Below are 141,654 nucleotides of genomic sequence, written 5' to 3'. Positions count from 1 at the left end.
AGTGTGTTGTGTTGTGTGATGGCTTGTGATTGCATTTGGTGCTGATTGTGTGCTTTCACGGTTGATGCCTGCAGTGGCACTCTGGTGTATCCATAATGTTTCTTAACCTTGCTGCCTCTCTGGCTTCCCGGTGCGAATGGGAGACTCTAGTGCACCCCACTGCTTCCCCAGTTTTCTGCAATAGCCCAGCAGACCCAAGGAGGAACCCTGGTGTCCAGCTGCCCAAACTGGCTCCCAGGAGCACCCTGTCTAGCCCCTGACCCTGAAGGGAAGCTTTGGTTAATGTGAATTACCCCCCCCCAAAAAAATTACTCAGATCATTGTTACAACTAACTCTTTAACTCCATCATTCCTTTTCAGAACTTCACCTAAACCCCTGAGAAAACATAGCCTCTTGCCTCCCTCCAGAGCTACAAGCTCTGGGCCTGGGAAGTACCATGCGGCTCCCCTTAAGCTCCCCTAAACCACTTTCCTGCCCAGACATCCTCTCTTTCCCACTCTGGGGAGGTATGTGAGAGCAGTGCTTCGGGCGTTTATGTATGCCAGGGTTGCATAGGTAGATCATGTGTTTATGTGTTTGACGTGTCAACTTGTGTACATTTCCATCTGTGTGTATATGTGTGCGTGTCCCTGTGCAACCCGCTGAAGAACTCCAGCTGAGAATTAGAGGAGGGAGACAGACTCCCCTAAGGCTGAAACAACGCTGGAGAGGTAGGGGAGACCGTGATCCTTGTGCTTCCTAAGTGGACTCAAGTCAGCACCTGGGAATGAGGGAGGGGGCTAGGATGTGGTGCCTTGAGAGCCAGTGTCTCTCCACTCATTGACTCCTGGGGTCCCTAGTTACAATACCAAGACACCCCAGAGGGCAGAGCCTTCATGCAGAGGCTGCAGAGTAGGACACTGCCAGAAGTGCCCCAGATCTGCTTCAGATTTAGTAGCATTCCAAAGGTCCAGCTATGTGGTTCTGTTATGACCTCTGTTCCCACTCCCACCTCGGGATCCCTGAGGGCAGTAAGGGCCCAGGGGTCCTCGTTAACACATTAGTCACATTAGTGCTGTCGTTGATTCTCCCCTTAGTGGATGCCTCTCTCCCCGCTAGGCAGGAACAGGAAAGCGCTTGTATTTTAAGGTGAACTGCCTCTGTGAGCTCAGTCCAAGTGTACTAGCTACATGACTTTTGCTCTCTTGTCTTCACTTTTTCTTATGTGTAAAATGGGGAATATTCCTGCCTGCCAAGCCCTCCAGTGGGAATATCAAATGTTGACAAGCATCTAGAATCGTGATCCAGGTCATCAGCATCCTTGCTGTAAATAGCTACAATAACTTGAGAAGTAGACATAGGACTCCCAGGGCCTCTCCGCTTCGTGGAGGGCTGATAACCGAAGTCAAAGGGTTTGAGACTCCAGTATTAAGGACAATTGGCCGGGCTGCGCGCTCCCCAGCTGCCTGTGCTTCAGCCTGCAGGGGAGACGTTGTCCGCGGTGCTGAACTCACTCGGCCTCCCCTTCTCTTCGCTGTGTGGGCAGGATTCCTGAGATCAGATGTGGGGACAGGCTCCGTCTCCCCGCCCCCATCATCCCAGTCTACCAAGCTGCCAGAAAGCGGCCCTGAAGTTGTGCCTCAGGACATCTTGGGTTAGGACCTCCGTTCAGACCACTCCCATCCCAAGCTCAAATCAGAGCTGAGAAAGACTTATTAGAGCGAAGAACATGCTAGTCCCACAGACGCCCAGCCTAACCCTCGGTCTTCCCAGCCCAGCTGGGCCGCTTGGCAGTGTAGCACAGTGCAGACAATCTGCTATCAATGGCGGCCCTGTCGGAGCAGATGCATGGAAAGGGCAGGAAAGTTGGGGGAGAGTTGGAACCCGAGTAGCCAGGCCGGAGATCCGGTCCCTTCGGCCATAAGTATGGTTTGCGGGAGTGGAGTGCCCCCGTGTGGCTTAAAGGAACCATACGTGCAAGTGAGCAACGGAGGTTCGAAAGAGTTTCCTCTTAAGTGTAGGGTTTTCACACACACACACACACACACACACACACACACACACACACACGAGCCGGCTCCAGTCGGAGGAGTGGGACTGTGGCTTTTCCTGTGTCCCTTCTCCGGAGTTTGAAGGTATTAGAGATCCTAGAAGGGCTTAAGCCTAACCATATGGGGATGAGTCCGGGAAAGGGATGAGGGCAGAGACTAAGGGATGAGCAACTTCTACTTGGCGCGGTTGGCCAGGAGCCACCGTATGATGGCAGTCTTTGCACCTGCACAGTTTTGAGAAAACGGGGCGTGAAATTAGATAACAGATAACAGTGGGAGCGCAGCCCTGCCGCCTCTCCTTTGCCCCTCTGGTACGCTGGCCTCATCCTCCTCCCTCCTGCTTTTCCTCCGATTGCTTCAGGAAGTACGGAAATGGGGAGTTGCCATGACAACTGTCTTCTTACCCCTCAGCATCTCGGTGCCAAAATGGGGGAGGGGAACCTGCGGGGGGAGACTGAGAAGAGGGGCTGAAGAAGGGGAACAAAAGGTTCATTTCCCGTCCAGCTCGTATTCCAAAGCCCGTGTGTACCCGGCTTCCCCACCAGAAATCCACAGAGTGTTCCTAGAGAAGGATGTGGGGAGAGAACATGCCGCCCTTGCAACCTGCCCGTCTGGGAACTTTGCGGGCAGGTGCTTAGATGATGGGGCCATGGTGTGTTCTTGTGTTCTCCTCGGGCAGCCAGAAAATGAGAATGGTCCAGGGTTGGAGATCCTGCCCTCCCTCGCAGCCCACGCAGGGCTGGCTGGGGTGGGGGCGGAGACCTGTGGCCCGCCCCCTCGGGTCCTGGGGGTGGAGCTCGGCCACAAAGCTCTAGGGAAGAGCCATGAACCGCTGCCCCCGCAGGTGCCGAAGCCCGTTGGGGCAGGCAGCAAGATCGCTCTACCAGCTGGTGACTGGGTCCCTGTCGCCAGGTATGAGGAGGGGCGGGAGGGGCAGGACTTCTCAAAAAGTGAGAGGAGTGGGATGGGCGCCTTACAGAGATGGGGGAGAGAAGGGCCCCTCAGAGGCATGGAGGAGCGGGCTCCCTCCAAGAAAAGAGTGTAAAGGGCAAGATCCCAGACAGCAGTGGAGGGATAGGGATCTTCAGAGAAGACAGGAGCGGGGCAGCGGTCATCAGGGCCCCTCACGATGGTGGAGGGGACAAGGCGTCTCACCAGAGGTGGTAGGGGAGGCTCAAGTAAGGAGCCGGGCACGGGGATGAAAGGAGGGAGCCTGCCGCTGAGCTGGGAAGGCACAGTCCTCCAGACAATGCTTGGTTAAGGGGGTCTTCAGATGAAGGATCAGCAGTGTCCAGAGGAACAATGCCTGAGATGGGTTAGACCCACTTGAACTCAGTGAGTTCCAGCCTGCCAGTTTGGGCAGGGTTGTGCCAAGCAAGGATGGAACGTCAGTGTTCTGTCTCTATAGGGCATCTGTATTAACGGGGTTGTGTGTTGCCAAGTTGCGTATCACTGAGGCTGTGTGTCCCTGTAGTTGGGGTAGCTGGGGCTGTGCATCCTGGGGTGACATCCCTGGACTTGCCTAAAGTCAGGTGCTTTCGGGTTGTGTTGGGGGGGTTGGATCACCTTCTGAGGTATGATAGTGAGAAATTTATGAGATGTGGATCGCGAGTATCATACAACACTGCTGAGATGTGCATACCTTCACTTGGATTTCTTAGGGCCCACAAGCCCTATGAGCCAAGAACCCCTTCCCCACCTAATCTCAAAGAGTCTGAAACAGCCTGGCCCCAAAGCACTTTGGAATCTATAATTCTCTGGGTCTCTCCATGCTTATCCAGAGTATAGGCATACGGCCTGCTGACATATGCCCCCAGGAGGGGGGACACGACTGAGCCAAAGTTATGCTTGGAAATCTCTTGGGGAGCATGTGTCCCCCAAAACCCCTGCTTGGGCTTGTCTCCAGTGACAGATGGCTGGAGCCAGGCAGAGCCAGCTCTCAATCATTGCAGGCATGACTTCAAGAACCCAAAATAGCGCCAAGTCCAGGGAGGTCATTAATCACCTGATGCAGCTGGGGGCTGCGGTGTCTCTTGGTTCATCCGGGGATGGAGTGGGTTGAGGGGGATGCGAGAAGGGGGCCCTCTCTGGCTGAGTAACAGTGGGGGAGCAAGTGGCACAGGGTGGGTTCCTCCACAAGGCAGTAGTATTCTAGTTTTGAAGTGTCATTTAGTCATTTGAAGTGACTAAATGATAGCAGTATCTCTGTGATGAGATTTGCTGGATCTGGGAAGGACCAACCTAATGCCCTAAGATCCTCTTGCCTTGAGATCTCATTGTGCCTGAAGTGCTTCAAGATTTCACTCCCCTGGATGATAAGCTAAGGCCAGTGGCACTGGCTCTCATAGGATTAAGCCGCTGAATGGAAAACAGGGAGAGCCTGGAAAACAACTCTGTGTGTGTGTGTGTGTGTGTGTGTGTGTGTGTGTGTGTGTGTGTGTGTTACTTGGGATTGAACCAAGGGTGCTCTACCACTGAGATACAGATACATCCGCAACCTTTTTGATTTAATTTTTAGACAGTCTGGTCAAATTGCCCAGGCTGTCCTTAATTAGGCTCTCAGCAACCTAGTGGAGCTCTGTTTCCAAATAAGAAATATTTGGTCTGGGAATGCAGTTCAGAGGTAGAATGCCTCTGAGTTCAATTCCCAGAATCACACAAAGTTTTTTAAAAAGAGGCTGGTACCAGGCATGGTGACACAGGCTTTTAATGCCAGTACGGCTATGGTGTAGCTCAGAGTTAGAATGCCCTGGGTTCAATCCCCAGTACTTCAAAAAATAAAAAAATAAAAAGGGGCTGGCATGGTGGTGCATACCTGTAATCAAAGTACTGGGGAAGCTGAAGCAGGAGGCTTGCAGGTTTGCAGCCAGCCTCAGCAATTTAGTGAGGCCCTTGATAGTTTAGAGAGACCCTATTTTAAAATAAAGAATAGCCAGGCATGGTGGCACACGCTTATAATCCCAGCATTTGGGAGGGTGAGACCAGAGGATCACAGTTTGCAGCCAGCCTCAGCTACTTAGCAAGGCCCTTTGCAACTCAGTGAAACCCTGTTTCAAAGAAATAAAAAGACTAAGCCGGGCATAGTGGTGAACACTTGTAATCCCAGCATTTGGGAAACTGAGACAGGAGGATTGCGGTTTGTGGACAGTCTCAGCTACTACTTAGTGAGGCCCCTTGCAACTCAGTGAGACCCTGTTTCAAAATAAAGAATAAAAATAGGGAAGGGGTGTAGCTCGGAGGTCAAATGCCCCTGGGTTTCATCCCCAGACCCGCCAAAAAAAAAAAAAAAAAAAAAAAAAAAAAAAAAAAAAAAGAATAGCCAGGCTATGTGACATACATCTGTAATCCCGGCATTTGGGAGGCTGAGACAGGAGGATCATGGTTTGAGGACATCCTCAGCTACTTAGTGAGGCCCTTTGCAACTAGTGGAGACCCTGTTTCAAAATAAAGAGTAAAAAATAGGGCTAGGGTGTCACTTGAAGGTAGAATGCCCCTGGGTTCCATCCCTGATACTGAAAAAAAAAAAAAGTAAAGCCAGGTATTGTGGCACATACTTGTACTTAGGAGACTGAGACAGGAGGATCACAGGTTTGCAGCCAGCCTCAGCTACTTAGTGAGGCCCTCCACAACTGAGACCCTGTTTCAAAATGAAGAATAAAAATTAGGGCTGCGGTGTAGCTCGGAGGTAGAATGCCCCTGGGTTCCATCCCCAGATCCAATAATTAATAATAATAACAACAATAATAATAATAATATAAATAAAATAAAGAATAAAATTGAAGGCTGGGTGTGGTAGCACACACTTGTAATCCCAGCATTAGGGAGGCTGAGACCGGAGGATCGCAGTTAGCAGCCAGCCTCAGCTATTTAGTGAGGCCCCTTGCAACTCAGTGATCCTGGTTTCAAAATAAAGAATAAAAAACAGGGCTTGGGGTGTAGCTCAGAGGTAAAATGCCCCTGTGTTCCATCCCCAGTACCACACACACAAAAATATAAGATCGGGCCGGGGATATCACTCAGAGGTAATATGCTCCTAGGCTCAATCTTCAATACCGAAAAAAAATAATAATGTAAAAATAAGCCAGACGTGGTAACGTAACCTTGTAATCCCAGTACTTGGGAGGCTGAAACAGGAGGATCGCAAGTTCTCAACTAGCTTCGCCTACATAGTGAATGAAGCTCTGCACAACTTAGTGAAACCCTGTTTCAAAATAAAGAACAATAAATCAGCTGGAGGTATAGCCCAGAGGTAGAATGCCCTGAGATCAATCCCCAGTACTGCAAAAAATAAAAATAAGCCAGGCATGGTGATCCAGGCTTGTAATCCCAGTACTTGGGAGGCTGAGACAGGAGATTGTAGGTTTGCAGCCAGCCTCAGCTACTTTGTGTGTGTGTGGTACTGGGGGTGGAAACCAGGGCCTTTTCTACCTCCGGACTATACTCCCAGGCCTGTTTTATATTTTTTATTTGGAAACAGGGTCTCACTGAGTTGCTGAGAGCCTCACTAAGCAGCTGAGGCTGGCTTCGAACCTGTGTGATCCTCCTGTCTCAGCTTCCCAAGTGCTGGGATTACAAGCATGTGAAGTGAAGCATGTGCCCCCCCACCCCCCGCTAGCCTCAGCTACTTAGTGAGGCCCTTTGTAACTTAGTGAGACCCTGTTTCAAAACAAAGAATAAAGGGCCGGGCGTGGTGGCGCACGCTTGTAATCCCTGCACTTGGGAGGCGGAGACAGGAGGATCGCTCAGGTTCCAAGCCAGCCGCACTGGCTTAAGAGACCCTGTTTCCAAAAATAAAATAGGTCTGGGAGTATAGCCTTGGAGGTAGAAGGGCTTCCAGGAACCCCAGTACCACCAAAAATTAAAAAAAAAAGAAAAGAAAGAATAAAGAATAGGGCTGCGGATGAGCCCTGGCATGGTGGCACATGCTTTTAATCCTAGCATTTGGGAGGCTGAGATAGGAGGATGGTGGTTCGCGGACAGCCTCAGCTACTTAGGCCATCTGCAACTCAGTGTTTCAAAATAAAGAATAAAAAACAGGGCTAGGAGTGTAGTTGGAGGTAGAATGTCCCTGGGTTCCATCCCCAGTACCACGAAAGAAAGGAAGAAAGAAAGAAAGAAAGAAAGAAAGAAAGAAAGAAGAACGAACGAACGAACTATTGGGTAGAATAGGGTAAAGGAGACAGGAGGGCATCCCAGAGGGCAGATGGTAGGAGCAGGGATACAGAGATAGGACTGAGCTTGGTGTTTTGGGGACAGTGGGGCAGCCAAACTGGCTGAAACAAAGGGATCTGTTGATGGGGAGGTATTAAATGCTAGGGGTGGAATTTTAAATCATTGGGAGGTATTTGCTGGTTATTCTAAGGTATTAGAAACTGAAAGTACTCCCTGAATGATTCCCCCACCCCCGAGGGAGGTGGGCGAGCAGAGGAAACTTGTGGAAGGCACATCTTTCCTACAGTATCCCCCACAGCCTGGTGTAGGGGAGTCAGGGAAGAGGGGAGGGCTAAGATGTGGTGTGAGGTGGACAGCTGACCCCCAGTGGTGGTCATGTAGAACTGCAGACCAGTGAACTTCAACTAGAACAACACACACACACACACACACACACACACACACACACACACACACACACACACACACACTGGGTTGGGACTGAAAGACACTCATCCCAGAGCTGGATAAGAGGGATGGCACCCTGGGGTCAGTTCCCCTAAACAGGGCCTCCTAGGTGGACAAGCTTTCTAAGAAGGGAGCCAGTGTAGTGCGGCAATTTAGAGTGCAGGCTTAGAATCAGACGGGGTTAAAATTGAGACTCTGAGGCTGGGGGGCGGGGGGTGCACACTTGTAATCTCCACGCTTGGGAGGTGGAGACAGGAGGATCATGCAGGTTTGAAGCCAGCCTTGCTGGCTTAAGAGTCCCTGTTTCCAAATAAAATGTAAAAACTAGGTCTGGGAGTGTAACCTGGAAGTAGAAGGGTTCCATCCCCAGTACCACTAAAAAAAAAAAAAAAAAAAAAAAAAAAATTGAGACTCTAGCCTTGGAGATTTGCTTACCCTGCCTTTAACTTAGCTTCACCACCTGTACTATGGGATAACAGTGCTGCCTTTTAAGCATATAGAACACGACCAAGTGCACGGTGGGTACTTGGTCACTGCCGGCCAGCATTGGTAGTCAGTGTTCGTAACTTAGGGGCCCTTGTGTTGGCCTCACTGGCTCTGCAGGCTTCTCCCAGCCCCTTACACACACACACACACACACACACACACACACACACACACACCACCAGGAAGGAGCAGAGCCGGAAGAGGAGGTAGGCCTGGGGGAGGGATGAGAGGCTGCCTCCAAGGGTTCAGCTATTCCTCCTATCCTGGGGGAGGGATGAGAGGCTGCCTCCAAGGGTTCAGCTATTCCTCCTATCCTGGGCTTCTCCTTCAGCATAACAAATAGTTCCTGAGGAGCTGGTTAGGCTTAGGCATCTACTGGATGAGGTCCCAGACTAAAGAAGAGGAAGAACACAGTCCCCCCCCCATCCCCACAGAACTTAGATCTCTGGCACCTGACAGCCACAGTAAGTCCTGTCCCCAGAGGGTCATGAAATGGGTAAACAGCCTTTTCCTGCCCTGGCTATTGGACCTAATCCTCCCTCCCTTGGGCCTCAGTTTGACTGTGGCCTGTGGGAAGAAAGTGCTTTCCACCACATGGTCTCCATGGCAACCAGATCGATGTTGGTCATGTCCTTTTGACAGGAGAGGTCATTACCTTCTCTCCACCCTTTATATTCTCACATGATTGTTGACACAGTTACACCACCATAGACCCATTACACAACACATCTGTGCCTTCTACACTTCAGACCCGCTTTCCACGACCCTACTAAAACAGGTCTTACCTCCATACACATTAAGAATAACTCCCACACATTCCACACTACCATCCCATAGAAACCCAGATTCCTAACAACTATACACAAAACACGTGACAGGTGCGTAGGCACATGTAAACACACACAGACACACATAAGAGGGGACGTGTGCACTCCCATAGTGACAGACCCAGTAATTCACACACAAAGAGACAGTCAGAGGCCCATAACATATCCCGACCCTTACCAAGAACCTGAAAGGGCTAGAGGTGGTGGCTGTGCGCCTAGGAGCAGTTGGCATCCTGGAGCCTGTCAGCTTGTAAGGTGACCAGGAGACTGGGCCTCTCACCTCCACACCTGCACATCACAGCCTCCCACACACCTGCAGCCTGCCCTTCCCTGCTCCTGCCGCCCTCCCTGTGACACTGAGTGGTCACGGGGTGTCTGGGTGATGCTCTCTTCAGAGACAGAGGCAGGTCACTACCTCCCTCCTCTGGCCCATATTCTTCTTGCCAAAAGTTCCCTTGGAGGTACCTGTCCAAAGGCTGAGGGTGGCCCCAAGAAGAGGAGGAGGCTGCGGCTGTGGCTGGGAGGCTTGTGGGACAGAGGCGGGGGGAGGGGGAGAGGGAGGAGACCCAGGGCGGGAGACAGGAGGGAGGTGCCGGCGGTCCTAGCTGGGGAGCCTGAGGGGAGGTGGTGTGAGGCTGCCTCCGGGTGTGCCTGAGACCCAGCCCGGCAGGGGCCATGCCCCCGGCCCGCCATGAACCTGGAAGGGCTGGAGATGGTTGCTGTGCTCGTGGTCCTCGCTCTGTTTGTCAAGGTCCTGGAGCAGTTTGGCCTCTTTGAGCCCGTCTCCTTGGAAGGTAATCCAAGCACCTTGGCAGGTCTGAGCTGCTGGCTGTAGGGTCGGCTGCCTTGCAGTGTCTGGGAGGGGGTGGCACCCTCTTCATGACTGGGACAGAGTGAGCAGGTAGGTGCTGGGATAGTATCTAGGGCAGGTGAGAAACAGCCTGGGGGGGCAGGACATCTGGGAAAACTAAAAGGGGGCCCTGAAGAGTTCTCTGGGGGAAGGGGAGGAGGGGACCTGGAGAAGTGTTTGGGGTGCAGCCTGGGAGGGCTGGTGTGTAGAGATGAGGAATCGGGGTGCTAAGGGGGTGAGAGTCTGGAGATGACAAGAGGTGTTTAAAGGGGAGAGGTTCCAGGGATCCTGAGTAACACCACATTTCTGGTGAGTCCCTTTCGGAGCCAGCGTCCCAAAGAAGACGTGACTGACTCCTCACACCTTCATCTGTGCAGGTGTGAGGGGCTCCATGTGTGAGACATGGGTTGTGAGTGTGTGTTCATATATGTGAGAGGACAAAGCATGTGCTTGTCTAAGCCTGTGTGCATGATGGATATGTGGTTGCATGTGTCAGGATGACCAGGCAGGACGTATGGTTTTGTGAGGTGGTGGATGTGACCATACCCAAGCCAGGCATCAGGTTGAGTGTCGCCAGCTCCGTTCCCCAGGCTTGGGGTGGAAGTGGTTCTAGAGCGATGGGAGTAGGAACACTGCATGAGACATTCAAGGTTCAGCTCTGGCTGGGGAATGAGGAGTGGATCCGAGTAGGGGCTCTGCTTCCCAAGCCTCTCCAATCTTTCAGGATTTAAGGACAGAATGGTCTCCCAGGCATCGACCTTGGGAGTAGGAAGTTAATTACCTATCCCACCTGAAAATCAGCAGGTAGAGTGATATTGAGGTAAGAGGAAAACACTTCTGCCTCCTCCCTCTCAGATTTGGTCTCCCCCTCCTCTTCACCACCAGAACTGTGCAGCTCCATGGCATAGCTGCTCCCCAGGCCTATCAAAGGCAGGAAAGATAGGCAAGATCGGGGGGGGGGGGGTGTAGGATACACACAGGGGAAAACTGGAAAGATGTGGCAGAAGCTGGGGACTGGAGGACAGTCTATGGATTGGCCACTCTGGGGCTGTTTCAGTAAGAGCACTATCCATCGTCTATTGCAGATCCTGGGATAGAAAACAGGTTTAGACCTGGATGAACTGGGGAGGGAGGCTGGGCTGAGCTTCTTCTCATCCAATCTCAAAAAGAATGAAATCAATTGGCTCTAACCTGCCATCTTCTTTAGACTTTGGAGGGGGGGCTCCGGCATAGGAAGCTGGAGGTGGTTTTGGGGGAAAAGCCATCTGGGGAGCCTCAGCATGGTATAGACTGAAGGGATCCCCTTCTTCTCACCTTCAAAGGAGACTAGAGGAGACTGAGGCTTGTGAGTAGGCAGGGGACCTAGGGGGCAGGAAAGGCGGGAGAGCCAACCCCCGGTCTGGTGACTATCCCATCAGAGGCCCCAGCCATAATCCGGCTTCCGGAAACCAGAGTCCAGGCTAATGGAGCCCTGGGCCAAGGGCCAGGCCACCATCGATCCCCTGGCTGGCCCACAGCCTCCCTGCCTCCCTCCCTTCTCTCTGTAGCTCCTGAGGTGGAGAGGGTGGAGGAGGTGAGGAAGATTGGAGGGAAAGAGGCCAGAACTTCAGTTACCTCCTGGGAGCCTGGCTGGGGTGAGCTGGGGACTGGGGTGGGGAAGTAACTGTAGGAAGCAGTGCCCTCCAGGGATGGACAGAGGCTATCATTAGTGTGCTAGGTTCAGGGATGGGAGACTGGAGTAGGAAGCTGGAGGTGGGTGCAGCTGGGAGATTCACACACAGTAATGCTGACGCTCACCCTGCGAGCCGTTAGAGCTGCAGGACACATGAGAAATACAGGGAGGGGAAGGAAAGGGACGACAGAGGAGCCATGAAGATGGGCCTTAGGTAACCCCGCATACACCAAATATTTATCTCCAAGATCCGTTACTGCCTTAAAACTCACTATTTTGCCTTCAAACCATATGGGAAGGAAGAAAACAGCCACACTTACAGATTAGGTAAATTAGCTGATGAGGAACCCTGCTCCTTGGAAGGAAGATTCTGGGTGCCTTGGAATGAGGAGTTACAGGAGAGTAGATGTGCCCAGGACAGCCTCCGAGGGTGCGGTGTGATGTCAGGTGTCTAGGTCACAGGCATCTATGGGTATGTCAGGTAATCTTGACATTTGTCATGGTGTCATGGTGTTAAGACGTCCCAGGGTCATTGTGTATTTTTGTGTGGTTTGAGCATGCTGGGTGTGAGATGGCCTATATGGACCTCCATATGTGTGTCCTGTTTTACTTAGGTCACATGTGTACGTTTGCCTTAAGAAGTGCCAAGAGCTTGTGTGGTGGAGCATGCTAATTAAGCCATCAGGTGCGAGCGCAGGGTACCGAGCTGTCCGTAGTATCGTTCCGTGTCACTGTGCATGCCTGCTGCCGTGTGGGCGTGGAGGTTCCCGCCCGGACACTCCTTAGGTCGGACAACACCCTGTGAGGTCCAGCCACGGCACTGCAACCCAGGGCGCCGCGCTAGCAAAGGCCCAGGCCACGTCAACCTCTCCCTTCGCTGCCTCGCACCCGTTACACAGCGTCCCGAGCCCTGCCCCTACGACTTCCCATGCCTGTGAGACCCGGCAGGCTTCCCTAACCCGGCCCCGGCTACCCTCGCCATTCCACCCCTCCTCCCCGTTCCTCTCCTAGCCCCGCCCCAGCTAGGGTTGCTTTGTGACCGGAGGGGAGGGGAAAGGGAACAGGAGGCACGGGGGAGTTAATGTGTCCTCCTGGGGTCTTCTCTCTTCCCAGGCCACCCTCCAGGGCCCACTAAAAAAGCGCTGAAGCAGCGGTTCCTCAAGCTGCTGCCCTGCTGCGGGCCCCAAGCCCTGCCCTCAGTCAGTGAAAGCAAGTGCCTCTCCTGTGCTTCGGGGCGGGGCGGGGCGAGTGCGTGGGCGTGGCCTGGCGGCGTGCGTGAGGGGCGGGGGGAGTGCGTGGGCGTGGTCTGGCGTGCGTGCGTGAGGGGCGGGGGGGAGTGCGGGGGCGTGGTCTGGCGGCGTGCTGCGGGGATGTGCGTGGGGGCGGGACGAGTGAGTGGGCGTGGCCTTGCTGCGTGGGGGCGTGTGTGGGCGTGGCTGGCGGCGTGCGTGCGGGGTGGGCCCGGGGGCCTGAGTGCGTGGGCGTGGCTCCTGTGCTGGGCTGAGGCGGGTGTGCTTGGTCAGAATGCTTGGGCGACTCTAGTCTGCAGGAACGGAGCCGGCCCGGGCGTTTGGGCGTGTAGTGTGGCAGGGCCAGGAGCCGGCAGATGGGGTCTGTGTGGCTTAGCTGGGTTAGTGTGCGCACCTCTGCGGCCTCCCTGTCCCTGCGTACGTTTTGGACCTAGAGATGTAAGTCGCCCGTGCCCCGACAGGACGGTTGCAGGTGTGGAGAGTGGATCCCGCCTTCCCCCAGACACCAGGTTACTTGGATTTTCTGTCCCAGCCTGGTCCCCAGCTGAGTGACCTCGAGTTGAGTGACCTCGCTTTGTCTGTAGGTGACCTGTGCCCACCTCATAGGATCATTCTGAATGTTGCAAGCCTATGAAGGCCCTTTTTCTAGCTATTTGAGCGAGTCCGTGTTTGATGGGTCCCACGCGGGAGATGATAGGCTTTGGGAAGGGGGCGTGTGTGCGTGGGCTCCGTCTCGTGTAAGTCTGTGCTCTTCGCGTGTGCTTTTGCCACGGGGCTGGGGTGTGCGCGTTGTGCACAGGTCTGTGAGATGTGCTGCGAGTGTGAGGGGCGAGGTGAGGGTCTGCAGTGGGCCGGTCTTCCGCTTTCTCGGTGACAGTTCGCTCCCTCCAGCATTAGCAGCCCCAGCCTCCCTCCGCCCCCACAGACCCCGCCCGCTGGACCCAGGTGACTCACTGTCCTGATGGGGGCGGGGCGGGCATTTGCCTGGGGGCTGGACTGTGGTTGCTGGGGCGGGCCAGAGGGGGGGCAAGGGAAGGAACTCTGTTTGGGGTCTGGACAGGGGTTGGCTGGAGCTGGGCGGAGCATGGCTCGGGCATGGCTGAGATGGGCGGGGCTTGGGGGTCTGGGGCTGGAGGGTCTGAGTTGGTCCTGAGAAGCCTGGAACGCTGACCCTCAGACGCCCGCTCTTGAACCCGCTTCGCACTGCTCCCTTTTGGGACGAAGATGCGGCTGGGGCCTTACCCTCCAAACAGGGATCAAAGGCCGGGGGCAAGCGCTGTGTTGGAACCCTGGCTCTGGGGCCAGGCCTGGCCTCGGTCACCAGTAGACCTCGAAGCTGACCAGCGTCTTCACTGCTTGACACCATGTCCTCGGCTCAGTGTCCAGAGAACTGGCAGGCCAGTTTCTGGAGCCAAAGATGGGATAAGGAAGAGGGTATATGGGTCAGTGATTTTTGGAGAGAGGTCGAGGGCCGGGCCTGAGGCGCGGCTGTCCCCCCACCGCTCCCCGCAGACAGCGTAGAGGATGAGTTTGAACTGTCTACTGTGTGTCACCGGCCCGAGGGTCTGGAGCAGCTGCAGGAGCAAACCAAGTTCACACGCAAGGAGTTGCAGGTCCTCTACCGAGGCTTCAAGAATGTGAGTGGATGGGCGGGCTGAACTGGGAAGGGGCGGGACTGGAGAGGGCTTCCCAGAAAGTATGGCCTGGATAGCTTGAGTGAGCTGGAATCCAGCTGGGGACTTCACTTCTAATAAAGAATAAAAAATAGGGCTGGGGGTGGCGCTTGGAGGTAGAATGTCCCTGGGTTCCATCCCCAGTACTGGAAGAAGAAAAAAAAAAATGAAGTTCTCGGGGTTTAGTTTGAAGGTTTTTATCTGTGCACTGAGGAAGAAATCTTGCTATCTGCCCAGGCGGGAGGATTTTCCTCTCTGGGAATCTCCCGTTCTTGGGGGGTGGGGGAAGGGAATTAAAGAGAAGGGGGCTCTTTTCCTGGTTCTTCAGCCTGTTCTTTTCTTCCCAGGAATGTCCCAGTGGCATTGTCAATGAGGAGAACTTCAAGCAAATTTACTCCCAGTTCTTTCCTCAAGGAGGTGAGGGGACAAGGCCCCAGGGGAAGCCCCTGTCCATCTCTGGTTTGAGGGGGGAGAGGGTTTGGAGCGCTGGGAATGCCAGGGTGATGAAGGGCAGGGAAGCTCCAAAGAGGTAGGAAGCCCTCTCTGGAAGTCCTGTCTGGAAGCCGGTCTGATACTCTCATACTCACCCTACAGACTCCAGCACCTATGCCACTTTTCTCTTCAATGCCTTTGACACCAATCATGATGGCTCAGTCAGCTTTGAGGTGAGCTGGGGCTTCAGGACCAGGATCTCCAGGTCAGATCCAAAGAAAGGGCTGGGTGCAGGCTACCTGAAGACACAGTCCCCCCTGTTTCCTCCCCAGGACTTTGTGGCTGGTTTGTCGGTGATTCTTCGGGGAACTATAGATGACAGACTGAACTGGGCCTTCAACCTGTATGACCTCAACAAGGATGGCTGTATCACCAAGGAGGTGCAGGGCCGCTGAAGGGCTGCGGGATGTGGGGGGGGGGGAGTGCAGAAGGCCATAGGAAGGAAACAACCCACATATGTAACTGCGGCAAGGGCTGATGAGGTCTGCCACAGGCCTGCGCCTCTTAGTTTGGAGGCTGGGGGCTCTGAGGAGGGACCTTCTTTTTTGGCCTAACAGGAAATGCTAGACATCATGAAGTCCATCTATGACATGATGGGCAAGTACACGTACCCTGCGCTCCGGGAGGAGGCCCCAAGGGAGCACGTGGAGAGCTTCTTCCAGGTGCCTGGGACTGGGTAGGCTGGAGGGCCCGGGACGGACGGGCAGGAGGCCTGGAACCAGCGGGGGCTTACCTGAGTTTTGCTGCCTCTCTCCTGCCATCCCTCTTGTCTCACTGCCTGACCACCTTCTTGCAGAAGATGGACAGAAACAAGGATGGTGTGGTGACCATCGAGGAATTCATTGAGTCTTGTCAAAAGGTACAGGCCCTGCCCTTTACATTTCCCTGGTCTGAACCTGAGTCAGTGATACAGAAAAAGGCTCCTTTGGACAGCTTACCACCCCCGTCTCTAACCCCCACACTCCAGTCCTGTTTCTTCAAGACCAGGGGAGGCTCACCCTTTCCCCAACTCTTCCTGGGCGTCTCCTTCCTCTCTGCCTCTGAACATCCCCATCTCTGATTCAGTGTCCTCCTCCGTGTCTCTAACAAGCTCTTTTTTTCTTTCTTTCTTTCTTTTCCTCTACAATCTGCCTCCTTTACATCATGGCCACAGGATGAGAACATCATGAGATCCATGCAGCTCTTTGACAATGTCATCTAGCTCCCCAGGAGGGGTATCAAGTGAATCCTGGGGGGACCACATTCTAGTCCTAGTCCAGGCATACCTCACCCTGCTCTTCCCAGGTCTGTCCTCATTCTAGCCCTACCCTGGGGGCTGTAGGATCCAAGAGCCTGGGGCTTCCGTAGTCCAGATCCCTGGAGCTGAAGGGGCTAGAGAGTGGGCACGGTGTATCCAGTGGGTGTTCCCAGCTCCCACAGCTTTCTCCCTTCCTGCCTGACACCCAGTGCTAAGGGTGCCCCGCTATAGGAATCAAGTGGTAGCTCACATCTCACCCTCTCTCTGGAAACCACAACACTCGACAGAATGTCTCCTGCTATGGTGCTTTCCCATCCCTGATCCCATAAAGAGTTCCCCTAAGATGCGCTTCTCAGAGAGGATGCTCTGGCCTTGGCACTGGCTGGCTCGTCAGACCAGTCTTTGACAGCCCTGTAGGAGGGAGACAAGTAGAAAGAGAAATCCTGGGCCTGAGCCAGTGGTCAGGTCCTAGGAGTTGGCAGGAGTGAAGATAAGAAAGGCCCAGGAAGATCAGGAGAGCTCAGCCATGCTGGGCTAAGCTCCATGCTCTATAGGTTTGCTGCCCCAGGCCAGGAGAATATGAGTTCCTAGCCTTTTTAGGCCTTATGTCCTTAGAAATGTCCCAGAAATTTTCTATACCTTTCTCAGTATCCTAGGAGAGCTTGGGACCCAGATATACATTTTGACTCTGGAATTCCTTCCTCTCCCCTCTTCCTGTTTGTATGGTGGTGGTGGTAGGGGCATATTGGTGGGAGATGTCTTAGCTGATGCCTAACAGAGTTTCAGCCTACTATCTCTTCTCATCACCTGTTCAGATGGCTATGACTTGAGTTTTCATTTGCCATGTTCTCTATGGAGTGAGTCAGGGACTTCCCAGAACTTGGGTCCTGTCCCCCCTCCCAGTGGATGCCTTTGAGGGAGAGGGAAGGAAGAAGGCAGGCATCATATCTGAATCTAGTGTGGGGACATTTATTAGAACCTTTGATCAACCCAGGCTCTACCCAACCCCCCACATAGCCTTCGCTCCCTCTACTCAATTTACCCAGAGATGCCCCTGAGCAGGGGCCATAGGACCCAGGTCCCACCTCATCAGCACCCCTGCCATGCTGCTAACCCCTAATACACCTGCTTGTCCCATTTAGCTCAACCATCCCAGGCCCAGAATCTAAGGGTAAGGGCCCCCAGGGACCTCCCTGTCCCACCAGACACTGTTGACTGCTTTGCAATTTTGGCTCTTCTGTATATTTTGTAAAATGACAACTATACCAGATCTAATAAAACACAACGGCTATGCACAATAGGTGTCTCTGGTTGTCCTTTTCATTTCTACAAATACTGCACAACTACAACCATCTTGTGTGTGGGGGGGTACTGAACCCAGAGGCATTCTGTTCTCAAGCTACATCCCCAGCCCAATTTTATTTTTTATTTGAAAAGTGTCTCACTAGATTGATGAGAGTCTCACTACTTGCTGAGGCCGCCCTCAATCCTGCAATTCTCCTGTCTCAGCTTCCCAAGTACAGGAATTAAAACACGCATCACCAAGCCCAGCTCCTGCACAATCATCTTAAACAACTGCTACCCTGTACAACCCAAGAAAATGCCTGCTTGTTTTGTTATGTGTGTGGGTCTGGGGATGGAACCCAGGGGCATTCAACCTCCGAGCTACACCCCCTGCCCTATTTTTTATTCTTTATTTCAAAACAAAGTCTAAGTTGCGGAGGACCTAAGTAGTAGCTGAGGCTGTCAGCGAACCGCAATCCTCTGGTCTCAGCCTTCTGAATGCTGGGATTACAAGCGTGCCACCACGCCCGGCTAAATGCCTGCCTTTTTGAGTCTGCCCATGTCCTGGCAGGGACCAACACTCAGGTTCTGGAATGGTTGGAAACCCACCTGACCTCAGGCACCCACGCGAGTCTTCCTCCCAGATCCCAAGAGGACAGGATGTTGATGTCCTAAAGACTGTGCCAAGCAAGCTGTCTTTTGGCAGACATTCTTACAAGCTGAATCAAGAATTTATAATTTACAGAGCTGGGTATGGTGTCGCATGCCTGTGATTCCAGTACTGGGGAGGTTTAAACAGGAGGATCACGGGTTCAAGGCCAGCCTCGGTAATTTAGTGAGAAACTGTTTCAAAATTAAAAACAAAATAGGGCTAGGAGCCCTTGGGTTCAATCTCCAGTACCTCCCACCCCAAAAATTCTAATTTATACATTTAGTTAATCGCAAAGTGCTTTCTTTCTTTTGGTGTGGGGAGGTACAGGGCATTGAAACCAGGAGCATTCTACCTCTGAATTACACTCCAATTTTTATTTTTTATTTTATTTTATTATTTCATTAATTTTTCTGTTACTAGGGATTAAACCCAGGGCTACTCCACTTTCAAGCTATATCGCCATGCCCCTTTCTTTATTTTTTATTTTTTATTTTTGCAGTACTAAGGATTGAAGCCAGGGGCATTCTACCTCCGAGCTATACCCCCAGCCCTATGTCTAAGTTGCTGAGGGCCTCACTAAATAGCTGAGGCTGTCCACAAACTGTGATCCTCCTATTTCAGCCTCCCAAATGCTGGGATTACAAGTGTGTGTCACCACACCTGGCTCTCAACCTAATGTTTTATTGTTTATTTTGAACTAGGTTGCAGAAGCCTCACTAAGCAGCTGAGGCTGCCTGTGAACCTGCGATCCTCCTGTCTCAGCCTCTCCAGTACTGAGATTATAAATGTGTGCCACCATGCCTGGCTTATAAATTTTTATTTTTATTTATTTTGTGGTATTGGGGGTGGAACCCAGGGGCTTTTCTACCTCCAGGCTATACTCCCAGACCTATTTTATACAGGGGCCTATTTTAAACAGGGTCTCCCTAAAGTTGCTGAGAGCCTCACTAAGTAGCTGAGGCTAGCTTTGTACCTGTGTGATCCTCCTGTCTCAGCCTCCCAAGCGCTGAGATTATAAGCATGTGCCACCACACCCAGCTTTTATTAATTAATTTATTTATTTATTTATTGCGGTACTGGGGATGGAACCCAGGGGGCATTCTACCTCCAAACTGCACCCCCAGACCTATTTTTTATTCTTTATTTTGAAACAGGGTCTGAGTTGCAAAAGACTTCACTAAGTAGCTGAGGCTGTCTGCAAACCATGATCCTCCTGTCTCAGCCTCCCAAATGCTGGGATTACAAGCGTGTACCACCATGCCCAGCTTTAAATTTTTATTTTTATTTATTATTATTATTATTATTATTATTATTATTATTATTATTGGTACTGGAGTTCCTGGAAACCCTTCTACCTCCAGGCTATTTATACTCCCAGACCTATTTTATATTTTTATTTGGAAACAGGGTCTCTTAAGCCAGCGAGTCTGGCTTCAAACCAGTGCGATCCTCTTGTCTCTGCCTCCCAAGTGCAGGGATTACAGGCATGCACCACCACACCCGGCTAAATTTTTATTTTTGATACAAGTTCTCACTAGATTCTTGAGAATCTCAGTAAATTGCAAAAGCTGGCCTCAAGCCTGAGATCCTCCTGTTTCAGACTTATTTTTATTTTGAAACAGGATCTTAGCCAGTCATGGTGGCATTTGCCTATAATACCAATCCTTGGGAGACTGAGACATGAGGAGAACAGGTTTGTTTGTTTGTTTGTTTGTTTGTTTACTTACTTACTTACTTTTTCTGGTACTGGGGGTGGAACCCAGGGGCTTTCTACCTCCGGGCTACACTCCCAGACCTATTTATATTTTATTTGGAAACAGGGTCTCACTAAGTTGCTGAGAGCCTCACTAAGTAGCTGAAGCTGGCTTCAAACCTGCACAATCCTCCTGTCTCAGCCTCCAAAGTACTGGGATTAAAAGTATGTACCTCCAAGCCCAGCTGATAACAGGTTTATAAACAGCCTCAACTTAGTGAGGCACTTCGCAACTCAATGAGACCCTGTTTCAAAAATATAAAAAGGACTAAGCAGCCTCAGCAACTTAGTGAGGTCCTCAGCAGCCTACTGAGACCCTGTTTCAAAAACTAACAAATAAAGAGGACTGGAGATATAACTCAGAGATATAATTCCCCTGGGTTCAATCCGCAGTACCACAAAAGAAGAAAAAAAAAAGAACGAGAAAAAGGGAGAAAGAAAGAAAGAAATAGGATTTCACTAGGGTGTCCTTGAACTTGTGATCTTCCTGTCTCAGCCTCCCAAGTACTGGGATTACAGATATGCACCACCATGCCTGGTTATTTTCTTAAAAAATGTTTTTAAACCTGGCTCACCTGGCCACAGGTTTTCAGTAAGTGGGAATAAGTGTGGAGAAATAGAAGCTCTAATACATTGTTGGTGGGAATCAAGTTGGTGAAAACACTTTGGAGAACGTATAGAAGATCCTCAGAAGAAGGAAAACGAGTTTACCATATGATCCAGGAATACCACTTCTGGGTATCTACCAAGAATGAAAACCAAAATACCAAACTAATGCATGAACAACCGTGTTCACAGCTGCACAGTTCACCATTGCCAGACTGTGGAACCAGCCAAGATGTCCTTCAATGGGTGAGTGGATTTCAAAACTATGGGATATGTACACAATGGAATTTTGTCCAGCCACAAGGGAGAACAAAATTATGGTATTTACGGTAAAATGTCACACACACACAAAAAAGAAATCAGATGCTTTTCTTAATGTGCAAAATATTAGGGAGAAATGGGTAACAGGAGGAACTTAGATGAAGAAGGGACCCTCTCGAGGAGCAACGAAGGTGACATATCTGAGGGGATAAGAGGGAGGATAAGGGAAACTCTTTAAAGCACATGATGTACTCAAACATATCAAAGTCAATCAGGAAGCCAAGCATGGGTAGGAAGGAGGGGGAGGGAAGGGGTTAGAGATTGGGTAGGGGCTGACTGGGTGATGTGTGCATGTATATCTCCACAAGTTTTTTATCCCATTAAGATGTATGACTACAATGCACCAATAAAAATGTATTTAAAAAAAGGCCGGGCATGGTGGCACATGCTTGTAATCCCTGCGCTTGGGAGGCAGAGACAGGAGGATCGCACAGGTTCGAAGCCAGCCATGCGCACTAGCTTAGGAGACCCTGTTTCCAAATAAAAATGTAAAAATAGGTCTGGGAGTGTAGCCCAGAGGTAGAAGGGCTTCCAGGAACCCCAGTACCACAAAAAAAAAAAAAAAAGAGAAAGAAAGAAAGAGAGAGAGAAAAGAAAAAAATGTATTAAAAATGTTTTTAAAGCCAGGCGGGGTGGCGCACACTTGTAATTCCAGTATTCAGGAGGCTGAGACCAGAGGATTATGGTTGTTGGACAGCCTCAGTAACTTAATGAGGTCCTCCGCAATTTAGAGACCCTGTTTTAAAATAAAGAATAAAACATAGGGCAGGGGGTGTAGCTTGGAGGTCGAGTAGTGGCGCACACTTGTAATCCCTGTGCTTGGGAGGCGGAGACAGGAGGATCATGCAGGTTCAAACCTCGCTGGCTTAAAAGACCCTGTTTCCAAATAAAAGTATAAAATAGGTCTGGGAGTGTAGCCTGGAGGTAAAAGCGTTTCCAGCAGCCCCAGTACCACCAAAAATAATAAAAAATAATAAAACAAAAGCAAATTGAAAAGAATAAAACTTCTTCACAATCTCCCTCAGACATAAAGAAGAGTCACTCTAGACAGCTCGAGTACAACCCAACATCCAAATGCAAACAAAGCATTGATAAAAAGAAAAACTAGCCTGGCGGTGGTGGCGCACACTTGTAATCCCCGCGCTTGAGAGGCAGAGACAGGAGGATCGCGCAGGTTCGAAGCCAGCCGTGCACGCTGGCTTAGGAGACCCTGTTTCCAAATAAAAATGTAAAAATAGGTCTGAGAGTGTAGCCCAGAGATAGAAGGGCTTCCAGGAACCCCAGTACCACCAAAAAAAAAAAAGAAAGAAAGAAAGAAAGAAAGAAAAACAAAGCCAGACTTGGTGGTGTATGCTTGTAATCCCAGCATTTGCGAGGCTGAGACAGGAGGATCGCAGTTTGAAGACAGCCTCAGCTACTTAGTGAGGCCCTTTGCAACTCAGTAAGACCCTGTTTCAAAGTAAATAATAAAAAATAGGGCTGGGTTATAGCTCAGAGGTAGAATGTGCCTGGGTTCCATCCCCAGTACCAAAAAGAAAGGGAGAGAAAGACAATATAATGATTAATATAATAATCAATTGCTTATGCTAGGAAGTTCACGTCTCATGGTTACCCCTTCCCTCCCAACTGTAGGTCACCAAATGTATAAAAGAGCTTGTATGTTCCATGTTTGGGACTCAGACCCAAAGCTTTGCTTACTGAGCCTTCACTAATAAATACAGTAACCTACTTTTCCTATCTCCGGCCACTGTCTCTTATCTCTGGTGACCCAGTTTTCTTGCAACACAGTGACTACTCATCACATTACTAGGTTTCTCCCTTCCTACCACCTCCCACTGGCCGTGAGTTTTTGTGTATTTATTGTGTTGAGTCAGCTTTTCATTGCTGGGACAAAATACCTGAGAAAAAACCTGAGGAGTAAAGGTTTATTTTTTAATTTTTTAATTTTATTAATTTTATTTATTTTTATTTTTTTTGCAGGTCTGGGGATGGAACCCAGAGGCATTCTACCTCTGAGCTACACCCCCTGCCCTATTTTTTATTCTTTATTTTGAAACCAAGTCTCACTGAGTTGTAAAGGGCCTCACTAAGTAGCTGAGGCTGTCTGCGAACCGTGATCCTCCAGGTCTCAGCCTCCCGAATGCTGGGATTATAAGCGTGCACCACCACGCCCAGCTTAAAGGTTTATTTTTGATGCATACTTTTTCAGTCCATGGTGCTGGCTCCTTGGTTCTGGGCTTGTGGTGAGACCATGTAGAGGAAAGCTGCTTACTATATAGCATCCCTGAAGCAGAGAGAGAGAGGGAGGATGGGGCCAGGGCCAAGATGCAAGGGTGCAGCCACAAGGACCCACTCCTTCAACACAGCCACTATCTTCCAATAATGCTGTTATTAATCCTCTAATGAGGTAAGAGCCTCTGTGATCCAGTCACTTCCCAAGCCCCACCTCCCAACACTGCCGCACTGGGGACCATGCCTCCAACACCGGAGCCTGTGGGGACATCCCAGGTCCAAAGGGTCAGAAATGGATTTGAGGGAAGCCGCAAATCAAAAAACTCACGAAAAGTCGGGCGTGGTGGTGCACGCTTGTAATCCCAGCATTCGGGAGGTTGAGACCAGAGGATCGCGGTTCTCAGACAGCCTCAGCTACTCAGTAAAGCTCTCTGAAACTCAGTGAGACCCTGTTTCAAAATAAAGAATATAAAATAGGGCAGGGGATGTAGTTCCGAGGTTGAATGTCCCTATGTCCCTGGGTTCCATCCCCAGACCCGCAAAAATAAAAAAAAAATAAATAAATAAATCGGGCTGTGGATGTAGCTCAGAGTTAGAATGCCCCTGGGTTCTATCCCCTGTACCGCCAAAAAAAGAAAAAGAAAAACAAAAACATGAAACCCAACGCAACTCAGCAAGGCAATTCACTTTCACGGAGAAGTGTGCAAGCACCCTGGGCGGGAAGTCCACTCAGTCTTTTATCTCCTCACGCAAAGGCCACTATACAGTTCCCCATTGGCTGGAGTACAGCTTTTACAATCTAACCTGATTGGCTAGTTTTTACTGGGCAGATTTTACAAAAGGAGAAACAGGAAACCAGTATATCTTGAGTGGAACACAGAAACACAGGTTTCAAAATGGAAGCCTGCCAGGTTCTATGTGATCTTGTAACTTCTACAGATTGTTTCCCTTTCTTACAAAACTGTAACATGTACTGAATTTGTGACCGCTTCTCCAACCAAAATATAAAGCTCTGAGGGCAGGGTCCAACTTCATTCATTTCACAAGTATTTATCACGGGCCTACTAAACACTGGTTCCTGTTGTAAGTGATATGGGCAGGGATAGAAGTATGTGATGGCAAGAAAATGTGTCATCATTGTGTGGCAAGGACTACCCTTCAAGTTTGGGAAGACAGATATGGAGAACTGATTGAACCTGGACCACTGGACCATAGGTCCCAGGGACTGGGTGTTGGGGAAGAGATGGAATTGTGGCTGCTGAGTTGTTAGCCATTGTGAAGGTGTGAGGTGTGAATCCAAGGGAAAACTATCATGAGACTAAGGGCCCAAACTCCCCAAGAGGCCACAATGTCCAGGGACTTTCGAGGCCCCAGCTGTCACCACAGGTGGTCCCCTGAGACAGTGCCTGCTCCAGACTGGCCTTAGCAGCAGGCGTATGAAGGCTGAAAGGACTCAGAGATGACTAGCATGGCTCATGGCTCCTGTGTAAGAACGGCATGCAAATCTGTGAAGTGCTTCATATTAAAAAGAGAGAGTGAGCTGGGCGTGGTGACCCACGCTTGTAATCCTGCGCTTGGGAGGCTGAAACAGGATTGTACAGGTTCGAAGCCAGCCTCAGCTACTTAGTGAGGCTCTCAGCAACTTAGTGAGATCCTGTTTCCAAATAAAATATAAAATAGGTCTAGGGGTATAGCCCAGAGATAGAAGGCCCCTGGATTCCATCCCCAGTACCACACAAAAAAGAAAAAAGAAAGAAGAGAAGCTGGGCATGGTGGCACATGCCTGTAATCCCAATACTTGGGAGGCCGAGGTAGGAAAATTGCAGGTCCAAAGTTAGCCTCAGAAACCTAGTGAGACCTTGTTTAAAACTAAAAATAAAATAGGGCTGGGGATATAGCTCAGAGGCAGAACACTCCTAGGTTCAGTTCGAGTCCCATAGGAGAAAGAAAGAAAGAAAAGAAAAGAAAAGAAAAGAAAGAAAGGACAAACTGAAATTGTTACTACTCTTAACTACCATCTCAACAATATAGGGCTAAAAAGAAGAAAGACTTTAAGAGTTTCTGGAGCTACAGTACTGTCTTTTCTTTCTTCAACACTGGGGATTAAACTGTGGGTACTTTACCTCTCAGCTGCATGCCCAACTGCTTTTACACTTTATTTTGAGGTAGGGTGTAAGTTGTCCAGACTGGCCTTGAACTTGCTCTAAGCCTTCCAAGTAACTATAGTTACAGGCCTATTCTACCATGCCTGGCTAGAACTAAGCTCTTTTTTTCAATACTGGGGATTGAACCTAGGGGCATTTTACCTTTGAGCTACAGCCCAGCCCTATTTGTGTGTGTGTGTGTGTGTGTGTGTGTGTGTGTGGTACTGGGGGTGGAACCCAGAGGCTTACTACCTCCGGGCTCCACTCCCAGACCTATATTCTATTTTATTTGGAAATAGGGTCTCTCTAAGTTGCTGAGAGCCTCACTAAGTAGCTGAGGCTGGCTTCGAACCTATGCAATCCTCCTGGCTCGGCCTCCCAAACGCTGGGATTACAAGCGTGCGTCACCATGCCTGGCCCAGCCCTATTTTTTAATCTGTGTGTGTGTGTGGGGGAGGTTCTGGGGTTCTCACAAAGTTGCTGAGGCTGGCTTCGAACCTGTGATTCTCCTGTCTCAGTCTCCCAAGTACTGGGATTACAAGCGTGCACTTCCACAACAAGCTTTGCTTTTTGTTTTTTGGTATTACTGAGGTGGAACCCCGCAACATTCTTTTTTTTTTTTTTGGTGGGTCTGGGGATGGAACCCAGGGGAATTCAACCTCCAAGCTATACCCCCTGCTCTATTTTTATTCTTTATTTTGAAACAGGGTCTCACTAAGTTGAGGAGGGCCTAAATAGCTGAGGCTGTCCATGAACCTTGATCCTCCGGCCTCAGCTTCCCGAAAGCTGGGATTACAAGCGTGCGCCACTATGCCTGGCTTAATTTTACTTTTTTTGAAACAAGGCCTTCTAAGTTTCTGCAGGTCTCACTAAATTGCTGAGGCTAGCCCCAAACTGATAATCCTCCTGTCTCAGCCTCCCAAGTACTGAGATTATAGGTATGTGGCACCCACTGAACTATACCCTTGTCTCTTTTTTTTTAAAAAAGAAAGTATTTATTATCTTCAACTTTTTTATTTTTATGTGAATCATATTGAAAATGGTACTCTCATCTCTTTTCTTTTCTTTTTTCTTTCTTTTTTTGGTGGTACTGGGGATAGAACCCAAGGGCCTTCTACCTCCGGGCTACACTCCCAGACCCGTTTTATATTTTTTATTTGGAAACAGGGTCTCTTAAGCAAGCTGAGGCTGGGGTTCGAACCTGTGCGATCCTCCTGTCTCAGCCTCCCAAGCGCGGGGATTATAAGCATGCGCCACCACGCCCGGCCCCTCATCCCTTTTTACTTTTTATTTTAAAACAGGGTTTCTCTAAGTTGCTGAGGAGCTCACTAAATTGCTGTGGCTGAATTCTTTCAGCCGGGAGATAGCAGGTTGGAAGCTATCGGCAATTTAGTGAGATTCTGTTTCCAAATAAATAAAATCGGGCAGGGGTATATCTCAGAGATAAAATGCCTTTCTGGGTTCAATCCCCAGTGATACACACACACACACACACACACACACACACACACACACACACACACACTTCTCTTTTCTTATCCTCTCAAGTATTGGGACTGGTTCAGTACTATTTTTATTTTATTGGTACTAGGAATTGAGCCCAGGGCATTCTACCTCTGGGCTACACACCAGTCCTATTTTATTTTTTTTAATTTTGAAATGGGGTCTCATTAAATTGCTGACGCTAGCCTGGAACCTGCAATTCTCCTGTCTCAGCCTCCCAAATACTGCATGCAAATAGATAAGTGCGCCACCGTAACTGCTCAGACTTTAACTCTCACAAACTAAGACAGAATTCCCAAGCACTATCAAAATAAAATGCATTATGAGCTGGGAGTAGTGACGCACACTTATAATTCCAATATTTAGGAAGCTGATACAGGAGGATCACAGGTTGGAGGACAATCACAGCAACACAGTGAAGCTTTCAGCAACCTAGAAAACCCTGTTTCGAAACGAAAAATTATAAAAGGGGTTGGGGGAGTATAGCTCAGAGGTAGAATGAATGCCCCTGGGTTCAATCCCAGTACCAGCAACACAGAGAGAGAGAGAGAGAGAGAGAGAGAGAGAGAGAGAGAGAGAGAGAGAGAGAGAGAGAGAGAGAGAGCGAGCGCGCATTGATAGGAGGATTACAGCCCCGGGACACAGAGCAAAGGGCCCTACGGCCATCTAGGGGTCAGGTAATTATGTGTATGCTGAGGTTCAAGGGCTTTCACACTGCACACCCCACTCCCAGACAAGCCAGTCCCTTTCAATCCTCCCTGCCTTGGACACTTACTCTACTTGCCTGGAGCGCTGCCTTCCTTCCCCTCTACTCTGGCTCATTTCTATGCATCCTTTAAGATCCAGCTCAAAAGTAAAGCCATGGCCAGGGCCTCTCCTCAAAAGAGGAGTTAATGGTCCCTCTGACCTCCCGAGACACTTGGGTACATGCAGGAACTCCGTTCGTGTACCTGCTTGCCTCTACCAAAGCCACACTGTGAGCTCATAGTGGCCCCAGAGCCCTGGGTGAGGCCAGCGCCAACAGGTGTCTGCTGATGAGAACGAATGATTACATTTTAAAGTGGGGTTAGCTCCAAAGATGGAGAGGAAAATACGACTCAAGGCAGAGGGGTAAGCTGAACTCCTTGGAATGATGTCTTCACAGAACCGAACCCAGGTGAGGCGGATGTAATGAGCCAAATTATTACAAGCATCTCCACGAAAGTAGGTCAGTCGCTTCCTATCTCTTTAAGAACTAGAGGCTCCGTTTCTGCGCCTGCGCCTAGGAAGGGTAAAAGCCTCTCCCGGGCACCCTTCCCCCTTCTCCCACTGCGTGCATTCGCAGCCGCCTCCTCCCAGGTTCCTTTTCTTGGGGTGGGGTAATGGTCCGTCCCAGGGTGCCAGGCTCTTCCTGGAGGGTGGCAAACGTAAATGGTACGCTCCATCGCCTGGGTTCCCTCCCGCTGCCCGCGTCTCTCCGCTCCGTCCCCCCCTACCGGATGTAGGGCAGTGGGCTGGCCCGGCCGAGGGCGGGGGAGCGGGGCCAGAGGACCGGTCTGAGCCGGTCTGCGGCGCAGGCGCAGTGCGGATAAACAGGAAGCGGGCGGTGGAGACCGCGGCAGAGGAGACCTGGGGGCTCGGAGGGGACCCGCGGAAGAACTCAGATTGCCGGGAGGGCGGTGGACGCCGAGCACGTCCGCCGGCGCCTCGGCCCGCAGCTCCAGCGCCCGGCAGTCGCGGCCCGCGCTCGCGTAGGCTCGGGCTCCGGCCGGGCCGAGCGCGCCGACAAAGGGCGGCCGCCGCCCTGCGCATCCGGGCACCGGGCCGCGGCGGGGGGCGGCGGGGGGAGGGGAGCGGGCCCGAGCGAGCCCGGCAGGCCCCGGGGCCGCGGCCCAACGGACGGAGGCCGAGCAGGACCGCAGCGGTGGCGGCGGCCGGCGGCAGGAGGATGGTGCAGAAGGAGGGCCAGGCGGCGCTGGAGGAGCGGGAGAACGAGCTGGCCGCCAGCCCCGCCGCCCCCGCGGGGGCGCCGCTGGAGCCGCCCGCAGCCCCGGGCCCCGCCGACGACGCCCCCGCCGGGCCCGGGGCGGCGGCGGGCGCCGGGGCGGCGGCGGGCGCCCGGCGGTTCCTGTGCGGCGTGGTGGAAGGTGAGTGCGCTCGCTCCCCGCGAAGGGACGTGGCCGCCCGGGGGCCCTGCAGCCGCCGCGAGCTCGCCTCCGCCCGGGCTCCGAGCCAGGCCGGCTCCGGGGCGGGCGCTGCGTGGGGCCGGGCGCTGGGCTCCGACTTGCCCCGGGGTTGTCTGTGCTCGAATGGAAAAATGTGGTGGCGCACGCCTGGAATCCTGCTGCCGGGGCGAGGCTGGAGGATTCCGGGCTCAAGCCCAGCTTGGGCAAAAGAGCAAGACTGTCTCGAGGAAAGAAAAAAAAAAAAAAAAAAGACGGGCGTGGTGGCGGCGCACGCTTGTAATCCCAGTACTTGAGAGGCTGAGACAGGAGGATTGTAGGTTCGCAGTCAGCCTCAGCAACTTAGACGCTGTTTAAAAATAGAGAATAACGTAGGGTTGGGGGTAGGCGGTATAGCTCAGAGGTAGAATGCCCCCGGATTCAGTACCGCACACCCGCATCGTGTACAGTGCTCCTGCCCCATCTTTTGGGGGTAAAAATGAATCCACACAGACGTGTGGTGTGAAGAGAAGCGTGGTCGGTCTGTAGTACTGCAAATTCCACCTGCTTAGAATTTTTTTTTTTCTAACCAGCAAACACCTCACTTGCATCCTAGAAAAGTGCCCTTTCCCAACTACTTGACTTTGACCTCGAGAGAAGTTTTGATTATAACAACATTCACAGCATCTGAGATAGGTAATAGGAGTTTAGTGTCTGCCTATGATGCTTAAAATAGTCTTGTGGGGAGCAGCCCATTTCTTGGGCGTCTGAGACAGAAGGACCACAGGTTTGAGGTTAGCCTGAGCAATTTTTTTTTTTTTTTTTTTTTTGGTGGTACTGGGGTTCCTGGAAGCCCTTCTACCTCCGGGCTACACTCCCAGACCTCTTTTTACATTTTTATATTTGGAAACAGGGCCTCCTAAGCCAGCGCGCGCGGCTGGCTTCGAACCTGCGCGATCCTCCTGTCTCTGCCTCCCAAGCGCGGGGATTACAAGCGTGTGCCACCACGCCCCGGCTAGCCTGAGCAATTTAGTGAGACCTTGTTTCAAAATAAACAAACTAGGGCTGAGGGTATAGCTCCCTCGTAGAATGCCCCTGAATTCACTCCCCAGGATAACATACAGACACACAAATGTCTTGTTTTCTTTCTTCCCTTTTACAGTTAAAGAGAATGACAGGCATTTTGGTACTGAGGGAAAATTATCAGAAGATTATATCAGAATTGGTTTCTTTTTTTTTTAAACTGGGGATTGAACCCAGAAGCATTCTACCTCCAAGCCACACTCCCAGCCCTACGTCTCACTGCGTTGCAAAGGGCCTCATTAAGTAGCTGAGCTGAGGCTGCCTGTGAACGGCCATCCTCCTGTCTCAGCCTCCCAAATGCTCGGATTACAAGCTTGAGCCACCAGGCCTGACTGATCCCAGGTTTTCTAGTTGTCCTATTCTCTCCTATTATGTAATGATGTGGATAGGAGTATAAAAACTAATCTTTGTAAAAAACTAAGAGGGTTGGTGGTGTGTCACTTTAATCCCAGCTGCTTGGGAAGCTAGGGAAGAGGAGGATCATTTGAGCCCCGAGACCAGCCTAGGTAACCTGGTGAGACCCTGTCTCAAACAAACAAAATAGAAAAAGGAAGGAAGGGCATGCTTTCTTCTCTTAGTTGAGAGTATCAGTTTTTCCAGTGTTGTCACCATATAAATACTGAGTATTCTGTTGAAAGATAAGTGGTGGATATGGTATTTATTTGTTTTGCAGTACTAGGGATTGAAGCCAGGGGCATTCTACCTCCAAGCTACATCCCCAGACCTATTTTTTTATTCTTTATTTTGAAACAGGGACTCACTAAGTTCCTGAGGCTGGCCTTGAACCTGTGATTATCTTGTCTCAGCCTCCCGCCTGGCTTTGGATATAGTATTTTAGATAAAGTTTAATTGTAGGGGAGAAGTGACTACTTTGCGGACCTAGTAGGGCATTGAAACTCTTCAGTAAAATTAACTATTTTTTTTGTGTGTGATACTGGGGATGAAACCCAGGGGTCTTCTACCTCCATGCTACACCTCCAGACCTATTTTATATTTTATATGGAAAAAGGGGCTCACTAAATTGCTGAGAGCCTCATTAAGCTGCTGACGCTGGCTTTGAAACTGCAATCCTCCTCTCAGCCTCCCAAGTACTGGGATTACAAGGGTACGCCATCACGCTCCGCTAAAATGAACTATTTGGAGGAATTTTGGGGGGAAGACAATATCCACTGGAGTCAGTGTTTTTGAAAACAAGATTGTTTTGTGTGATTTATCTGTTGATGTGGGTTTGTTAGTGGGTAGGGAGACTTTTTATAAAAACTGTTTTTGTTATCAAAGATCTTGGAATGGAGGATGGAGAAGGAGTACTGGGAATATAGAAATCTCAGAGCTAGACTGGAGTGAGTCTAAGGAAACTTGCTGGTTTATTCTATCTACAGTAATTGAATGAGAAAGCTCACTGGTTGTGTGTTTGTGTGTGTTAGAACTCAGGGGCATTTTACCTCTGAGCCACACTTCTAGCCTTCTTTCCTTTTTTATTTTGAAACTGAGTTTTACTAGGTTGATGAGGGTCTCACTACTTGCAGAGGTTGTCATCGAACCTGTGATCCTCCTGTCTCAGCCTCCCAAGTACTGGGATTACAGTTATGTCCTCACCATGCCCTGCTGGGAGAATCTTATTATCTTAAATAATAGAGTTAGCCAGCGTTAGTGGCTACGGGGCCTGCCTGTAACCTCAGTACTTGGAGGTTTAGATAGGAGGATCACAGGTTGAGGCTTATCTCAGCAATTTAGTGAGATTCAGCACCTAGGAGAACCCTGTTTTAAAAAAATAAGCATGGTGGCGCACGCTTGTAATCCCCGCGCTTGGGAGGCGGAGACAGGAGGATCGCGCAAGTTCGAAGCCAGCTGTGGGCGCTGGTTTAGGAGACCCTGTTTCCAAATAATAATATAAAATAGGTCTGGGAGTGTAGCCTGGAGTGTAGAAGGGCTTCCAGGAACCCTAGTACTGCCACAAAAAAAAAAAATACACACACACACACACACACACACACACACACACACACACACACACAAGCATGGAGACACATGCCTGTAATCCCAATCCCTGGGGGACTGAAACAGAAGGATTGCAGGTCCAAGGACAGCTTCTGAAAGCAATGGGGCTCTTATCTACCTAGTAGCTGGGGTGTAAGCTTAGAGGTAGAATGCTCCTGGGTTCCAGTACTTGAGAGGCTGAGACAAATTCAAAGCCAGCCTCAGATACTTAGTGAGGTCTCTACAACTTAGACCTTGTTTTGAAATAAAAAATAAAGGTGGGGGTGAAGTTTGGAGGTAGAATGCCCCTGGATTCAATCCCCTCTTCCCCTCCCCCCAAAAAAGAGAATGCCCTTGGGCTCAGTTCCTCAGTACAACAAAAACAAAAACTAAAATGGGCTGAGGGTAGCCAAGTATGGTGGCACATACTTGTAATCCCTGTACTTGGGAGGATGAGATAGGATTGCAGGTTCCAAATCAGCCTTAGCTATTTATTTATTTATTTATTTATTTATTTATTTATTTATTTATCTTTTGTGGGTCTGGGGGTGGAGCCCAGGGGCATTCAACTTCCGAGCTACACCCCCTGCCCTATTTTTTATCTTTATTTTGAAACCTGGTCTCACTGAGTTGCAGAGGGCCTCACTAAGCTGAGGCTGTCTGAACCTCCATCTTCCGGTCTCAGCCTCCCCAATGCTGGGATTACATGTGTACACCACCACGCTCAGCTCAGCCTTAGCTATTTAGTGAGGCCCTCTGCAACTTAGACCCTGTTTCAAAACAAATTGTACCTCAAACAGGAGGTAAAATGCCCCTGGGTTCAACCTCTATCACTGCAAAAGGAAAAAAAAAAGTTTTTTTTAAAATTACCATTATTTTTTTTTTATTGTTTTGTTTTTGGCAGTACTGGGGATGGAACCCAGGGGCATTCTACCTTTGAGCTATACCCCCAGCCTTATCTTTTATTCTTTTTTATATTCATTATTATTATTATTATTATTATTAGTGGTGGCGGTACTGGGGTTCCTGGAAACCCTTCTACCTCCGGGCTACACTCCCTGACCTATTTTTATATTTTTATTTGGAAACAGGGTCTCTTAAGCCAGAGAAGCTGGCTTTGAACCTGCGCCATCCTCCTGTCTCTACCTCCCAAGCGGGAGGATTACAAGCGTGTGCCACCACGCCCGGCTCCTTATTTTTTTCTTTAAACACTCAAAGCAAGCCTTGTTTTCTTGTCCCTCCCATTCCCTGGTGTATTTTCTTGGTGACTGAGTGCCTGAGCCAAGTACTTCTTGGGTTGGCACCATTCCTAAAATGAAGGGAGATAGAAAGTACTGTAGTTGTTGTCAGTATTCCTACCCTTAGAAACCTTTGTTTCAACTCATGTGTTAACAGTGTCAATGAACCGAAACTGTAAATCCAACTTTCAAAGAGCAAAGTTGGGTTCTGAAGATTATAATGTTGAAGTGCGACACTTGGAAATTTGTGTTGCTAGTGGCTTGCTACTCTTCTGCAAGGTATTGAACCTAGGGGCCTTCTACTCTTTTATATGCCCAGACTTTTTATTTATTATTTTTGTGGTACTGGGGATGGAACCCAGGCTACACCCCCAGAGCTATTTTATATTTTATTTGGAAACAGGGTCTCAATAAGTTGCTGAGAGCCTCACTACTAAGCTGGCTTCGAACTTGTGATCCTCCTGTCTCAGCCTTCCAAGTACTGGGATTTTAAACGTGTACCACTATGCCCAACTTTATTTATTCATTTGATTTTATTTGTTGATAACTGGAGATTGAACCCAAGGGTATTCTACTTCCCAGCTACCCCCAAGCCCTATTTTACTTACTTATTTTGCTACTGGGGATTGAACTCAGAAGCATTGTACCTCTGAACTATACTCCCAGCCCATGAACTATACTCCCAGCCCATTTTTTTATTTTTATTTTGAAACAGTGTCTCCTTAGGTTACTGAGAGTCTCACTACTTGGTGAAGATGGCCTCCAACCTGCAATCCTCCTGTCTCAGGCTTTCATGTACTGGCATTACAGGTATGCACCACCACACCTGACTCAATTCTCCCTTAGCTTCCCAAGTACCTGAGGTTATAAGTGTGCACCACCACACCTGTTCAGTTTTTTAAATTAATTAGGCAATTAATTATTGTGATACTGGGAATTGAACTCAGAGGCATTCTACCTTTGAGTTACACCCTCAACCTGATTTTATTTCTTATTTGGAAATGGTCTCACTAGTTTGCTGAGAGCCTTACTAAATTGCTGAGGCTGTCCTCAAACCAGCCATCCTCCTGTCTCAGCCTCCCAAGTACTAGGATTACAAGCGTACACCACCATGCCCGGCTCAGTTTTATTTCTTTTTTGGAAATAGGGCCTCGGTATGTTGCTGAGAGCCCACTAAATTGCCAAAGCTGGCTTTAAAAGAACCTGTAGTCTTCTGGTCTCAGCCTCCCAAGTACTGAGATTACAAACATGTGCCAACATGCTCGGCTTTGGTTTTTATTTTTTATTTGGAAACAGGGTCTTGCTGTGTTGCTGGGAGTCTCACACAATTGCTAAGACTGACCTCAAACTTGTGATCTTCCTGTTTGGGCCTCCCAAGTACTGGGATTACCAGTGTGTGCTACAAGGCCCTTTTGCTTTTTTTTTTTCTTTCCTTTCCTTTCCTTTCCTTTCCTTTCCTTTCCTTTCCTTTTCAGTACTGGGGATGAAACCCAGGAGCATTCTACCTCCGAGCTACACCCTCAGCCCTATTTTCTTTTTTTTTCTTTTGTGGTACTGGGGATGGAACTCAGGGGCCTTTTACCTCTGAGCTACATCTTCAGACCTATTTTATATTTTATTTGGAAACAGGGTCTCACTAAGTTGCTGAGAACCTCACAGAGCTGCTGAGCTGGCTTTGAATCTGCGATCCTCCTGTCTCAGCCTCCCAGGTACTGGGATTACAAGTGTGCGCCACCGTGCCCGGCTCCCAGCCCTAATTTTTTTTTTTGGGTGGTACTGGGGTTCCTGGGAACCTCTGGGCTACACTCCCAGGCCTATTTTATATTTTTTTCATTTTTTAAAATGTGGGAACAGGGTCTCTGGCTTCGAACCTGCGCGCTCCTCCTGTCTCCACCTCCCAAGCGCAGGGATTACAAGCGTGCGCCCGGCACAGCCCTAATTTTATTCTTTATTTGGATACGGGGTCTCACTAAGTTGCATTGAAGAAAAAAATTTTTATCAGAGCAACTTTAAAGGGCTGTTTAATGCCATGTAAGGATTGAACACAGGAATCTTCTACCTCTGAGCTACATTCCCAATGCCCCCCTCTCCCCCTTTCTTTTTCCTTTCCAGACAAGATTGCCAGGTGGGCCATGAACTTGTGCTTTCCTGCCTCCGTCTCTAGAGAGCTGGGATTAATGCTTGCTCTTTTCAGACACAGACACAGACACACACGCGCGCGCGCGCGCTAACTGCTCTAGGAAGCTAAATTAGATTTGTAAAAAGTTTATCCTGAGCCAGGTGTGGTGGCGCACACTTGTAATCCCAGCACTTGAGAGGCTTAGACAGGAGGATCGCACAGGTTCAAAGTCAGTCTCAGCTACTTAGTGAGGCTCTCAGCAACTTAGTGAGACCCTGTTTCAAAATAAAGTTTAAAAAAAATAGGTGTGGGAGTATAGTCCAGAGGTAGAAAAGCCCTTGGGTTCCACCCCCAGTACCACACACACACACACACACACACACACACACACACACGAAAAAGTATCCTAGCCAGGTGTAGTGGTGCGCATTTGTAATACCAATACTTGGGAGGCTGAGAAAGGAGGATTGCAGGTCAAAGCCAGTCTCAGCAATTTAGCAAGGCTTTCAGCAACAGTGAGACAGTTTCTAAAAAAGTAAAATTGGGCAGGGGATGTAGTTTCGAGGTAGAATGCCTCTGGGTTCAATTAAAAAAAAAAAAAATTACCCTAGTGCATGCCTGTTTAAACCAGCTATTGGGGAGGCTGAAGAGGGAGGGCAGGAGGATCTCCCAAGTTTTTTGGGCAGCTTAGCAAGACCTTGGCTCAATGTAAAATAAGGAATGGAGGTTAGTCATGCATGGTGGTGCACGCTTGTAATCCTAGTACTTGGGATGCTGAGACAGGATTACAGCTTTGGGGCCAGCCTTAGCAACTTAGTGAAGCCCTCTGTAACTTAGTGAGATTCTATTTCAAACTAAAAAATAAAAATAGGGCTGGGATTATAGGTGTGTAGGTCAGAGGTAGAATTCTCCTGGGTTTAATCCTGAGTACCACACACACAAAAGGAGGGGGGGGAGCTCAGGGGTAGAATGCCCCTGGGTTCAACCTTTTTTTTGGTCTGGGAATTGAACCCAGGGGCAGTCTACCTCCAAGCTATACTCCTAGGCCTATTTTATTTTGAAATAGGGCCTCTCTCGCTAAATTGCTAAGAGCTAAGTTGTTGTGGCTGGCTTTGAACTTGTTATCCTGTCTCAAGTTCAGTTTTAAGTACCCCTCCCCCCAAAAAAGAAAAATTATGATAGCTCGATACATTAGTATGTAATGAATTTTAAAAAATGTTATTTTTTGCAGTACTAGGGATGGAATTCAGAGGCATTCAACCTCCATGTTACACCCTAGCCCTATTTTTTTATTCTTTATTTTGAAACCGGGTCTCACTGAGTTGAAAAGGGCCTCACTAAGTATCTGAGGCTGTCCACGAACCGGGATCATTGGTCTCAGCCTCCCAAATGCTGGGATTACAAGCATGTGCCACCACACCTGGCTTAAAATTTCTTAAATTTTTTTTTTCCCCAGTTGGGGGTGGAACCCAGAGGCATTCGACCTCCGAGCTACACCTCCTGCCCTAATTTTTATTCTTTATTTTGAAACAGGGTCTCGCTAAGTTGCAGAGGGCCTAAGTACCTGAGGCTGTCCTGCGGAACTGCGATCCTTGGTCTCAGCCTCCCAAATGCTGGGATTACAGGCATGTGCCAACACACCAGCTCAAATATTTTAAATAAAAAATTAAAAAAGTTTTTTGTGTATGTGGGTCTGGAAATGGAACCCAGGGGCATTTGACCTCCAGGCTACATCCCCTGCCCTATTTTTTTTTTATTCTTTGTCACAGGGTCTCACTAAGTTGTGGAGGGCCTCACTAGGTAGCTGAGGCTGTCTGCAAACTCCAATCTTCTGGTCTCAACCTCCCGAATGCTGGGATTACAAGCATGAGCCACTACATCTGGCTAAAAAATTAACTATTTTTAATTTACTAAAATTAAATGTTGGTACTGGGGATGGAACCCAGGGGCATTCTACCTCAGAACTATACTCTCAGCCCCTTTTTTTTTTTTTTTAATTTTTTAAAATTATACCGGGCGTGGTGGCGCACGCATGTAATCTCCATGCTTGGGAGGCTGATACAGGATGATAACACAGGTTTGAAGCTAACCTCAGCTACTTAGTGAGGCTCTTAGCAACTTAGTGAGACCCTGTTTCCAAATAAAATATAAAATAGGACTGGGAGTATAGCCCAGAGATAGAAAGCTTCTGGGTTTCACCCACAGTACCACCAAAAAGAAATAATCAAAGAAAGAAAGAAAATTTTTTAAAAAATTTAATTTTTTTGTGGTACTTGGGGTGGAACCCAGGGTTTTTCTCCCTACCTCCGGTTATACTCCCAAGACCTATTTCATATTTTATTTGGAAACAGGGTCTCACTAAGTTGCTGAGAGCCTCAATAAGTAGCTGAGGCTGGCTTCAAACCTGTGTGATCCTCCTGTCTCAGCCTCCCAAGTGCGGGGATTACAAGCGTGTGCCACCATGCCTGGCTTTATTTTTTTTACTTTTTGAAACTGGGTCTTACTGAGTCGCTAAGTAGCTGAGGCTGTCCTTGATCGTCCTGTCTTAGCCTCCCAAATGCTGGGATTAAGTGTGTGCCACCATGCCCAGCTTGTAATGAATTTTTCTCTGGTTCATTATTAATCATACTGCCTAGGTTGGAGCTCCTACGTGTGTGGGGGGGCATTTTTGTGTTCAGAATGCTTTTATTGACCATCTTCCTGGTATTCTTGAGGTTTTTCTTTTGTTGATAATTAGACTGGAACTAGTAGAAAGTATAAACAAGCTGTAAGGTATATTTGGTAGAGCTATGATTAACATACTAGAGAGGTCCAAATACCACATTTTGTGCTTATAACTTGGTCAAGGTTTGTTTCCTATAGTGGGCCCTCTGGAGCACGTTAGCTGCATCCTTAAATGTCCAATTGTTGAAACATTTGCTCTGGAATTGGGATAGTTTGAAAGTTTGTTGCTCAGGCTAGTGAATGTGGCTTCAGGGTTTTGTTTTGTTTTGTTTTTTTGTCCTTTTGTTAGGAATTTTTTTCATGAAATTAAGTTGGAATCTGACTAATCATTTTCCTGATTTTATTACCTTGTTTGCCTTCCATCACTCCTTTAAAAGCATTTAACTTTCCTCTTAGGTAGTAATTGTTATTATTACATTGTTAGTATTACATTGCTTTCTTTCCCTATTGTAAAATTTAGATACTCTTAGGGAGTAAAATTTGTTGGGAGAGGAGCCTAGTGTACCATTTGCCTTGTAAATTCTAGGTCCCAGATTCATTATTAGAACTACAAAAAAAAAAGTTAATCATAAGTGTATTTCATCTCTCTTGATAATAAAAGGATAGATTTAGCCATTTTCTGTAATAATCACATAAGTAAAAAATATCATGCTAGAATAAGAAGAAAACTTTGTGGGGGGGATACTGAGGATTAAACCCAAGGGATGTTCTACCTCAAAGCTATACCCCCAGTTCTATTTTTGCATTTTATTTTTAGGTTGAAATAAGGTTCTTACTAAGTTGCTCAAGGCCTCACTGAATTGCTGAGGGTGGTCTCAAACCTAGAATTCTCATATCTCAGCCTCCCAAGCACTGGAATTACAGGAATGTGCCACCATGCCCAGCTAGAATAAGAAAATTTACCTGAACAAAAAGGGAATAAAAGTCAGCTTATAATATCACCACCCAAAGATACTAAAAAGCTTTAATGTTTTAATAAGTATTCTTCAGATCTTGGTGTATTTGGTGTATTTTTACACTTTTTTTTTCTGGTTCTGAGGCTGGAACCCACTGGCATTCTCTCTCCAAGCTACACTCAGTCCTGTTTTTTATTCTTTATTTTGAAACAGGGTCTCACTGAGTTACAAATGGCCTAAGTAGCTTGAGGCTGTCCGCGAACCGTGATCCTCCTGTCTCAGCCTCCCAAATGCTAGAATTAAAAGTGTACATCACCACACCCAGCTGTACCCTTTATATATGTGCGTGTGTGGTACTGAGAATGGAACCCAAAGGCATTCTACCTCTGAGCAACACCCCCAGACCTATTTTTTATTCTTTATTTTGAAACAGGGTCTCACTGAATTGCAAAAGGACTAACTAAGTGGCTGAGGCTGCCTTTGAACCTGCACAATCCTCCTTTCTCAGCCTCCCAAATGCTGGTATCACAAGTGTGCACCACCATGCCCAGCTCTACACTTTTTTTTTTTTTTTTTTTTTTTTGGTGTTACTGAGGGTGGAACCCAGAGGCTTTCTACCTCCGGGCTATACTCCCAGACCTATTTTATATTTTATTTGGAAACAGGGTCTCACTAAGTTGCTGAGAGCCTCACTAAGTAGCTGAGGCTGGCTTTGAACCTGTGCGATCCTCCTGTCTCAGCCTCCCAAGCACTGGGATTACAAGGGTATGGCACCACGCCAAGCACTACACATTAGGGGGGAAAAATGTATGTTTTGTCACCTGCTTTGCTCAATAAATGTTACCACATATTGAAACTGAAAATGATTTCATTTTTTATATCTAGGATTTTATGGAAGACCTTGGGTTATGGAACAGAGAAAAGAACTCTTTAGAAGGTAAGCTTTGTCACATGTAGCAAAGAGGAGGAATCTTAAGCACTTAACATTCTCTTATGTTTAAAGAAATACTGATACAGAATGGCTCTGTTACAATCTGATGATTTCTCAATTGCAGAAGTTATTTATTTTGATCTTTTAGGCCAGTGGTTTTCAAACTTTTCTTGGTTTAAGCTGAATGGGTATTAGGTTTTGCCTACCTCACCCATAGTAGTGTTTTTATTCAGTATTTTTATATGTTCACATATCTTTTAATATTTATATAATGTTTTAGAAAAACCCTGCAGATTACTAAAGTTCAGATGCTACTGTCTTAGAATATTACTAGTTTTGTATGAGATGAAGATGCTCCAAAAAGAGGAAAAAATGTGAGATTTGTAGCCTGTGAATGTTGCCTATCTATACATATGTGGTTTTCTTTTTCCTCAAGGCTCCAGAAGTGGGAATTAAATACATATTTGTATGCCCCAAAAGACGACTATAAACACAGGATGTTTTGGAGAGAGATGTACTCAGTAGAGGAAGCTGGTAATCATTTTCTTTTGAATGTATAAATTTAGAATATGTGCTGGGTAGCCAGGCATTGTAGCACACACCTTTAATCCTAGTACTTGGGAGGCTGAGACTGGGGGATTGCAGGTTTGAGGACAGCCTCAGCATATATTGAGACTCTGTGTAACCTGGTAAGGTCCCCATAAAAAATAAGGCTGAGGGTATAGCTCAGAGGTAGAATGTCCCCCATTCAATCCCAGTAAAACACATGCACAAAATTCGGGCTATGTGAAGAAAATAGCTTCATTTTAGCCGGGTGTATGGTGGCGCACGCTTGTAATCCCCGCGCTTGGAAGGCTGAGACAGGAGGAACGCACAGGTTTGAAGCCAGCCTCAGCTACTTAGTGAGGCTCTCAGCAACTTAGTGAGACCCTGTTTCCAAATAAAGTATAACATAGGTCTGAGAGTATAGCCCTGAGGTAGAAAGCCCCTCTGGGTTCCACTGTCAGTACCACAAAAGAAAAGAAAAGAAAATAGTTACATTTTAAAGTAGTTATGTATGATTTTATTTATTTCTTTTTGTGGTACTGGGGATTGAGCCCAGGGACCTTCTAACTCCGAGCTATATCCCCAGACCGACTTTATTTTTATTTGGAAACAGGGTCTCACTAGGCTCTGGTAACTGTTTAGTCTGTATAATCTAATACAGATTGAGAAAGTGGCAACTCGAAGAAAATCAACTGTAATCACTGCTGCTGGGGAGGCTGAGACAGGAATATCACATCCTTAGCAACATAGCAAGACCCTGTCTCAAAATGAAAAAGATTAGCTGGGCATTGTGGCACACGCTTGTAATCCTAGCATTTGGGAGACTGAGACAGGAGGATTACAGTTCACGGACAGCCTCAGCTACTTAGGTCCTTTGCAAGTCAGTGAGACCCTGTTTCAAGATAAAGAATAAAAATAGGGCTAGGGATGTAGCTCGAAGGTAGAATGCCCCTGAGTTCCATCCCCAGTACCACCAAAAAAAGTTTTTTTTTTTTTTTAATCTTATTTTTGGTACTGGGGGTTCAACCCAGGGACATTCTACCTCCGAGCTTCATCTTCAGCTCTTTTTTTCATTTGGAAACCAGGTTTGTCTAGGTTGCTGAGTCTCATTGTGTTACTGAAGCTTGTCCTTGAACCTGCTGTCCTCTATCTCAGCCTCTCACATACTGGAATTACAGCTGTACACCATACCTTTTATTTTTTCTTGCAGTACTGAGGACAGAACCCTGGAGCATTCTACCCTCAAGCTACACCCCCAGTCCTTTTTTTATTCTTTATTTTGAAACAAGATCTCACTGAGTTGCAGTGGCTCACTAAGTAGCTGAGGCTGGCTGAGAACCCCGATCCTCCTGTCTCAGCCTCACAAATACTGGGATTACAAGCATGTGCCACCATGCCTGCCACACCATAACTCTTTTTTTAAAAAATGCTTAAAATACTATTTATCTTAGTTGGCTCCAATGACACACACCTGTAGTTCCGGTACTTGGAAGGCTGAGGCAGGAGGATCACAGGTTTCTGGCCAGCCTTAGCAATTTAGTGAGACTTGCAGAAATGTAGTGAGACTCTTTTATACACCCAGCCCAATTCTTTTTCTTATTTGAAAATAGGGTGTACGTTGAGAAAGGCCTTGCTAAGTTGGCCAAGGCTAGCTTTGAACCTGCAATAGCCTCCTGTCTCAGTACTGGGATTACTAGCATATGCCAAAACACCCAGCTGAAGATTAGCAATGTAGCAGTTTAGCAAGACTCAGCAACTTAATGAGACCCTGTTTCAAAATAAAAAGTAAAATAGTGATAGGATGTAGCTCTGAAGCAGAATACTCCTGGCTTCAATTCACAATAAAACACACACACACACACACACACACACACACACACACACACACACACAACTACATTATAGAACCTCCTTATTTATTTATTTATTTATTGCAGGTCTGGGGATGGAACCCAGGGCCTTCTACCTCGGAGCCACATCCCCTGCCCTATTTTTTATTCTTTATTTTGAAACAGGGTCTCCCTAAGTTGCAGAGGGCCTCACTAAGTAGCTAAGGCCGTCCTCGAACTGCAATCCTCCGGTCTCAGCCTCCTAAATGCCGGGATTACAAGCGTGCACCACCACATCTGACTTATAGAACCTCCTTTTAAATCAGACAGTTGGTGACTTTCTTTGGGGACTTAGTAAATGGGGAGACATTTTCATACTTCGAATTAAATTGTATAATACTTAGTTACAAAAGTGGCTCAAAGGCACTAGAGGCAGTTTCCTTAAGAAGAAGCAGTTGAGACTTATCCCATCTATATAGTGTTACTACTCTGTTTAACTTAAATGTGCCTTTAACTTATTTGCTGATGATGCTGTTTATGAAACAGTGTGATCAATAATCAAAACAGAGTTAAATGACTAGATGCCATTGAATGTTATTCAAAGACGTATCAGTCATTACTTTTTTTAAGGAAAATTTTATTTCTTTGTGGTTTAAATTTTAAAAATGTGAAATTTAGCTGGGTTTGGTAGTCCATGCCTGTAATCTCAGCTACTCGGGGACTGAGGCGGGAGGATCTCAAGTTGGAAGGTAGCTTGGGCAATTTAGCAAAATCCTCTCTCTCAAAATAAAAAAGTCCTAGGATGCAGCTCAGTAGTATAGTACCCCTGGGTTCTGTACACAGCAGCGGGTAGGGAAAGAGTAAAACTTGTCCTTTCCCTCTTATGCTGACATTCAGTTACTTTTATGCCATTTTGTATGCCCTGTTATCCAGTGAACATGACAATTTTGTTAGATATAAGGAATTTTCCTTTTTTGTAAGTTGGAAAAATTATCTCTTAAGTTAGAAAAGGTTTCTTTACTTTTCTGTGCTACTTCCTAAAACCATGGACTCTGTTCTTTAGAGCAACTTATGACTCTCATCTCTGCTGCACGGGAATATGAGATAGAGTTCATCTATGCTATCTCACCTGGATTGGATATTACTTTTTCTAACCCCAAGGAATTATCTACATTGAAACGCAAATTGGACCAGGTAACTGTTTTATTTTTCCTGACTCAGTATTTGAAACTAAAAGTTGTCTGGGTTGCTTCTGTGAATTGCAAATTTGTACTCTGTTTCTGTAGGCATTATTTACTTTGATACTTCTTTTTTTTTGGTTAGTACTGGGGATGGAACCTAGGGGCATTCTAACTGAGGTACACACCCAACCCTATTTTTTATATATTTTGAAGTAGGGTCTCACTAAGTTGCAGAATGCCTCACTAAGTATCTGAGGCTGACTTTGAACCTGTGTGATCCAAGTACTGGGGTTACAAGTGTGTGCCACCATGTCCCATTTTACTTTGACACTTTGTGTATGTGTGGTGTTTGGGATGGAACCCAGAAGTATTCTACGTCCAAGCTACACCCCAGCCCAATTTTTTAAATTTTGAAACAGGGTCTCACCGAGTTGTGGAGCACCTCACTAAGTAGCTGAGGCTCATTGCAAACCCGGATCCTCCAGTCTCAGCCTCCCAAGTACTGGAATTACAAGTATGTGTCACCACGCCTGGTTGGGCATGTTTTATTGGTGGGTGTGTATTTGCCTAGCATGCCTGAGTTCAATGCCCAGCACTGCAAACAAAACAGAAGACAGAAGGTATAATTTAGTCTGGAAATGGCTAGTTTCCCAACATGAGAAGAACAACAGATTAGGTAAACATGTAATGTGTTCAGATCTACTTCTTTGTCGCATAATAGCTGCATATTTGTGTGTGTGTGGGTCTGAGGATGGAACCCAGGAGTGTGGGTCTGAGGATGGAACCCAGGGGCATTCAACCTCCAAGCTACAACCCCTGCCCTATTTTTTATTCTTTAATTTGAAACAGGGTCTCGCTAAGTTGTGAAGGGCCTCACTAAGTAGTTGAGGCTGGCTGAGAACCTCCAATCCTCCTGTCTCAGCCTCCCAAATGCTGGGATTACAAGAGTGCACCACCACACCCGGCTTGCATATCTTTTTTAGTAAAGTGTAGAGCTCCCATTTTTCTCTTTGTGTGTGTGTGTGTGGGGGGGGGGGTTCTGGGGATGGAACCCAGGGACATTCTACTTCTGATCTACACTCCCAGTCCTTTTTTTTTTTTTTTTTTTTTTATTCTTGAAACAGGGCCTCACTGAGTTGAAAAGGGCCTCACTAAGTAGATGAGGCTTGCTGAGAACCTGGATCCTCCTGTCTCAGCCTCCTAGTTGCTGGGATTACAAGCGTACACCACCATACCTGTCTTTTTCTCATTTTTAAGTGTGCTAGTTTTTCTGTATACATTACCTTGTTCCTTTAGGTAAAGACTTATATTAGTCACATTAAAATGTTTAGTGAGTTTAAGGTGTGGCTGCAAGTGTAGCTCAGTGGTATATAGTATGTGCTTAGCATGCACAAGACCCTGTTAGTCCAGTTTTCTCTACTATTACCCAAATACTTGGCAATTTAGAGGAGGAAATATTTATTTTGGCTGTGGTTTCCGAGGATTCAGTTCATGGTTGCCTGGCTCCATGTCTCTGGGCCTGACTGAGGCAGAACATTGTGTCTGAAGGGCATGGTAGAGGAAAGCATCTCAGCTTTTAGCAGCAGGGATACAGAGGGAGGAAGAAGAGTGTGGGGGAGAGAGACATTTTTAAGACATAGTCCCAGGGACTACTGGATTGATCCTTTTGATTGACCACTGATGAGGTTAGAGCTCTCATGATGCAACATTTTCTAAAGGCCCCACCTCTGAACCCCCACCTTTGAACCTTGCTGTGCTGAGGACAATGTTTGGGGGGACATTCCAGATCTAAACCATAACAGAAGCCCTAGCTTCAATCACCATAAAACACATAAAAGGTAATTTTCACGAATGAGCTTTTTTTTTTTTTTTTTTTTTGGTGGTACTGGGATTCTTGGAAGCCCTTATACCTCCGGGCTACACTCCCAGACCTATTTTATATTTTTGAAACAGGGTCTCTTACGCCAGCGCGGCTGGCTTCGAACCTGCGTGATCCTCCTGTCTCCGCCTCCCAAGCGCGGGGATTACAAGCTTGCACCACCACACCCGGCCACGAATGAGCTTTTAAGAGGTTATATTAAGAGCTAGGTGTAGGTGCCCTCCTATAATTCCAGCACCTGGGAAACAGACAGGAGGATCACAGGTTTAAGGCCAGTACAGTAGTTTAGTAAGAGACCCTATTTTGAAGGAAAAAAATCCCTGTGTGGTGGTGCATACTTTTTTTTTTTTTTTTTTTTTGGTGGTACTGGGGGTGGAACCCAGGGGCTTTCTACCTCCAGGCTATACTCCCAGACCTATTTTCTATTTTATTTGGAAATAGGGTTTCACTAAGTTGCTGAGAGCCTCATTAAGTAGCTGAGGCTGGCTTCGAACCCCTATGATCCTCCTGTGTCAGCCTCCCAAGTGCGGGGATTACAAGCCTGGGCCACCACACCTGGCTGGTGCATACTTCTAATCCCAGTATTTGGGAGGCTGAAACAGGATTGCAGGTTCAAGGCCAGCATTAGCAATTTACCTAGGTTTCTTTTCAGAATTAAAAGGTGTGGGTGCCAGGGGTTTAGATCAGAGGCTCAGTGCCCCTAGATTCAGTACCCAAATAAGTGAATGGGCTGATAGTGTAGCTTTAGGGGGTAGAACCCCACAACCCCTTGGATTCAACCTCCAATACTTCCCTCCCAACAAAAGATTATTTCCTGATTTTATCAAATTCTATTGTGTTCTTTCTGGTTTAAGACTAGTTACAGACTAGGTGGCACTGTGGCGGCACACCCAGTTAGGTTAGCTGGGTGTGGTAGTGCATGCCTGTAATTCCAGTACTTGGAAGGCTGAGACTGGAGGATTGCATGTTGGAGGACAGGCTCAGCAACTAGTGAGACTCTCATCAAACTTGCAAGACCCTGTTTCTTTTTTTTTCTTTTTGGAGGTACTGGGGATGGAATCCAGGCATTGTACCTCCGGGCTATGTAACCCATCCCTGTTTATTAGTCTTTTTTTTTTTTTTTTTTGGGTGGTGGTGGTACTAGGGGTGGAACCCAGGGGCTTTCTACATCCAGGCTATACTCCCAGACCTATTTTATATTTTATTTGGAAACAGGGTCTCACTGAGTTCCTTAGAGCCTCACTAAGTAGCTGAGGCTGGCTTCAAACCAGTGCGATCCTCCTGAACCAGTGCGATCCTCCTGTCTCCCAAGCACTGGGATTACAAGCATGTGCCACCACGCCGAACTTTTTTTTTTTTTTTGAAACAGAGTCTCACTGAGTTGTGAAGGGCCTCGCTAAGTCTGAGGCTGTCTGCAAACCGTGATTTCCCCATCTCCGTCTCCTGAATGCTGGGATTGCAAGCATGTGCCACCATGCCCAGCTAAGACCCTGTTTCAAAAAAAAAAAAAAAAATTAAAAAGTGCTCAGAAGTAGAATGCACATGGGTTTAACCTCCAGTTACACCCCCCAAAACACAAAAGAATAGTTGGGAGTTGGGTCTATTTGCAAAGGTATTAATTAAGATCAGTGTGTCAGTTCAGACTAGAATAAGGCTAGGTTTTTTTTGTGTGAGTGTGTGGGGTACTGTTTATTTTGAAACAGTCTTGCAAGGTTGATGAGAATCTGACTTTGAGGTTAAAGCTGTGGGTTTTTTTTTTTTTGGTGGTGGTACTGGGGGTAGAACCCAAAGGTTTTCTACCTCTGGGATCTATTCCCAGACCTATTATATATTTTATTTGGAAACAGGGTCTCACTAAATTTCTATGAGCCTCATTAAGTAGCTGAGGCTGGATTTGAACCTGTGCGATCCTCCTGTCTCAGCCTCCCAAGCATACGCCACCACGCCCAGCCTGAGGTTGTCCTTGAACCCACGATCCTCCTGCCTCAGGTTCCTAAGTACTGAGATTACAAATATTTAAGAGTACAGTGTATGTATTATCACACTGGGCAGGGCTAGGACTATTTTTGTCTTGAGTTTACTTCTTGTTTGTGTTCTGTATTTTTTTGAAGTTGAGTCTTTTGTAACTAGCAGCTAAGGAGGTAGAAGGAGAGGCTACATTGTAGAAGCTTTGTTTTGACATTTTCCTATTGCATTTAAACCCAAGTATAAGATGGATACCTATTTAATTTAGAATTTCTTCTGAAAATGTAAAAGCAGAGCCAGGTTTCTGGCACAGGCCTTGTAATCCCTCAGACCAAGAGGATGTTAAGTTGAGGCTAGCCTTAGCAACTTAGTGGGACCCTGTTACAAAACAAAGCAGAAAGTCTTGGGAGTATAGCTTGGAGGTAGAATGCCAATGGGTTCAATCTCTAATACGAAATGAAAAGAAAATATGAAAACCATAAAGTTTGGTTTTGAACAGTCTTAAGAAAAGTTTAAGTATACCTATTAATTATATACTTTATATGAAATCCTTTATTTTCTTTTGGAGTCTAAAGTGAGTTTGTAATCATCTGGGTTTCTTGTTTGTTTTCTAGGTTTCTCAGTTTGGGTGCAGGTCATTTGCCTTGCTTTTTGATGATATTGACCATAATATGTGTGCAGCAGACAAAGAGGTATTCAGTTCTTTTGCTCATGCACAGGTCTCCATTACAAATGAAATTTATCAGTACTTAGGAGAACCAGAAACTTTCCTCTTCTGTCCTACAGGTATAGTATATAATATCTTTTTTGGTATATAATATCTTTATATTAAACTAATCTTAAGATTTGTAGTGTCAATAGGGTCTATGTTTAATCCCTATATAGTAAGCTCTATTACACTTCCTTTTTAATGTATAAATCCTTTTGCTTTTCTTCTACCTTTTTTTGTAATCCTTTTTCTAGACATTGTTTAAGATATTAAAGTGGAGAAATTTAGGAGCTTATAAATGACACAGGACTAGGCTAAAAATGTATGGTTTTTAGTGCTGAAAGTATGACAACATTACATTTCTAGGATTAATAGAGAGGTGGGTAGTAGTATTGAAATGATAACTGGAAAATATTAATTTATATTGCTTTTAACGTAGTCACTTGTTATCTCCTCCTGCTGGTCCCCCCCCCCTTTTTTTTTGTGTGTGTGTGTGTGTGTGTGGTACTGGCGTTCCTGAAGCCCTTCTACCTCCGGGCTACACTCCTAGACCTATTTTTTACATTTTCATTTTGGAAACAGGGTCTCCTAAGCCAGTGCGCGCGGCTGGCTTCGAACCTGTGCGATCCTCCTGTCTCTGCCTCCCAAGCGCGGGGATTACAAGCATGCGCCACCACGCCCGGCTGCTGGTCCCCTTTGTCTGCCTATGCACATCTGCTTCCTTCTTGACTCCTCCCGCTCTCTGGGCTCGTCTCCAGTAGTTAGCATAGAGGGCCCAAGGATTTCCCCTTTTCCTTTCCCTACCTCAGTTCTCTTCCAGTGAAAATGTTTTAGTCTCTTAGTTTTCTTTTAAAATTCAGTTTACAGGAAATCTCCCTCAGACTTTTTTGTTTAAGAAGAAAGAAATTCTGAGACATTTTAGATTGGATTATTTAACTGTGGGTCTGCCTCTTACAGTATCGTGAACCTTATTTTAGTGGTGTGCTTCTACATGAGTACCCAAATATTGTTTAATAGCAGACATACTTAGGGGGAGTTGGGTATCATGGCACATACCTATATAACTCCAGCTGTTCTAGAGGCTGAGGGAAGACCATTGTGAGTTCTAGGCCAGCCCAGGCAACTTGGTGAGATCCTGTCTCAGAAAGAAGAAGAATAATAGTAATAGCTCGGTGTGGTGTACATGCCTGCAATTCTACTACTTGAGAGGTTAAGACAGGAGGATCACAGATTCAAGTCCACTCTTGGCAATTTAATAAGATCCTGTTTCAAGTAGAAAGTGCTGGGGTGTAACTTAAGAGGTAGAATGCTCCTAGGTTCAGTCCCCAATCCAAAAATAATAATAACATCATCATCATCTGACTGCAAGTCGTAATTTTTTTCCCCCCGGTACTGGGGATGTGGAACCCAGGGGTTTCTGTACCTCCAAGCTACATCCCAGCCCTATTTTTTATTTTTTATTTTGAAACAGGGTCTCACTGAGTTGCAAAGGGCCTCATTAAGTAGCTGAGGCTGGCTTTGAACCTGCGTGATCCTCTTGTCTTGGCCTCCCAAATGCTGGGATTACAAGCCTGGGCCACCATGCCCGGCTTTGCAAGTAGTAATTTAAGTTGTAGCTAGATAACTCTACTAAAACATTGTAAGATGTGCTACAGATCTCTAATCCCAGCACTTGGGAGGCGGAGACAGGAGGATCACAGGATCAAGGCCAGCTCAGCAATTTAGCATAATCCTGTTTCAAAATGAAAAGGTCTGGAAGTGTAATTTGGAGAGAGAATGTCTCTGGGTTCAATCACAACTACCCCCCACCAAAAAATAAAATAGGGCTGGGGTATAGCTTAAAGGTAGAATGCCCTTGGGTTTAGTCCCCAGTACCAACAAAAGAATAATTTAAGTCATTGTCATCGACTTGTATTCTTTTATGGTAGAAAAACCAAGCCATTGTCTCATCTCATTTTAGTTCTAATATTATGTTTCATTATATTTGGCCTTTAAGGTGAGAAATGTAGAAATGCTAAAATTGTTATTTTAGTAAACTTGTATTTCTTAGTGACTGGAAGATAATAAGGATTCATCTTTACTACTGTTAAGGAAAAATGTCAGATTTTATGAATTGATTCTTAAATGAATTAGCCGCTTGAGTTTACTCCCTTTCAGTTGTGGTGTGGGAGCCTTTTATCACTTGGATGAAAAATATTAAGAATTGGTAGATATTTTTCCCTATTCTAAAACCTATGACTATTTCATTCCTGACTGTTTTACTTAATTTTCCCCCCATATTTAGAATATTGTGGCACTTTCTGTTACCCAAATGTGTCTCAGTCTCCTTATTTAAGAACTGTGGGTGAAAAGCTTCTGCCTGGAATTGAGGTTCTTTGGACAGGTAAGTCTTTTAAGATTTCTGTAGTAAAGCTCTTTATTTACTGGACCCAGAGAACTTGGTTGTTTTTGTTTAATACATTTTAAAAATTGATTTTTGGTTTTTTTGTTTGTTTTTTGGTGGTACTGGAGTTCCTGGAAGCCCTTCTACCTCTGGGCTACACTCCCAGACCTATTTTATACTTTTTTAATTTTGGAAACAGGGTCTCTTAAACCAGCACGGCTGGCTTTGAACCTGTGCGATCCTCTTGTCTCTGCCTCCCAAGCGCAGGGATTACAAGCATGCGCCACCACACCTGACTTAAAAATTGATTTTAAATAGAAAAACTGTTGAAATATTCTTCTTTAAAAAGTATATAGTTAGCCAGGTGTGGTGGCACATACTTATAATCCCCCCACCCCGCCCTTGGGAGGCGGAGACAGGAGAATCATGCTGGTTCGAAGCCATCCTTGCTGGCTTAAGAGACCCTGTTTCCAAATAAAATATAAAATAGGTCTGGGAGTGTAGCCCAGAGGTAGAAGGGTTCCATCCCCAGTACCACCAAAAAAAAATAAAATTATATAGTTAAACAGCTTGGCATGGTGGCGTGCACACTTTTAATCCCAGTATTCAGGAGCCAAAGACAGGAGGATCTGGGTTTGAGGACAGCTTCAGCTACTAAGTGAGGTCCTCTGCAACTCAGCGAGACCCTGTTTCAAAATAAAGAACAAAAAATAGGGCTGGGGTTGTAGTTTGGAGGTAGAATGCCCCTGGGTTCCATCCCTAGTACTACCAAAAAAAAAAATAAAATAAAAAAAAATATATATATATATATAGTTCAGGCTGGCCTGGTAGCACACATTTGTAATCCCAGCATTCGGGAGGCGGAGAGCAGTTTGCAGATAGCTTCAGCTACTTGGCAAGGCCCTTGGCATCTCAGTGAGACCCTGTTTAAAAAATAAAGAGACTAAAAAAAATATAGGGATGAGGGTATAGTTCAGAGAGGTACAAATGCCCCTGGGTTCCACCCCAAGTACCTTAAAAAAAAAAAAAAAGTATATAGTTAGCCAGGTATGGTGGTGCATATTTGTAATCTCAGTACTTGGGAGGCTGAGACAAGAGGACTGCAAGGTAGCAGCCCGTCTCAGCAACTTAGTGAGGCCCTCCACAACTTAGTGAGACCCTGTTTCAAAATAAAATAGGGTTGGGGGTGTAGGTTTAGTACTGTAATCCTCAGTACCAAAAAAAATGTACATTTTTCAGGCATGATTGCACATACCTGTTATCCCAGTATATGAGAGGCTGACATGTTTGAGGCCAGTTGCGATAACTTAGCAAGACCCTGTTTCAAAACAAGAAATAGGGCTGGGGGTGTTGCTTCAGTCTCCGGTACCACAAAATTGAGTAAGTAGAGAAATTGGTGTTGGTGTGTAGCTTAGCAACAGCAACTTCCTCAACCTATGTGAGGCCCTGAATTGATACCCAGCACTGTCTTAAAAAAAAATTAGGAAATTACTTGTAAGGAAAACAATAGAAAGTTTAGAGAAAGAGCTGTGTAGAAGATTGTTTTAACAGATGGTGGTTGTTATTTCTAGGTCCCAAGGTTGTTTCTAAAGAAATTCCAGTTGAGTCTATTGAAGAGGTTTCTAAGATTATCAAGAGAGCTCCAGTAATCTGGGATAATATTCATGCTAATGACTATGATCAGAAGAGGCTGTTTTTAGGCCCATACAAAGGAAGATCCACAGAACTCATCCCTCGTTTAAAAGGAGTCCTGACTAATCCAAACTGTGAATTTGAAGCCAACTATGTTGCTATCCATACCCTTGCTACCTGGTACAAATCAAACATGAATGGAGTGAGAAAAGATGTAGTGATGAGTAAGTAGCTTATGTTTGATCCTTAACCTTGGGAGGAAAGGTGGGCTAATTAGAGCCATTGGCAAATGTGTATTCCTTTGTCTTTACACTTATACTGTACTTTTTAGGCTTTACTAAGCTATTTGGGAAGCTTGAGGCAAAGAGAATCATCAGTTTGAAACTAGCCTGGGCAACCAGGGAGATCCTTTATCAAAATATTTTTTAAAAAAGTTTTAAGCCAGGCGTGGTGGCGCACGCTTGTAATCCCAGCATTCGGGAGGCTGAGACAGGAGGCTTGTCGTTCACGGACAGCCTCAGCTACTTAGTGAGGCACTTTAACTTTGTGAGACCCTGTTTTAAAATAAAGAATAAAATACAGGGCAGGGGGTGTAGCTCGGAGGTCAAATGCCCCTGGGTTCCATCCCCACACCTGTGGGGGGAAAAAAAAAAAAAGTTTTAAGCCGGGCATGGTGGTACATGATTGTAATCCAGTATTTGGGAGGCTGAGACAGGAGAAACTCATTTTTGAGGCCATCATTAGCAACTTGGTGAGAGCCTGTTTCAAAAAAGAACTAAAAAGGGCTAGGGGTATAATTCAGAAGGAGAATACTCTGGGTTCAAATATCAGTACTGAGGGAGGGAGGAAGGGGGAAAAGAGGAAGAGAAAAAGGAATGGGGAGGGAGGGAGGGAGGGAAGAAACATTTTATTTATTAAGACTTGTTTATTTCTATGAAGGAGAAGAAAGGTTGACTGGCCTTTAGCATATTGGCCTTAGTTCTTTGTTCTAAAAAAACGACTCAATCTTTGAAATCCAAGTACCAGATAATAGTCTTTTATATTCCCATTATCCTAATTCAGATTGTGGTTTCTGCAATTTTATCAAAATGGGATGTTTTAGATGACTAGTTATGATTTACTTCATTTTTATTGTTTACTAGATTCAATTTAGCTAGGCATGGTGTCCCTTACCTGTAATCTCATTACTTGGGAGGCTGAGTCAAGAGATTCACAGATTTGAGGCCAGCCTCAGCAGTTCAGCAAGGCACTGTTTCAGAATAAAAAATAATTTTTAGACTGGGCGTGCTGGTACCTATTTGTAATTCCAGTACTTGGGGGGAGACACAAGGATTGCAGGTTCATGGCTAGCCTCAGCTACTTAAGTGAGACCCTTTGAACTCAGTGAGACCTGTTTCAAAATAAAGAATAAAAAAGTCCAGAGTGTAGTCCGAGCTAGATTACCCCTGGGTTCCATTCCCAGTACTGCAAATAAAGGGGGGGGGGGGCTGGTGCTGGAGGTGTAGTTCCATCCCTGGTGTTATAAAATAAAAAAGAGCTGGGAGAGTAGCTCAGAGGTAGATTGCTCCCTGGGTTCAATTCCCAGGCGTGCCTTCCTGGGCAACTTAGCAAGACCCTGTCTCAAAAAATAAAATTGTCTTATTTTTCTTAAACCACCTGGCTAGGCGTGGTGGCGCACACTTGTAATCCCTGTGCTTGGAAGGCAGAGACAGAAGGATTGTGCAGGTTCGAAGCCAGCCTCACTGGCTTAAGAGACCCTGTTTCCAAATAAAAAATGTTTTCAGGACCCCACTATCACCAAAATAATAATAATAATAATAATAATAATAATAATAATAGAGTAATAATAGAATAATAATAGAAATAAAAAATAAAAATAGCCGGGCGTGGTGGCGCACGCTTGTAATCCCAGCATTCGGGAGGCTGAGACCTGGAGGATCGCAGTTCGCGGACAGCCTCAGCTACTCAGTGAGGCCCTCTGCAACTCAGTGAGACCCAGTTTCAAAATAAAGAATAAAAACTAGGGTAGGGGGTGTAGCTTGGAGGTCAAATGCCCCTGGGTTCCATCCCCAGACCCGCAAAAAAAAAAAAAAAGAAAGAAATAAAAAATAAAAATAAACCACCTGTAATCTCAGTACTTGGGAAGTTGAGATAGATGGATTGTAGATTGCAGGCCAGCCTTAGGAAGTTAATGAGACCGCTTCAAAATAAAATAGGGCTGGGCATGATGGCTCACACTTGTAATCCCAGCATTTGGGAGGCAGAGACCAGAGGATCTTGGTTCTCAGATAGCCTCAGTTACTTAGTGAGGCCCTTCACAACTCAATGAGACCCTGTTTCAAAAAAAATAAAAAGACTAAAAAATAGGGCTAGGAGTGTAGCTCAGAGGTAGAATGCCCCTGGGCTTCAACCCCAGTATGGCAAAAAAAAAAAAAAAAAGAGAGAGAAAGAGAGAGGGAGAGAGAGAAGGAGGGAGAAAATAGAGGTGGAAGTTTAGCTCAGAATTACAATGCCTCTGGGCTTAGTTGGACATGTTGGCACATATTTGTAATCCAGAATTTGGGAGGCTGAGACAGGAGGATCACAGATTGTAGTCAACTTCAACTACTTAGTGAGACTTTGTTTCAAAATAAAGAATAAAAAATAGGGCTGGGGAGCCAGGTGAGGTGGTTCACACTTGTAATTCCAGTATTTGGAAGGCTAAGACAGGAGGATCGCTCAGATTAGAAGCCAGCCTCAGCTGGCTCACTAAGGAACTTAGTGAGACCCTATTTCCAAATAAAATATAAAATAGGTCTGGGAGTGTCGCTGGCAGGTAGAAAGCCCCTGGCTTTCATCCAGTAGGGTTGGGGTATAGCTTGGAGGTAGAATGCCCCTGGCTGGGTTCCATCCCCGGTACCACAAGAGTAAATAAAATTAGGCTGGGGCTGTAGCTCAGTAGAATGCCCTTGGATCCAATCCCCAGTAACATACGCACCACAGAATTATAAATATAATTAAATTTCTGTTTACGTGGCATTTTTCTGTCTTTTAAGGAACGCATAGAACACACTAATGACTAGCGAACACTACCAAACTGTGCTATGTACAGGGAGATACGACAGAAAGTTTTTTTTTTTTTTGGTGGTACTGGGGTTCCTGGAAGCCCTTCTACCTCCGGGCTACACTCCCAGACCTATTTTTACATTTTTAATTGGAAACAGGGTCTCCTAAGCCAGCGCGCTCGGCTAGCTTCGAACCTGCGCGATCCTCCTGTTTCTGCCTCCCAAGTGCGGGGATTACAAGCGTGCGCCACCACGCCCGGCTCGACAGAAAGTTTTTAAATAGAGGGTTTTTGAATATCAAACCAAAGAGTTCAGACTTAATTTTCTCTCCCTGGTTCTTTCTAATCTTGTTTAGAGCTCTTTGCTTTATCTGCCCTTATTTGAGGGCCTTGTTGATTTTCTATTCTTTCTCCCCATAATAATGAAGTTAGCTAGGTGTGGTAGCACATGCCTGTAATGTACTTGGGAGGCTGATAACAGGAGGGTCTCAGGTTCAAGGATTGCCTCAGTAAGCACTGAGACTCATCAACTTAGCAAGATCCTATTTCAAAATAAAAATTAGGGCTGGGGTGTAGCTTGGAGGTAGAATGCCCTTGGGTTCAATCTCTAGCACCACACACACAAAAAAGTTAGAAGCACATTCTGCCTAAGGAGTATTTTCATATGGAAAGCTTGATGCCTTTAACCTTGCATTCCCAGTTATTGGTGCTTTTGTTTATTGTTTACTTGTTTTTTGTTTGCAATTATTTATAATAAACTTTTATTCTCAAGTTACTATTTCATATTTCATTTGGGATTTTCCATTTAGCTGCACATTTATGGTGAGCATTCTAGATAAAGTGGTCAGTGAAAAATCTTGCTGTTTAAGGTTATTCTATTCTTTGCTTCTGTGGCTCTACTGCAGCAACTAGTTGCATTTATTCCTCTCACTTGTCAGGAGTCTGCAGTCAAAACTATTTTTGTGCTTTTGTCTTTCAGCTGACAGTGAAGACAGTACTGTATCAATCCAGATAAAGTTAGAAAATGAAGGCAGTGATGAAGATATTGAAACTGACGTACTGTATAGTCCACAGATGGCTCTAAAGCTAGCTTTAACAGAATGGTTACAGGAGTTTGGTGTACCTCATCAGTACAGCAGTGAGTTCCGTTATTTTTTGTAAGGGGATTATGGTATGGTTGCAATACAGAGTAAAGAACACTGTGTTGTGTCTCTTGTCCTAGGGTCACTAAGCAAAGTGAAATTAAATGAAATTAAGGGATCTGAGTGCAATAGCACACACTTGTAAATCCCAGTACTTGGGAGGCTGAGACCAGAGGATCACAGGTTCGAGACCAGCCTCAGAATCATAAGAACCCTGTCCTAAAAAAATAAAAAAGGATAGGGATTATGGCTTGGAAATAGAATGCCCTGGGTTTAATTCCCCATATTAAAGGGGGGGGGGGTGCTGTGTGTGGTGGCTCACACCTGTAATCACAGAGCTTGGGAGGCTGAGGCAGGAGGATTGAGGTTTAAGTGCAGTCTTAGCAACTGTATTGAGGCATTAAGGAGCCTAGGGAGACCCTGTCTGCAAATAAAAAAGATAAAAAGGCTTTGTAAGATAGAATGCCTACAGTCTCGATTCCTAGCACCACTGAAAAGGCAGGGGGAGGCAAGGAGGGCGAGTCTGAGGGTATAGCTCAAAGGTAGAATGTCTGTCTTTAAGTTTAATCTTTATTACCACAAAATAAATAAATGAAATTTAGGGATCTAGAAAATGTTTGTTTGTTTTTTTTAAGATGAAATGTAAGCCGGGCGTGGTGGCGCATACTTGTAATCCCAGCATATGGGAGGCTGAGATAGGAGGATCACGATTCGAAGACAGCCTCAGCTACTACTTAGTGAGGCCCTTTGCAACTCAGTGAGACCCTCTTTCAAAATAAAGAATAAAAAATAGGGCTGGGGGTGTAGCTCGGAGGTAGAATGCCCCTGGTATCTGTCTCCAATACTGAAAGAAAAGAAAAAAGATGAAATGCAGATTTAAAGTACTTATTTGTCATCTGGGCATGGTAGTGCACACTTAAAATCCCAGTGTTTGGGAGGCTGAGACAGGAAGATTTCAGGTTCAAAGCCAGCCTAGGCTTCAGCAACCTAGTGAGAACCTGTTTCCAGATAAGGTATAAAATCAGGCTGTAGCTATAGCTTGAAGGTAGAATGCCTGTATTCAATCCCCAGTATCAAAAAAGAAATGCATTTGTCTTTAAATACAAATCTTCAAATGAGAAGATAATAGTAGATCTTAGCAAGTTTAAGGATGTTTATTATCTGTTTCTCTTTCCCACACCCCTTTCACCCCTACCTTTCTGGTGACTCAGAGAAATACACTTTTCTCAGGGCCTAGAGTATTTGAAATCTCAAGTTAAAATTCCAGTTACAGATAGGATAACAAGAAGTAAGGTGTTTCTATAGATCTAGTTTGTTCTGTTCTACTTCTGATTCTCTGACTTTTTTGGCAGGTAGGCAAGTCGCACATAGCGGAGCTAAAGCCGGCGTAGTTGACGGGACTCCCTTAGTTTCAGCGCCCTCTTTAAATGCCACAACTGTAGTTACAACAGTTTACCAGGAGCCCATTATGAGCCAGGGGGCAGCTTTGAGTGGTGAGGCTACAGCTCTGAGCAAGGAGGAAGAAAAGAAGCAGCCTGATGAGGAACCCATGGACACGGTAGTAGAAAAACAAGAAGAAGCAGACCACAAGAATGACAATCAAATACTAACTGAAAGTGTTGAGGCTAAGATGGCAGAGGAATTGAAACCAATGGACACTGATAAAGAGAGCATAGCCGAGTCAAAATCCCCGGAGATGTCTATGCAAGAAGATTGCATCAGTGATATTGCTCCTATGCAGACTGATGAGCAGACAAACAAGGAGCAGTTTGTGCCTGGTCCAAATGAAAAGCCTTTGTACACTGCAGAACCAGTGACTCTAGAGGATTTGCAGTTACTCGCTGACCTGTTCTACCTTCCTTATGAGCATGGACCCAAAGGCGCACAGATGCTACGGGAATTCCAGTGGCTTAGAGCAAATAGTAGTGTTGTCAGTGTCAATTGCAAAGGAAAAGACTCTGAAAAAGTGAGTAGACGTAATTTACCTGCTTCTCTAGCCAGGATGGTTCCCATTGCTGACAGTGGGGGGGGGGGGTCCTTAAATGGTAACTTGCAAAAAATTTACTTCCATGTATACTTTGTGGAATTTGGTATGTTCAGTTTCCTAGTTTGACTTCCTAGTTAGGAATGAAGAAGTCAGTGCTGATTATTTTAGGCATATTTTTGTTAGTTTGGTGAGATACAAACTATTTAATTGCTTATCTCTAGTTTAAGCCAGTGATTAGGATCTTAATGTTTAAGGATAAATTTCTGTTACCCAATAACATTAAGAGTTTATTTATAAGCTGAGTGTGGTGTTACACACTTGTAATCCCAGCGTTTGGGAGGCTGAGACAGGAGGATCCAGGTCCTCAGCCAGCCTCAGCTACTTAGGCCCTTTGCAACTCAGTGAGACCCTGTTTCAAAAGAAAGAATAAAAAATAGGGCTGGGGGTTTAGCCTGGAGGTAGAATGTCCCTGGGTGTCCCAAGTACCCCCAAAACAAAAAGAAAATAAAAGTTTTTGCTAGGTATGATCTTGCACACATGTAATCATAGTTGCTCAGGAGGATCATGAGTTTGAGGCCAATCTGAGTGACTTAGCAAGATGCTGCCTCAGTATGAATTCAGTGCTCAATACCAAAAAATAAAGTTGTTTAGTTTGTAACTGCTAGCCTTACAATTTCTTTTTATTACTATCCAACAGATTGAAGAATGGAGGTCACGAGCAGCCAAGTTTGAAGAGATGTGTGGACTGGTGATGGGGATGTTCACTCGGCTCTCCAACTGCGCCAACAGGACAATCCTTTATGACATGTACTCATATGTCTGGGATATCAAGAGTATAATGTCTATGGTGAAGTCTTTTGTACAGTGGTTAGGTAGGTGCACCAGGAACAATCTCTTCTCCTCATATATTGTCCCTTAAAAAAAATTATCCCAGAGGGAGAAAAACATTTAGTGAATTGGCAAATTTCCAACTATTTTACAGTTCGTAAGCACTTCTTTCAGAGATAGGCAGTTGTTGAAGACTTGTAGTGCACAGCTCAGTAATTACATAGAACATATTAATTTTTCTCCCTTGGGCTAATTCAGCATAAATATATTGAAATGTTAGAAAGTACTGACTTTAACTTGCTCTGACTGAATGCTTCCTGGATGGAGCCCTTTATACTATTATCTAATCTGGAGACGAGACACTATGAAATGTGACTTTATAAGCTTTCTGCTGCTTGCTGTGTCTTCGTAACATTAATGCTGTGCTTAATAGAACAGTTGCTGAAATGACCCAAGGGGCCTGGCAAGAGGAAGCCATCCTCCCAGCCCTGTGCGCATGCGAGCTCTAGTGGAAGGCTATTCTGGTGCTCTTCAGTATTATTTCACATGGCTTTTTTGGTTTAAGGGGATAGAAATGATTGTCCCCTATAAACTTTGTTTTATTAAGTGGAATTTTTATACATCTCCTTGAAAGCAGGTTTTTTTTTGTTGTTGTTTTTTTTTTAATTCTCAAAACTTGGTAAAAAGCACCAGCATGGCCAAGTTTCTCCAGGGACCTCATTTCATTTCCAGGTTTTCAATCCAGCTGTAAGGATTATGTAATGGACTTACATAGCACACAGCAGGCAGCAAAGCTGACTGATAGGTCATAGTTTTCATAGTAGTCACAAATACTACGATGGGCTTTATGGTCTTAGTTGTGAAACAGATGATCTGAAACATCGTGAGCTTAACAAGTAGTAATGTCTCATTTTTTTGCCTGTATACCTTTGGGCTCTTAATATAAAAAATTGCATTTTCCTTTGATACAATTAATTAGCTGCTTAAAAGTAGAGTTTATTAAAGTTGATTTGAAAATATAGAACTTATTTAAGTTACTATATATAATATTAGCAAACAATTAGAAGAGAGAATTTTTTTTTAACTCTTCTGGTTAAAAGGCCTCCAGGATTTCTATTGTAGGTGAGAGATGTCTGCCCTTGGGCTCTATAAAAATCTTGGTATCGGTTGTTGAATGACATTTGCCTTCCAGGCTTCTGGCCAGGAAGTTATTAATTCTTGTAGAGATTTAAATATTATTTTCAAGTCCCTTGGGAATTTTGAACCTAAAATCCAGATTATTGAGCTTGAAAACATATCATTTAAAACATTTGAGCCAGGTGTGGTGGCTCACATTTGTAATCCTAGTACTTGGGAAACTGAGACAAGAGAATCGCAGATTTGTGGCCAGCCTCAGGAACCTTGTGAGGCCCTTTGCAATTTAGTGAGACCCTATTTCAAAATAAAAAATAAAATAGGGCTGCAGTTATAGCTTGGAGGTAGAATTTCCCTGGTTTAATCCCCAGCTCTCCCCTCCGAAATAAATAAACGTTTATACTCAACTTTTAAGATTTATTTAAATTAACTTCTCTATTATATACAGTATTTTATCGTTCTCAGGCTTTATCTCTATATCATTCAGTTATTAGGGTGACTTTCCCAATTTGTACAAATAGTTGGACAATCTCAAGGTCAGAGCATCTGAGAAGTTTTGAGTAATCATCTTGGCATCACATAGCTATACAAAGGCTCACGACAGGGAGAGTATCGTCATGGTTCTGTAATAATTCCAGGGGGTAATGATCAGAACACTTTGTTTTCCTCCTCTCTCCAGTCCAGCTGGCATTCAGTCCTTTAAAGAATGTGGCTATGCAGTACTTTTGATTACTAACGACTTCTATTATCTTCTTCCCCATTGTGTACAGATGGGAGAATCCTCAGCACAAGTGTCTACTGCTATTGGATGGACAGCGGCAGATGTTCACAGCGCGTCATGATTAATTAGTTTAAATTGAAAGGTTCTATCTGTGAGGTAGCTCAGGTAGACTTAAGGGCAGTAGACATGAACTGAAGTCACGTTTGCGCAGCGACTGAGGCATTAACCATGTTTTCATTTACACAGCTCTTCGTACATGCAGCTTTTTTATTGTAATAGTTGGAAGTGCTAGTTATGTTGTAGTCTCAAAGTGGGGGGTAGGAGAAATTGGCTGATTTTAAAGTTTGAGAAATAGAGTTTCTTCCTGCAGTGTAAATCACACTGAGTTATGGAATGGGGCACATTCACTTAATAGTCTAAATTTTGACCCTATTTCATATTTATTTTACAAATATATTTTGCGGGTTTTTTTTTTAAGTACTCCTACCCCTAAAACATGACAAACTCATATATAATCTTTAATGGGCCTGAATTGTTAACAAAAAAATTGGTTTGCTTTGGGACTGTCTGACTAGCACACTGTATCTTGTACTGATGAGACTGTTAACTTGTACAGGAGGTAGAATGCTGTCTTCCAATGGAAAAGAACTATATTGCGCTGCTTTATCTTGTCAGAAGGCTAGTCAGGTGATTTTGATTTGGCCTCCAAACATTTGCCACTACCCTTTAATTTAAGTTGGTTAAGTCGTGACCTTCAGTACTGACTCTGGACCTTAAAGCCTGCCATTCCATGCATGTGTTCATTCCATTGCAAAGATTATAATGGCTGATCAGAGGAACCAGATACTGGCATACTTTTAAGGAAAGTATGTTTTAACTGGACAAATGAGGAGCACTGATTGGTTCTCCTTGATTCTCAGAACCTGTCAGACTGGTATTATAACTAGGCATGTCTGAATGTGATGGTCCTGGTCCAAAAAACAATAAAGTTCTCCTTGTGTTTTATTTTGTCAACTTCATAACATTTTTTTCTATGTATTCTACTGACCTTAGTTTTCTGACAAGATTATCCTCCCCCTTTTCCCTTTCCTGTATCCTTCCTTCAAATGTAAAATGTGACTTCAGACAGGTTTATTCCCTTTATGGCTGTGATAATAAAATGTCTATCTTGTTCATTTCAGCTCATAGTTACTATAATGTCGTGATAGAACAAGCAATTGGCTTGATTTACATAGCCATATCTAGTAGGCAATACATAATTTGACCCAGATAAACTTGGGACTTTCCTTCCAATAATTAAAGAGCAGAATTGATAACTTTTTCATTAACCAGAGGAAGGAACATTAGTATTGAAACGGTGTCATGAATTTTTAAAAATAATTATTATCACAGCCTTTCCCTGAAACCCTGGATTATTATTGTTAGAGAGTTATTTCCACAAAGTGTTTGTTAGTTTGTTGGACATGGAGACCCCAGGAAATCCCCTTTCTCGTAACGTTCTCCGCTTGGATCTGATCTCAACAGGGTGTCGTAGTCATTCTTCAGCACAGTTCTTAATTGGAGACCAAGAACCCTGGGCCTTTAGAGGTGGTCTAGCAGGAGAGTTCCAGGTATCAATATGAATTCACAACTGAATTGACATTTTCTTTGTTTTATGAGAAACCTTATGTTGCGCATCAGATGGCTGGAAGGATTGGTCTGCCGAAGGCTTTCTAGTCCCAAATTCAATCTAGTTACATAGCTGGATTTTAAATCAAATTTTCCTCCTCTTTCACAGTAATTTCTGAAGGAGATGCTGCCAATCCCCCCGCGCCTGCGAAGCGCAGCGGCTCTAGGTATACACTTCACATTGTTTCTTTGCAGGTCGCACAGCATTTTAATCTGCGCCCGCAATGCACAATGCGCGCATGCTTGTCTGCCAGTGGAAACTCCATGAGCAAAAAGGATGAGTAATTATGCAAGTGAATGGTGAAAGGGCTTTTGGATATTTTCCCTATCGTTTTGGAAGTAAAATGTGCTTGAAGGAAAATTCTCTTATGAAAATTTGAACAAAATAAGTTTTTTGCTGTTGGACTTTGTTCATGGACTTTTCAGGCGCTCTACTTTTCTCCCCCCAACAGGTGCTCTACCGCGCACAGCAAACTGAAGCGCATTGCTTTGGGGATAAAGCGTCTCCTGGACAGATAACCCTCTTCAGACCAAACCTCTCCTCCTGATATTCTGTTCTGCCATCTTTTAGTAGAAAGATGGTCTATTTAAGATTGGTTTTTTAAAAAAATACATGTTATAATTGGAATAGTTTTTTATTGCTTTTTATTTTAAATTTAAATTCCCATTACTATGCCACTAAAGCTGTGTAACTCAGTTTGGGTAATTTCAGAAGCATTCCCCCCCAACAAAGAGGTGTCTATATTAGTAAAGCATAGTGCACCCCTCTTCTTTAGGTCTGCCTGCAGTAGCCAGTTAATGTTAAGTTGGTAATCTGCAGTGCACACACATTTGAAGAAATGGACATGTTCTCAACACTAATCCATCTCCTTTTTTTCTTCCCACAGCGTTTGCTGCCAATTGATGGGGCAAATGATCTCTTTTTTCAACCACCCCCACTGACTCCTACCTCCAAAGTTTATACTATCAGACCATATTTTCCTAAAGATGAGGTAATTATCTCTCAATTTGGCATATGCCTGTACGTACACTTAAAGCTTCCTTTAAATTTACTGGTTAATTAGAACGGGCGTGGTGGCTCACGCTTGTAATCCCCGCGCTTGGGAGGCTGAGACAGGAGGATCACATGGGTTCGAAGCCAGCCTCAGCTACTTAGTGAGGCTCTCAGCAACTTAGTGAGACCCTGTTTCCAAATAAAATATATAAAAAAAAAAAAGTAAATTTACTGGTTAAAAGGAATCTCTTCTGTCTTAAAATAAGAACTTTATTTTTTGCAGTGCTGGGTATTATATGTAGAGCCTTGTGCATTCTAGGCAAGCCTTCTACCACTAAGCTTTATTTTTGTGTGTATGGTACTGAGGATCAAACCCTCTGTCATTTATTCATTTTTTATTTATTCACACATACTAGAGATTGAACCCAGGGCACTCTGCCTCTGAGCTACACCCCCAGCCCTATATTTTATTTTGAAACAGGGTCTCACTAAGTTCAAACCTATGATCTTCCCAGCCTCCCACGCATGTGTCACCACACCTGGCAAAATAGAGACTCTAGATAAGTGAGTTAACTAAAATGTTTAACTTCTGGATGGGGAAACATAGAGAGAAATTTGAGGAAAAACCTAACCAGTTTAACTTCTAAAGTTAAAAGACTCCTATCATTTCATATTAAGTCTTTGATTCCTCTTTGGAAAAAAGTCAAATGAAGTATATACAGAGTTGGAATTATAAAACATTCAATTTAGCCAGGCGTGGTGGCGCACGCTTGTAATCCCCGCGCTTGGGAGGCGGAGACAGGAGGATCGCGCAGGTTCGAAGCCAGCCACACTGGCTTACAAGACCCTGTTTCCAAATAAAAATATAAAAATAGGTCTGGGAGTGTGGCCTGGAGGTATAAGGGCTTCCAGGAACCCCAGTACCACCCCAAAAAAAAAAAAAAAAACCAATTTAGCCAGGTATGGTGGTGCACGCTTATAATTCCAGCATTCAGTAGGCTGAGACAGGATGATCACAGTTGGCGGGCAGCCTCAGCTACTTAGTGGGATCCTTTGCAATTCAGTGAGACCCAGATTCAAAATAAAGAATAAAAAATGGGTCTGGGGTGTAGCTCGGAGGTAGAATGTCCCCAGGTTCCATCTCCAGTACCACAATCAATCAATCCATCAGTCATCCAATTTGCTGAGTGTGGTGGTGCATGCTTGTAATTCCAACATTTGGGAGGCTGAGACAGGAAGATCTCAGTTCCTGGACAGCCTCAGCTACTACTTAGGCCCTTTGCAACTCAGTAAGACAGGAGATCCTATTTCAAAATAAAGAATAAGAAATAGGTTTGGGGCCGGGCGTGGTGGCGCACGCTTGTAATCCCCGCGTTTGGGAGGCGGAGACAGGAGGATCGCGCAGGTTCGAAGCCAGCCGTGCTGGCGTAAGAGACCCTGTTTCAAAAATATAAAATAGGTCTGGGAGTGTAGCCCGGAGGAAGGAGGGCTTCCAGGAACCCCAGTACCACCAAAAAAAAAAAAAAGAAAGAAAGAAATAGGGTTGGGGGTGTAGATGGAAGGTAGAATACTCCTGGGTTCCATTCCCGGCATACATACACACAAAAAAATTCAGTTTGTCTAAATGATATGTTATCTTTGACTGATTTTCTCCAGTATATTACTATTCTGTAATTTTCTGTTGTAAAGTACCTATAGGTTGTGGACAATCACAAGAGATTAATGAGCTGGGTGTAGTGGTGCACGTTTATAATCCCAGCACTCGGGAGGCACAGGTTTAAGGACTGTCTTAGCAAGTAGGCTCTCATCAACCTAGTAAGGCCCTGTTTCCAAATAAAAATAGGGCTGGGGGTGTGGTGGCTCAGAGGTAAAATGCCTCTAGGTTCAACCCCCAGTGTCACCAAAAAAAAATTGGAAGGCTGAGACAGGAGTATCACAGGTTGGAGGACAGCCTAAGCAATTTAGTGAAACCCTATTTCAAAATAAAAATAATAATAGGAAAGGCTGAGGTATACTCAATGTAGAACCCCACTGCGTTCAACCCACAGTACCCCCCAAATTTAAAAATTACAATAATAGGTTTTAAAATAGAATTGTCCTTACAGAAAGTTGAGAGATTCAAAGTTTTTTTTCCCCAATGGAACCAGGGGTATTCTACCTCCGAGCTACATTCCCAGCCCTATTTTCTTTCTATCTTTCTACCCATCTGTCTATCTATTGTGGGTCTGAGGATAGAACCCAGAGGCATTTAACCTCCAAGCTACACCCCCTGCGCTATTTTTTATTCTTTATTTTGAAACAGGGTCTCACTAAGTTGCCTTACTAAGTAGCTGAGGCTGTTCGCGAACCGTAATCCTGTGGTCTCAGCCTCCCGAATGCTGGGATTACAACCATGTGCCACCACACCTGGCTTTATCGTTTATTAATTAATTAATTTTTGTTGTTGGTGGTGGTGGGGTTTGGTTTTTTTTTTTTTTTTTGTGGGTCTGGGGGTGAAACCCAGATGGACACACTCCCTGCCCAATTTTTTTTTATTCTTTATTTTGAAACGGTCTCACTGATTTCGCGGAGTGCCTCACTTAGTAGCTAAGGCTGTCCGCAAACCACGATCCTCCAGTCTCAGCTTCCCAAATGCTGGGATCACAAGCGTGCACCACCACCCCCCGCGGAGAGCCTCAGTTAAGGAGCTGAAGCTGGTGAGAACCTGCAATCCTCCTGTTAACCTCTCAAGTACTGGAATTACAAGTATGTTGCCACCACACCCAGCTTCAAAGTGGATTTTTTTTGTGTGTGTGTGTGTGTGTGTGTGGTACTGGGGTTCCTGGAAACCCTTCTACCTCCGGGCTACACTCCCAGACCTATTTTATATTTTATTTGGAAACAGGGTCCCTTAAGCCAGCATGGCTGGCTTCAAATTTGTGCGATCCTCCTGTCTCTGCCTCCCAAGCGCGGGGATTACAAGCGTGCGCCACCACACCCGGCTTCAAAGTGGATTTTTAATCTACAGTTTACTACCAAAAATTATCCTCTGTAAAACAGTTTCTATTGCTTATTAAAACCATGCTGTTTCTCCCTGGTTTTACAGATCTGGCTTAGTGAATAAGTCTTTACTTAACAAAGCCAGAGCTGAGATTTCTGACAGGATGGACATTTTGTTACTCCCTCTGCAGATTTATAAGTTGTTGATAGATTGTCTTGCCATTTTTCTTGATGTGATGCTTAACTAGATTATATTTTCAGGCTTCCGTGTACAAGATTTGCAGAGAAATGTATGATGATGGAGTGGGTTTACCTTTTCAAAGTCAGCCTGACCTTATTGGAGACAAGTATGTGATGACTCTTTGGATTTGGGAGTAGACAGACATTTCATAATCAGATTTATCTGGTTGTGGGGAGGTTATAACTGGAAAGAAAAGTATATTTTTAAAATTCCTTTTTAGTTTTAGTAAAGTATGAAAATCAATGTTTCTTTTTTACCAAATGTAATTTTCATAAGTTATCATTTAGCAGGTGCATTCTGAGTTTTGTATTAGTAACTTGAAGCTCACTCTGGCATCTTTCCTTTTGAGCAGGTTGGTAGGCGGGCTGCTTTCCCTCAGCCTGGATTACTGTTTTGTCCTAGAAGATGAAGATGGCATATGTGGTTATGCCTTGGGCACTGTAGATGTGACCCCCTTCATTAAAAAATGTAAAATTTCCTGGATTCCCTTCATGCAGGAGAAGTACACGAAGCCAAATGGTGACAAAGAACTCTCAGAGGCTGAGGTAATATACTGCTTTAGAATTATACAAGGATAATGGTTTTGTTTTATTTTTTCTTTATTGCAGTACTGGGGATTGAACCCAGGGTCACAAGCATGCTAGGCAAGTACTCTACTACTGAGATATACACCCCAACTCATTTTATTTAATTTTGAGATAGAATCTCAGTAAGTTACCCAGGCCAGCCTTGAACAGCCTCAGCTACAACTCAGGCCCTTTGCAACTCAGTGAGACGCTGCTTCAAAATAAAGAATAAGGCCAGGCGTGGTGGCGCACACTTATAATCCTAGTACTTGGGAGGCTAAGACAGGAGGCTTGCACAGGTTCAAAGCCAGCCCCAGCTACTTGGGCTCTCAGCAACTTAGTGAGACTCTGTTTCCAAATAAAATAGAAAATAGGTCTGGGAGTGTAGCCTGAAGGTAGAAAGCCTCTGGATTCCATCCCCAGCACCACCACCATATATATATATAGCTCTGAGGTAGAATGCACCTGGGTTTCATCTCCAGTACTGCAAAAAATAAATTAATTATTTAATTAAAGGGAGCTGGGAGCTGGTCTTGGTAATACACGCTTGTAATTTCATTACTTGGGAAGCTGAGATAGGACTACCTCAGGTTTGTAGCCAGCCTCAACTACTTAGTGAGGCCCTCTGAAACTATAAGACCCTGTTTTGTACACACACACACACACACACACACACACACACACACACACGTACGTATGTATGTTTTTATTTTTTATTTATTTATTTATTTATTTTTGGTGGTACTGGGGTTCCTGGAAGCCCTTCTACCTCCGGGCTACACTCCCAGACCTATTTTTTATACTTTTTTATTTGGAAACAGGGTCTCATAAGCCAGCGCGCGTGGCTGGCTTCGAACCTGCGTGATCCTCCTGTCTCTGCCTCCCAAGCGCGGGGATTACAAGCGTGCGCCACCACGCCCGGCTGTTTTTATGTTTAGGCAGGGAGGCTGAGATAGGAGGATCGCAATTCAAGGACAGCCTTAGCTATTTAGGCCCTTTGCAACTCAGTGAGCCCTGTTTCAAAATAAAGAATTAAAAAATAGGGCTGGGGTTGTAGCTCGGAGGTACAGTGTCCCTGGGTTCCATCCCCAGTACCAGGGAGAAAAAAAAAAAATAGGGCTTGGTATAATCCCCAGGCCACTTCCACCTCTCAAAAAAAGTGAGTAAAATAACTTAGTGTAATAGAGTTAAATGAGCATATCACTTAATGGAGAAATATTAGATATTTAACCTAGGAGTATTCTACCTCCAAGCTACTCCCTCAGCCCTTTTTATTTATTTTTTGTTTTGAAACAGAGTCTTGCTAGCTTTTTGAGAGTCTTGCTAAGTTGCTGAGGTTGGCCTGAAACTTGCAATCCTATCTCAGTCTCCCATGTACTGGGATTACAGGCATGTGCCACCATACCCAGCTTTTTTTTTTTTTTTTTTTTTTTTTTTTTTTTTTTTTTTGGTGGTACTGGGGTTCCTGGAAACCCTTCTACCTCTGGGCTACACTCCCAGACTCATTTTTATATTTTTATTTGGAAACAAGGTCTCTTAAGCCAACAAGGCTGGTTTTGAACCTGCGCAATCCTCCTGTCTCCACCTCCCAAGATCAGGGATTACAAGCGTGCACCACCACGCCCAGCATACCAAGCTTAATTTTTTTTTTTTTTTTTTTTTTTTTTTTTGCGGGTCTGGTAATGGAACCCAGGGACATTCTACCTCCGAGCTAATACCCCCTGCCCTATTTTGTATTTATTTTGAAACAGGATCTCAGTAAGTTGCGGAGGGCCTCACTAAGTAGCTGAGGCTGTTTGCGAACCATGATCCTCTTGTCGTCTCAGCCTCCCGAATGCTGGGATTACAAGCATGTGCCATCACACCCGGCTCCCCAGCTTAATTTTTTGAGAGGATTTTTGTGTTCCCCATGTTGGTCTTGAACTTGTGGGCTCAAGTGATCCTCCTGCTTCAGACTCCAAAGCAGCAAGGACTAGATATGTACATCAGCACACCAAGCCCCCCAAATTTTTGATCTGCATGGAATCTGTGGATCTGGAACCTGCGGGATGAGGGGTGCTGATTATACTGTGTTGCTAAACTATGATGTGTAGTAGGTTATGTGTATCAAATACTTTGTGCATAGTGCTGGGAATTGAACCAGGTGCACTCTACTTCTGAGCTACACCTGCAGCCCTATTTTATTTTTTATTTTGAAACAACTTGGTAAGTTGTTGAGGATCTTCCTAAGTGGAACCCAATGGCATTTTATCTCTGACCTAAATCCCCAGCCCTGTTTTTTATTCTTTATTTTGAAACGGTTTCACTGAGTTGCAAAGGGCTTAAGTAGTAGCTGAGGCTGGCTGTGAGCTGTGATCCTCCTGTCTCAGCCTCCCAAATGCTGGGATTACAAGGTTGTGCCACGATGCCCAGCAAGGTTTTGAGTGGTCTTCAACTTTCTATCCTGTTTAAGCCTCCCAAGTATTGGGATTTCAGGAATGCTCCAGCACACCTGGCTTTTTTTTTTTTTTTTTTTTTATGTGATACTAGGGATTGAACCCAGGGGCATTCGAGCTACATACCCTAGCTCTTTTCTTTCTTTCTTTCTTTCTTTCTTTCTTTCTTTCTTTCTTTCTTTCTTTCTTTCTTTCTTTCTTCTTCTTGCGGGTCTAGGGATGGAACCCAGGGACATTTGACCTCCGAGCTACACTCCCTGCCCTATTTTTTATTCTTTTTTTTTTTTTGGTGGTACTGGGGTTTCTGGAAGCCCTTCTACCTCCAGGCTACACTCTCAAACCTATTTTATTTTTGGAAACAGGGTCTCTTAAGCCAGCACGGCTGGCTTCGAACCTGCGCGATCCTCCTGTCTCCGCCTCCCAAGCGCGGGGATTACAAGCGTGCGCCACAGCGCCCGGCTTTATTCTTTATTTTGAAACAGGGTCTGAGTAGCTGAGGCTGTCCATGAACCTCTATTCTCCCGTCTCAGCCTCCCGAATGTCCGGATTCTTGTTAAGTTGCTGAGGTTGGCCTTGAACCTGCCTTGAACCTGCAATCCTTCTGTCTAAGCCTCCGAAGTACTGGGATTACATTACAGTCATGTACAGGCATGTTATATTTTCATTTTATAACCTTATAATTTGGGGAGCATCCTTCTTTCTTTTTTTTCTTTTTTTTTTTTTTTTTTTTTTGAAAAGGGTCTCACTAAGTGACAGAAGGCCTCACTAAGTAGCTGAGATTGTCCGAGAATTGCAATCCTCCTTTCTCAGCCTCCCAAATGTTGGGATTACAAGCGTGCACCATCATGCCTGGCTTCCTTTCATGTTTTAAAGCACCAAAAGGATATTGTGTTGGGTACTCAGGGCAAGTTTAGGTAATTAACATCTGTCATTTGGTTGCTTGTCAGGTGGCTAACTTGCCTTTTCTTGCATTTTACATTATAATTAAATAACTTTAGTGAAGTACACAAAAACTTAAAAGTTATTTTACGTATGTATGTGTGGTACTGGGGGTTGAGTCCAGGGGCACTTTACCATTGTGTTATAGGGGTGGAACTCAAGGGCCTTTTTACTTCCAGGCTGTACCCCCAGCCCTATTTTATTTTTTATTTCAAAACAGGATCTCCTAAGTTGCTGAGGCTGGCCTTGAACTTGCTCCTTGTGCTAGGATTGCAGGTGTGTGCCCACTCCACCTAACTTATAGATTATTTTTTATAAAATTTTACATAGATGCCCCTGGGTTCTATCCCAGACCCACTAAAAATAAAAATAAAATTTTACATAGGTTTTAGATTTATAGGAAAGTTGCAAAGTTAGTACAAAGTTCCTATATACCTGTCACTTATTTTTTTACATTTGTCAAGTCTAAGAAGCCAACATTGGTACATTACTATTAACTAAATACCAAATTTTATTCACTGGCATTCCACTAATATTCTTCTTCTGATGCAGAATCTAGTCTAGGATACCATATTGCTTTTTTTTTGGTGGTACTGGGAGTGGAACCCAGGGACTTTTCCACCTCTGGGCTATACTCCCAGACCTATGTTATACTTTATTTGGAAACAGGGTCTCACTAAGTTGCTGAGAGCCTCACTAAGTAGCTGAGGCTGGCTTTGAACCTGTGCGATCCTCCTGTCTCAGACTTCCAAACCCTGGGATTACAAGTGTATACCACCACGCCCAGCTTTCCAGGAAAATTTAAAAAGTAAAAGTACAGCCATGCGTAAAAGTAAAAATACAAGCCCCTGGGTTCCATTCCAGTACCACACACACACACACACAAAAAAAATAATAATAATAAAATTAAAAATAAGTAAGTTAAAATACAGCTGGGTGGTGCATGCTTGTAATCCCAGTACTTGAGAGGCTGAGACAGGATGATCGCAGGGTCAAGGCCAGCCTCAGCTACGTAGGCCGTCCACAACTTCGTGAGACACTGTTTCAAAATTAAGAAAAAATTATGGCCCTGGGTTCAGTCCTCAGCACCACACAGAAAACGTCAACGAGTAAAGTAATTCTGCGTGTGATAATTTTGTAATTTAGAGTGACAAAATACTGCTCTTATTTTTCTGTTGCTGAGATATGCATACATAATGGGTAACTATTTGAAGTTAAAAGAGTACATTTTTACAGAAAATAATGTTGAGTTTCCATGAAGAACAGGAAGTGTTGCCAGAAACATTCCTTGCCAACTTCCCTTCTCTAATAAAGATGGATATTCATAAAAAAGTCACTGATCCAAGCGTGGCCAAAAGCATGATGGCTTGCCTCCTGTCCTCACTGAAGGCTAATGGTGAGTACTCATTTGTGCAATTGGTTGGGCAAGGAAATATTTTAGGATATAAGGAAAAGTGAATTGTGAATTTATGTTCTCTTCCCTTGTTTTTTCTTTTGGTAATGGGGTCTCTCTATTTTCGGTGTGGCCTCCGTTCTTCATGCCTTGTCTGCCTGTCTTAGCCTTCTGAGTTGCTGAGGCCTTTGGCTGGGCCACTGTGTCCAGCTTATGATTTCTTTTCTCTATTGCTACTAGTATAAGAATTCCATGTATATTAAATCATTGAGGAATATTGTTCCTCTTCTATTAGTATGTATTTTGAGCCACAATTAAATGAAAAGTGAATACATGAGCTTCTATTTATTTTGTTAGGAGGCCCATAAATGGTTGAAAGTTAATTGAAGCTAAGGAAGAAACTTCATTTAGGAATACAGATTTTTGTCTTTTTTTTTTTTTGATACTGGAGATTGAACCCAGGGTCATTCTACCTTCAAGCTACACCCTCAGCCATATATATATATATATGTTTTTTGGTTTTTGGTTTTTTTTTTTTTTCCTGGTCTGAGGATGGAATCCAAGGCAGCATTCAACCTCTGAGCTACACTCCCTGCCTTATTTTTTTATTCTTTATTTTGAAACAGGGTCTCACCAAGTTGCAGAAGGCCTCACAAGTGTAGCTGAGGTTGGCCAGCTACTTTCTGTCTTAGCCTCCCAAGTACTGAGATTATAAGTGTTTGCCACCACACCTGGCTAGGAATACAGTTTTTAAGAATTATCTAAACTTGTTGGGCGTGGTGGCCATGTTTAATCCCAGCAATTGGGAGGCTGAGACAGGAGGATCACTTTTCACAGACATGCTCAGCTACTAGTTAAGCCCTTTGCTACTCAGTGAGACCCTGTTTCAAAATAAAGAATAAAAAATAGGAAGTAGGTCTGGGAGTATAGCTTGGAGGTAGAATGCACCTGGGTTCCATCCCCAGTATCGCAAAAAAAAAAGAAAAAAATTATCTAAATTCAAACTTCAAAGGTACTTTTTTTTAAGTACTAGGAATCAAACCCCAGTGGCTGGCCTCACGTATGCGCTACAGGTGTTCCATCCTGAGCTATACCCCTAACCGTGTGTGTGTGTGTGTGTGTGTGTGTGTGTGTGTGTGTGTGTGTACACATGCAGGGCACTGGGGATTGGACCCAGGGGCATTCTACCTCTGAGTTACATCTCCAGCTCTATTTTGAGATATTAGAAATAGTGTCAGGGTTGGCATGGTGGCACATGCTTGTAATCCCAATACTTGGGAGGCTGAGACAGGAGGACCTGGTCCCAGCCAGCCTCAGCAACTTAGTGAGGCCCTCCACAACTTAGTGAGACTCTTTTTTTTTTTTTTTTTAAAGTGTGGTGGCGCATGCTTGTAATCCCCGTGCTTGGGAGGCTGAGACAGGAGGGTCACAAGGTTCGAAGCCAGCCACAGGTGGCTTAAGAAACCCTGTTTCCAAATAAAAACATATAAAAAATAGGTCTGGGAGTGTAGCCTGGAGGTAGAATGCCCCTGGGTTCCATCACCAGTACCACCAAAAAAAAAAAGAAAAAAAAAAAATAGGCTGGTGGTGTAGCTCAGAGGTAAAATGCTCCTGGGTTCATTCCCCAGTATGGTTATGGGGGTCTTACTAAGTTGTTGAGGTTGGTCTTGAACCTGCGATTCTCCTATCTTATCCTCCCAAGTTCTGGGATTACAGGCATGTGCTGCTATACCTGGCTATCCCTAGCTGTGGGGCGTGTGTTTTATACTAAGGCTTGAACCCCCTTCCTCAAGTCGTTCTAATACTAAGCTACACCTTCAGCTCCCCCCCCCCCCCCCGGGGCAGTGTACCTTCGAGCTGCACCCCTATCGCTTTTTTTTTTTTTTTTTTTTTAAACAGGGTCTTAGGCCAGTGAGGCTGTCTTCGAACCCGCGCGATCCTCCTATCTCCACCTCCCAAGTGCAGGGATTACAAGCATGAGCCACCACCACGCCCGGCTTCCATCGCTCTTTTTTATTATTTATTTATTTATTTATTTTGGAGGTACTGGGGTTCCTGGAAGCCCTTCTACCTCTGGGCTACACTCCCAGACCTATTTTTACATTTTTAGTTGGACACAGGGTCTCCTAAGCCAGCATGCACGGCTGGCTTCGAACCTGTGCGATCCTCCTGTCTCTGCCTCCCAAGCGCGGGTGTTACAAGTGTGCACCACCACGCCCAGCTTTATCTTTTATTTTGAAACAGGGTCTCACTAAGTTACAGAGGGCCTCACTAAGTAACTGAGGCTGGCTGTCCTGTGATCCGACTGCCTCAGCCTAACTACTGGGATTACAAGCGTGCACTACCACACCTGGCTACTCCCAGCTCTTTTATTTAGTTTTTTTTTTTTTTTTTTTAATTTACTTTTTGTGATACTGGGGAGTTAGCCCATTGGCATTCTACCTCTGAGCTATGCTCTTAGCTTATTTTCTGTTTTGAAAGAGTCTCAGTAGGTTGCCGAGAGTCTCCGCTACATTGCTGAGGTTGTCCTTGAACTGGGATCCTCCTGTTTTTGTTTTAGCCTCCCAGAAACAGGTTATAGGCATGTGCTACTCTTCTTGGCTTTTATTTTTATTCCGAAATAGGATCTTGCTAAATTACAGAGTCTGGAGGGTTTGGGGGTTTTTTTTGTTTTGTTTTGTTTTGTTTTGTTTTGTTTTGTTTTGGTACTGGGGTTCCTGGAAGCCCTTCTACCTCCGGGCTACACTCCCAGACCTATTTTTATATTTTTATTTGGAAACAGGGTCTCCTAAGCCAACACACAGCTGGCTTCGAACCTGTGCGATCCTCCTGTCTCTGCCTCCCAAGCGCAGGGATTACAAGCGTGCGCCCCCACACCCGGCTTTTTTTTTTTTTTTTTTTTTTTTTTTGTGGTACTAGAGATGGAATCCAGGGGTATTGTACCTCCAAGCTACACCCCAGCCCTATTTTTTATTCTTTATTTTGAAACAGGGTTTCACTGAATTGTGAAGGAGCTCACTAAGTAGCTGAGGCTGGCCACGAACCATGTTCCTCTGGTCTCTGCCTCCCCAATGCTGGGATCACAAGTGTGTGCCACCACGTCTGGCCTTCAAATTTGTGATCTTTCTGCCTCTGCCTTCCAAGTTGCCATGATTATATGTGTGCCACCTCAGCCTTGAGGTTTTTTATACCTTGTTCCCCAAAAGATTTTCTTTTGGGGGAAGAATTTTACTGTCAATTAATATGGATTTTTTAAATTGTGGTATGAAATTTAGGTACTGGTATAAAGAAGCCTCTTTTACCTATATTTAAATATGTTAACAATTATTTATCAAATGTATTCATAATCCTAAATATGTGACTTACTCTGTTTTTAATTTTTAGGCTCCCGTGGGGCTTTCTGTGAAGTGAGACCAGATGATAAAAGAATTCTAGAATTCTACAGCAAGTTAGGCTGTTTTGAAATTGCAAAAATGGAAGGCTTTCCAAAGGATGTGGTTATACTTGGTCGGAGCCTGTGACGTTGTTGGCATTATGAACTGTCCAAAAGTCTCTTAGGTCCACCTTGTGGTTGGTGGTTGGGGTCTTCATACAGTTCAGAGTCTGGAGCGGCAACAAATCAACCAATTGAAATAGAAACAAAGAAGCCTGTGTCAAACTCACCCTTCACACTTTCAGACTGCTCACTGGTTGGAAGAAGATAGTACTGCTGCAAATACTGTATAAAATAGATATGGGTCCCTCTTGGGTCTTGTGTCTTACGTTAGGTGCCAAGACCTTTTAGGTGGGCTTACATAGGGAAAGGGTCTTCAATAAATGTAGTCAGCACTATTTTCTGCATCCAGTGTTGCATTTCTCACCTAAGAGTAATCAAAGTCTTCTGGCTTCATCCTTGGTTTACTGGATGACTGAAGGAAATGTCTCTCATTCTTTGGAGACATGGCAGAGTTGAGGAAGGTTTTAGTAGGTTTCAAGAGGCTTCAGTGTTGATTTTCCAAGTGGGATTGTTGTGGCATTAGTTTAAGCTGAATAAGTGATTTCAGTTTTGGGCAATTTTTCTGCTTTGTAAGGTCATGGCCAGTTGTCTCCTGTAGTGACCATTGGTTCAGGCATATTGTACTTCATAGGGACAAATGTGCAGTTGTTTGTGGCAAAAGCCTAAAATTGACAAACTTGTAAATTTATTTGTATATAAACTAGCTGTAACTTGACTATCCTTTTGTTTACTGTTTTAGTAATTTTTTTTTTCTTTTTTAAGTGAAAAAGTGTTGGCTCAGGATGGCACTTTGAATAATGTAAATCAGTGGGGGTGGGTTTTACTTTTGTCTTTTTTTCTTCCACCTAAGTTTTATTTTTTAAAGTGCCTCCCCACATAGGGCTAGGCCATAACCATTTTGGGTACGAGAACTAACTACATAGGATTCAAATCTGTTGTAAAGTGCCGTCACTTCTGGAGATTAACCTCAATAGCAGATCAGCATGTGAAATGCTAGTTTTGGCGTCTGTCAAGTAGGGTAAGGGGACTGACTGGCTTGTCTTTAGATCAGTTGTCCCTTAATATCAAGACCTGTTACTACTGGTATAATTAAATTGATCTTTAATCCTTGCATGTTTTTATCTAATTGTTAAAAGAATGAACAAACACACTTTAACCAATGAGTTTTGGATACCCTTTTCTTTTTCCTTTAATCACAGATTCTGAAAGCTTTGTGTATTTTAATTTCGATTTGGTGTTTTTAAGGGTTCTGAGCATTAGACCTGGCAACCTCTGCAGGATTAATTCTTATCATGGCTGGCTGACTTCTCCATAGATTCATAACAGTACTTCATTCCCTTGCTTCCCTGCAGTTTTCATCAGCTGTTTAACTCTGAGCTGAGTGAGGGAAGAGGGACAGAGAGGAGGAAACTTGAGACATTTGGGCTGCAGAAGTTTTAAAGCACTGTAAATAGTGGTACCTTGTGACTTCCAGCCGAGGCCTGTGTGTGTCCCCGGTGGGTGAGGAGGAGGAAGGAGACCTCTTTGTTTGTAAGGTAAAATAGGATGTGATGTGTTGGAAACCTGAAACCAAGTTTCCTTCCTTTTTTTTTTTTTTTTTTTTTTTGAGGGCTGAGGTGAAGGGAAACATCCCTATTGTTTGAAGGTCAGATGTTACCCAGTTTTCTCTTGGAATACATCTCAAACACTAGTGCACTAGTGGACAAGTACAGCATTTTATTTTGTGAGGGGTCATCCTCATATGGAATCAAGATTTTAAAACAAGTTGCTTTTGGTTTTTATCTTGGCTTTTATTCACTAGCTGGTCTCCTGGTCAGTGATCACTGAAACATGCCTAGGTCCGCTGCCTTCATCACAGTGGGACTAAGTGCTGTGCTATCTCCATGATATGAACACTTATTAAGGTTGGAATGACATTTCATCGATTGTTTAGACCACAGATCAGTTCTTGTAGAAAATGAACTGTAAATTTATCTGAAGACCATGCAAGAGGCAAAATAAAACTTGAAGTAAATGTGTGGTGTTGTACTATGTGCACCTGCTTCCTGACACCCCTACATTACGTTTTCTCTAGTCTCTAATGCCTCGCCTACAAGCAGGTACTCTTCCTCTACAGCTGGAGAGAGGGGGGGGGAGGGAGGGGGAGGGGGAGAGGAAGGGGTGGGAGAGAGGGGGAATGTGAGATATATATATATAGAGAGAGAGAGAGAGAAAGTGAGTGTGTGTGTGTGTGTGTGTGTGTGTGTGTGTGTGTGTGTGTGTGTTGCTGGGGATGGAACCCAGGGGTTTTCTAACCCCAACCGTATTTTATTTTGAAACAGAACCTCACTAAGTTTCCAAGGCTGGCCTCGAACCTGCAAACCTCCTCTCAGCCTCCCAAGTACTTGGATTACAAGGGTAGGCCACCATGCCCGGCAAGAGACTGGATCTTGACAGCAACCCTTCCATCCTCCCATCCCCAGTAAAGGGCTTTCTTCCAGACTGTCCTCAAGGCAAGGCAAAAGCTAAGAAAAGTAGACTTGTTTTTAACTAAGCAACCCTCTTGCTATAGTTAGGACACGGGTGTGAAAGAGAAGTCAGTGCCGCTCAATATAATAGCATGAATGAGTAGTTTTCCTGATTTCATAGTTAAGTGTTAGGAAAGATAGGGAAAGCAGCCTAAACTGAGAATTGCCACCTGAGGGAAGGTAGGCTCAAGCAAGACCCTGCTTAAAAAAGGCTGGGGACAGCTAGGGCGGTGGTGGAGGCTTGTGATCCCAGCATTGGGAGGCTGAGACCAGAGGATTGCAGTTTGCTCACAGCCTCTGCTACTTAGGCCCTCTGCAACTCAGACCCGGTTTCATTTATTTTTAATTTTTTTGTAGGTCTGGGGATGGAACCCACAAAAAAATAAAAATTAGGGCAGGGTGTGTAACTCGGAGGTCGAATGTTCTCGGTTTCACCCCCAGACCCACAAAAAAAAATAAAAGGCTGGGGACGGAGTTTAGGGATAGAGAACCCCTGGGGATGGAACCCAGGAGTTTTTTTTGTTTTGTTTTGTTTTGTTTTTTTTAGCCCCAACCGTATTTTATTCATTTTATTTTGAAACAGGGCCTAAGTTCCCGAGGCTGGCCTTGAACCTATAAACCTCCTCTCTAAGTCTGGGAGGAAAAAAAGTCTAAGAAAAAAATAGATTCCCCTTTCTGGGTTGTTTTGACATCAAAACCTCCAAAAAAGTGTGGGCTGGCCAGGAGCAGCAGCTGAATCTTACATCTGAGCTGACTGCTAGCAATTTCTTCATCCTGAACATCAAAGATACACATCTGGATGACAAGTTGCAGTACTATCAGAACAGGAAGCATATCTAAGAGACGCTGAGAGGACGGACATATTTGGATGAAAACTTGTGGAGCTGAAAGTCTTCAGACCCTTCGACAAAGGCAAATCCCACTGTTTATAAGAAAAGTTCTGACCACACTTGTTCTGGGAGAAGGAGGAAAGGTTTACACTTATGTCTGTATCCCCTTAACGAAAGCTTACCCTAGTTTGGAAGAAAGATGTGGAAAAAATGGACGTCCTCCTGGTCTTGAAAATAGCAAAGAAGTTAACTTTAGGGCCAAATCCATCCTGCTATGAAGTTACTTACGTAGGCTCCACGGTCTACTCTGAGAGCCTGGGCAGAAACTCCCGGATTCTCTCCCGGGGCGGCGCGGCTCCTTTAAGGGGCGGATCCGGAAGCGGCGGCGCCCTACGTGCCGGGGCGGGGCCTGCGGAGGGCCCTTGCAGCATGGCCGCCGGCGCCGCCGCCTTGGCATTTCTTAGTCAGGAGAGCCGGGCCGCGGGCGTCGGGGGTCTGCGGGGCCCGGCCCCGGTCACCATGGACAGCTTCTTCTTCGGTACCAGGCGGGGCCGGGGGCCGGGCGCGAGGGTGAGTGCAGCGTGGGGCGGCTGAGGTCCGGCCGCCGCCCGCGCTCACGCCCCACGTCTCTTGCAGGCTGTGAGCTCTCGGGCCACACCCGCTCCTTCACCTTCAAAGTGGAGGAAGAGGACGACGCGGAGCACGTGCTGGCACTGACCATGGTGAGGGCCGGAGAGGCTGGCCGTGGGCCGCGAAGGCGGGCAGGGCGAGGGCGGTGCCGGGCGCGGAGGCCCTGAGACCCCGCGTCCCCTCCCCAGCTCTGCCTCACCGAGAGGGCCAAGGATGAGTGCAACGTGGTGGAGGTCGTGGCCCGGAGCCATGACCACCAGGAGATTGCAGTTCCCGTGGCCAATCTCAGGCTGTCCTGCCAGCCCATGGTGAGTGGCCCAGAGTGCCCGGGGCAGGTGGGGCCACGGGACGGGGGCCAGAGTGCGCCGGCCTTCACCCTTGGCTTCCTCCCAGCTCAGTCTGGACGACTTCCAGCTTCAGCCACCTGTAACTTTCCGGCTCAAGTCGGGCTCTGGCCCCGTGCGGATCACCGGGCGGCATCAGATTGGTGAGAAGAGGGACGGTCCTCTCCTTTGCCCCCCGTGGGTTCTCCCGCCCCGTTCCAGCCTCATCTCCCAGCATAGCCCCCATTCAGGCCTGCATGCCTTCCAGGCTTTGTCCCCATCATGATGTGTCCTCCATTCTCTGTCCACTCAAGCCTGCCCATGGCATGGAATCCGTTTCAGCTTCCATACCTCCAGTGATGTGGACTCCTTTCAGCCTTTCTGACCCGGTTTAGTATTTGAGTTTCTTACACATCAGGGCCCTTGCCAGTCTAGTGTTTGTAGGCCATGAATAAAATGACGAGTGAAGGGGTCTGACTTTAACCTTCTCCTCCCTTTACTGCTTCTGTGTCTGCCAGTTACTATAAGCAATGATGTTTCTGAGGAAGAGGAGAGCGAGGAAGAAGAGGATGAAGAGGAGGACATACAATTGTGTCCCATCCTTCCTGCCAAAAAGCAGGGGGCCAGGCCCTAGCCTTCTGGTGAATAGGAAGGGGGAAGAGGCTCCCAGCAGGACTTGGGAGGGGGCAGGAGGATGGGCGGAGGGCACCGATGCTGACCCCTTGTTCTTCTCAGGTTAGGTAGCTGCCTTCTGTATGCACCATGTTCCTGGACAAGTTTTCAAGAAGTTTAAGTTTCTTCACCATTGAAGAGAGTTTGGGGCAGGGGTTGGATGGGAAGGCCTTGGGTTGTGCCAGAAGAAAAAGGCATTTTCCTTTTGACCCTGGTGTTCCTCTCCTATGACATGGCTTCCCTTTTCTATAGGGTGGGAACTCTGAACTTCTCTCCTGACCCACTATCCTCACCTGCTTATGAGGATTGGAGGTTAGCATCTGAAGCTCAGAACTACACATTTTTAATGCTTTTTACATTTTTAGATAAAGATTGAAATAAAGTGATGTTTTTTTGCAACTCATTTGTGTGGCTTCTTCCCTGCCAGCGTGACATTTCCCTAGGGACCACCAGGTGGCACTGTGGCAGCACAAAGGGTGGCCCTGGGCCTAGGGGAGGGTGGGGAAGTGTGGCTCCTGCTATCCCTAGGACCCCAGGCCAAGACCAGGCCTAGGCCCTAACTGCCTTGCTGAGGGGGACCTCCCAACACCATTCCATCCCCAGGCCCTGCAGGTGGGGGAGGGTCATTGCAGGAGGTTATCAGCATCCAAGCAAGGGGTCCGGGCCTCTGTCAGCACTCAGGCTGATGGGCAGGGGGCAGATAAGCGGGCTTAAGCAGGCTGAGGAATGTGCATCCCGAGCCCCATGAGGGGGCTCTGCAGAGAGGGCCTATGAGGGGTGGGGTGGGGGCTCCTTGCTCCTCCTCCAGTCTTTGCAGGCAGGTTGAGCAGGGCTCTGGCCCCTAGAAACCTGATTCCCAGGACCAGATGGAGGGAACTGGCCAGATTGGGTGACAGGGAAACCAGAATCCCAGTGGCCTGGCATATGGGGGCAGAAAGGGGCCCCTGGGAGTCAGTCTCCTGGGCTAAGGGGTTCCTGCCCCCTAGCAAGCCGCCTGTGTGGGAGTCAGGCCTGGAATCTGGTGGTTCTGGGGCCTATTTCTATGTCAGGAAGAGGAATGTATTTCTATGAGGATGAGCTTGTATGTGACTGGCCCTGGGGTCAGCAGTTCAGCAGCTGTTTTGATGAGGGGGTGTCAGTGCCCCACAAACAAACAAAATGATACCTATCCAGACAGCGTGGGGCCAGACAGGCGTGGATGGACAGAGAACAGAGCCAGAGGGGGTCAGGCCAATTCTGTACCCACTTCTGGGCTGGTAGGCATGGGGGAGGGACCCCCAGATAAGTTGGGCCAAATGAGGTCGACTTTGAAGAAAGTGTTCCCTCGATTTGGAAAAGCAGTCCCTCTTAGAGAGAGGTCTTCCCACCCCTATGGGGTGAAGCTAAGGAGTTCAATTTTCAACCACCTTTCCTCATATGGAGGACAAAGGAGGATGCTCCGGCTCCACAGGCTCTTTGGGCAGGGCTTTTCCCCAGTGCTTCCACAGCCAGCCCCGGGCGAGGGGCGCAGCTAGACTTGGAACCTTTTGCTCAGGGTCGGGAGTGAGTGGGGAAGGTGGAGCTGGCGCCCTCTGGTGGGTGAGGTTGAAATCGCTTGTGGCCTTGCGGCTCCCCAAGCCTCCGCTCTACGTAGCCATCAGGGGCCTACAAATCCCAGAAAAGGCCTGGGCAGCCGAATTTAAGACAGAAGACGAGAGAACAAGTAACTAAGGCTTGCATTCATTCATTCATTCATTCATTCATTCATTCATTCATTCACTCGCTCGAAGGGCATATGCCAGAGTAGAGGAATTGGGCGGCACCATTTCCTTTCGCCTCAAAATTCTCCGCACATGCTAAATTCTCACGCTCGGTGGGAGTTTGAGTGCAGTACCAAGTCATGAGGGGGGGGAGCTGCCCATCCACCCCCTGGGCGTGGCAGCGGCCTGGTATCTATCCCCGCGACGGTGCTGACCGCGCAGTATTTCGCTTGTTCGGCTCTGGGGTCCCGGCGGGGGCAGGGGGAGGCGGGTTTGAGCACGATCCTGCCCGCAGTGGGGGCTCAATCCACATCGGCCTCGCGGGCCCAGGGTTTCCCAGCCCGATCCGGCGCCCCGCAGACAGAGCTGAGAATTGTTTTTCTCCCCTCCCGTTCCCGCCCCTCCGTCCCTCTTTTCTGCACCCCGGCGCACAGTAGGAGCGCTGCCTATTCTTTCTGGCCTCGGCGCTGCGGGGAGGGCTGCGCGCTGGGGTCTGCAGACCGCTGGAGGGCCCGGCCTGTGTGTGGGGAGCGAAGGGGAACGACTCCCAGACAGGGTGCTCGCAGTCCGCAATTTGCATTTGAACAGTCCGTCCCGCGGCGCTTTGAACGGCCAGGGCGCGCCGAGCCGCAGTCTCCAGGCCCTCGCCGCCCTGCGGATTTGAGGGGCCTGGAGCGGGGCAAGGGGTGCAGTTGGGTCCCGGTGAGGACGCGTTTGTGGAGAGGGGCCGTTTGTGTTGGCGAGGAGTGTGTTTGTGTTTGGAGGCAAGGACGCGCGCGCGTGTGTGCGTGTGTGTGTGTGCGCGTGCGTGTGTGTTTTCGGAGTGTGGGGGCGGCCGGGAAAGGTGACCAGGCTGTCACTCAGCGATCAGGTTGACAGGCGCTCCCTCATCTGGGCCCAGGAGCTCTGATTGCAGATTCGAGGAAACAAAATAGCAATTGTAATTACTGGCTTTGATAAGATAAAGGCAGGAGGGGCTGGCTGGTGGGCCAGGAGCTGGGAGGGAGGGAGCAGGCGGCCAGCAGGGGCCAATGGGACATTTGCATCTGTCAGTCACCGGGTGTGCGGGAGCCCAGGCCGGTGCCAGCTTCTGGGGTGACCGATTTGCCCCCACTCCCAGAGACACGGACTTTAGGTGACACGGGAGAGCTGTGTGAGGGGGAATTTTCAAACGCAAGGCAGTTTGGCCCTGCAAGAGGCCGGTGTCCGAGGTTGGGAGCAGGAGGACACGCTGGCCTGGGACCCTGTCTCCTCTGGGGAGAGGAAGGAGGGTAGGTGAGATAATTGAGGTCCAGAGCAGAATGCTGCTCCGAGCCTGGTGCTCTGCCCACCCCACTCCAGCGAGGGCAGGCGCCCAGAGTGACTCTGGCTGTGACTGCCCGTCATGTATCCATCCCTGGATGGACTGGCTGCCCTGACCCTACCTGGGTCCTGCTCCCTGCTCTTCTCTCTGACTCTGTTCCTGGTGGGAAGGAGGCATCTTTAGAAGTGCTGATCCTGGCTTGCTGTTTCTCCATTCAGCCATTAATATACACAAATAAACATTTTCTGTGTGTGTGGTACTGGTGGTTGAACCCAGAGGCATTCTACCCCTAAGCGCCACCCTCAGTTCCGTTTAAATTTTTAATTTTTAAACAGTCTTGCTAAGTTTCTGCACGCTGGCCTCCAATCTGTGATCCTCCCCTCTCTGCCTCCCAAGTACTGGAGTCACAGGCGCCTGCCACTGCACCCAGCTACAAGCAAACACTTTTGAGTTTTGAGGGCCTACTATATACATGGCATAAGGTCAAGACTGAGCAAACAGACATCGTCTTTGCTTGGAAAAATGTAGAGAGGGAGGTAAACAACGCATGGCGTAGGCCTGTAGACCATGAAGGGAAAGGGCTGGCCTGGGGGAGGCACTGGAGCCCACCTGACTATCTCCCCCGTGATAGTCTTGAGTGGGCACAAGTACTTAGTGAACGCTGGTGCTTCCTATCTGTTGAGAGGCCAACGCAAGTCTCCTCGGGGAATGAGCTGTCAGTGCTCAGCCAGTTCCCCATCCATCCATCCATCCATCCATCCATCCATCCATCCATCCATCCATGCAACAAACGCTTGCTGAACAACTCTGCCCAGCTCTGTGCCTCAAGCTGCCATCTCTTAGCTAGTAAGACGTGGCTGGCCCTTGCCTCCAGGTTTGTGGGGCAAGAGCTGAGTGAACAGGTTCCTGAGGCTGACAGGTGGGCTGAGGAAGTCTGTGTCTCGCAGCACTGGCGCAGGCCCTCCAACCCTTTTCCCTTCTGCATTGCTCTTTTCTCTCTAGGCTGCCTGTAGGGGTGGGAGTGGGAAAGGGGAGGTGGCTGGAACCTGGCTGCTGCTGACAAGGGCCCACCTGCCTCCCTGGGGCTGAGGGCCTCGGAGGACCTCCGGACCCTTCTTGCCCTACCCAGGGCTACACAGGGTCATGGAGCCAGTGGGAAGAGGCTGTGGATAAAGGCAGCAGCTGGGCAGGAGATCAATGGCCCCCTGCTCCTCAGGCACCTCTGCCCACCCAGGCTGCTCCCCAAGAAGCCAAGTGGCAGCTCAGGCTTTCCAGAAGCGCCGGGGGAGACGCAGGGGCGCGGGCTGGGAAGGCAGAAATAAGTCTCTGTCTTCTCACCCCTCCCCGCCGGCCAGAGACCTAGGTCGCCAGAGTAGAATACCTGTGCAACGAAAGGAATGGGGCCTGGAGGGGAGGGGCGCGCTAGCCCCCCCGCCCCCCCGGGAAGACCACCGCAGTCACCGCTGCCCCTGACCTGTCGGGTTTGGGGTGGGGACAGGGGGTGTGGGTCCCACCGGGGACCTCGCGACTCTTTCCACCTGGGGGGCTCGCGGTTCCTCAGAGCCGGGGGGGGGGGGGGGCGGGACAGGACCGACGGGGCAGGCGTGTGGGTGACGATGGAGCGGGAGGCTTCTGCTCTGCCGTGGCCTCCCTGGAGCCCGCAGCGCTGGGTCCCGGGCCGGGTCTCAGCCCCTCCCGCGCCCCGTGCGCTGCTCGGGGCTCTCGGTTCGCGGCTGCCCCGAGGCGCAGTCCGGCGGCGGCGCACAGTAGGTGGCTCGGGCACCGGCGGCGCGAAGCCCGAGGCCGGCGCAGACTCGACCCCGCGCTGGGCGCCCCGGGGGCCCGGCCCTGGGGAACCCCCCCACCCCCCCCACCCCCCCCACCCCGCGGCCCGGGTGCCGGCCCGGCGCAGCGCCGGAGGGGGCCGCCCGGACCGCGCCGCCGCCCCCGCCCGCCGCGGCCCGCCCCCTCCCCTCGCCCAGACCCCCCATCCCAGCCCCGGCCGCCCCGCCCCCCGCGCGCCCCGCCCCGCCCGGGGCTGCGACCCGGCCCCGCTCCCGCCGGGGCTGCGGGCTCCGGCCGCCCGCCCCCGCGCCCGGGGCGCCCCCCGCCCCTCCCCTCCCACCCCGCCGGCCCGTTACCCCGCGCCGCCCGCCCAGCAGCACGGCCAGCCTCGCCGCGGCGCCAGCACTCGCGCGGCCGCCGCAGCCTCCTCCGCGCCCGCCGCCCGCCGCGCCATGGGCCGCGCCCGGCCCGCGCTGCGCTGCCTGTGAGTACCGCCGCCCGCCCCCGCCCGCGCGCGCCCGCCCCCGCTCACCGCGCCGCCCGCTTTTGTCTCCCGCAGGCTGTTGCACTGGCTGGTCCTCTGCCTCCGAGCCCAGGTAGGGGCGCGGCGGGCGGGCGGGCGGGGCGGGCGCACCTGGCGGGCGCGGGCGCGGGCGCGGGGCCGAGGCGGGAGCCCGGGCGCCCGCATCTGCGCGCAGGTGTCACGGGCCGGGCCGGGCCGCGTTCTCAAAAGCACCCTGCTCCTCTAGGAAGGCCCGGGCGGGGGGCCTGCGCTGGGCGGGGCGCCCGCTTCCCTGCTCCGAGCTGGCCGCGAGCCCCTGGGTGTTTCCCAACAGGTGGGTGCTGCTCCCCCCGCCCGCGCGCTCCCGGGGGGGCCGGCCGCCGGGCTGCGGGGCGCGGAGGGTGCGGGCGCCCGGCCGCGCGGCCCCGGGCGGAGTAGCATTATAATGGCGTGTTGTGTATTTTTCGATTTCCTAAAGGTAACTGTTCAGTCCTCACCTAATTTTACACAGCATGTGAGGGAGCAGAGCCTGGTGACGGATCAGCTCAGCCGCCGCCTCATCCGGACCTACCAGCTCTACAGCCGCACCAGCGGGAAGCACGTGCAGGTCCTGGCCAACAAGCGCATCAACGCCATGGCGGAGGACGGGGACCCCTTTGGTAAGGCCCCCCCGCGGCCGCCCCCTGAGTACGGGGACCCGGTGGGGCTCCGCGGGCCTGCGCCTGCTGTGGCTGGACCCGGCCAGAGCCTGCGGGCTCCCGGCCTGGAGGGGAAGGGGTTAAGGCAAAAGACAGCTCCGGTGTCAGCTAGAGAAGGGGCTGGGGAAGGGACCCTGGGGAGCCCCGGGCCCATGGGTGCCTCCCTCTCGGGGCCGATGAACGGATCCAGGAGTCTCCCTTTATACACTCTTCCCCAGCTGCAGGTGGAGGCCAGGGGTTCAGGGGGAGGGGGCCCCGGTTTAAGCGAAGCTCTTGAAAGAGGATATGCCGCCAGGGCCCACAAAAGAGTGGGAAAGAGAAGGGAGAGAAATCCCCCCCCCCAGCCCTTCCAGTTCAGAGAAGGGGGGATACTGTGAACCTTTAAATACTTTGATCAGAAGGGTCAGTCACACCTGGGAGCTAACCCTGAAAGGACCCTCCTGGCTCTACTCGCAGGGAACCTAGGTCGGCGGCGCTGCCGCTGCGGCAGACGGCAGGGCTCCCGGCGGCTCCCCGTGGGGTGGCGAGGACGGGGAGCTACTGCCGGCAGAAAGGCTGAGGACTGATTGATTTCTAAAACATTCAATATTCCTGCCTTGAAACGGGGCCAATTTCCAGAGTCCTGGATGTACCAAGAGAAAAGCGAGCCCTCTGGGCGGCTGGTGTTGTTTTTAGAGAGCGATTATTGTGAGTTTAAAAACCTTTAAATAATGACCAAGTTAAACAAGCATGAAAGGGGAGAGGAAGACTCTATTAAAATGTAATAAAAAGGTGAGGCATTTAAGAGCTACGAAGGAAAATGAGGAATGATATAAAACAGAAAAAGAACCAGCCTTTTTTCAGATGTGGAGTTTGAAAGGAGTTGCAAGTCTGTAAATGTAAAAAAGAGGTTCAGGATTGTTCTCTATGAATCTCTGGAGAGACCCCCGCGTCTGGCAGAGCGATTAAAACTCTTCTTACTTTCACCTTTTTTAACATTTCCTGAATACTTTCTCCTCTTCTCGAGCCAGTTTGGGGGATCGAGTATGTCTCACTGCATTTTTTCTGCATCAACCTAGCTGACTTCCCTTCAAAGCTGGAGGAGGAGACATAATTTTCCTGGGATAAATCTGTCACTGGGGTGGAAGAATAGGTTTGAAAATGTTAAGCTTTCCAAAAGCCCATTTGGGAAAGCCGCTGTAAACTTCGCCCGGCTCCCAGGTCCATCCGGGAAGGAGAGGGGGGCTCTCTGGGTGGGGGTGGGGTGGGGCGGCCTGCCCGGTGGCCGAGCTTCCCCGCTGGGCTGGTAGAGTGGGCTTCGGGCCCTTTGTCCCTCCAAATTGGCTGCTTGCTGCCCTTCTCAGCTTCCAAGGAAGGGAAGGAGTGCCTGGCTCCTCCGGGGCATACTCCATTGGAGCAAATGGCCCCGCATCCTTGGGTTTTGGGGAGGGAAGGAGAGGTGGAGCTGGCGGTGGGGGAATTGGTCTTCAGCTGTCAGAAGAAGTTCGCTGCGCTCTGCTTCTCTCCTTGGACCCAGACTTCCAGGGTTCCCTGGTCCCTGCCTGAATCGCAGGAGTGGAAGGTGCTGGAGGCCTCAAGCGCAGAGGCACAGGCTGTGCCGCCGGGACAGGGTCTGCAGAGAATAGCTAGCTAGCGGAGAGGTCCCAATTATTTCGTTAAGGGCTCAGGAGGAGACAGAGGCACCCACTGGCCTTTTTCTTGGCCCTAAAAAGCAGCTGCTCCTCACCCTGGAAGGCAGACTGGCTGGTCCAAGAGGAAGCAGGAAGGAGGGGAGGTGACAGTCGTGACCCTGGTTGACTTGGGGCCAGGCTGGGGACTTGGGCCATTGGGTCTCAGCCCCGTGGCTCTGTGAAGAGGTCTGCAGTTGCCGTCAGGGCAGCGAGGCAATGCCCCTGGCACTGGTTTCAGGGATAGAGAAGGTGGCATGTGTTGGTACTGATGCAGGCTGAGTCCCAGAACTGCGCTGTCCAGGAGCAAAAGGCTGCGCTCCACCATAGGGAGGGAAGAACACTCAGCTCCCTGCCCGTCAGCAAGGCCAGCCTTGTTCTCTTCTGGGGCAGTCTAAGGGGAGAGGGAATTATAGGAGGGAAATTCAGCCTGTGCCACCACACCCTCCAGGCCTCTGCTCCTCACCCACAGAAAGAATTTGGGCTGCGCATGGGGGCACAGTCCTGTAATCTCAGTATTTGGGAGACTAAGACAGGAGGATCACAGGTTCGAGGACAGCCTTAGCAACTTAGCGAGACCCTGTTTCTCTCTCTTTCTCTCTTTTTCTCTTTCTCTCTTTTAGTGCTAAAGAGAATTAAACCCAGGTATATTCTACCTCCAAGCTACATTCTCTACCCCATTGTGTGTGTGTGGGGGTGTGCTAGGGATTAAACCCAGGGGACTTCTACCTACCGAGCTACACCCTCAGCCCAATTTTTTTATTCTTTATTTTGAAACAGGGTCTCACTAAGTTGCAAAGAGTCTCATTAAGTAGCTGAGGCTGGCCATGAACTCAGATCCTCCTGTCTCAGCCTCCCAAATGCTGGGATTACAAGTGTGCATCACCATGCCTGGCTCCCCTGCCCCATTTTTATTCTTTATTTTGAAACAAGGTCTCACTAAGTTGTAGCGGACCTAAGTACCTGAGGCAAGCTAGCTATGAACCTGCAGTTCTCCTGTCTCAGCCTCCTAAGTACTAGGATTACAAGTGTGCACCACCAAGCCCGCCTGAACCTATTTCAAAATAAAAAATTTAAAAAAGAACTTGGGGTGTCGCTCAGAGGTAGAATGTCCCTGGGTTCCATCCTCAGTACAAAAAATAGGAAGGAAGGGAGGCAGAGAGGGAAAGAACAGAGTGTGGCAGCACACATCTGTAATCCTAGGAGGCTGAGATAGGAGGATCACAGGTTTGAGGCTAGCTTCAACAATTTAACAAGACATTTAAGCAACATAGTAAGATCCTGTTTCAAAATAAATAAAAAGGGTGAGGGTGTAGGTCAGAGGCAGCTACGTTCATAAAAAATGAATGAATGAATGAACGAATGAATGAATGAATGCATTCGGTGGGGTGAAGAGCTCAGCTATGATGGAGGTTGAAAGAGAAAAGACAATTGAGTCGTCGGTGTCTGGACACCGACTGCGGCAGGGCCTGCCGCCTGGCGTCTGAGGCCCTGGGAAGCAGGTTGCTGAGCTTGTTGCTTTTCAGGGAGCAGGGCTGCCAAGGGGCAGGGCGGGGGTAGCCAAGGCTGTGAGTTCCATCTGAAGTGGTAGGAATGGAACAGGAGAGAATGTTCTTACCTTTGACCTCCGGACTGGAGGTCACCCTACCCCACATTCCCATAAAGACTCATAAGCCACGCGCACATGATATTCTGATTAGAAGAATCCTCAGAAGTCTTTCGATTAGCATGGAACTCTGGTCAGATTAAATTTTACTTGGAGCCTCAGTGTAAGAGTGCATTGCTGTTTGTGTTGAAAAGAGGATGGGAGAAATGGAGATTTGCCCTTTTCCACTTGCTGGCCCAGGGTCCCTCTGCAGAACCGCACCTGTAAACTGTGATCTGCCCAAGCCCCTCTGCCCAGCCTGAGCTCTGAGGACGCACAGCACGTCAGCAGCTGGGCTGGGGCCGGAGCCCGTATTCTGGCTGAGGCTGGGATGTGACAAGCCCTTGGGCCAGCTGGGGTGAGGCTGTGGATGGGCAGGAGCAGGGCCTTCCAGTGACCACCCCACTCCTTCCCTGACAGCAAAACTCATCGTGGAGACAGATACCTTCGGGAGCCGGGTTCGGGTCCGTGGAGCAGAGACTGGTCTTTACATCTGCATGAACAAGAAAGGGAAGCTGATTGCCAAGGTGAGGCTCCTGGAGGGAGGCGGCCCTGGCCCGGGCGCAGCCAGGCTGGCTGAGCTCCTCGGGGACACTCCTGGGCTCGGATCTCAACAAGGTGGGCAGTGATGGGGTGGGGGGAGCCGAGGACGAAGGAGACTGCCTTGAGAGACGGAGAGATGAGGATAGAGGAGGAAGGCTAGGGATGGGGGGGTGGTAAATTCCATATATCTTTTTAACAAATCGCCAAATTGCTTTGCTATTATGTCCAATTACATGGTACCAGCATTTGGAATGTTCAGTAAGCCGCAGGCCCAGCCCCTCGGCCGAGCTCTGAAATGGCCCCATTAGTCACGGCTCCTCTCCAGCCTTTAGCTCCCCGATTCCTGGGCTCCTTCAGGGGCTTGGGGCTCAGAGTCTCCTCCCTGGCCTTCCCTCCCCCATAGGGTGGCTGCCCAGGGCTGGGGAGCCCCAGGGCCAGGCCGGGCAGGTGGGGAAGCAGTGTGTGGCTGGCCAGACTGGTGGGCAGGAGGCCAGCGCAGGCAGGCTCCGGGCCTCGCTCTGCCCTGCGCCTTGGGCCAGCCCCTCTGTAGACAGCCATGTGTCCGCTGCCCAGGAGGACAGGAAGTTGCCGGGTGGGCTGCGGGTTGTGAGGGATTAGAGAACCGGGTGCCCAGGCGGGGTGGGGCCGGGCTCTGGCCCCCTCGCCATCTGCTGGGGGCCCCCTGCTGTCTGGGGCCGCTGTCCCTCTGCCTCACGTGGGGGGCTCGGTAACCCGCATCTGGCCCCCCTACCTGCAGAGCAACGGCAAGGGCAAGGACTGTGTGTTCACGGAGATCGTGCTGGAGAACAACTACACGGCCCTGCAGAACGCCAAGTACGAGGGCTGGTACATGGCCTTCACCCGCAAGGGCCGGCCCCGCAAGGGCTCCAAGACGCGCCAGCACCAGCGCGAGGTCCACTTCATGAAGCGGCTGCCCCGCGGCCACCACACCACGGAGCAGAGCCTGCGCTTCGAGTTCCTCAACTACCCGCCCTTCACGCGCAGCCTGCGCGGCAGCCAGAGGACTTGGGCCCCCGAGCCCCGGTAGGCGCCCGCCCGGCCGGCCCTCCCCGGCGCCCCGGGCCGTCCTGGGGGCGGCGGAGAGAAGCTGTGCAGGATGAGCTCAGCACTGCGAAGGCCGGAGGAGCTGGGAGTCCGCGGTCCAGTTGTGGATATTGTTTGCTGTTTTTTTTTTTTTTTTTTTTTTGCTGTTTTTTTTAAACAAAAAAGAGGCTCTATTTTTGTATTCCACTGGTTGTGGTGTCTGTCTTCTTAGCTCTCAGTGGCGGAGATCGGGTTCCATTGGGGGCTCCCTGGGGTGGAGGGCAAAGCCTGGCCAAGGTGCCCCTGGGCCCCCAGCACCCCCAGGACAACAGGCCACTGGGGAGGCCCTGCACCTCCAGGTCAGGGTGGGAGCAAAGGCTGCAGTCTATGGGTCAGATGTTTTAGGGGTGGGTGTTAGTGGGGCGGTTGTGTACTAGCTATTAAATGGTTGAAATATTTATTTCACTTGCATGTTAGAAATGTGCGCTGGGGAGTGAGCCCTGCTGGGATCAGCCTCTGCCCCTTGTGCTGTCCGGTGGCTAGGAAGCACGAGTCAGGCACCAGCTCTGACTGGAGCCTCCTTCTAATCCAAGGAGCCTGCCTACCTGTCTGCATTCCCAGCCAGAAGAGGTTCTCAGCTGGTCCTGGGAGCTCTCAGGCAGGGACTGTCTACTTCTTACCCAGGCGACCGCAGGGCCTGAAATGATGGGCAATGTAGGACCGGCACTTTGATCGGGATGTGAGCTTTTATTAAGAAAGTTCCGCCAGAGCCAGATGTGTGGCACACACTTGCAATCCCAATACTTGGGAGGCTGAGACAGGGGGATCACAGGTGCAAGGCCAGCCTCAGCAACCTACTGAGACTCTGTTTCAAATAAAAACACAATAAAAAAGGGGGCTGAGAATGTAGCTTGGGTATAGAATGCCCCTGGGTTCAATCCACAGTACCACAAAAAGAAAAAAGAAAGAATGATTCTCTCTGAGCCAGGCATGGTTGCGCGTGTCTGTAACCCCAGAACTTGAGAGGCTGAGACAGGAGGATCACAGGTACGAGGACAGCCTCAGCAACATAGTCTCAGCAACCTAGTGAGACCCCGTTTCAAAACAAAAAATAAAGAGGACTGAGGTATATCTCGGAAGTAGAATGCCCCTGGATTCAACTTCCAATTCCACACACACACTCAAAAGTTCCTCTCTGAGCTGGGCATGGTGCTACACACCTGTAATCCTAGTACTTGGGAGGCTGAGACAGGAGGATCACTGGTTCAAGGCCAGCCTCAGCTACTTAGTGAGGTTGGTCCTCAGCAACTTAATGAGGCCCTGTTTCAAAATTTAAAAAATAGGCCACGCATGGTGGCACACGCTTGTAATCCCCGCGTTTGGGAGGCGGAGACAGGAGGATCACGCAGGTTCGAAGCCAGCCTAGCTGGCTTAAGAGACCCTGTTTCCAAAAATAAAAAAGTATAAAATAGGTCTGGGAGTATAGCCCAGAGGTAGAATGGCTTCCAGGAACCCCAATACCACCAAAAAAAAAATAATAATACAAATAAATACATGTCTGTAATCCTAATACTTGGGAGGCTAAGATGGGAGGATTGCAAGTTTAAGGACAGCCTCAGCAAGTAGTGAGACTTTAATGAGCCTAGAGAGATCCTGTTTCAAAAATAAAAATAAAATAGGGCTGGGAGTATAGCTCAGAGGTAGAATGTCCCCATGTTCAAGCTCCAGCACACAAACAAACAAACAAAATAGGGCCTCTGGTGTAGCTCAGGTAGACTTGAGTTTAAACCCCAGTACCATTGGAAAAAAAAAAAAAAGAAAGAATTAAAGAAAAGAGCAGCTGCCAGGCTGGAGCCGAGGTGTGTGGTGTTGGAGGGGACCACTAAGGCTGGTGTGGACACTTGTGATGTGGAATGATTCCCTCTGGGAACCTGGGTAGAGCGCTGAGTAGTGCTAGAAAGTACTGCAGTATTCAGGTGCTGCCCAGCGGAGGGCATGGCCATCCAGGAAGAGGCTGCCCACCTCAGAGACGGGTCTAGAGGAGGAGAACCTGGCATGGGGCAGGGCTGCCCGGGAGGCTCGTGGCCTGGGGGAGAAGCCGGCCATGTCAGAAGGACGGGCCTGGCAGGGAGGAAGCAGGTCCCGCCAGTGGCTGAGGCAGCGCTGAGCGACCCCCTGGGCGGGGTGCGTGGCGTGTTTGCCTGTGGAGCAGTGGGTTGGCTTCGCACCACCACCCCGGGAGCCCGGGCCCAGGAGCAGGTCTCCAGCCTGGAGCCCGCCCATCCTGCAACTGGGGCCTTGCGCTCTGAGGCACCTCTGCTGCCTCCTCGGAGGTGTCCCGTGGACACCCTGCCCTGTAGGCCGGTCCTTTGGCAGCTATTCATTGTGTGCAGGGAGCATCCCGACCATGTGGTACAGCCCCAGGCTTGGTCCTTCCGGGTAGATCAGGAATTCCGGGGCTTGGGGAAAAGCCTTGGGGTGGGGAGGATGGGGGCACCGAGGGCTCTGCCTGCCCCCTCCCGTGGTCCACAGGGTAGAGTGAGGTTCTCCTGGTGCGCAGACGCCGGTGGGGAGGGGGCTCTAGACATCTCTCTACCAGCTCGCCCAGCTCTTGGTGCCTCCTCCTCTGTTCCCCTCCCCCTTTAATTAATTCTGGGTGAGCAGCCTGGCTTTATTGTGCAAGGACCTAGGGTCTCACTGTGGGAAAAGTCACACCTTCTGAGCAGCTTCTGATGCCATGCAAATGGAGAGACGGTCCAGGAAATGCTTTCATCTGCACGGTCCGCCTGTCCAGCCCCCAGCCCAGTAATTACCCACATTTCATTTGTTTGAGAGCAATTCCTGGTGGAAGCCACAGGGTAGGAGGGTCTGCTGTGTGTGGGGGGAGTGTCAGGCCCTCTGCCTGGGATCCTGGCCACAGAGAGGGGCCAGGCTGGGCAAGGCTGGTCACTGGCGAGGCCAAAGCTAAGCCCTAAGTCCTCAGGCTGGGGGTCGAATCGCGTATCTAGGAGAAGAGTGAGCTGGACAGAGCCAGGACTCCTGGATGGCAGAGAGGGCAGGAGGGGTGGACAGGAGGCCCGGGAGGATGGCTTTGGGAAGGGGCTGACTCCTGCAGGCCCCCAGGCCAGGGACCCATGGGAGCTGAGCGCAGAGCAGAGGCCGGGCTGGAGCACCCACCAACTTGTTTATCTTTGAGTTGCTGCCTCCACAGAGCCCTCGCTAATGGGGTTTTACAGCCCACTCAAGCTGCAACTGGCCAAGAATCAATCATTACCGGCACTTAGTGGTTTGATAGTTAACAGCCTGAACTGAAGCCAAACTGGTTGTTAACTGTGATAACAACTGATTTCAAGGGGTTATTGCCGGCCCAATATGCTCAGCCCATTTATTTCGGGGAAAACAAGCAGGGAGCTGTGGCAGGGCCCAGAAAAGGGAGGAGGACCGAGCCGCCCTCTCGAAAAGGCCTCCACGCTGTCCCCAGCAGTGCTGGCCGTGCGGGCTTAGGGGCCGGCTGAGCTCGGTGGGGAGACTGGGCCCCTGCACGGCCACGGGCACGTCACCCACACAGCGGCCCTCTTCGTCCACCTTTCTCTATGGCTCCTGCCTCAACCTCCTTGTCTCTGCCCCTCTCACAGCAGTGCTCCCCACGGGAGGAGCAGGGGTCTAGTGGCCAGGCCTCTCCTTGTGCTCTCATCCAGGACTCCCAGCCCAGCCAAGTCCAAACCAGAAACATGTCATTTGAAAGCCAGCGAAGACTCCACCCAGGTGTCAGCTGGGAGGAACGTGCGAGTTCCCTCCTCCCTCTGCACCAGGCCCCGTGCTCCCCGCCTGTGCTCCGCCACACAGCAGCTGGTGAGGACGGGCTGAGCGCCATTCTAGAATGCTGCTGCTCCTGCTGCAGAGGACCTCGGCTTCCCGCCCTCTGCACGCGGACAGCCCGTGGCCCAGAGGTCCCACAACTACTGTCCATAGATCTTTATTTTTATTTTTTATTTTTTGGTACTGGGGATTGAACCCTCATTCTACCTTCAAACCACCTTCTTCTTTTTGTACTGGGAATGAAAATCAGGGGTGTTCTCCCTCTGGGCTATACTCCTAGGCCTATTTTATTTTTCATTTGAAACAGGGTATTGCAAAGTTGCTGAGAGGCTAAGTTGCTGAGGCTGGCCACAAACCTGCGATCCTCCTGTCTCAGCCTCCTAAATCCTGGGATTACAAGCGTGCACCACCTGGCTCCCATATTATTATTATTATTATTATTATTATTATTATTATTAATTATTATTCTTTATTTTGAAACAGAGTCTCACTGAGCTGCAAAGGGCCTCACTAAGTAGCTGAGGCTCTCCGGGAACTATGATCCTCCTGTCTTAGGCTCCCAAATACTGGGATTACTAGCATGTGCCACCACACCCTACTTCCAAGTGAAAAATAAAATAGGCCTGGGGGTAAAAGGTTCCAATGTTTCATCCCCAGTACCACACACACACCACACCTGGTTTATTTGTTTATTTATTTGCCTATTATTTGTGGTCCTAGGGATGGAACCCAGGGGCCTCTACCTCCGGGCTATGACCTCGACCTTTTTATATTTTATTTTGAAACAGGGTCTCACTGAGTTGCTGAGAGCCTCACTAAGTAGCTGAGGCTGGCTTCAAACCTGTGCAGTCCTCCTGTCTCAGCCTCCCAAGTGCAGGGATTACAAGCGCGCGCCACCACGCCCGGCTTTATTTATTTATTTATTTATTGAAGATTTAAAGAAGTTTATTAGAAAGATAGAAATACAGAGGATAGGTACAGCTCCATACCAGACTGGCATGGAGGGGTGACTCGAATGAATACACCCTTATTTATTTTTTAAACAAGATTTTGAGAAGTTGCTGAGAGTCTTACAAAACTGCTGCGGCAGGCTGGGCATGGTGGTGCAGACTTGCAACCCTAGGACTTGGGAGGCTGAGACAGGAAGATCTCAGATTCACCACCAGCCTCAGCAAGTTAGTAAGGCCCTCCGCAACTTAGTGAGACCCTACTTCCAAGTGAAAAATAAAATAGGCCTGGGGGTATAGCCTGGAGGTAAAAGGTTCCAGTGTTTCATCCCCAGTACCACACACACTCACACACACACACACACACACACACACGTGATGGCAGCTGTGTTGAGAGTAGGCAGTAGTGGGTAGGGAGGTGAGTTAGGAAGTTCCCGCAATAACCTCCACAGGAAATGCCAGTGGGTCCAGAGTGGTGAGAACAGATTCAAATATGGAGCTTTTTTTTTTTGTATGTGTGGTACTGGGAATTGATCCCCAAGGCATTTTACGTCTGAGCTATATCCCCAACCTTTTTTTTTTTTTTTTTTTGGTGGTACTGGGGTTCCTGGAAGCCCTCCTTCCTCCGGGCTACACTCCCAGACCTATTTTATATTTTTGAAACAGGGTCTCTTACGCCAGCACGGCTGGCTTCGAACCTGCGTGATCCTCCTGTCTCCGTCTCCCAAGCGCGGGGATGACAAGCGTGCGCCACCACGCCCGGCCCCAACCTTTTTTATAGGTTTTAGTTTTGGAAACAGTTTTTTGTTAGGTTGCTAAGAGGCTGTCTTCACTAAGTTGCTGACATTGTCCTCAAATCTGTGATCTTCCCGTCTCAACTTCCCAAGTACTGGGATTATAGACATGTGACACCATATCCGGCTTTTTCTTTTTCTTTTGTTTTTGGCAGTCTTGGGGATTAAACCCAAATGTATTCTACCTCTGAGCTATACCCCTAGCTCGTGTGTCTCGTGTGTGTGTGTGTGTGTGTGTGTGTGTGTGTGTGTGTGTGTGTGTGTTCAGGATTGAACCCAGGGGCATTCTACCTCTGAACAACATTCCCAGCCCTATTTTGAAACAGGGTCTCACTAAGTTGTGGAGGGCCTCACTAAGTAGCTGAGGCTGTCCATGAACCGCAGACCTCCTGTCTCATCCTAAGAATTGGGATTTCAAGAGTCAGCCACTGCCGGGTGTGGTGGCGCACGCTTGTAATCCCTGCGCTTGGGAGGTGGAGACAGGAGGATCGCGCAGGTTCGAAGCCAGCCGCTCTGGCTTAAGAGACCCTGTTTCCAAAAATAAAATAGGTCTGGGAGTGTAGCCCGGAGGTAGAAGAGCTTCCAGGAACCCCAGTACCACCAAAAAAAAAAAAAAAAAAAAAAGGAAAAAAAAAAGAGTGGGCCACCACACCCAGCTCCTATTTTTATTTTTTATTTTTTGCAGTACTAGGGTTGGAACCCTCTGAGCTACACCCCCAGCCCTATTTTATTTTTTATTTTGAAACAGGGTCTCACTGAGTTGCAAAAGCCTCACTAAACAGCTGAGGCTGTCCATGAATCGCGATCATCCTGTCTCAGCCTCCCAAATACTGGGATTACAAGTGTGCACCACCACACCCAGCTCCTATATTTTTACTCCTTATTTAGAAACAGGGTCTCACTAAGTTGCAGAGAGCCTCACTAAGTAGCTGAGGCTGGCCACAAACCTGTGATCCTCCTGTTTTAGTCTCCCAAGTACTGGGATTACGGGCATGTGCCACCACTCCTGGCTCCGGCTTATATTTTGAAGGAAGAGATGACAGGATTTGCTGATGGGCTGTGGGTGTGGCTTGTATAGGAAAAAGGAGTCTAGGGATTGTCTAGGTTTCTGGCTTGCCAACTGAAGGCTGGGGCTACCATCTGCCTGCAGGAGGGCAGGGTTAGAGGGAGAAGTGGGGGCGAGGCTTGGGACAGGTGAAGCCTGGCACCTTCAAGAGGAGGTGGGGAGAGGGCGGTTGTGTGGGCCTGGAATCCAGGGGTCAGCTCTCATGTCCAGCACACGGGGGTGGCTTTCAAAGCCAGGGGGCAGAGTGGATTCCCTTAGGAGTTGGTGGAGCTTGATGGGGCAGGAGAGCCGCACCTGAGCCTGGGTGTGCTCCATTCAGAGCCAACTGAGAGCACAGGCCGAGGAGACAGAGGGAAGACTTCTGTTTGGAAGCCTAAAGAACGGTCTCCGGGCCTGCAGCTAGAAGGGGGGTTCGAGACAAGTTTTGCTGTCACCAGATGCCTCCCTCCTCCATCAACTCCAGGGCCTAGGACAGGAGGCCCCAAAGCAGAGCTGCTTGACCCTGAGGGCCTCCTTGATTGTGGTGGTATTGTTTTTCTGGTATTGGGGATGGAACCCAAGAACATTCTACCTCTGATTACACCCCCGCCCCCCTTTTTTGCAGCATTAGGGATGGAACCCAGGGGCATTCTACCTCCGAGCTACACCCCCAGAACTATTTTCTTTATTCATTATTTTGAAACAGGGTCTCACTGAGTTGCAGAGGGCCTCACTAAGTAGCTGAGGCTGTCCATGAACCTCCTGCCTCAGCCTCCCCAATGCTGGGATTGCAAGCCTGTGCCACCACACCTGGCTTCCCTTTCTATTTTTTATTTTGAAATAGGGTCTCATAGCCGGGCGTGGTGGCACACGCTTGTAATCCCAGCATTTGGGAGGCTGAAACCAGAGGATCGCGGTTTGCGGACAACCTCAGCTACTTAGTGAGGCCCTCTGCAACTCAGTGAGACCAGGTTTCAAAATAAGGAATAAAAACTAGGGCAGGGGATGTGATTTGGAGGACAAATGCCCCTGGGTTTCATCCCCAGACCTGAAAAAAAAAAAAAGAAAGAAATAGGGTCTCATTAAGTAGCTGCAGCTGGCCCCAAACCTGTGACCCTCCTGTCTCAGCCTCCCAAGTACCAGGATCCAGGCACCTACCACTGTGCTCAGCTAAGAGCCAGAATTGTCAAAACACGAATTTGATTGTATGTTTCCAACTATACCTACGCTGGGATTCGCTCTGCCTCCTGTGTGCAGCGATCCCACACGTTCTGCCCCACCTCTCGCCCCCTCTGCCCACCGGCCACACTCTGGCCACACCTCCGCCAGCTCCTGTGCCTCAGCGCCTGGCACCTGCTGCTCCCCAACTTTTCCTCTGGGTCTCTGGCGGCTTCGTGATCTCTCTGCTGTCACTTTTTGCTTTATTTTCTACATCACACCCATAATTGATTGCTAAATTACTGAGGCTGGCCTTGAACCTGCAATCCTCTTTTCTCAGCCTCTCAACTACTGGGATTATAGGGGGTGCCACTCCAGGCTATTTTCTTGATTTTTATTTATCTACTGGCTTCTGACCTGTCTACCTCGACCTCTCAAGACAGTTGGGACTCTGTGTGATGTGCTTACTGGGGAACAGCCAGTGTCTACCACAGGGCCTGGTGTGCCAAGGCTGGTTGGCTAACGCCGGCCTTCCTTCCCCATCCCCTTGCTAAGTAAGAGCCGGCCTTGAGGCTGAGTGGAGAGGCTGGGCTGGGAGTGCTCTGTGTCTGTATCCAGGCAGATACAGGATGGTCCCGGGATGGACGACCTCTCTTAGCCCATCCAGACCTGCGCTGTCTTACCAAAGAACACCCAAGCTCCGTTTCCTCAAGCTGTAGTAACTGTCTCTCAAACTTGGACAAATGGACATCTAAGCAGGGTCTGTTGGGCTGGACAGCTCAGAACCTCCCCAAATTTTGCCTCCTTTGCTGCCGCTGGGTTTCCATAGCAACCAGGGAACTTCAAAGGAGAGAGTGAAGGGGAATTAAAAGCCAGAGAGAGCAGAGGAGAGAGGAGGAGTAACTGGTAGCAAAACAGATGGGGAGCTGGCAGGAACTCCATGGGACCCCCGGGTCCCACGCTACTCTGGAGCACTGTGCCAATAAGGTCCCTTTCGCTGCCCCCCCTCCCCATCTGGATCTCTTGCTGACCCTCAAGAAGTAACTGTCCATCTGGGCAGGCCCCAGGGCTGACCCCTCATGCAGGCCCCCTCCCACTGGCCAGCAGGTGCTGAGCCAGGCTCCGGCTCCCTCCCAGCCCCTCTCTCAGCCCCTCTCTGGGCTGCTTTGGGGGGCTTTTCTTTTTTTCAGTACTGGAGATGGAACCCAGAGGCATTCTACCTCCAAGCTACCCCAGCCCTATTTTTTATTCTTTATTTTATTTTATTTATTTTGGTGGTACTGGGGTTCCTGGAAGCCCTTCTACCTCTGGGCTACACTCCCAGACCTATTTTATACTTTTTTTAATTTTTGGAAACAGGGTCTCTTAAACCAGCATGGCTGGCTTCGAACCTGCTAGATCCTCCTGTCTCCGCCTCCCAAGTGGGGGGGATTACAAGCGTGCGCCACTATGCCCGGCTTTTATTCTTTCTTTCTTTCTTTCTTTCTTTCTTTCTTTCTTTCTTTCTTTCTTTCTTTATTGGTGGTACTGGGGTTCCTGGAAGCCCTTCTACCTCCGGGCTACACTCCCAGACCTATTTTTACATTTCTATTTGGAAACAGGGTCTCCTAAGCCAGCACGTGCGGCTGGCTTCGAACCTGCGCGATCCTCCTGTCTCTGCCTCCCAAGCGCGGGGATTACAAGCGTGCGCCACCACGCCCGGCTTATTCTTTATTTTAAAACAGGGTCTCACTGAGTTGTGGAGGGCCTCACTAAGTAGCTGAGGCTGGCTGCAAACCTATGATCCTCCTATCTCCGCCTCCCAAGCACAGGGATTACAAGCGTGCGCCACCACGCCCGGCTTATTCTTTATTTTGAAACAGGGTCTCACTGAGTTGCGGAGGGCCTCACTAAGTAGCTGAGGCTGGCTGAGAACCGAGATCCTCCTGTCTCAGCCTCTTAAATGCTGGGGTTACAAGCGTGCACCACCACGCCCGGCTCATTTCTTTTCCTTCCTTCCTTCCTTGGGTGTATCTGGTGGGGGGAGGAAGAGAGTCAGGGTGTTATCTCATGCTGAGCAAGGTCCCTAGCTTTGGCATTTGGGGGTCATGGCTAGGCTCTTGATCATGAAGGATCCGAGACCTAGGACAAGAGGCCCGGCCTGGGCAGTGCTTCCAGGGAGTGAGAAGGCTGGACAGAGCACTTCCTGGTGTGTTTCTCTCCCTTCCCGAGCCAAGAGGATGGGAAGCACCTGGCCTGAAGCTTGGCAGCGGAAGAAGAGCCAGCCTGTGCGGAGCCAGTGAGCAGCACTTTGGTTCTGAGACCCAGGGAAGCTGCCCGGAGAGCCAGTCAGTGACGGTCAAGGGTAGGAGCAGTGTGGTCACCGCCAGATTCCAGCTGCTCACATGCGCACAGCTCCCAAGCACCATGTCCCCGAACCTCCGCTGTCCTGGCCTCTTCCGTTTCTAGTCTCTGACCCAATCATGTCTTTGTGTGTGTGTTGCTTAGGATGGAAACCAGGACGTTGCCCGGGCTTGGCAAGTGCTCTGACACTGAGCCACATCCCAGCCTCAGTTGTTTCAACTTGACAGACGCCACCAAGTTCTGTCCATAAAACCCTCCATGTCCCAGCCAGATGTGGTGCATGCCATTAATCCCAGTTTTGGGAAGCTGAGACGGAGGATCACAGGTTTGAGGCCAGTGTGAGATCACTTAGACCCTGTTTCAAAATAAATAAAACACAGCCGGGCATAGTGGCGCACGCTTGTAATCCCCGCGCTTGGGAGGCAGAGACAGGAGGATCGCGCAGGTTCGAAGCCAGCCACGCGCGCAGGCTTAGGAGACCCTGTTTCCAAATAAAAATGTAAAAATAGGTCTGGGAGTGTAGCCCGGAGGTAGAGGGGCTTCCAGGAACCCCAGTACCATCAAATAATAATAATAATAATAAATAAATAAAACGGGCTGGGGTTGTAGCTTAGTAGAAGACCCCCCCCCCCCGGGGTTAAATCCCCAGTAGAAACAAAAGAAACAAAGAAACAAGAAACAAAAAGGGCTGGGGGTGTACCTCAGTGGTAGAGTGCCTCTGGGTTCAATCCCTGGTACCAAAAAACAAAACAAAACAACCCATCATAAGAAACACCTGGACCTGGGTATGGTGACACAACTGTAATATCAACACCTGGGAGACTGAGACGGGAGGATTGAGTTTGAGGATAGCCTCAGCCACTTAGTGAGACCATGTTTCCAACCCCCTCCAAAATATAGATAGATAAAAAGAGCTAGGGGGTGTAGCTCAGTGGTAGAGAGTCCCTGGATTCAATCTCCAGTACTAAAAAAAATCTCATCATAAGAAACACCTGAGAGGAGTGTGGTAGCACACAACTATGTTTTCAATACTTGGGCTGAGACAGGAGGATCACAGGTTCGAGACCAGCCCCAGCAACTTAGCAAGACTTTCAGCAACCTGGCAAAACCCTGTTTCCAAACAAAAAAGTTTAAAAAGGGCTAAGGGTGTAGCTTGAAGGTAGAATGCCCCTGGATTCAACCCCAGCCACAACAACAACAACAAAAACCAAAAAGAAATACCTGGGCTACCAGGGCCTCCCAGCTGACCTCCCTGCCCAGTCTCTCCCTGGGCTTTCTCTAGCCCTCCCTGTCCCTGCACAGGCCTCAGTAATGAAGAGCAAGCTCATAAAATATTCATGCTGGGTAATACACCATGTAGGATCTGCCCAATCTCAGTTCTGATAGAACAGGCCGGGTCAGAGTACGCGGGGTCCCAGGCTTCTCAGGGTTTGGACTGACGCTCTGCCTTGGGCTCAAGTTCCAGCCACTTCCCTTCAGCCGGGCCTGATCCTCCCTGGGGAGCTGGGGGTGGGGTTCCTGAGCAGAGGAGATTCCTGAGGAGGGATGCTGGAAGCCCCGGGCAGAGAATGTGTCCTAAGGGTGCCCTTCAGTGAGGTGTGATTGGAAGCAGGAGCTCTGAATAAAAGCTGGAAGACGAGGTGAGCCAAGTGGCCAGCAAGCTAAAAGACCCGAAGTTCAGCTGAGCGAGGAGGAGGCGAGGCTGGGAGTGTAGAGCCTGACATTGCTTTTGCCGAGGGTGCCCAGGAAGATGGGATGGTGTGCAGGTGGCCAGGGATGGGAGGACCTGGGGTTGGTGGCACATCTTCTGCAGAAGCCTTGTCTGGGAAGCAGGCCCCCATCTGGACACTTTCATCCAATTAGTGGGGAGGGCAGAGACAGAAGGAAAAAGGGGTGAGTGTCCACGTTCTCACCCCTGCACTCTTGGGGGTCTGCCCTGGCGCTGGAGTGACAGCCCAGGCCTCAGCCCCGAAAGAGAAGGAATTCAGCCCAATGGCCAGAAATCAGAAGCAGCTTAGAGCTGCGGGTGGTGGCACACACCTGTAATCCCAGTACTTGGGAGGCTGAGACAAGAGGATCACAGGTTCAAGGTCAGTAATTTAATGAGGCTCTCAGTAACCTAGTGAGTCTCTGTTTCCGAATAAAAAATAAAATAGGGCTGGACGTGCAGTTTGGAGGCAGTGTTGTCAGGATTGGGTTTTGCAAGTGTTTGGAAAGGGTCTGAAGAATGGCCTAACAATGGCTCTTGACAAGGTGCCACCAAGGCGAGCAGGTGGGATAGACCCCCGCCTCCCGCAGCTCCCATCAACAGGACCAGTTAGGCAACCTCAAGGAGGGCAGCAGAGGCGGAGTCACAAAGATCAGGGGGTGTGAGGCGGCATGAAGGGGGAGGGCCTTGGCTGGGGCTGGTTCTGAGGCCGCAAGAACCCAGTGGAAGGAGGAAGGAAGGACCCTGGGCGGTTCTGCTCCAGCTCAGCTCAGCCCTAAGTCAGTTTCCAGCTGAGCATTGAGCTGTTGCAGATCAAGGAGTGAATAAGATGAGGCCTCTGCCTTCAGGCTGCCCTATGTATTGGGGCTCCGGGTCGAGCAAACCTATGCGTCTTGACACAGCAGTACACGTAGGAGCCCCAGGTTTCCGTGTGTCTGGATCACCAAAGGGGTCACAGAGAAAGCAGGGGCCGAGAATGGGCCCCTGAGTCTCCGGGCAGCGGTCTTTTCTGAACCTTGGTTTCCTCTCCCAGAAAGCAATGGGTTTTAAAGCCAGGCGGGTGGCACAAGCCTGGAATCCCAGAACTTGGGAGGCTGGGACAGGAGGATTGCAGTTTTGAAACCAGCCGCAGCAATTTAGCAAGACCCTGTTTCAAAAATAAAAATAGAGCTGGGGGTGTAGCTTGGAGGTAGAATGTCCCTGGGTTCAGTTCCAACACACACACACACACACACACACACACACACACACACACACACACTAATGCTTCAAAAAGAAGTAAAGGGTTTTGAATTAGATTATTAGATTATTTAGGGTTTTTTTCTAGCCTCAGAAGCTTTTTTTTTTTTTTTTTTAAAGAAAACCTGTATGGAATCCTATGTCATAAAATAGATGTAAGCCGAGCATGGTGGCACACACCTGTAATTCCAGTACTTGGGAGGCCGAGACAGGAGGATCTCAGGTTGGAAGACAGCCTCAGAAACGTTGTGAGACCCTGTTTCAAAATAAAATATAAAATAGGGCTGAGGTTAGAGCTCAGAGATAGAAAGCCCCTGGGTTCAAGCCCCAGTAACACACACACACACACACACACACACACACACACACACACACACACATGTAAACAACATTGGCCCTGGTTGGCTTTGGACTTGGGGTCCCTCAGATTCTTTCATTGTGTCTCATGTCAGCTGAGGCAGGCAGCAAAGGAGAGGGAGGCTCTGAGTCCTTCAGGGTTCTCTTGGACATCCCGAAGATGCTGGCCAGGACCCTCCCGAGGGGAAGAGCCCGGCTCCGGGCCACCGGCCCTGAGGGGCAGGTGCCTCCGGGATGGGAAGCCAAGCCCCGCTCTGGCCTCGCAGCACCTGGGCTGGCGGGCTGTTCCCACGGCCTCCCAGCGCGCCGCCGGCTCTTCCCGCACTGACCGCTCCCGCCCGAGGATTATCCCAACCAGAAACTTCCATTTGGAGCAAACCTTCCAGGAATGAAACCTGAGCTGCCACTAAAGAGGCTCTGTGGCTAACTGGGAAGTGGCTGGAGAGGAAGAGAAAACTTGCAAAGCGCTGGGAGCCGCAGGGAGGCCATGAAACCCGAAGAAAAACGAGCAGTCAGCCGACAGCGGGCGGGCGCCGAGGTGCGCCGCCTTCTGCAGAAGCAGCGTGGGGAGCGAGGGGAGGCGCCGGGCGCCCTCGCAGGAGAGCGATTGGTGCACCTGTGGCTAGGCCAGTGTCCCTTGCGAGCCCTCAGGGCTGGCCTGCAGTCCCTCAAGCTGTCCCCTGCCTTCCCCTCGCCCCCCCCCCCGAGCTGCCCCCACGTATTCTTCTGGGCCCGCAGCCCCGGGCTGCACCCCTGCCTCCCGGGGAGGAGAGAGGGCCAATAACCAGTTTCTGTTCTGGGGCGCCCAGCAGGTGCCAGGCACTGTGCACATGTTATTTCTGGTCCTCCCGACAGCCCTGAGGTCAATACTACCCGTTTACCACGGGGAAGCTAAGGTTAAGAGGATAAGCAATTTGCCCCAAGTGCTAGAACTGGTTGGTGGTTGACCTGGGATCGGAACCCAGGACTTTTGGAGTCTAGAGGATAAACACATGGTCTGCCAGGTCCAAATCCTGCACTAGAGCCTGAGCCCTGGTTAACTTCAAAATGGTGTCTTCCTTCCCCTTCAAGCTATTCTGGGCGATGAGCCGCTAGGGTGTTCATTTCTCTGGCTTGGATCCTGTCACTTTGAGAAAGTTATTTCACCTTTTCTGGGTACAGTCTCCGCACCTCATTTGTAAAACGGCTGCTGAGAGGTGGAGGGTGAAAAAAAGAACAGAATATTTATTTATTTATTAATTTATTTAACACAGGGGAATTCTACCTCTGAGCTACATCCCCAGCCCTATTTGTGTTTTAAAATTTAAGACAGGGTCTTGCTAAGTTGCTGAGAGTTTCATTAAGTTGCTGAGGCTGGCCTTGAGCCTGCAATCCTCCTCCCAAGTGCTGGAATGCAGGCGTGCACCACCACACCTGGCTCCATGTATGTACAAAGTGTTTAGAACAGCGTCAGGCGGAGTCAGCACTGAGTGAATGTCACTATTGTTTGAAGAATCTCCTTCTCCTTTCCCAGGCAGCCAGAGCCCCAGGAAGAAGTCCTCAACAGGCAGACCAGCTCAAACTCAATCCCCTCCTTGCCTGCCTCGAGGGGCGCTGAGGTAGGTTGGAAGGGACGAACCTATCTCAGAGGGGCGAAGGACCCTGAGGTTCTCTGGGAGCCAGTGGGGAAGCTTTTCCATCTCCATGGTAGCTCCAGGCCCTCCCATGGCTGAGGCACCAAATCTTGCTGTATAAGTGAAGTGCTTTACTGGGCTCTTGGGTGGCCCTGGCGTGGCTCTGAAGACCAACTGCCAGTCCCCATCCCTCTTGAAGAAGCCTTAGAATTAGGCCAACTAGCCGGGCGTGGTGGCGCACGCTTGTAATCCCCGCGCTTGGGAGGCGGAGACAGGAGGATCGCGCAGGTTCGAAGCCAGCCGCGCGTGCTGGCTTAGGAGACCCTGTTTCCAAATAAAAATGTAAACATAGGTCTGGGAGTGTAGCCTGGAGGTAGAAGGGCTTCCAGGAACCCCAGTACCACCAAAAAAAAAAAACATGAATTAGGCCAACTAGGGATGGGGTGAAGGTAGGTAGTTGGGAGGAGTCGCAGAGACTGCGCTGTTGTTTTGGGGTGGGGCTCCCCGTGCTATTGTGGGCTGGGCTGGCAGCTGTGGGACTGAGGAGTAATTTCTCTGACGCTAACGGTCAGATGCTGTGGGCTTTCTGACTAGCTCTTCGCTCCATTGGCTCAGGCTTCCCAGAACGACCAAGGACTGGCTCTGCTCTGCAGGTGAAGGGTCTCTTCGTTGCCTCCACATTTGAGCGTTTTCAGGACCGGTGGCTGATGTCAGTGACTGGGCTAAGAAGCTCAGCACACTGTCTTGGAGACAAACATGAAGTCGATTTTGTGATGACTGTGTGAGAGCCTCTGTAGTCAGTGGGAATGTCGGCTGAGAGCCAGGGTTAGTAACGCACCACTTATAATCCCAGTACTTGGGAGGCTGAGAGGAGAATCACAGGTTCATAGCCAGTTTCAGCTACTTAGTGGGGCCCTCTGGAACTTAGTGAGACCCTGTTTCAAAACAAAGAATAATAAAAAAAAAAAAAATGGGCCGGGCGTGGTGGCGCACGCTTGTAATCCCCGCGCTTGGGAGGCGGAGACAGGAGGATCGCGCAGGTTCGAAGCCAGCCGTGCGCTGGCTTAGGAGACCCTGTTTCCAAAATGAAAATGTAAAAATAGGTCTGGGAGTGTAGCCCTGAGGTAGAAGGGCTTCCAGGAACCCCAGTACCACCAAAAAAAAAAAAAAAATTGGGCTGGGAGTATAGCTTGGAGGTAGAATGCCCCTGGTTTTAATCCCTAGTAACACACACACACACACACACACACACACACACACCAGCTGAGAGGGAACAGAGGGAGGAAAGATGAGCAATTTCCATCTTGGGGCCTTCCTCATGTACAATGTGGGGCTTACAAAGGATTCTGTCCAGTGACAGGCACCAAGCCCTGTGGTTACAATCATTGCCAACCGTCCTATTGTCCAGATTATCCACGCTGTATGTACTACCTGCACGTTAGTCACTTAGTGGCTGCCTTGGTTGTCTGATCTACTTTGTGGTATCACAGTGCTGGTGTTCAAGCAACCCTCATTTTACTAATAATGGCCCTAAAGTGTAAGAGCAGTGATGTTGGCAATTTGGATATGCCAAAGAGGAGCCATAAAGTATTTTCTGTAAGTAAAAAGGTGAAAGTTCATGACTTAATAACGAAAGCAACCTCATACACTGAGATGGCTAAGATCTACAGTAAAAACAAAGCTTCTCTCTGTGAAATTGTGAAGAAGGAAAAAGAGATTCATGTCAGTTTTGCTGTTGTGCCTCAAATTGCAAAAATTTGAGTCATAGTGTGTGATATATTCTAAGTTAAGATTAAAAAGGGATTACTTTTTTTTTTTTTTTTTTTTTTTTTTTTTTTTTTTAGTACTGGGGATGGAACCCAGGGGCATTTTACCTCTGAGCTATATCCCAGTCCTATCTTTTATTCTTTATTTTGAAACAGGGTCTCACTGAGTTGTAAAGGGCCTCACTAAGTAGCTGAGGCTGTCCTTGAACCTGGATCCTCCTGTCTTAGCCTCCCAAATGCTGGTATTACAAGTGTGCGCCACCACGCCTAGCTTACATTTTGTACTATATGTATGTATAGGAAAAATGTAGGATATATAGGGTTTAGCATGCCAGCATGGTGGAGCATACCTGTAATCCTAGTTCCTGGGAAGCTGAGACAAGAGGATTGCAGGTTCGAGGACAACCTCAGCAATTTCAGCAATTAGTGAGGCCCTCAGCAACCTAGTGAGATCCTGTTTCCAAATAAGAAATAAAACTGGTCTAGGATTGTAGCTTGCAAGTAGAATGACTCTGGGTTTAATTCCCAGTAACACAAAAATAAAAATAAAATAGGGCTGGAGGAGTAGCTCAGAGGTAGAATGCCCCTGGGTTCAATTGTGCCATACACACACACACACAAAAAAAAAAAAACCCACCACCACCAACAACAAAAAAACCCCACAAAAATAAAAATAAGCCAGATGTGATGGCGCACACTTGTAATCCTAGAATTCGGGAGACTGAGACAGGAGGATTATGGTTCACAGACAGCCTCAACTACTTAGTGAGGCTCTCTGCAACTTAGTGAGACTCTGTTTCAAATATAAAGAATAAAAGCTGGTATGGTGGCACATGCTTGTAATCCCAGCATTCGGGAGGCTGAGACTGGAGGATCGCAGTTTGCGGACAGCCTCAGCTCCTTAATGAGGCTCTCTGAAAATTAGTGAGACCCTGTTTCAAAAATAAAGAATAAGCCGGGTGTGGTGGTGCACGCTTGTAATCCCTGAGCTTGGGAGGCAGAGACAGGAGGATTGCACAGGTCGAAGCCAGCTGTGCTGGCTTAAGAGACCCTGTTTCCAAATAAAAATATAAAATAGGTCTGGGAGTGTAACCCGGAGGTAGAAGGTTTTCCAGGAACCCCAGTACCACCAAAAAACAAACAAACAAATAAACAAATAAATAAACAAATAATTAGGGCAGGGGATGTATCTCAGAGGTCAAATGCCTCTGGGTTCCATCCCTAGACCTGCAAAAAAAAAAAATATATATATATATATAATAAAAAATAGGGCAGGAGGTGTAGCGTGGAGGTCAAATGACCCTGGGTTTCATCCCCAGACCTGCAAATAAATAAATAAATATATAATATATGTATATATAATTAAATATATAATATATAATTAAATATATAATATATGTAATATATGTATATATAAAAACATATTTTTATATATATATATAATTAAAAAATAAAATAGGGCTGAGGGAGCCGGGCGTGGTGGCGCACACTTGTAATCATTTGGGAGGCTGAGACCGAAGGATCGCGGTTCACAGACAGCCTCAGCTACTTAGTGAGGCCCTCTGCAACTTAGTGAGACCCTGTTTCAAAATAAAGAATTAAAAAAAATAGGGCAGGGGTGTAGCTCGGAGGTAGAATGCCCCTGGGTTTCCAACCCCAGACCCGCAAAAAAAAAAAAAAAAAAAAAGAGCTGAGAGTATAGCTCAGAGGAACAGTGTCCCTGGGTTAAATCCCCAGTACCACAAAAGAAGAAGGAGGTGGAGAAGAAATATAGGGTTCGGTACTGTCGGTGGTTTTAGCCATCCATTGGGGGTCTTGGAATGTATCCTCTGCAAGTAACGGGGACTACTGTGTAGAAATGATGGTTGGATAAGCCATAGGCAATTACAAGTGGGTGTATTTTTCAATTTTATGCCAACTCTCAGTGAAGTAGGTGAGTTAGTATTGAGTGTGTGTGTGTGTGTGTGTGTGTGTGTGTGTGTGTGTGTGTGTCACTGGAGATTGAACCTAGAGGCGTTCTACCTATTCTACCTCCAAGCTGCACCACAGCCCAATTTAATTTTATTTTGAAACAGAGTCTCACTGGGTTGATGGGAGTCTCATTACTTGCTGAGGCTATCTTCAAACCTGCTATCCTCCTGCCTCAGCCTTCTGCCTACTGGGATTACAGGCATATACTACTATGTCCATCTTGTCAGTATTCTTTAAAAGTAAAGAAATCAAGGTATAAATGCAATATAAATTTTGATACTGAGTCCACACCACATAAACATTTCATGCTGTGCTCTTTGATACCAAGACTGCTCTGTGTGTGTATGTGTGTGTGTGTGTGTGTGTGTGCATGTTTGCATTAATATTTTTTATCCAGTGCCTTAGGTTTTAAGCCACAGTGTTTTCTTTGTTTCTTTTCTTCTCTCTTTCTTTCTTTCTTTCTTTCTTTCTTTCTTTCTTTCTTTTTCTTTTCTTTACTTTTTTTTGGTACTAGGGATTAAACCCAGGGGATTTCTATCTCAGAGCCCTAGTCCTATTTTATTTTTTATTTTGAATTAAAGTCTCACTAAGTTGCTGAGGCTGGCCTTTACCTGCGATCCTCCTGTCTCAGCTTCCCGAGAACTGGAATTATAAGTGTGTGCTAGCACACCTGGCCTACATACTTTATTTCAATTATTTCTTTGTTGTTGTTGTGATACTAGGAATCAAACCTAGAGGCGTTTCACCTCTGAGATACACCCCAAGTCCTATTTTATTTTCTATTTATTTATTTTTTTGGTGGTACTGGGGTTCCTGGAAGCCCTTCTACCTCCGGGCTACACTCCCAGACCTATTTTTAACATTTTTATTTGAAAACAGGGTCTCCTAAGCCAGCACACATGGCTGGCTTCGAACCTGCGTGATCCTCCTGTCTCTGCCTCCCAAGTGCGGGGATTACAGGCGTGCGCCACCACGCCCGGCCCTATTTTATTTTTATCTTGAAACAGGGTCTCACTAGGTTGATGAGAGTCTCACTATTTGTTGAAGCTGTCCTTGAACCTGCGACCCTCCTGTCTCAGCCTCCCAAGTGCTGAGATTACAGGTGTGCACTGCCATGCCCAGCTCAGTTATTTCTTCTGCCGACCTTCTAATGAGCCAGCGTGTTAAGTGTCAATACCCCAGGTTTACGGAGGAGGAAACAGAGTTTAGAGTTAACTAGTTTCTTCAAGATGCACAGTAAGTGGCCAAGCCAGGACTTGGAGTCAGACCCACTGACTCCACTCTCTCCACTCTGCAAAGTGTACCAGGAACGGGAAGCGGAACACAGAGGGAAAAGCAGCCCCGAAGGGGCCACGTGGGGCTGGAATTTCAGAGGACGTTCGGAATCGCCACCTGCTTGAGGAGAACAGGGAAGACCCACTTGCCTGAGGCCACGCAGCTGATTAATCGGGAATTGGAGGTAAAATTCAGGTTTTTTTCAACTCGAAGATCAATACCAATTTTTAGGAGCACCATTAATAAGAACTTTGAGAGGACGTCATCTCAGTTTTGTTTTGTTAAAGAAAAAATTTGGAAGTCTTTGAAAGACCCTCAGACCCTTGTGAAATTTGGATGAACTAGAAACACTTGAGAAAAAGAGAGAGGACGCTGACTTCTCTGAGGGCGGGCTGGGGAGGGGGCTTCTCTTCAGAGCAGCTGCAGCACTTCCCTGCCTTCCCGGTGGGCCAGGATCCCTTTTTCTGCCCCCCAAAGACTGGGTCACATGCAGCAATTATTCCACTACAAAACAGCCAGAACAAAAAAAAAAATTCTTTTCTGGTGCTGGGCATTGAATTCAGGGGTATTCCATCCCCTGAGCTACACCCCAAGTCCTGTCTCATTTTTCAGCTTGAAACAGGGCCTCAGTAAGTTAATGAGGCTAGCCTCAAACTTTTGATCCTCCTGTCTAGGTCTCCTAAGTACTGGGATTACAAGCATGTGCCACCATGCCCAGCTGTAACAAAAATTTCTAAACAAAGCCAAAGAGCATATCAAGTCACTGCAGGCTCAAAACTCTTCAGCATGGCCGAGTGTGGTGGCACACGCCTGTAATCCCAGTGTTTCAGAGGCTGAGACAGGAGATCACTGGTTCGTGGACAGCCTCATGATTTAGCAAGCCCTTGTTTCAAAATAAAAAGCCAACTGGGCGTGATGGTGCACGCTTGTAATCCCAGTACTTGGGAGGCTGAGACAGGAGGATTACACAGGTTCGAAACCAGCCTCAGCTACTTAGTGAGGCTCTCAGCAACTTAGTGAGACCCTGTTTCCAAATAAAATATAAAGTAGGTCTGGGAGTATAGCCCGGAGGTAGAAAGCTCCTGAGTTCCATCCCCACTACCACCACACACACACACACACACACACACACACACACACACACACACTAAATAAAATAAAAAACAATAAAAATGGCTGAAGGTATAGCTCAGAGGTTTTCTTTTGCAAGGCACATAGTATCCTATACAATTTGCTCACAACTTTGCTACTTTCTGCCTTCCAGTTAGTGGATGGGTCTAGTAATAGAGATCATTTCCCCAATACTCCATGGTCTTCCAAACATGTGGGGTTTTTTTTGTTTGTTTGTTTTGTTTTTGTAGTACTGGGGATGGAACCCAGGGGCATTCTACCTCCAAGCTATATCCCAGCCCTATTTTTCTATTCTTTATTTTGAAACGGTCTCACTGAGTTGCAAAGGGCCTAAGTAGCTGAGGCTGTCCATGAACTGTGATCCTCCTGCCTCAGCCTTCCAAATGCTGGGATTACAACTGTGTGCCACTATGCCCCAGGGCTTTTTCCTTTTTTAAAATTCTTTATTTTGAAACAAAGTCTCACTAAGTAGTAGAGGGCCTCACTAGGCAGCTGAGGCCAGCCCCTAACATATGATCCTCCCGTCTCAACCTCCCAGATACTGGGATCACAAGCGTGCACCACCATGCCTATCTCTCATGAGGATTTAATCCCTGTAATAAAATGTCAGCTCCAGTTTACAACTAGGGAAACAGTTTCAGAAAAATGAAGAAATTATTCCTTCTAAAGTGATGTAGCTAGGCTTTATTTATTTATTACTTATTTATTTTGTGGCACTGGAGATTAAATCCAGGGGCATTCTACCTCCAAGCTACACCCCTAGTCCTATTATTATTATTATTATTATTTTTTTGGTGGTACTGGGGTTCCTGGAAACCCTCCCACCTCCAGGCTACACTCCCAGACCTATTTTATATTATTTTTACTTGGAAACAGGGTCTCTCAAGCCAGCGAGGCTGACTTCGAACCTACATGATCCTTCTGTCTCCACCTCCCAAGTGCAGGGATTACAAGCGTGCGCCACCGTGCCCAGCTCCCTAGTCCTATTTTTATTTTTATTTTTATTTTGAAGTAGGGTCTTGCTAGATTGATGAAAGCTTCACTATTTGCTGAAGCTGTCGTTGAAACTGCAATCCTCCTGTCTCAGCCTCCCAAGAGTTGGGATTTCAGACGTGTGCTACTATGCCTGGCATAGCTAGATTTAAGTCCGAATCTGCTGGCCTTTAAAACCAAGCTCGTGTGTGTGTGTGTGTGTGTGGTACTGGGGATTGCAGGGTCATTCTACCTCTGAGCTACATCCCCGGTCCTTTTTTTTGTGTGTGGTACTGGGGATGGAACCCAGGGACATTCTACCTCTAAGCTATACTCCCAGCCCTCTTTTTTATTCTTTATTTTTGAAACAGGGTCTCACTGCGTTGCAAAGGGCCTCACTAAGTAGCTGACGCTGCCGCAAACTGTGATCCTCCTGTCTCAGCCTCTCAAATGCTGGGATTACAAGCATGCGCCATCACGCCCAGCCCCCAGTCCTATATTTTAACATTTTATTTTGAAGCAGGGTCTCACTACTTGTTGAGGCTAACCTTAAACCTGTGATCCTTCTGTTTCAGCCTCCCAAGTACTGGGATTACAAGTGTGTGCCACCACACTTGGCTGAGCCAAGCTCTTGTTTGTTTGGGTTTATTTATTTATTTATTTATTTATTTAGTGTGTATGTATATATGTATGTGTGTTGCCAGGAATTGAACTCAGGGGCATTCTACCTCTGAGCTGTACCCCTAGTTCCTTTGATTTTTTTGTTTGGAAACAAGATCTCACTAATTTGCTGAGGGCCTTGTTAAATTGCTAAGGTTGGTCTCGAACCTATGATCCTCCTGATCTCAGTCTCCCAAGTATTGGGATTTCAGGTGGCCACCACACCCAACCCAGAGCCAAGCTCTTAATTAGCCTCTAGCTTTCCTAAGTCTAATTTCTTGAAGTGTGAACTTTTCCTTTGTATCATGGAAAAACCAAACCCCATTTCTCCTTGCACCCAGTCCTAGAGAACTCCCGTGGCAAAGGGTTAGGAGCTGTGTGGCAGAAGGACTGGTTGCCCAGGCGAGCTGGGAGAGATTAGACAGAGGAGCCCCGTCACGGATCCTTGTGGGAGGTGAGGTGTCACTAATCATGTCTGTATTACTACCTCTGCTACCCCCTGGAATGGCTGAGACTGAAGCCTAAAGCAAAAATAAACAAGCAAGCATAAACAAAAATAAAACGCAAACCCTGACCTGGGTTGGCTGGAGTTTCCCTCTTCAGTTACCGGTACTTTGTTGAGAAAATAAAAACCTTCACTGGAAGCTCAGAAGGACCTCACTTTGAGGACTGAACCCAGGTTCTAGCTGGGCTTTTGTTACTAACCAGCTGTGTGACCTCGGGCAAGGGGCTTAACCTTATAAGCCTTCATAAGTGGGCAGGAAAATGGGCAGGAACACAATGACTTAGGAAGGAAGGTCCAGACAGCATCCCGAGGGCGGGGTCGAAGCCGGGCGTGGGTCTCCCCAGGAAAGGGGCTCCAGGGCTGCTGGCCACGGTGTCCCAGTGGTGGCAGAGTGGGCGACTGCTGGAGATCAGGTACCATGGGAAGGGGAGAGGGCACCAGAGGCAAAGTCAGCTTTCTCCTTTCCTCGAGTGGGATGCTAGACAGTAGCCCGTTAAGGTCCGTTTGGAATGTCAAACCGTGGGCATCTAGAAACCACCTTCAGGAACTGCTAACATGCCCCCTCTTCTTATTGTTGTTGTTTTGGTGCTAGGGATTGAACTCAGGGCTATTCTATCTCCAAGCTACATGCCAGCCCTATTTTTAATTTTGATTTTGAAACATGGACTCTCTAGGTTGACCTGAGTCTCACTACTTGCTGAGGCTGTTCTCAAGCCTGCGGTCCTCCTGTCTCAGCCTCCCAACTTAGAACCCTTAGAACTTAGCCCTCTACAACTTAGAACCTGTTTCAAAATAAAGACCAGGGCTGGGGCTGTAGCTTGGAGATAGAGTGCCCCTGGGTTCAATCCCCAGTACCACAAAAAAGGAAAGAAACAGGGTCTTACTAGCTTGTGGAGTACCTCATTACTTCCTGAGTTGGTCTTCGAAACTGCAATCCTTTTGTCTCTGCCTTCTAAGATTACAGGTGTGGGTCAACATACCAAGCTTTGATAAGTTTTTTAGTTGGTAATTGTTTTCATATGTGTGTGTGTGTGTGTGTGTGTGTGTGTGTTGCTGAGAATTGAATCCAGGGGTATTCTACCTCTGAGCTACACTCCCAGACCTATTTTGTTTTTTATTTTATTTATTTATTTATTTATTTATTTATTTATTGCACTACTGGGGTTGGAACCCAGGGTCATTCTACCTCTGAGCTACACTCCCCCAGCCCTACTTTTTATTCTTTATTTTTAAACAGGGTCTTTCTGAGTTGTAAAGGGCCTCACTAATTAGCTGGGGCTGTCCATGAACTGCAATCATCCTGTCTCTGCCTCCCAAATGCTATCTATTTATTTTTTGCAGTACTGGGGATTGAACCCAGGGGCATTCTACTTTTAAGTTACATCCCTAGCTCTATTTTTTTTTTTTTTTTTTTGGTGGTACTGGGGTTCCTGGAAGCCCTTCCACCTCCGGGCTACACTCCCAGACCTATTTTATACTTTTTTATTTTTGGAAACAGGGTCTCTTAAACCAGTGCGGCTGGCTTCGAACCTGAGCGATCCTCCTGTCTCCGCCTCCCAAGTGGGGGGATTACAAGCGTGCACCACCATGCCCGGCTAGCTCTATTTTTTTAAACAGGGTCTCACTAAGTTACAGAGGACCTCGCTAAATTGCTGAGGCTGGCCAAGAACCTGCGATCCTCCTGTCTTAGTCTCCCAAGTACTGGGATTACAAACTTGTGTCACCATGACTGCCCCCCCATTTTGTCTGTTTTTTGTTGTTGATCTAGAATTGACATTCCACAAATCCTTTTAAAGTACACAATTAGGTGCTTCCAGTGCACTGATGAAGTTGTACAGTCCTCACCATTTTCTAATTCCACACACTTTCATCACCCTAAGGAGGAGCCCTGTGTTAGCAGTCAGCCCCCTTCCCCTCCCCTAGACCCTGCAACTACTAACCTGGCATCTGTGTGAGCTTGCCTACTCTAGACATATGCATGTAATCACACAATACGTGGACTCAATATAACGTATCCAAGGTTCACGCATGTTGTAGTAACAATCAGTACTGCAGACAGTACAATTTTTCAGTCACTGCATAGCCCTGACTATTTTAGCTACTGCACTGTGGGTGTTCCCCAGGGCCAAGAGGGAGGAGGGACCACACTGGGGCCGCTGGAGAGGCCATTCTGTTGACTCAAGGCACAAACACTGGTGTGGGGTGAGGCAGAAAAGGAGCTGCATTTGGGATTCTGATCTCTAGAGCTGGCGTGTGTGTGTGTGTGTGTGTGTGTGTGTGTGTGTGTGTGTGTGGTGCTGGGGATTGAACCCAGGGGCATTCTACCTTTGAGCTATATACCCAGCCCAATTTTTTATCCTTTATTTTGAAACAGGGTCTCACTAAGTTGTGGAGGATCTCACTAAGTAGCTGAGGCCGGCTGTGAACCCAGATCCTCCTGTCTCAGCCTCCCAAGTACTGGGATTTTAAGCATGTGCCACCATGCTTGGCTCAGCGCTTTTATTTTATTTGATTATTATTTTTTTTAATACTGGGAATTGAACCCAGGGGTATTCTACCTCCATACACCATCCCCAGACCTTTTTATTTTGTAATCATTTTTTGTTAAGTTGCTGAGGGACTCCCTAAATTGCTGAGGGTGGTCTAAAACCCTGCGATCCTCCTCTCTGAGCCTCGCAAGTATTGGAATTCCAGGTGTGGGCCACCATGTCCTATTCAGGAGTTTTATTGGCTTTGAGGTCCTGGTTTCCAGGTAGTAGTTACAAATGACAATAGTCTAATCTAATGTCAGCTTCTTAGGAAAAAGTGGTACTTAATGAATTAAACAAAACAAAAAAAAAGACCCAGAGGCTCTAGATTGGAGCCTCTGCTCAGCTACTGGCTTTGAGTGATCTTGAATGGGTCTTTCCATTTCTTTTCTAGTCTCTGTAAAATAAACAGTGTTAATGAGGAAAATCCCCGAATGATTAGATTCTGACATATTTCAAAGAATCTTCCAGCCTTCTCTGGATTGTTCTATAGATGGTAATGCTAAGATCGGCCTACTTAGGGCAGGCTGGACCTTTTGAAGGGTAAAGGGCTCGTCACTGTGTGTGGTTTGAGCACTCTCTTCAATAGGGGTAGTTTGCACACTACGAGGTCAAGCCAGAACGACTTGTGTACACCTTTGGCTGTTTTAGTAGCACGGAGTCAAGGATGAGAAAATGTCCTGGATGTTTTTGCTAATCCACATCTACTTGTCTCCTTTCCCGTAATGGTTGAGTCCCCAGGACAGTCTGTCTCTCCTAGAGTCTCCAGCACTAGGCTTTACACACACCCATCGTGTATTGCAAGGAAGGCCAGGAAGAGATGCGCAAGTGTGTGAGATTTGCTCATCTTCAGGAGACTGTTGGTGTAATCTGCCCAACACTGGGGCCGGGCCGGGGGTCCCACACCTCCAGCTCAGGCAGTGGGAAGGTTTGGAGGTGCTCTAGACGCATACCACCACGGCAGCAGGACCTGTGAGCTGGAGAAACTGGGAGGCGGTCCTCAGGGGAGCAGCGAGGAGGGCAGGGGCGCTAGCCAGGCCTGCTGTGCTGAAAGCAGCAGACGGTAATTTCCAAATGACCATTTCAAAGGAAGGTTGAATTTCTCCAAGATAAGAGGGAGAGCAGAGAGCAGCCTATATCTCTAACCCCCTGAGCTCCGGGCCGTGATAACAGCTGTGGGGTTGGAAACCTAATGCTGATGAAGGGTGGCTGCGGGCAGCTATCGGTGACACCGCTAGGAGCTGAGCCTGCTCCTGCAGCGGCTGCAGACTGCTGCTACTCCATGAATAGAGGCCGCTCTCAGGGAGTTTTTCCAGGAACAGAATGGGGTCAGGGAGCCGCTTGGGGAACAATGGTTGCCACCGACTAGCTGAATTTCTTACAATCACACACCATACCCCCTGATCAAATAGCTCCTTTGTCCGGCTGATATAAAAACATGTCATACAATGATGATTTGGAAGAATGACACGGGTTTGCCTTTCACAGAGATCAGAAGGGCTTGTTGTGCAGCAGGGGGAAAAACATCAGAGTCAAGGAAAACCTGGAGAATAAAAGGAGCAAATGGAAACAGACAGCAACAATGAGGAAAGCACCGGGTTGCTAGAAAGGCGGGCAAGGGCTTGGTTACCAGCGGGGAGACCGGGCAGCCAGGCGGCTCCGGGGAGGAAGGGCTGCGGGCGGCCGTAGCCAGCTTCACAGCGCCCCCTTGAAACCTGGGGCACCAAGAAAGGCAGCTGGGAAGAAGAGGTAGTTTGAGGTGGCTGTGGACACAGACCCGAAGAAATGAGAAGGGGCCTCAGATCACTTTTAAGGGAAAAGAATACTGGAGCCGAGGGAGGCAGGGCGCTCAGCCATCCACTTGGGCGTCTAGCTCCAGGCGTTGCTTTATAAGCGCGTCTCCCATTTCTCTGACTTTGAAGATGGAATTGCAGGCGCGCTTCAAATCCTCTGTCCCTCTCTGCCTCTTTCTCTCTCACCTCTCTGTCTCTTTTGCAATTTTCTTATGGTACCGAACCCAGGGTCATTCTACTTTTGAGCTACTCCCCCAGTCCTACTTTATTTTTATTTTGAACCAGAGGCTTTTTAAGTTGCTGAGCATTTCCCTAAATTACCGCGGCTGTCTTCGACCCTGCTCCTCCTGTCTCAGCCTCCCAGGTCCTGGGGTTACCATGCCGCCACACCCGGTGAGCCTTCTCCATAGAAAGTACAGGAGTATTAGGGGAGGAACTGGAAATCCCACCTAACCCAGGGACCCCTCTGTAATGGAATTCATGTAAGCACAGCTTTCTGTGTGCCTGTTTCCCATCTTCAAAGTGCTGGACGTTCCAGCTGCCAGCCTGCCTGCCATTTGCTCGGCCTCCCACCCTGATGAGGGCACCAGTGAGAGAAGGAAGGTCCAGCCTCATTACCCGTAAGGCAAGGCCCCTGGACCCAGTTGGAAAATGCTGCCCAGGAGCGCAGATGTGTGTCCACACAGAGCCCCGACTCCCAGCTGAGGCGCTAGCTGAGGCGGGCAGGTTTCCTGTCTGTCTCAGGTAGGTCAGACTGCGATAGCAAGATTCCCTCAGCTCCAGTCATCAAGAAAGTTTACAAAGAAAATGACAATTGTTAACGTCACTAAGTGACATTCTCCCTCAGCACAGCAACTGTAACTGGATCCGATGCCTCTGTATTAGGTTTCCCTGGAACTATGTGGGGTTAAAAAGCAGGAGTATTTTGTGTTAATACATTCTCTTTCATCCCCAGATCCTGAAATCCTTTACCAAGCTGATAGGCAGTTCTCAATGCTGCCCTGTGGGGAACGTGACAAGGGGCAGTCTGTTCGTTCTGCAGCTGGGAAGCCTGGGTCGCGGAAGGTTCTGGGTCCTGCGGTGGGGGATGGGAACCGAGACCAGGGCCTCTCACTCACTGCCCTGGCTTTGAGCTGGAGAGCAAGGTGCTGGAATGTTCCACTGGAGAGCAGACCCCCATCTGTTATAAAAATGTTAGCCCAGCCCGGTGGTGCCTGTAATCCCCGTACTTGGGAGGTTGAGACAGGAGGATCACAGGTTTGAAGCCAGCCTCAGCAACTTAGTGAGTCCCTGTTTTAATATAAAAAATAAAACAGGGCCGGGGGTGTAGCTCAGAGGTAGGATACCCCTGGGTTTCAATCCCCAGTACTACAAAAAAAAAATTATACAAAGAATAGAGAGTAAATTTCTTCCTAGCTTCTTCTCTATACATAATTCCTCACCAAGTCATTAGGTTTTTTTTTTTTTTTTTTAATTTGAAACAGAGCCTGGCTAAGTTGCTGAGGCTGGCCTCGAACCTACAATCCTCCTGTGTCAGCTTCTGAAGTCCTGGGATCACAGGCGTGTGCCATCACACCTGGCTCTTGTCCTGTAATCTTGATGTGGGAACAGAGAACCTTGGATATCAAGCATCCATGTAGGTTTCAGAGCAAACATTTTTTTGTTTTGTTTTGCGGTATTGGGGATAGAAGCCAGGGACATTCTACCTCTGAGCTACACCCACAGCCCTATTTTTTATTCTTTATTTTGAAACAGGGTCTCACTGAGTTGCAAAGGGCCTCACTAAGCATCTGAGACTGTCCGTGAACCGTGATCCTCTGGTCTCAGCCTTTCAAAAGCGTGTACCACCATGCCTGGCTTAGAGCTAACATTTTGAATACTTGTGTTTTAGGCTCTCAAAAAGTGGTAAGTGCTTAGCTGGGCGCGGTGGCACACATTTGTAATTCTAGTACTTGGGAGGCTGAGACAGGAGGACCACAGGTTCAAAGCCAGCCTCGGCAACAAAGCAAGGCTCTGAGCAACATAGTGAGACCCTGTTTCCAATAAGAAGTAAAAGGGGGCTGGAGGTGTAGCTTGGAGGTAGAATGCCTCTGGGTTCAATCCCCAGTGCCAAAAAAAAAAGTGATAAATGCTTTTCATTATTATTTCTCTTAATCCTCCTGGCTGTTATCTCACCATACCTCAGAGGGGACGGAGGCTTAACTAATAAATGGCACAGCTAGGAAATCTTGACCTTAGGTCTGGGTTCCACCTTCCTACTTACTCTGTCTGGTACTCCAGGAGTCAAATCCAAACCCCTCCGCCTGGAATTTAAGCACCTCTGACATCTGCACACCCCCCACCCCCACCCCGGCTGCCCCCTCTTGCTCCTCGAGCCGGGGGCTGGAGCCACACCAGAGCCCTTGTGGCGCTGGACCTGCCTTCTTCCAGGTCTTGCACAGGTCGTCCCTCGCCCCCCCCCCCCATCTTCTCTCCCCTCTGCCTGGCAAGCTGCCAGTGTGGTTTTCCCAAACCTCAGTCTGATGGTTACTTCACTGTTTAAATCTGTGTTTCCTCAGCACCTAATGTGAACAAGACCAAGTTTCTTCTTAACTTCAACAGAGGCTCTTTGCGCGCCTGGGGTCCTGCCCACTCTCCAGGCTCACCTCCACCGCTTTTGTCCCCCATGTAATCCTCCAGGCCTGCAGACGCTCTGGTTCCCCAGGCATTTGGAGCGCTCCCGGCTCAGGGCTCTCTCTGCACATGCTGTTGACTCTGCCTGGATCACTTTTTTTTTTTTTCTTTTTTTTTTTTGCAGTACTGGGGATTGAACCCAGGGGCAGTCTACCTCTGAGTGACACCCCCATCCCTATATATTTTTAATTCTTTAATTTGAAACAGGGTCTCACTGAGTTGCAAAGGGCCTCCTGTCTCAGCCTCCAGAATGCTGGGATTACAAGCGTGCGCCACCACACCTAGCTCCTGGAACGCTCTTCCCAACCTTCTCCTTCATATGGACCACTCTTACCTCCTGACCATAGCTAGGACCATGCCTCCTCAGAGATCCTTTCTCTTACCTGGTCAGGAAATTTGTGCCTTCCCCTCACTCCAGGATCTCTGGTTTTACAATATCTTTTTTTTTCATACTTTGAGGTCTCTAAGGTCAGTGAATACACCTAATTAATGGCTCGTTCTCCAAAGCTCCCCATAGGGCTGGAACCCAGGCAGCCTCAAGAAATAGGTGATGAGATCGAGTGTGGTGGTGCATACCGGTAACCCTAGGCCTTGGGAAGCAGTAACAGGAGTTGCACAGGTTTGAGGACAGCCTCATCAACTTACTTAGGCCCATAGAAACTTAGAGAGATCCTGTTTCAAAATAAAAAATAGAAAGCCGGGCGTGGTGGCACATGCTTGTAATGCCAGCACTTGGGAGGCTGAGACAGGAGGATCACACAGGCTTGAAGCCAGCCTCAGCTACTGAGTGAGGCTCTCAGCAACCTAGTGAAACCCTGTTTCCAAATAAAGTATAAAAATAGGTCTGAGAGTATAGCCCGAAGGTAGTAAAGCCCCTGGGTTCCACTCCCAGTGACACAAAAATATTTTTAAAAAATTAAAAAACGAAATAAAAAATAGAAAACAGGTATGGTGGTACTTGCAAAGCTTAGACAGGAGGATTGAATGTTAAAACAGGCCCAGCATTCAGGAGGCAGAAACCGGAGGATCATGGCTTGTGGACAGCCTCAGCTACTTAGTGAGGCCCTTCACAACTCAGTGAGACCCTGTTTCAAAAATAAAATACTAGCCGGTCGTGGTGGCGCCCACTTGTAATCCCCGCGCTTGGGAGGCGGAGACAGGAGGATCACGCAGGTTCGAAGCCTCACTGGCTTGAGAGACCCTGTTTCCAAATGAAAATATAAAAAATAGGTCTGGGAGTGTAGCCCAGAGGTAGAAGGGTTTCCAGGAACCCCAGTACCAATCAAAAAATAAAATACTAAAAAATAGGGCTGGGACTATAGCTTGGAGGTAGAATGCCCCTGGGTTCAACCCCCCCCCCCACCCCGCACATATAAGGAAATAAACATGAATGTTATTTAACTCAATATATTACTATTTCAACATATAATCAATAAAAATTATTAGTGAGGGATTTATATTCTTTTTTTCATTAAGTCTCCAAAATCTAATGTCTACACCTATAGTACACTGCAACTGGGCTAACCAGGTTTAAGTGCTCAGTAGTTACTTATGACTAGAGGCTACTACATTTGACAGCCCAGAGCTCTAAGATACAGTCCAAACTCTTTGACATGAAATTCTATCTAGGGCCTTTGTTTCATTTCTAACGGCTTCCTTAAATTCCAGCCAGACTGAGTCATCCTGCGTCCGTTAAGGTAGATGCAGAATTTCCACCTCTACTTCTACTTCTGTGCTCCCTCCTTTCTCTTTCAGTAAAGGCCTTATTCTGCTATAATGTATAGTGTATACATTTTACTCACGTAAAGTGTGCAATTTGAGCTCAGTGTGGTGGCACCTGCCTATAATTCCAGTACTTGAGAGGCCGAGACAGGAGGATCACAGGTTTGAGACCAGCCTCAGCAATTTAGCGAGGCCCTCAGCAACGTAGTGAGACCCTGTTTCAAAATAAAAATTAAAATAGGGCTGGGGTGTAGCTCAGAGGTAGAACACCCCTCAGTTTTATCCCCAGTACTAAAAAAAAATAAAGTAGGGCTGTGGGTATAGCTCAGAGATAAAATGACCCTGGGTTCAATCCCTAGTACCACTAATTAATTAATTAATTAATTAAAAACTTGAGTGTACAATTCAATGTTTTTTGGTATATTCAGAGTTGTGCAAACATCACTGTACTCAATTTTAGAATCTTTTTATCAGGGAGACTGAGACAGAAGGATCACAGGTTCTAGGCCAGCAATATTCAATAACTTAGCAAGACCCTGTTTCAAAATAAAATAGGGCTGGGGATGTAACTCAGAAGTAGAGTGTTCCTGAGTTCAATCCTCAGTACTACAAAGAAAAAATAATTTTTCATCATTCTGAAAGAAACATAGTACTACCTCTCAGTCACACACCAGTCCTATTTATTTATTTATTTATTTATTTATTTATTTATTTATTTTGGAGACAGGTTTTCACTAGGTGGCTGAGAGTCTTCCCATGTTGCCGAGGCTGGCCTTGAACCTGCCACCTCGTGTCTTCGCCTCCCAAATACTGGGAGTACAGATGTGTACCACCATGTCTAGCTGGAAAAGGAACATTATTTATTTATTTATTTATTTATTTATTTATTTAATTTGCTGTACTTGGAATGGAACCTAGGAACATTCTACTTCTGAGCTATACCCCTACCCCTATTTTATCATTTTTATTATTTATTCCTTTATTCCTTTATTTATTTATTTATTTATTTTTGGGGTGGCACTGGGGTTCCTGGAAACCCTTCTACTTCCGGGCTACACTACCAGACCTATTTTTAATATTTTTATTTGGAAACAGGGTCTCTTAAGCCAGCGAGGCTGGCTTCGAACCTGAGATCCTCCTATCCCATCTTCCCAAGTACTGGGATTACAGCCCTGTGCCATTATTCCTAGCAAGACAAGTGCTTCCTGAAGGGGCCGAGCTCAGCTTCTGTTTCAGAATTTTCCTTCTTTCACTTCTTCCCCTCCCTTTGTCTTTTTTGTGGCCTTTTCCTCCTCCTCTCTTTTTTGTCTCCTTCCATCTCCTCTTTTTAAAAAGCTTTCTGTATTATCCCAGTTACTGGTACTCTCCAAAGAAACCTTTGAAGAAGGTGGGTAAATGCGGCAACAGACTATCTCTTCTACAGCAAGGCTGACCCTGCACCTCATGTCTGGGGATTCCAGCAGGGCATGGAATATTGCTCAACACCCTGCTGTAACAGTAACCGACGTGAGTGGCACTGATCATTGGTAAAGCGTATTGATATTTTCCTTGTGAGAGGCGCTATGCTAAGGCTCTTTGCATTTATCACTAAAACCACCATTATTCCCAATTACAGAGAGAAAAATGGATTTACAAAAGCGGAGTAATTTACAAAAGTGGAGTAATTTGTCCTAGGTCTTGCAGTTAGTAAATGAGTTAGAGCTGGAGCCTGCTCCTGGCCGCAGAGCCCGGGCACAGCCCCTCCCCCGTGGGGAGTGCTTTTCACGCCCCCTGCCTCGGGAACAGCTCCCCAAGACCTGAACTCTCCTATCGTTCATGGCCTCTGCGCAATATCTTGTGGTGGTGGATATTTAGGAGACAGGAAACCCCCAGTGAGGTGAGCATGGCGTGGGGGGTGGAATCCAGGGCCCGCGCTTACGGCTCTACCACTGAGCTGCGTCTCCAGCCTGGGCAGCCATCCTAAGGTGTCTCCTGGGATACCAAGGACTAGACCACAAAAAGGCTGCTCCTGGGGATTCATGACCCTGCAGCCCCAGCCACCAATGCTCAGTAATAATAACAGTAATAGCAGCAGTGAGCATCTGTAGGGTATGGGCTAGATGCCAGGAATTTACAGACATGATTACACTCAGCTCTCCTAATAACTCTGCAAGATGGTGATGTGACTTGACCAAAGCCAGGGTTGCTGGGATCAAACTCAGGCCTGTCTGCTGTTGGGGGCTGTTGTATTTCCATCTTGGCCTTTGCTTTTCCTTAGAAATGAAACAGTCACTAAGTGCGCATTTGACCTCTGAGCTACACCCCCTGCCCTATTTTTTATTCTTTATTTTGAAACAGAGTCTCACTGAGTTGCAGAGGGCCTCACTAAGTAGCTGGGGCTGTCTGCGAACCACGATCCTCCCATCTCAGCCTCCCAAATGCTGGGATTACAAGCATGAGCCACCGCGCCCGGCTCCCCTCAGTACTTTTCATGAGTATGAATGGGGCCAGGCATGGTGGCATATGCCTACTTGGGAGGCTGAGGCAGAAGATCCCAGGTTCAGGGCTTGGGGTGTAGCTTGGAGGTAGAATGCCCTTGGGTTCAATTCCCAGTTCAGAGAGAGAGAGAGAGAGAATAAAAAAGAAAGAAAAAGTATGAAAGACACCTGAGACCAAAACATAAAAAAGTTGAGCACTGGGGGTGCGTGCAGCTCAGCGACAGAGCACGCACTTAGCATGCACCAGCCCTGTGTTCAATCTTCAGAAAAAATAAAAAAGTATAGAACGCTGCTTTAGATCATCATTAGCCTCACATCAACAGTGTATCAGGCCTGTGAGTGGTGCAAAAGAATTTCTAGGACCACAGTCCTGACTAATGGAGTTTCCAGTGAGAAGAGCCAGTAACAGCCAGCTCCTCTGACCCCAGCCGGCCCAGACACCGGGGCATAAAAGTCTCCGCGGGAGCTGGGCCCTGCGTGTGAATGGCAGCAAAGCCTTGGAAGAGCATTTATGGAAATGATTAGGGACGGGAAGCTTTCTTTCCTACTTTCTTTTCAACCTTAGATCTACTTGAGGTTTACTAACTTGCACCTATTTCAAGTGTACAATTTGATCTGTAAAAACTTCTTTACTGAGACTGGCTGGCCTCAAACCTGTGATCCTCCTGCCTCAGCCTTCCAAGTATTGGGATTACAAGCGTGCACCACTACGCCCAGCTAGTTGAAACTTTCTTTGCTGAAACTTCCTCAGATCTGTGATCCTCTTGTCTCATCCTCTTGGGATGACAGGCATGCACCGCCACTGTGCCTGGTCACTGAAAATTTCTTTGCACGCCCTTGTAATCAGTCCACTCCATCTCCAGGCAACCACTGATCTGCTTCCCTGTAGATCAATTTGCACTTTCTGTAAATTTATCTACATGGAGTGCAGAAGGTGCTCTTCTTTGCCTAGTCTCTTTCACTGTGCATGCTGAGTTTGAGCTTCATCCCTGTTGCTGTAATAAGGATGAGATCAAAACCTCAGTTCTACCTCCTGGGCATGGTGGCGCACATTTGTAATCCCAATACTTGGGAGGCTGAGCAGGAGAATTTCAGGTTCGTGGCCAACCTCAGCAACTTGTGAGGACCTCCACAATTTACTGAGACCCTGTTTCCAAATAAAGAATTAAAAAAAGGGGTTGGGGCATAGCTCAGAGATAGAATGCTCCTGGGTTCCATCCCCAGGACCATTAAAAAAAAGTAAAGAAAAGAAAAAAGAATCTCAGTTCTGCCCTGCATTAGCTGGGCAATCTGGAGAAAATTGCTTAAACTTGTCTTTTCCTTAGAGAGAAAACAATTCCTACCTCACATACTTGAGGAGATAAAAACGAGTGGATGTAAATAAACAAAACACGTGGCTCAGCTCCTGGTACTGACCGGGCGCTTGATAAATAGTAGTTATTTTTGAATATATGTTTGGGGTAGGAATTAAGGAGGACTAATGGTGCAGCTGGAGGATAGGGGAGACTTTTGTTTAGACTAATTAATTCCTAGCTCATACTTAACTATTTGTTATATGTTTCTCACTTGTACACCCAAAATCTCCCCGCAGGCCAACCTGACCAGGAAATTTTCCTTTAGTGCAGGCTAGGGACATGGAAATTTGTAGCTTTGAAAACCCTGCCAATTTGGAATTGCCCTGTTGGAAAAAAACAGAATCCTACTAGGCTGCTTTGAAACTGGAAAAGATGTATTCCTCCTTTGCCCTCCTTGTTGATTCCTAGCCCAACTGGCCAGGTTTGCTCAAATTTGGAATGGAAACCCTTTTCCTGGGGATGGGGGGGCTCCAGACGTTCCCTGGCTAGCGGAAGTCGGAGAGTGAGGTTTTTCGAGGTGACTCCTCAAGGCTGAGCCTAGGTTGGGATGGCCCTGGTCAAGCTGAGAAGTTTCCCAGGGAATCCTAACAGGATTCTCCGTCTTTCCCAGCGCCCCGTCTTTCCCAGCTTCTCCGTCTTTCCCAGCGCCCCGGGTCCTTGGGGATGTGCGACAGCCTTGTTTTTGCTGCCTGAGGACCACAGCCTCTCGTGCTGCTGAGACGTGCCCGCTGGCCCCTCAGCCTGAAGACACAGTCTGAGAGCAGAAGAGCCCAGAGCAGGGGCCGTGCGGACGAGAGCACAGGCTCAGGCCTGGCTGGAATCACAGTGAAGGAAAGGCTTCGTGCCCGGTGTGCTCGTCTTCATTTTCTCCCCAGGGCTTGAAGTAGGGAGGGAGGGATGGGAAAAAAGAAAGGAAGGGGGGGGGCAAAAGCAGCGTTGGGGCTAGGGAGGGGAAAGTCACTTGGTGATTCTTGTACCCACCAGCTCATCCCCTGACAACTAGTCCCTTCTTTCCACAGAAGACTGAGGGTGACGCTGCTAATAATGTTTAATTAATTAAGTAATTAATTAAGAGACAGGGGCTCACTATGCTGCCAGGGGGCTGGGCTTGAACCTCTGGACTCAAGCCATCCTCCGGCCTCAGCCTCTCAGTAGTGGGGGCGACAGGTGCTGCCACCAGGCCTGGCTGCTGTCGTGCATTTTGAAGGAAGAAAAACCAAGTCGCTGAAGTCAGCCCGCTCCCCCACTACCCGAGGGAAAGATGAAAGCATCATGTGGTTTTTCTTCCAGTTGGAATGGGAGTTAATGTTGGTTTTGTTTTTTCCAGCAGAGAGTATCTGCTGAGATACTTAGAACTATTCTAAGTGCTTTACATGCGTTATCTCAGTGAACTCTCACCATAGCCTTCGGGGTCTGTTACTGTTCCCATTTTACAGATTAAGAAACAGGCTGACTTGGGCAAGGTGAGGATCACAAGTTTGTGGCCAACCTTAGCAACTTAGTGAGGCCCTCCGCAACTTAGTGAGACCCTCTTGCAAAACAAAACATAAAATAAGGCTGGCAGCTGGATGTGGTAGCGCTTGCTTGTAATCCCAGTACTTGTGAGGCTGAGACAGGAGGATCGCAGGTTTGCAGCCAACCTCAGCTACTTAATGTGGCCCTCCGCAACTTAGTGAGACCCCTTTTAAAATAAAGAATAAAAATAGGGCAGGGGGTGATAGCTTGGAGGTAGGACGTCCCTGAGTTCAATCTCTGGTAGTGCAAGTAAATAAGTAAATAAATAAATAAATAAATAAGGCTGGGACATAGCTCAGAGCTCTAATGTCCCTCGGTCTAACCCCCAGTATCATATGCACATACACACACAATGATGCACTGTTTATCCAAAAAATGTTCCCTGAGGACTATTTGGTCAGGCACAGTTCTAAGCAACAGAGCCCCACTGGCAGGTGGGAAGGACAGGGTCCCTGCGCTCCCAGAACTTACAGCCCAGTGGGTATGTTCAGTGCAGCCATCTGTGTGGCTGACATGTCTGGAACATCTTCCTCTACTTCGACTGCGCCTTTTTCTCAGAGAAGCCTCCCCTGACCTGTCAATTTCCACAGGACTGGAGACCTTTCCTCCTTAGTTGATTCTTTGACCAAAAGCCTGTAGACTTCTTGAGTACAGGTGCGATGTCTGATTTTTTGTTGTTTTGTTTCTAGTTTACTAGGGACTGGCTTATATTAGGCTTTTATGAAATGCTTGTTGGATAAATAAATACATGAGATAATATGCATAGAGGACTTGGTGTAACCTTGGCACAGTCGGGACTCCATAAAATACTGTCTCCTAACGTGACCTTTTTTTGTGTGTGGTACTTGGGATAGAGCCCTGGGCAAGCTATACCACCAGCCCTATTTTCTTTTTTATTTAATTTAATTTAATTAATTTTTTTGTGTGTGTGGTACTAGGGATGGAACCCAGGGGCATTCTACCACTGAGCTACACCCCCAGCCCTATTGTTTTTTCTTTATTTTGAAACAGGATCTCACTGAGTTGCAAAGGGCCTCACTAAGTAGCTGAGGCTGTCTGTGAACACTGATTCTCCTGTCTCATTCTCCCAAATGCTGGGATTACAAGCATGAACCACCACGCCCAGCTAGCTTATTTCTCTTTCTTTCTTTCTTTCTTTCTTTCTTTCTTTCTTTCTTTCTTTCTTTCTTTCTTCCTGTACTGGGGATGGAACCCAAGGGCATTGTACCTCCAAGTTACACACCCAGCCCTATATTTTAGTCTATTTATTTATTTATTTATTTATTTATTTATTTATTTAGTGGTACTGGGGTTCCTGGAAGCCCTTCTCCCTCCGGGCTACACTCCCAGACCTATTTTTACATTTTTATTTGGAAACAGGGTCTCCTAAGCCAGCGCGCGCGGCTGGCTTCGAACCTGCGTGATCCTCCTGTCTCTGCCTCCCAAGCGCGGGGATTACAAGCGTGCGCCACCACGCCCGGCTCTATTTATTTATTTTAATTTTTTTGTGGTACTGGAGCTTTTCTACCTCTAGGATATACTCCCAGACCTATTTTATATTTTATTTGGAAACAGGGTCTCACTAAGTTGCTGAGAGCCTCACTAAGTACCTGCGCGATCCTCCAGTCTCAGCCTCCCAAGTGCTAGGGTTACAAGCATGTGCCTCCACGCCCGGCCAGTCTTTTTATTTTTGAAACAGGGTCTCACTGAGTTCTGAAGGGCCTCACTAAGTAGCTGAGGCTGTCCTTGAACCAAGATCCTCCTGTCTCAGCCTCCCGAATGCTGGGATTACAAGTGTGCGCCACCACGCCTGGCTACGATGACCCCTCAGCACCCTGCACTGACCTGCTGAAACGTCTAGCCTGTGTCAGACTGTGCGGGCGCTGCCTGCCTACCACAGTTCCTTCTCTTTCAGCAGATCCTGGGTTTTGTGTGGTGGTTCAGTCTTTTCTCCATACTTGTAAGTGGTGAAACTGGCGCTTGGGGTCAAGCAGGAGACTCCACAGCCTCAGCTTCTCACTGCTGGAAAAGTCACATGGTGGCAATTATAAGCAAATCATATACCTGCTAAGGAATTAATATCCAGGCTATATAAAGAACTCCTGGCTGGGTGTGGTGGCACACATCTGCTGAGACAGGAGGATTGCAGGTTTGAGATGTAGTGAGACTCTTGGTGACTTAGTGAGACCTTGTTTACAAACAAACAAAAAATAAATAAAAGGGCTGGGGTGTAGCTCAGAGGTACATTGTCCTTGAGTTTGATTCCCAGTAACAACAACAAAAAAGATCAATCATGACTCCTTCGAGGGATTTTTCTCAACCTATCTGAAAACAGAAAGCCTAGTTTTTCTTTTCTGTCATTCTATATCTTTCTACACATATTTCTAGGTTTTTTGTTTGTTTGTTTTTGGTGCGTGTGTGTGGTACTAGAGACTGAGCTTGGGGGGGGGGGGATTCTACTTCTGATCTATACCACCAACCCTATTTTATTCTTTTATTCCGAAACAGGCTCTCACTAAGTTGCTGAGGCTGGCCACGAACCTGCGATCCTCTCATCTCAGCCTCCCAAGTACTGGGATTACTGTGTGGCTAATATTCCTAGTATTTTGAATAACACATCGATGTAAACTCAGCAAGTGTTCTATTTTCACTCCTAACACCACTCAGGCCAGGTTGTCTGGAGGTGATTTTCCGCTCATGTCCTCCTCAGGGAGTGGTGGAGATGGATGTGAGCATCCTTCCTGAACAGGAGGAAGAGTCTTGGATGCAGGAGAGCAGTGATGTGGTGGTCGGTCGTCACCCCCCTCTGAGAACCCACCCTGCCTTCCTGTCTGGAATGCCTCCCCACCTCCTTTACCCTCTCCTCCTCTGTCCCATTTTATTTCTCCCCATAGCATTTATGACTCTCTAAAATTAGATTCATGTGTTTGTAGTGTCTCCCTCTCTAAAAGGGAACCATTTAAAGGTGGAGGCCCTGTTGTATTGCATGCTGTGTCCCCAGCCCTAGCACAGTGCCTGGGAGATAGTCATTGAATGCATGCCTAAAGGAAGTTTGAGCATCTTTTGGGCATGGTTGTACTCACTGCTTTAAATTATGCTATGTCCTTAAACATATCAAAGTCAATGAGGAAGCCAAGCATGGGTAGGAGGGAGCGGGAGGGAAGGGGCTGGGGGTTGGGTAAGGGTGGTTTGAGTGATGTGTGTGTGTGTGTGCATGTGTATCTCCATATATATTTTTTTTAATCCCATTAAGGTGTATGACTACATGCACCAATAAAAATTTATTTAAAAAATAAATAAATTATGCTATGTCACTCTTTTTTTTTTTTTTTGGCACTGGGGATTGACACAGGGGCATTCTACCTCTAAGCTACACTCCCAGCCTTATTTTATTTATTTGGAAACAGGGTCTTGCTAAGTTACTGCGAGCCTCACGAAGTTGCTGAGGCTAGCTTCAACCTGCAATCCTCTTGTCTCAGCCTCCCAAGTGCTGGGATTGTAGGCGGGCACCACCACGCCGGGGAGCACAGACGTCTTGGGGATAGGCTGGCGCTGTTCATTCCTCAGGGTCTGCTCATCCTGCTGTCCTCGGTCCCCAGGTCCTTGCCTGCATCGCCCTCACCTGCAGCCTGAGCTAGGACCCATGTCACACACCCTCTCTGTAAATGCAGAAAATAAATTATTTCAACTAAATAATTTTTGCCCACAGTCAGAAGTTTATTGTTGCTGGCTGTGGTTGCTCATGCTTATGATCCCAGTACTTGGGACTAGAGGGTTGCAGGTTGGAGGACAGCCTCAGCAACGCAGTTAGACTCTCAGCAACTTAGGGAGACCCTATCTCAAAACAAAAAATAAGCCAAGTGTGGTGGCCCTCACCTGTGATCTCAGTACTTGGGAGGCTGCACAGGAGGATTGTAGGTTCAAGGACAGCCTCTGGCCTCGGCATGTAGTGAGATTCTCATCAACCTCGCAAGACCCTATTTCTAAATAAGAAATAAAATAAGGCTGGGTGTATAGCTTGAGGGTAGAATGTCTCTGGGTTCAATTCGCAGCACTACAAAAAGTAAATAAATAAAAATAAAAAGGGCTGAGGGTACAGGTCAAAAGTAGAATGCTCTTGGGTTCAGTCCAAAAAGAGAAAAGAGAAGAACTTTATTCTTCACTCTGACCACAGGAAACACATATAAACTTCTCTCTATTGTGGACTAAGTGCTGATATTTTCTAGTCAACTAATGTCCTTTTTCTTTTCTTTTCTTTATTTAATTTTTGTGATACTGGGGATTGAACCCAGGGGCATTCTTCCTCTGAGCTATACCCCCCATTCTTATTTTATTTTGAGACGATCTTGCTAGGTTGATGGAACTGATTTTATTTAAAAGTTTTAGTTCCAATCCATTTTGCTGATTTCATGAGCGACTCTTGTCTGAATAAGCTGGGCCTCTGTGTCTTGTTCCAGGTGGGAAGGGAACTAACTAGGTGACAGGTGGAATCCAATATTCTCCTGCCTACCACGCTGGGGGGGGGGCAGTTCTTGCCTAAGGCAAAACTGTCACTAAAGCTTTGTGGCAGTTCTGGTACCTGAGAACAAATATCTTTTATCACAAGAGCAGCGTCCCAGGCGAGACTGGTCCCAGGTCTGCAAGCTTTCTGTTGGGTTCATCTAACTTGCCTCTTCGCAACTAGCCATCCAGAAGGTTCCTCCTAGAACCACCAAAGGGAAGGATTTAGCCCTGAGGGTGGCACACCCAGACTTGCTGGAATTCTCATCGAATGCCACCGAACATGAACATATGGACAGAGACACTTTGGTGTATTAAATGATTTACTGGGGTCAAAGATCGAGTCCATGGCGGCCTAGGGAACCTGCTGCCTGTACTTCCTCCTCTGCTGGGCTAAGACAGAAGCCTGGGCTGGGCCCTCTGCCCTGCCCGACCTGGTCTGCTGTCAGCTAGTTAATCTACAAGGACACCTTCTTTTCCTAGCAGAGAGAGGTTTTGACTTCAACTCCTGGGAAACCTGCCTTCTGGGAATCCAGATTTCTCTGCTTCAGAGTCCAGTTTAGCTGGCGTTTGAGGCAGAAGCCTAGAAAAGGCTGAAACTCGTTTATTTGTTCTTTTATTCCTGGATTTATAATTTGACCTAATATACTGTATATCTGTCTGTATGTGTGTTGATCTCCAGAAATGTCTGAGCTTGTCTGCTTCTCGGGCCATGTTGGCAGACAGCTGTTAAAACCATCAGCGATGTTTGCTTCCAGTTACAAAAGAAAACATTCTTTATTGGGGGCTATGTTGTTGTTGTTGGTTTTTTTTCTTTCCTGATTTAAAAGGGGAAATATGTTTCCCAGTAGAGCTTCAGGGCTGCCCTCATCCCCTTCTAGGGCTGAGAGTGGCTAAGAAAACTTTCTGTGCACCTGGCTGATCATCTTTCTAATATCCATGCTCTCTCTCTCCCTGTGGAAGCATTCTTAGGGACTTCAGTTTGAAATTATTTGAGCAACTGGGCAGAATTCTCTCCCTTCCCAGGGGATGGCAGTTTATGGTTCAACATCTCCCGCACACTCTGGGGTGTTTTTAGCTGAGGGTCAGGTTGAGTCCTACCATCAGGTGCACTAACAAAATCGCCGCAGATGGGACCAAGAAAACACGAGTAATTCTAACCTCTGCCCAGAGCCTTTGAAGGAGCGCACAGACCCTGACCTTGCCTTGGTGCTTTGGAGAGACCATCTGGGGAAAACTTCATTTCCCCAAATCTATATGAATTTGAGAGCTCCTCTGGCTGGGAAATAGGGGAAGCCCCATGGCAGGTGTAGGTTTCACATAGGCAAATATTTGTTTCAGAGAAAATGATTTAGCCTGCCTTGGTGGCATATGCCTGTAATCCCAGTACTTAGGAGGCTGAGACAAGAGGATCACAGGTTCAAGGACAGCCGCAGCAATTTAGCAGAAGCCTCAGCAGCCTAGCAAGATCCTGTTTCATAAAAAAAAAAAAAAAAAAAAAAAAAAAAAAAACAGAGCTGAGGTATAGCCCAAAGGTAAACATCCCTGGGTATTCCATCCCCAGAATCACAAGAAGAAAGAAAGGAAGAAAGAAAGAAAGAAAGAAAGAAAGAAAGAAAGAAAGAAAGAAAGAAAGAAAGAAAGATTTTTTTTTTTTTTTGCGGGTCTGGGGATGGAACCCAGGGACATTTGACCTTCGAGCTACACCCCCTGCCCTAATTTTTTACTCTTTATTTTGAAACCAGGTCTCACTGAGTTGCAGAGGGTCTCACTAAGTAGCTGAGGCTTCTGCGAACCGCTATCCTCATATCCTCAGGTCTCAGCCTCCCGAATGCTGGATTACAAGCCTGCGCCACCACGCCCAACTAGAAAGATTTAACAAGAGTTACCCATGATCGGTACACTCCTGAAGTTTGCATCTGCACACTGGGAGGAGCAAGGAGTGGAAGTCAAGGGAAGAGAAGCAGAGAACCCAGTATGAGGACTGCAGTCATGGTTTCTCTTTATAAATTTCAGATTCCAACTGTTAGCCAACTGTGGTAGCTTCACACCTATAAACAAAGTTTCTGTGAAACCAAGCCTGGAGGATTGCAAATTTGAGGCCAGAAACAGCAATTTAGAAGACCCTCAGCAATTTAGGTGAGGCCCTGTTTCAAAATAAAAAAGCTGGATGTGGTGGCGCATGCTTGTAACCCCAGCATTTGGGAGGCTGAGACTGGAGGATCGTGGTTCACAGACAGCCTCAGCTATTTAGCGAGGCACTCTGCAACTCAGTGAGACCCTGTTTCAAAATAAAGAATAAAAAATAGGGCAGGGGGTGTAGTTCAGAGGTCGAATGCCCCTGGGTTCCATCCCCAGACCCGCAAAATAAATAAATAAATAAATAAATAAATAAATAAATAAAATAAAAAAGAAAGAGCCAGGCATGGTGGCACATGCTTGTAATTCCAGCATTCGGGAGGCTGAGACAAGAGGATTGCAGTTGGTGAACAGCCTCAGCTACTTAGTGAGGCCCTTTGCAACTTAGGGAGACCCTGTTTCAAAATAAAGAATAAAAATATAGGGCTGGGGGTGTAGCTCGGAGGTCGAATGCTCCTGGGTTCATCTCCAGCACCACACACACACACACACACACACACACACACACACACACACACACAACCAAAAAAAAAAAGTAGCTGAGACTGTCTGCCAACCGCGATCCTCCAGTCTTAGCCTTCCGAATTCTGGGATTACAAGTGTGCGCCACCACGCCCGGCTCCCATTTCTTTCTTTTGCTAGTGTTATGTAGTTTTCCACATAGAGATCTTGCATATAATTTTTAGATTTATACCTGAGTATTTTCTTTTTTCTTTTGGTACTGGGGATTGAACCCAAGGGCATTCTATCTCTGAGTTACACCCCCAGCCCTATTTTTTTTTTTTTTTTTTTTTTTTTGCCGGTCTGGGGATAAAACCCAGGGAGCATTCGACCTCTGAGCTACACCCTCCGCCCTATTTTTTATTCTTTTATTTTGAAACCGGGTCTCACTGAGTTGCAGAGGGCCTCACTAAGTAGCTGAGGCTGTTTGCGAACCGCGATCCTCCAGTCTCAGCCTCCCGAATGCTGGGATTACAAGCGTGCGCCACCACGCCCGGCCCCAGCCCTATTTTTAAATTTTTGTTTTGAAACAGGGTCTCACTAGGTTGCTGAAAGCCTCAATTAAAAAGTGGCTGAGGCTGGCTTTGAACCTGTCATGCTCTGGTCTCAGCCTCCCAAGTACTGGGTTACAGGCATGCTCCACAATGCCTGGCTTGCTCTTGCTCTCTCTCTCTCTCTCTCTCTCTCCCTTCCCTCCCCTCTGTGCTATTGTAAACGGTGTTGTTTTTGAGGCTGGGCTTTCTGGTTACCCTGGTCTCTAAACTGCTGAGCTCAAACCATCTTCCTGCTATAGCCTGCTGGGTTGGGGACTATAGACATGTGCAATTTCGTTTTGTTTTTTAATTTCATTGTTGATTGCTGGTCTTTAGGAAAGGCTTTTTTCCTTCTTAGCTGCCATTAGAAGCTCATCTCCTAGACCACTCTTAGTGAGGGAAGCTGGGCAGGATGGGTCAGTAATCACAGCCACCCCCACCCCCATCCTCCCCTTCTTCCTCTCTCTCTAAATATTTGTTTATTTCATTTGGCTGGTTGATGTCATGCTGAAGAACAGCCAGGGAGGAGGGGGTACTGTGGAGAAATAAGGGGAACGTTGAAGTGCCACAGTTAGGCTCTTTGGGGGAGAGATGTTTGAATTCTCAGTATCTGAGACAGAATGATGGGTGTGGGAAAATCAGCAGGAAGAGTGAGAGGGCCTCTCCAGGCGAGACGGGTAAGTTAGACGCCTGGTGGAGTCAGAACCCCAGGCTACATGGGCAGTCTACCAGGGCTGTATGTGAACGGGAGATCCACCTCCCATCTTGGACCTAGAAAATAAGAGTAGAATGAAATCATGGCTATCACGAGGTTTATGCTAATGCTTGTTTCAGAAAAACACGGTGATTACAAATGTGGAAGTCTGTGCAACTTGGGATTTGTTGCTGACGTAAGGCTTGTTGACTGTGAGGAGGCAGAGTTTTCAGAGGTCTGACCATTATATGGGAAGAAGTTTGCAACACATGTACAGTAAACACTGTAAGGTTGACCTTGACCACAAAAGGGCCAGGAGTGGAGGTGCTGCTGGGGGAGGTAGTGAGGGGAGGTGGGTTTAAACAACTCTTACTGACAGCATCTACGGTAACAGCTAGGTCAACATTCCTTCAGGCTGGCTGTGGTGGCACATACCTGTAATTCCAGTACTTGGGAGGCTAGGACTGGAGGATCACAGGTTTGAGGGCAGTCCCAGCAATTTAGTGAGACATGCAGGGTAGTCTGAAGAGCCTGGCAGTGAAAGGGTGCCCTTGGAATCTCTGGGTTTCGTGTGTGTGTGTGTGTGTGTGTGTGTGTGTGTGTGTGTGTGTGACGTGCTGGGGGATGAACCCAGGGGCATTCTACTGTCAAACTATACTTCCAGTTTATTTTTTATTTTGAGACAGAGTCTCACTATGTTGCTGAGAGTTCCACTACGTCTCTGAGGCTATCCCGGAACTGCGATCCTCCTGTCTTAGCCTCCCAAGGCCTGGGGTTACAGGCACGTGCCATCACACCCAGCTCCATCCTGAATTCTTCTGCATTGGTACACTCAGGATGCCCTGGAGCTGTGGTGAGAGTTGTGTCCTTTGCTGGAGGGACTCTGGCTTCCTGAGGGTCGTTGCTGGGGAGCATCTCCTAGAAAGCCCCAGCCAAGATCTCGAGCCAGAGCCTAGTCCTGAGCCTTGAATGGCTGTGGGCCAAAGTCACCTCCTGTCAAGTAACAAGCGTGGTAGGGGAACTGTTTCTTCTCTTTCTTTCTTTTTTTGGTGCTGGGGACTGAATCCAGGGTCAACTCAAAGCTACACCCTCAGCCCAATTTTATTTCTCATTTGGAAACAGGGTTACTGAGAACCTCTCTAAGTTGCTGAGGCTGGCTTTGAACCTGGGATCCTCCTGTCTCAGCTTCCCAAGTACTGGGATTGCAAGCATGCCCCACCGTGCCTTTTATTGGGGGGGGGCACTATTAAAGATGGAATGCAGGAGCACTATACCACTGAGGTACATTCCCAGTCCTTTAAATTTTCTATTTTAAGACAGGGTTTGAGAAGCCAAAATAGGAGGATCACAGGTTCAAGGTCAGCCTCCAAAATTTATCGAGACCTGGTTTCAAAAATAAAAAATAAACCTAAAAAATAAAACAGGCATGGTGGTGCATGCTTGCACCCAGTACTTGGGAGGCTGAGACAGGAGGATCTGGGTTCTCGGCCAGCCTCAGCTATTTAGAGAGACCCTGTTTCAAAATAAAGAATTAAAAATAAGGCTGAGAGTATAGCTCAGAGGTAGAAGGTATAAAGCCCCTGGGTTCAAACCCTAGTACTTAAAATAATAATAATAATAAATAAAATTTAAAATACCAGGTGTGGTGGTACATGCCTGTAATTCTAGTATGTGGGAGGCTAAGACAAGAGAATCCCAGGTTTGAGGACGGCCTCAGCAAGCAGTAGGATTTTCATCAACCTAGCGAGATCCTTAAAAAAAAAAAAAGGGTGCAGCTCAGTGGCAGAATGCCCCCAGTGGCATGTCCCTGGTGTCACAAAAATAAGTAAACCCAAGTGTGGTGGCACACGCCTTTAATCCCAATACCTGAAACCGGAGGAGAGCAGGTTCGAGGACGGTCTCAGCAATTTAGTGAGACTCTGGGCAACGTAGTGATTCTCTGTTTCAAAATAAAAAAATAAAATAGGGCTGGAGGTATAGTTCAGAGGTAGGATGTCCCTGGGTTCAACCTCCAGTAACACACACACACACACACACACACACACACACACACACACGATTTCACTGAATGCCCTGGCTGGCCTCCGACTTGTAATCCTCCTGTCTCAGCCTCTGAAATCATTGGATTATAGATATGTGTCACCATGCCTGGTTTTGGAAAACCCTTTCTTTCTTTCTTTCTTTCTTCTCTCTCTCTCTCTCTCTCTCTCTCTCTCTCTCTCTCTCTCTCTTCTCTCTCTTGCTCTCTCTCTCTTTTTCCTTTGGTGCTAGAGATTAAACCCAGGGGTAGTCTGCCTCCGTGCTAAACCCCAGCTCTTTTTTTTTTTTTTTTTTTATGGAACTAGGGATTGAACCCCTAGGCATTTTCTACCTCCAAGCCCTTTTATTTATTTATTTATTTTTATTTTGAAATAGAATCTTGCTAAATTTCCGAGGCTGTCCTGGGACCTGTTTCCTGTGACCTCCTGTCTCAGCCTTCCAAGTATTAGGATTACAGGCATGTACCACCATGCCTGGAATGTTTTATTTTGAAACAGTGTCTCACCAAATTGCTAATGATCTTGCTAAGGTGCTAATGATCTTGCTTAGTGGCTGAGGCTGTCTTTGAACCTGTGAGCTTTCTGTTTCAGCCTTCCAAGTACTAGGATTATAGGCATGTACCAGTAGGACTGGCTTTGAAGAGATGGTGTGTGTGTGTGTGTGTGTGTGTGTGTGTGTGTGTGTGTGTGTGTGTGTGTCTGCTCGTGGTACTGGAGTGGAGCCCAGGGGCTTTTCTACCTCCGGGCTATACTCCCAGACCTATTTTATACCTTATTTAGAAACAGGGTCTCACTAAGTTGTTGGGAGCCTCACTAAGTAGCTGAGGCTGGCTTGAATCTGTGAGATCCTCTTGTCTCAGCCTCCCAAGTGCTGGGATTACAGTTATATGCCACCACACCTGGCTTGAAGAAACCATTTCTAAGAGGACTACTCTGGGTGGCAATTAATTAAGGACTAAGGGAAACGATACCTTCCCACCAAAGTCCCAGGTTGTAATCCCAGCATTTGGGAGGCGGAGACCAGGAGGATCACGATTTGTGGACAGCCTCAGCTACTTAGTGAGGCCCTTTACAACTCAGTGAGACTCTGTTTCAAAAAAATAAAAAGAGCAGGGCATGGTGACACATGCTTGTAATCTCAGCATTCGGGAGGCTGAGACTGGAGGATCGCGGTTCGCGGGCAGCCTCAGCTGCTTAGTGAGGCCCTCTACAACTCACTGAGACCCAGTTTCAAAATAAAAGAATAAAAAATAGGGCAGGGGTGTAGCTCAGAGGTCGAATGCCTCTGGATTCCATCCCCAGACCCACAAAAAAATAAATAAAAATAAAAAGACTGAAAAATAGGATCAGGGTGTAGCTTGGAGGTAAAATGCCCCTGGATTCCAGCCCCAGTACCACAAAAACAAACAAACAAACAAACAAACAAACAAATATTAAAAATAGAGCCAGGCGTGGTGGCGCAAACTTGTAATCCCAGCGCTTGGGAGGCTGAGACAGGAGGATAGTACAGGTTCGAAACCAGCCTCAGCTATTTAGTGAGGCTCTCAGCAACTTAGTGAGACTCTGTTTCCAAAACCCAGGGGCTTTTCTACCTCTGGGCTATACTCCCAGACCTATTTTATATTTTATTTGGAAACAGGGTCTCACTAAGTTGCTGAGAGCCTCACTAAGTACCTGAGGCTGGCTTTGAAAGTGTGAGATCCTCCTGTCTCAGTCTCCCAAGCACTGGGATTACAAGTGTGCACCACCACACCTGTCTTTCTTTCTTTCTTTCTTTCTTTCTTTCTCTCTCTCTCTCTCTCTCTCTCTCTCTCTCTCTCTCTCTTTCTTTCTTTCTTTCTTTCTTTCTTTCTTTCTTTTTCTCTCCTTCTTTTTGCTGGTCTGGGGATGGAACCCAGGGGCATTCAACCTCTGAGCTACACCCCCTGCCCTATTTTTTATTCTTTATTTTGAAAGGGCCTCACTAAGTAGCTGAGGCTGTCCACGAACCTGGATCCTACTGTCTCATCCCCCCAAATGCTGGGATTACAAGCATGTGCCACCATGCCCAGCTAACCCTTTTTATTTTGAGACAGAGTTTTGCTATGTTTCTGAGGATGTGATATTCCTATCTTGGCCTCCCCAGTAGCAGTGATTACAGTTGATTTTCTTTTCTTTCTTTCTTTCTTTCTTTCTTTCTTTCTTTCTTTCTTTCTTTCTGTACTGGGGATGGAACCCAGGGGCATTCTGCCTACAAGCTACACCATAGCCCTATTTTTTATTCTTTATTTTGAAACAGTGTCTCACTAAGTTGCAGAGGCCTCACTAAGTAGCTGAGGCTGGCTGTGAACATGGAATCCTCTTGTCTCAGCCTCCCAAGTAGTGGGATTACAAGCATGTGCCGCCATACCCAGTTTATTCTTTATTTTGAAACAGGGTCTCATTAAGTTGCAGAGTGCCTCACAAGTTTCTGAAGCTGGCTGCAAACCTGCAATCCTCCTGTCTCAGCCTCCCAAATGGAATTCAAGTGTGTGTCATCATGCCAGGCTTTGAAATATCATTTTTGATATATTTTATTAAATAA

General features: G+C 47.7%; 4 protein-coding genes across 14 annotated transcripts in view; all 4 read left to right on the top strand.

Annotated features, from left to right (window-relative positions):
- The window catches only part of KCNIP2 (potassium voltage-gated channel interacting protein 2), a gene marked incomplete at both ends in the record, with an annotated part of 16,781 nt that extends 680 nt beyond the window's left edge, over positions 1-16,101 (top strand). Inside the window, 9 exons of one of the 7 annotated variants that reach the window (XM_080694956.1) lie at positions 12,599-12,698; positions 13,583-13,680; positions 14,248-14,372; positions 14,756-14,825; positions 15,003-15,073; positions 15,173-15,280; positions 15,458-15,562; positions 15,697-15,759; positions 16,054-16,101. In XM_080694956.1, coding sequence (XP_080551082.1) covers positions 12,599-12,698; positions 13,583-13,680; positions 14,248-14,372; positions 14,756-14,825; positions 15,003-15,073; positions 15,173-15,280; positions 15,458-15,562; positions 15,697-15,759; positions 16,054-16,101 — 788 coding nt within the window. Of the gene's footprint in view, positions 1-2,855; positions 2,944-9,654; positions 9,758-12,598; positions 12,710-13,582; positions 13,681-14,247; positions 14,373-14,755; positions 14,826-15,002; positions 15,074-15,172; positions 15,281-15,457; positions 15,563-15,696; positions 15,760-16,053 lie in introns of those variants that run through there. The other 6 variants (XM_080694958.1, XM_080694957.1, XM_080694959.1 and 3 more) reach the window with 6 other exon arrangements.
- Positions 16,102-27,993: 11,892 nt separating this feature from the next.
- OGA (O-GlcNAcase) lies at positions 27,994-75,456 on the top strand (the record flags this gene model as incomplete). Of its 5 annotated transcripts, none has more annotated exons than XM_080693613.1 (16): positions 27,994-28,045; positions 39,696-39,747; positions 40,178-40,275; positions 43,180-43,310; positions 47,756-47,927; positions 50,135-50,233; positions 51,805-52,089; positions 55,888-56,046; positions 57,403-58,016; positions 58,735-58,909; positions 62,245-62,330; positions 63,276-63,380; positions 66,623-66,708; positions 66,955-67,147; positions 71,779-71,938; positions 75,320-75,456. In XM_080693613.1, the coding sequence occupies 16 exons, from the start codon at positions 27,994-27,996 to the stop codon at positions 75,454-75,456; spliced, it is 2,604 nt and encodes an 867-aa protein (XP_080549739.1). The 5 variants fall into 5 exon arrangements, with proteins under 5 accessions (XP_080549739.1, XP_080549738.1, XP_080549741.1 ...); XM_080693612.1 differs by lacking the exon at positions 27,994-28,045 and adding an exon at positions 28,560-28,758; XM_080693615.1 differs by lacking the exons at positions 27,994-28,045; positions 51,805-52,089 and adding an exon at positions 28,560-28,758.
- Positions 75,457-79,197: 3,741 nt separating this feature from the next.
- Positions 79,198-80,355, top strand: NPM3 (nucleophosmin/nucleoplasmin 3; the record flags this gene model as incomplete). The annotated part of the gene is made up of 5 exons (XM_080693904.1): positions 79,198-79,306; positions 79,405-79,490; positions 79,587-79,706; positions 79,792-79,885; positions 80,240-80,355. The coding sequence occupies 5 exons, from the start codon at positions 79,198-79,200 to the stop codon at positions 80,353-80,355; spliced, it is 525 nt and encodes a 174-aa protein (XP_080550030.1).
- Positions 80,356-86,356: 6,001 nt separating this feature from the next.
- Positions 86,357-91,611, top strand: FGF8 (fibroblast growth factor 8; the record flags this gene model as incomplete). Its single annotated transcript, XM_080693801.1, has 3 exons — positions 86,357-86,381; positions 90,153-90,259; positions 91,033-91,611. The coding sequence occupies 3 exons, from the start codon at positions 86,357-86,359 to the stop codon at positions 91,321-91,323; spliced, it is 423 nt and encodes a 140-aa protein (XP_080549927.1). The 3' UTR covers positions 91,324-91,611.
- Positions 91,612-141,654: the final 50,043 nt, after the last annotated feature.

The sequence above is a fragment of the Muscardinus avellanarius genome (genome assembly GCF_963383645.1).
Source record: "Muscardinus avellanarius genome assembly, chromosome: 4".
Taxonomy (NCBI): domain Eukaryota; kingdom Metazoa; phylum Chordata; class Mammalia; order Rodentia; family Gliridae; genus Muscardinus; species Muscardinus avellanarius.
Note: the sequence above shows the minus strand (reverse complement) of the source record. Positions and strands in the feature narration are given on the sequence as shown.